This window comes from Chenopodium album, chromosome 5, assembly GCF_948465745.1.
Source record: "Chenopodium album chromosome 5, dcCheAlbu1.1, whole genome shotgun sequence".
Classification (NCBI taxonomy): Eukaryota; Viridiplantae; Streptophyta; class Magnoliopsida; order Caryophyllales; family Amaranthaceae; genus Chenopodium; species Chenopodium album.
Window position 1 is genome coordinate 12,629,186 of NC_137838.1, and position 144,179 is coordinate 12,773,364.

General features: G+C 35.7%; 5 protein-coding genes, 1 long non-coding RNA gene and 1 other non-coding gene across 8 annotated transcripts; 4 read left to right on the forward strand and 3 right to left on the reverse strand.

The window, feature by feature from the left end:
* The first annotated feature begins 14,370 nt into the window (after positions 1-14,370).
* On the forward strand, positions 14,371-22,579 carry LOC145631926 (guanosine nucleotide diphosphate dissociation inhibitor 2-like). 2 transcript variants are annotated; one of them, XM_081684157.1, is made up of 14 exons: positions 14,371-14,652; positions 16,319-16,381; positions 16,492-16,575; positions 16,670-16,777; positions 16,883-17,055; positions 17,610-17,721; positions 17,829-17,909; positions 18,117-18,179; positions 18,285-18,386; positions 18,888-19,012; positions 20,195-20,405; positions 20,498-20,572; positions 22,250-22,324; positions 22,448-22,579. In XM_081684157.1, the coding sequence occupies exons 1-13, from the start codon at positions 14,566-14,568 to the stop codon at positions 22,298-22,300; spliced, it is 1,335 nt and encodes a 444-aa protein (XP_081540283.1). In that variant the 5' UTR covers positions 14,371-14,565; the 3' UTR covers positions 22,301-22,324; positions 22,448-22,579. The 2 variants fall into 2 exon arrangements, with proteins under 2 accessions (XP_081540283.1, XP_081540282.1); XM_081684156.1 differs by having other exon boundaries at positions 14,372-14,652; positions 22,250-22,579.
* Positions 22,580-23,863: 1,284 nt separating this feature from the next.
* LOC145630464 (MLO-like protein 1) lies at positions 23,864-31,925 on the reverse strand. Its single transcript, XM_081682722.1, has 14 exons — positions 31,800-31,925; positions 31,330-31,387; positions 30,708-30,898; positions 29,123-29,239; positions 28,336-28,399; positions 28,027-28,094; positions 27,816-27,890; positions 27,358-27,446; positions 26,768-26,817; positions 25,665-25,705; positions 24,769-24,984; positions 24,487-24,554; positions 24,284-24,344; positions 23,864-24,136 (listed from the first exon to the last, which is right to left on the reverse strand). The coding sequence occupies exons 1-14, from the start codon at positions 31,923-31,925 to the stop codon at positions 23,897-23,899; spliced, it is 1,464 nt and encodes a 487-aa protein (XP_081538848.1). The 3' UTR covers positions 23,864-23,896.
* An 833-nt stretch (positions 31,926-32,758) lies between these two features.
* On the reverse strand, positions 32,759-35,195 carry LOC145630465 (cell division cycle 20.1, cofactor of APC complex-like). The gene is made up of 5 exons (XM_081682723.1): positions 34,701-35,195; positions 34,320-34,595; positions 33,648-33,914; positions 32,990-33,571; positions 32,759-32,896 (listed from the first exon to the last, which is right to left on the reverse strand). The coding sequence occupies exons 1-5, from the start codon at positions 34,749-34,751 to the stop codon at positions 32,759-32,761; spliced, it is 1,314 nt and encodes a 437-aa protein (XP_081538849.1). The 5' UTR covers positions 34,752-35,195.
* Positions 35,196-47,422: 12,227 nt separating this feature from the next.
* Positions 47,423-47,529, forward strand: LOC145633363 (small nucleolar RNA R71). Its single transcript, XR_014112693.1, has one exon. It is a non-coding gene; the product is annotated as a small nucleolar RNA R71 (small nucleolar RNA).
* A 7,075-nt stretch (positions 47,530-54,604) lies between these two features.
* On the forward strand, positions 54,605-71,612 carry LOC145630466 (tRNA (cytidine(32)/guanosine(34)-2'-O)-methyltransferase-like). The gene is made up of 12 exons (XM_081682724.1): positions 54,605-54,769; positions 56,600-56,649; positions 56,766-56,859; positions 56,953-57,002; positions 57,458-57,507; positions 64,220-64,328; positions 65,094-65,154; positions 65,309-65,361; positions 66,796-66,888; positions 67,946-68,009; positions 68,841-68,948; positions 71,168-71,612. Exons 2-12 carry the CDS (start codon positions 56,623-56,625, stop codon positions 71,410-71,412), a joined length of 954 nt encoding a protein of 317 aa, XP_081538850.1. The 5' UTR covers positions 54,605-54,769; positions 56,600-56,622; the 3' UTR covers positions 71,413-71,612.
* Positions 71,613-85,068: 13,456 nt separating this feature from the next.
* LOC145630467 (F-box/kelch-repeat protein SKIP20-like) lies at positions 85,069-86,725 on the reverse strand. The gene has a single exon (XM_081682725.1). It carries the CDS (start codon positions 86,607-86,609, stop codon positions 85,341-85,343), a length of 1,269 nt encoding a protein of 422 aa, XP_081538851.1. The 5' UTR covers positions 86,610-86,725; the 3' UTR covers positions 85,069-85,340.
* Positions 86,726-135,098: 48,373 nt separating this feature from the next.
* LOC145630468 (uncharacterized) lies at positions 135,099-137,131 on the forward strand. The gene is made up of 3 exons (XR_014112056.1): positions 135,099-135,174; positions 135,842-135,898; positions 136,989-137,131. It is a non-coding gene; the product is annotated as an uncharacterized LOC145630468 (long non-coding RNA).
* Positions 137,132-144,179: the final 7,048 nt, after the last annotated feature.

Consider the following 144,179-nt stretch of genomic DNA (forward strand, 5'->3'; position numbering starts at 1 on the left):
CTACCTCTGTTTCTTTTTAGTTGACACGTTTTGATTTAAGCACTATTCATCTACATTCCTTTGACCGTATTTTGTGCTTTATACGTAATGAAAAATATAGTCATGTGGGATCTTGTTAGATTTGTCATGTTATATACTTTCAAAATATCAACTTTTCATAATTTTTGCTTATTTATAATTAAAAATATTAATAATTGAATAAGTGCATTGACAAACGTGATTAACGAAACGTGTCAACTAAAAAGAAACGGAGGAAGTAACAACTATAGATGTTCATATAAGATGCACAAAACTGGAAAGCAACAATCAAATAATAAGATTATAATCAAAATTACAAAATAGAAACAATAACACAAATAAGAATCAAGAATAATACAACCAAAACTATGAATCAACTAATAGCAACAAGGAAAATTTGATTATTCTAATAATCTGACCTTTGCATGGTTTTTTTTTTTTTTTTTATTAATCCGACCTTTTGATTATTCTACAATAATTCAACCTTAAGGGGTATTAGGCCAAGGTGACTTGCGACCTGTTTTTTAGGTTTTTTTTTTTTTTTTTTTTTTTTCATTTTCGATTTTTTTTAAGTTAGAAAATTGAAATTGAATTAAAAATAAAAATAAAAAAAGCAGCCCTACCCCGGCCTTCCCCCATTGATCTCGGCAGCCCTACCATTCCCCCCTCCCCTTGAGCTCCTTTTACCGGCGAACCCCTCCCCCTTCCCCTTTCTTTCCATCGTTCTTGGCAGCCCTCCCCCAGCCACGCCTTACCTTACAAAAACCAAGAGAATTCCAAATCAACAACTAGAATTTCAAATCAAAACCCAGAAACAAGGGCTTGTTCTTTCCGCTTTAATTTCAAGAGTAGACATAAATACTGATTTCGAAGAAGATGATTTGATATTTCCAGCAATTGAACCTTCAATTTGAGACATTCATTGGGTAAAGAAAGTCCCATAGTATGATCTTGCAAAATCCTAATCGAATTGGGGGTAAATTCTAGGGTTTTGAACATCGAAGATCTCCTACAAATGGAGGGAAATTGAAACAGAGAAAAAGAAAGAAAGAAGAGGGATTTGGGGAAGAGAGAATTTGAAGAAAAAAAAATCGGCGGTGGGGGTTTTCGATAGTTTCGATGGTGGTGAGGGTTTCTGGGTTCAAAGGTCAGATTTCCGGGTTCAGGGTGTCGGGATTCTAGGTTTCGACCAAGATGGTGGCTGGTGGGGCGGGGTTCCTTGCTAGCGGAAGTAGAGGTGTGGTGGGCAAAGGACTGGCCGGAAATGGAGAGCCATTCATGGTGCCATGGAGGTTTGAAAAGGAGGAAGAAGATGAAGAGGAAATGAGAAAAAAGTTTTCTTAAAAAAATCAAAAAAATTAATGAAAATGCGACACGTGGCAGCCCCCAAAGCTTGGATTATTGTGAAATAATCAAAAAGTCAGATTAATAATAATAAAAAAAAAAAAATCGCGTAAAGGTTGGATTATTAAAATCAAATTAATCACAATACTAAAACCAGAGCATTTTCACATTTAAAATCAATTCAACAAAAACCATGACATTAAAACATTATAATCGCACAATTACAATTGAAAAACATAGCATTATCAAAATCTATTAATTGATTATCATTTAAAATACAAATTACTCATATTGATGCATAACGAATCAAGTAATCCAACTATAACAGGGGTGAGCATAAACGGGCACCCAGGATTCGCGGTACCCGGATATTCGGGTAGTTTAAAACTAGGCCCATGTCCCGACCCAAGAAAGTCGGGTATCCTAGTTTCGGGTGCCCGACTTTCTCGGGTCGGGTCATAGGGTACCGGAAACTTTAATCATTTCTACTAATTAATCTATTTAAAAATAAAGTAAATTCAGTAAATTATTCCGTTACTAATTAAGCTTCATAAACACTAGCATATTTGATTGGACTTCCTACCAAACTAATAATTACTAAATTGAATTAAATTGAACTAAACTATTCGATCGGACAAAACCACCAAGAAATTCACCGTGCTGCAGCCTTCCTCCCTTGTTTCTGCCGCTCGTCCCTGACGTCGATCGTATCGCCGTATGTCTATCAGATCTGACAGCACCGGCTTGGTATGTAAACAGAGAGAGAGAGAGAGAGAAAGTTTGTAGTGAGGGAAAGAAATTATGTAGAGAGGAGATAGAGTGAAGAGAAAGGAGAGAGTGACTGCTACTCTAGTAAAGAGGAGAGAGAATTGGGAATAAAACCCTAACCCTTTATTCAACCTTTCACTCACAATTTTTTTTTTAAAAAAAAATAAAATTAAAGTTGACGGGTCAACGGGTACCCGCCACCCTCACAGGTTGGCCCATGACTCGACCCGAAGACATGTTGATTTTCCCGGGTCGGGTAGCCAACCCGCTTATTTCAAAAAATAACAAAAAAATTCCCAGTAAATTAAGTTGGGCTAGCAAGTTAGTGGATCGGATATTTTTTTAACACCCCTACCGGCTAGGAATGGCAACGGATCGGATTCGGGTCGGTGGAGCTTCACCCGCATCCACCCGAATTTACCATCCGCTCTACCCGATCCACCCGTCACCCGCAAAACTCATCACCCGAATCCGATCCATCCGTCATCCACGGGTGAAACGGGTGGATCGGATGCTTAACGGGTGATAATTACAATGTTTAATAAAAATCATAATTATCAAATATTATAGCACTAATAATCACAATTCAAAATCATAATTACAACGGTTTAAAAAAATCATAATTACAACAATAATTAGAATACAAAATCATGAACAAAACATATTTCTTCATATAATCCTAACATTATTCTTTAGCCAACAAAACTTACATCCTAAGTTCCTAACCTTTTCCCTTTTTTGAATTTAAAATAGGATAAAGAAAACTCAGAAATTTGAACAAAGACAGGGTTTATTAAAAAATTATCTTAAGTAAAAGAAATTAGAGGGAGGTGATGAGGAGTGGCGCCACTTGCCAGTGAGGAGTGTCCCAAACTCGCCGGTGAGGACGGAGGAATGTGGAGGTATATGGTTTTAATGGAGTATCAGTGGAGTTTCAGAGAGGAGAGATTGTGAGGGACTGAATGAGAGTGAGTTTTAGTAAGAGGGATGGAGAGGGTGGCGTTAAGACACAGTGAGCATTTGGGATTTTGGGTTAGGGTTTTTAAAATTAGGGGGAACCTTTATATTTTTTTAAAATAAAAATTGATAATCTTAAAAATAATCTGAAATATATAAACATTGTATAGATTATAGAATATAAGATTTTAAAATTTTCTGAAAAAAATTTATTTATATATATATATATATATATATATATATATATATATTCGGGTGGATTCGGGTGATAAATGGATGACGGATCGGGTGACGGATGAAACGGAGCCCCACCCGAATCCGATCCGTCACCCGCTTTTATCCGTCACCCGCCCTTCATCCGTTTAACGCGGATTTTCGTCCATTTATTTATATCGGGTGGATCGGATTTACGGATATCCATTTAGAATTGTCATCCCTACTACCGGCTGAGACACATCCAAACACTGACCGAGTAACTAACCCCTGACTGTCCGAGTAACCCCTGATCGATTGAGTAACCCTTGACCAACCTAGTAACTCCTGACCAAGTAATCCCGACCACACGGTGTAACCAGCCACATATGAAATTTTGCGAAATAAAATATTATCTTTTATATTACGAATTTTATTTAAATATGAGAAACAAAGTTAATAATTCATTATATATATATATATATATATATATATATATATATATATATATATATATATATATATATATATATATATATATATATATATATATATATATATAATAAGTAGGCAAGCGAATATCACATAATTTATTACATAAATATATATTAGTAATATATTTTAGTTGAAAAAATATAAACAAACCGTGCGATTGATAACTTGTTATTCGATATGGTTTTAGAGTGATTTTGAACCTTGTTTACTTGATATATTGGCATTTTGGTTCACTTCTACTCTATTTTCGTTCAATTTTTGTGTATCCCTTGCTTCACGGGTTGTTAGTGTTTTTGTTGAGTTTTTAGGTCCAAAGACGACCATTTGAAGCATATGGATGATAAACCGAGGTTAGAAGCCGAGACAATGGAGCAAAACCGAAGAAAAAGTGAAGATAGGGGCCTTAGAGAGCTTGCACGAGCGTGCCATATCTTGCACGTCCGTGCATGAGTCCATTACAATGACTAGGAACTTCTGCTTGCTGCTTTCAAGACCTGCACGTCCGTGCAGAGTTCAACACGTCCGTGCTGAATCCTACACGTCCGTGCAGCTTGCCCAGCCCGAATTAGTTTCAAAATTGATTGTGCAGTTCAATGCCTGCACGTCCGTGCCACATCTAGCACGTCCGTGCAGGATTTCCAGGCTGAATCAGTAGCAAACTACTTCTCTTATTTTGGTTGTGCACGACCGTGCACATGGTGGCACGTCCGTGCAATTTAGGATGCACGTCCATGCCAAGTCTGGCACATCCATGCCAACCTGTAGCCGTGCCCAACTCTTGTTTTCTCCGTCCTTTTTATTTGGGGGCCTTTATAAATAACCCCTTGAGCTCATTTGTACGGTATCCAAGTTTTTAGAGCTTGCTCTTAGTTTGTAATTGTAGAAACACAAATATTCTCAAATTAATAGTTAGATTTTAATTAATAGCTTGGAAATCTCAATCTCAATCTCAATCATTGTAGAAGACAAGTTCCACCATTGTTATTCAAGTTGAAGCTTCTAGTAACTTTTTCTCACTCTTCTCTTCCATTTTAATTGCTTTGGTTGTTAATTATCTTGCTTAATTCTTGTATGCTTAGATTGTTATTTAGCTTAATCCTTAGTTGAATCTTGTTCATGAGTTACTTGAAATTCTTAACTGCTTTAATCTCCATGGATTGTGAGTAGTTTAATTTTCTAGGGTTTGGGTAAAACCCTCAATGTAATCACTAATTACTTGTTGCATGTGTTAATTTGGTAATTGTTGGGTGTTAATTAGTTGAGCTTGAGTGGTTTAATTGCTTAGTTCTTGTATATGGCCATTGCTAGAAGCATTATCCAAGCTTTCTCAACGAAGGATCGAGAGATGAACTTGAGTTAGCTCCCTTATGCTTAATTGACTTGAAATGCCATGAGAATAGGAATTTCCAGTCAAGGGATTTTTTTTTTTTGTCATCGTGATTATGCTTTAATACTTGTTTTATGCTTTGTAACCACGAGAGTAGGTTGTATTCATGATTCAAGTAATCCTTCTAGCTTGAGAGAGTAGTTGTGTGCTTTAGATGACTTCTCCTATATTATTCCCTTAATTTATCTTTGTTTGCCACATGCTATTTGTGATTTGTGACGAAGTTGAGTGGTATATCCTGAGCCCTAGAATCCTCTAAATATTGTTAATCACCCCTTAGTATTAGTTGATTTGAATTAGTACATGTTACATAAAACCAAACCAATTTCGACTTCATTTAGCTTATTTAAACGGTAGTATCTCGGTGGTTGATTCAACGCCTCTCTTAGTTTCGACTCTTTCTTACCCTTGCTATTAGCTAGTGAGACCAAGATAGGACTTTATCTTTGGTAGGCTCGACGACGGCCTATCAGCGATTTACGGACTTCATCTAGTATGGATATAAATCTTATGTATATGAATATCATGATTGACGCATATTATGTAACAAATTCACACATTTTTTTTGTTAGTTAAGGTTGCGTTGCTTATTTTAAAGGAACATAAGGGTGAATAATTAATTTAGGGGGCCTTTTTTTCTTTTTGGAAAATTGTCGCCATTAATCCCAACTTTGCTCCCTTCGCCGATATTTATCCTAGCTTCAGTTTATTCACTATCACTCCCAACATTGTATCCTATTAGTTTTTAACACCCCCAAACGGTCATTTAACTTGATATTGCAAGTTATTAGACACGTGTCAACACGTGATAGGTCCAAAAAAAATTTAAATTTTTTTTTAAAAAATACAAAAATAAAATCCTACCCCCCTACCACCTCCGGCAGACGGCAGCCCCTGCCTCTTCCCTTCTCTCTAGCCCCGACCACCGTAACCCATCCCCTTTTCCCAACCTTGACCACCGTAACCTATCCCCGCTCCCCAGCCTGACCACTAGAATCCACCCAGCTCCAATTCCCGCAACCCTATACGCTCAAAACGAAACCATTGGCCACAAAATTAGCAATTCACGGTCGAAATCGGCCGGGTTAAGGTTGAAATCAACCATTTAGTCCCAAAATCCGTCGATTTTGGTCGTTTCTTGCCAATTTTGGTGGTTGTTTTTGGGAGTAGAGGTTATTTTGGGCGAGGAAACTACCGTTTAGGGCAGGGGTAGGTTTTGTGGTAGTCGTGGGCTAGGATGAAAATAGTATAGTGCACCCGGGTGCACCATGGGTGCACCATGCGCATGGTGCACCCGGAAAGAACATTAGACATATTTTAAAGAACATGGGCAAAAAAAATGAACATGCTAGTGTTAGAAAAAGAACATACCTATGTTTGACAAAAGAACATGTTTGTGTTTGACAAGAACATGACAATACAAAGAACATAAAGTCTTTACAAAAAGAACATATTATTTTTCATGGTTATTTAGGTGTTGAACGTGTTTGAAAAAGAACATTATATTTGACAAAAAAGAACATGTTCGTGTTTGACAAAAATGTAGGTGATCATTGGGTGGGCCGGACCAAGGTTAAAAAATCAGCTCACTTCTCGGGTCGGGCCAAATTTTGGGCCGAAGTTTTTGTGCCCAAAATTGTCCGGCCGTGCGGGCTTTTCGAGTCGAGTAAAAAAATCAACTAAAATGCATAAAACGCATTCCCAAACCCGCCCAAAAAATTAAATTTAAGGGCCGGGCCCGACCCGATTTTTGGGGCGAAAAAAATTCTGCCCAAAACCCGTGCAAAATCGGGTCGGGCTGTTTTAACTTTGATCACCTCTAGCCAAAGAACATAAAGTCTTTACAAAAAGAACATGATAATACATTAACACTAGTAGAAAATATAAAAAAGGCACCACCGGTGCCAAAAATGGCCTACAAAATTGGTGGGAAGGTAAACCAGAGTAAAAGGCACCGGTTCACTTCAAACCGGTGCCAAAATCACAATGGCCACCGGTTTGAACCGGTGCCTTTGTGAACCGGACCTTTTATTATTTAAAAAAAAAAAAAAACCCGGCCTTATCTCTCCTTAAAACCCTAAAACTTAGCTTGCTCCTTCTCTCTCCTCTCAGTCCGCCTCTTTCATCACTCTCTCCTCTCCCTTCTCTCTCCTCTGCTCTCCCTTCTTGCTCTATCTACTCTCCCTTCTTGCTCTATCTCCTCTGCCTTCTTGCTCATCTCTTCTCTTTCTCTTCGAACCTCTTCTCTTCTCTTCGAACACCACCGCAACAACACCTACTTGATCTCTCCTCTGCTCTCCCTTAAACCGCAACAACAACAACATGCAATAATAAACCGCAACAACAACAACATGTAACAACAACACCGCAAAGCCGCCGCCACCACCGTAACATCAAGTTGATTTGGGTTTGTTCGAAGTTGATTTTGGGTTTAATTGATTTGATGAGTGTCTTTGAAATTTTTTATGGGTTTCTTTAAAAAAAATTTGTTTAATCCACCACGAATTAAATTTGTTTTATTGATTTATTTCTTATTTTAATCGATTTAAATTTGTTTTTTTAAAATGATTTTCGATTTTCTAGTTTGGTTAATCAATTTTTTAACTTATTTTAATTCGATTTTTTTTTAATTTCTGGGTTTTTCTGTCGAATTTTTTTTTATTTTTTATTTTCTGGGTTTTAATTGATGTTCTGGGTTTTAATTGATTTTCTGGGTTTTATTTGCTGGGTTGTAATTGATGTTATGCGTTTTTGAACTGATTTTGTTTATTTTTTTTTATTTATTTTTTCTTTTTTTTTTTTTATTTTCTGGGTTTTTTATTTTTATTTTTGAACTGTTTTTTTTTTCGATTTGTTGGGGTTTTTTTTTTTTTTTTTTTTTTTTTTTTTTTTTTTCCGATTCATTTTCTTTTTTGAACTGATTTTCATTTTCATTTTCTGGGTTATTCTTTTCTTTTTTTCGATTTTCTTTTTTTTTTTCGATTTTCTAGGTTTTTGAATTGATTCATGTTAATCGATTCATTTTGGTTGTTTTAATTGGTGCAGGTATATGGATTTAGTTCTTAAATTGAAGAATCAACATGCAAGTATATTGATCTTAAATCGAAGAATCAACTAATTTTTTTTTTTTATTTATATTGTAATTTTTTTTATTTATATGTGTATTTTTTTTTTATTTTGATTTAGCTGTTGTAATTTATTTTGCCCTATACTGTAATTTTTTTTATTATATATATATTGAACAGATTTGATTATATTAATATTTTGGCACTTTTGGTTATTATTAAGATTTGATTATACTGTAAATTTTTTTTATTATATATATTAATATTATAATGAACAGATTTGATAATATTAATATTAATACAGATCTAATTTTTAAGTAAAAAAAAAAATTATTATGTTGGCACTTTTGGCACCGGTTAACCGGTGCCAATTTCAACTTTTGGCACCGGTTTGAACCGGTGCCTTTTTAAACCCCTTTTTGGCACCCCCCACACTGGCACCGGTTCAAACCGGTGCCTTAGGCCGGGTTTGAACCGGTGCCAAATTCGTTTTTTCACGTAGTGTAAAGAACATGTTCTTTTTTCTGGTTACTCGAGTGATTGTTTTTTTTTTTTATTTTTTTTTAATGTACATGCATTAAAGAATATATTGTATAATATAAAGAACATATAGTTCAAACTCAAAGAACATAATCATCAAACTTAAAGAACATATTATGCTCATGTTCTTTATAAATATATATAATGTTCTTTTTTTGCCCATGTTCTTTTAAATATACCTTATGTTCTTTCCGGGTGCACCATGCGCATGGTGCACCCGGGTGCACCAACCATACATTAGGGCTAGGAAGAGAGTGTGCGTGCATCGGAGGTGGGGCAGGTGTGCGGTGGCCGAGGCAGCGACAACACGGGAAAGCCGGAAAGGGGGTCTGGGCAGTGGACAACGCTCCAGGGGGAAGGGGGTTGGCTAGGCGGGGGGGGGGGGGGGCTGCCGGCTGTCGTTGGTGGTTTTGATTTTCTTTTTTGTTTTTATTTTTTTATTTTTGTTTTTTTTGTTTTTGTTTACTTTTTAACCAATCAGGTTGCATTGCGACATGTGTACAAGTAATCCCAAGTCAACGAGGTTTACCTTTTCAACCGGTTTCAAGACACTTGGGGGTGATAAAAATTGGAAAAATTGCCTAGAATAATCCGACCTTTGTCTCATCCGCCCAAAATAATCCCACCTTTCGATTATTTTTTAATAATCCGACCTTTATACCTCATCCGCTTTAAATGGTCCCAACCGGTCATCTAACTTGTTATTACAAGTTACTAGACACGTGTCAGCCTCTAATTGGCCAAAAAAATAAAAAATTATTTTTTTCTAAAAAATAGAAATAAAATTTAAAAAAAAATAAAATTGTAAAAAAACCCCAAACCCAGATTCCGGCGGCCCCAACCCCCGGCCCCTACCTAATTCCGGCACCATCTCCTTCTTCCCACCCCGATTCTATCCACCAACACCTTCCTTTCCTGATTCCGACCAAACCCTCCCTCGTTTCTGGCCCACTCGACCCCAATAGCCGCCCGCAAATTAAATTAGCTCTGTTAAAGAACGCTACTTCTGCTGCTCCCCCTTCACAAGCGCACCACCCACAAATGACAAACCCGCAACAATCACAAGCATTCTCACCGCTGCAAACACCAAACGAACCACCATCACAATTAGTCACACCACCCATAACAGCTGCACCAACAACCGTCGACAGGCACCATAAATCAGCCGCTATTCAAACGCCCACAAACTAGCTCCAAAATCACAAACCCATTATTGCAGCCCGTCATAGGGGAGAGGACAGGGACAATTTCAGTGGGCTAAAATTGGGTAGAGGCGGTGGTTTCGATTGGTCGACTGGGTAGGGGAGCTGGTTTCGACGGTCGGTCTGCCGGAGAGGAAGACGGTGGGGTTTTTTTTATTTATTTTTATTTTTCAATTATTTTTATTAATTTTTTTTTATCATTGACCAATAACGTGGTAACACGTGTGCAACACAACCCTAAGTCACAAATGGTAACCTCTTTAGGCGGTTTCAAGTCACTTTGGACCATTAAGAGCGAATTGGATATAAAGGTCGGATTATTAAAAAATAATTGAAAGGTGGGATTATTTTGGGCGGATGAGGCAAAGGTCGGATTATTGCGGGCAATTTTTCCGATAAAAATTAATAGGTTACAAAGTTGGGAGTGCTAGTGAATAAACTAAAGTTGGGATTAATATCGGCGGATGGAACAAAGTTGGGAGGGGGAGCTGCGGTGGTTCGGTGCTGTGGGTAATTGTTGCGTTGGTGGAAGTTGCGGCTGTTTGATGTGATGATGTAAATGGAGGTGATGCTGGAGGTGCAGTTGGTAGGGGTTATGAGGTGTTTTCGTAAGGAGTTGGGAGCAGAGGAGTGTTGGTGAGTGGTTAGTGTGGTGTAGGTCAATAAATTGGTGTGGTGATGGATTAATTTAATGAAATAACGGGCCCCACTTAATAGCAACATTGACAGAAACCTTTATCTGGTAGTGAAATATATAGTTAGAGAATTTGGGTGGTAGTAAAGTAAAATAAAAAAATTAAACATGTAGCAAATGTGACACACAGTGCTTTTGCTAGTAGCAAATGTCAGGTTTTCCTTAGAAAAATTCTCGCTTAAATTTCTTTCATTCAAACATTTATATTATTCTATTATATAGAAACTTAGAAAGTACTTAATAAAAAGAAACAAGAGAAAACAATGACATTTATACGTGAAATGAACTTGATATTATTATTACTTAGACCCTTGTAGGAGAAAATGACATTATTAAACTTAGCCTATAATTAAATTAAAACTAACAAAATACATAAACTCTAGCCTTAGGTCCCGTTCACTCCACCATATTTTTGTTGGAGTGAAATTATTTTTATTGAAACGTAATTATATTTGCTAAACTTAAATTAATTTTACTGAACTGAAAATAATTTTGTTGAACATAAATTATTTGTACTGATTTTCTATTATAATTCTTTTTTAATAAAACTGAATTTTACTGAACTAAACTTATTTTTACTGAATTAAAATTATTTTTACTAAATTGAACTTAATTTTACTGAACTGAACTTATTTTTATTGAATTGGAATTATTTTTGTACTTAATAATATTTTTTTTTAAGGTGAAGTGAACATGGCCTAAATTGTTGGTTGAATAATGATCTTATATATTTTGTGTGAAGCTCAAGGATTATGCAAATTAGTCCAACAGAGGATTGGATAGCCAAAATACGTTGATTCATACTCGATTTATGGTGGTAATGGCGACTCATAGTAGCAAGTAGCTGATAGTTGCATTATATCGGTGGTGAATCGACCGATGTAGTTATGGTTTAGTGGTAGTTGTAGATGGTGATGGTGGTGGGCTGGTGGCGCTGGCTGCTCCGAATCTTTTTTAACATCCTCTAATTTTCTGCTAATACACCCTTTCAATAACAATATGCAAAAACTAAAGCTAGAAACACAGATACAACTCCACTTGTATTCACTATTTTATGCATGGTTTGACGATCCATATTAATGTTTTGTGTTAGACTTTGTTCACTTCATCTTAAAAAAATTTATCGAGGAAAAATAATTTCAATTCAGTAAAATTAATTTTAGTTCAGTAAAGATAAGTTCAGTTCAACAAAAATAATTTCACTTCAATAAAAATTAGTAAATTTACTGAATAAATATAGTAACAATTTAGTAAAAATAATTTCACTTCAGCAAAAATAATTTCACTCCATCAAAAATAATTTCAGTCAATGAAATTAATTTTATTTCAGTAAAAATAATTCCACGTGAATAGGGCCTTAGTTAACGTTTCATACATTAAAAGGTTTGAATTAGAATTTACAGTGATTTTATGTGCTTACAAATGCATACTTGTACGGGTTTCCTTTAATATGAAGCATAAACAATCATTAAATTCCAAAATTAAGTATTTCCTTCCTATATTTTGCCACAAACCTGAAATAATGTGTGGTTGGTGCACACGCCGAACATTAGCTATATCTAAAAGAACATGGGCGAAAAAGGAACATTATAGATATTTATAAAGAACGCGAGTATAATATGTTCTATAAGTTTGATTTTTATGTTTTTTTGATTTTATGTTCTTTACATTATACAATATGTTCTTTAATGTATGTACATAATAAAAAAAATTTTTAAAAAAAAAAATCACCCGAGTAACCCGGAAAAAGAACATGTTCTTTAATGTATTATCATGTATGTTCTTTTTATAAAAACTTTATGTTCTTTGGGCACTAGAGGTGATCAAAGTTAGACTGGCCCGACCCGATTTTGGACGGGTTTTGGGAAGAATTTTTTTCTCCCCCAAAATCGGGTCGGATCCGGCCCGTAATTTAATTTTTTGAGCCGGTTTGGAAATGCGTTTTTATGCATTTTAGTTGATTATTTTTTACTCGACCCGAAAAGCCCGCATGGCCGGACCATTTTGGGCGGGTTTGGGCACAAAAATTTTGACCCAAAACTTGGCCCGACCCGATAAGTGAGCTGATTTTTTAACCTTGGTCCAACCCGCCCAATGATCATCTCTATTTTTGTCAAACACAAGCTTGTTCTTTTTTTGTCAAATATAATGTTCTTTTTCAAACAAGTTCAACCACCCGAGTAACTATGAAAAATAACATGTTTTTTTTCATCTCTATTTTTGTCAAACACAAGCATGTTCTTTTATGTCAAATATAATGTTATTTTTCAAACACGTTCAACCACCCGAATAACCATGCAAAATAACATGTTTTTTTGTAAAGACTTTATGTTCTTTGTAATGTCATGTTCTTGTCAAACACAAACATGTGCTTTTGTCAAACACATGTATGTTCTTTTTCAAACAATAGAATGTTCTTTTTTGGCCCATGTTCTTTAAAATATGTTTAATGTTCTTTCCGGGTGCACTATACTATTTTCACTTATGAAATAAGAAATCTATATCGTATGCCTTGTATACATTCTTATAACTATAAAGCTTTCTTATAGTTTATAATATTTACCTTTATTGGTCTCAACTATATAAATTGCACCCCCTTTAGGCCCCATTCACTTCACCTTATTTTCGCCGAACTGAAATTATTTTTACTAAAATAAAATTATATTTGCTGAACTTAAATTATTTTTACTGAACTTAAATTAATTTTACTGAACTGAAATTATTTTTGCTCAACTGAAATTATTATTATTTTTCTTTAACTGATTTTCTATTATAATTCTTCTTTAAGAAAACTGAATTTTATTGAACTGAACTAATTTTACTGAATTGAAATTATTTTTATTGAATATTATTTTTTAAGGTGAAGTGAACAAAGCCTTATATGAGTTGTGTTTATCTATAGTAGTAACCTTTGATTTGTTTATATAAAAAAAACAACATAAATTTTCCATAGTTATAAAGCAATTAGGCCCCGTTCACTTCACATTATTTTTGCTGAATTGAAATTATTTTTACTGAACTGATATTATTTTTGCTAAACTGAAATTATTTTTAGTGAACTGAAATTATTTTTGTTGAACTAAAATTGATTTTACTGAACTGAAATTATTTTTACTGATTTTCTATTCTATTTCTTCTTTATAGTTAGGTCTCGTTCACTTTATCTTATTTGTGCTGAATTGAAATTATTTTTATTGAATTGAAATTATTTTTGCTGAACTGAAATTAATTCTACTAAACTGATTTTTTAAATTGAACTAAACTTATTTTTATTGAATTTAAATTATTTTACTAAATTGAACTTAATTTACTGAACTAAAATTATTTTTACTGAACTAAGTTTATTTTTTCTGAACTGAAATTATTTTTACTTAATTGAACTTATTTTTAGGCCTCATTCTCTTTACCTTATTTTTGTTAAATTGAAATAATTTTTATTGAACTAAAATTGTTTTTGCTGAACATAATTTTTTTTTTTGCTAAAATGAAATTATTTTTGCTGAAATTCTATTATATTTTTCTTTAAAGTTACTAATTTCTACTGAATCGAAATTAATTTTACAGAAAATAACTTTACCCCCACTTGCTATCAATCGGACATTCTCCACTTTTGATTAAGTCTCCGTTTAAGGGACGGAGGGAGTATTATTTTTGTAAGTTGAAGCCTTAGCATAATTGAAGTCGTGTGTTATGACACTTTAATCTTTCTCAAACCTCAAACAAGGCATCTTCCTCTCTTTCTCTCTCTCCATCTGTCGTGCTCCTTTTAATCTCATTTATATATTGACTTCACAAATCAGGAGCCCTAACTCTTCTAATCTCTCTTTTCTCCATTTCTCTGTGTTTCTTCCTCAACTTTCCACCGATCTGAGTTTTCTTCGATTTGATCTGATTTGAATCGCCATGGATGAAGAATACGATGTCATAGTCCTTGGAACTGGTCTCAAGGAATGCATTCTCAGTGGTCTACTCTCTGTTGATGGTCTCAAGGTTTTCCACCCCCCTTTTTTCCTTTCAATTTCGGTTTGATTTCCTTGAAGTTGAATCATCAATTGAATTATTGAGATTTGCTTATAATTCGATGATTTAGATGCTTAATTGAATTGGGTTTTCCTGAAATCGTGTGTTTGATTGTGGGATCCTGTATTTTTTTGATTTTTTTTGAATAAATTTCTTGTTTTGCGCTTTCTAAAATTGTTGTTGTATTGGATGTTATATTTGTTGATTGAATGATAGCTTTGAAATGATGTGGGGGTTTCTGGGAGCTCACTATCGTATGATTATTGTTTGATTTGGTTGTGTTTTAATTGTAGTTATGCTTAGTGGTTAAATTGTTTCACTGATAGAATGTGTAATGTGTTAGACCCTATATATTGTTGTCATTAGCAAGAGAATTTCGTTGATTAGTGTATGATAAAGGTTTGATCACCTCTGAGCCATTGGCGATTCTTGGCGAGAAAATAGAAAACTGTATGTCGAATTGACCATTTTTCATGTATAGATGTAGCCCAGCCTTTGTGCAAAAGATCAGTTTTGTATGGTGAGCGAAGACTTGAAAGTAACTTGCCGTTGATTATGGATTAAATGCAATTCGCAACATTCTATTGTTTACCCTCCAGCAGTCCAGCCCCTGCTATGGTTGTTGGGGGAGAGTTTGGATGGGTGGAAAGGTTTGGTTTTTGGTATATAACTGTATATGGTGTCGTACTTAAATTCACGGAATGTGCAGATTGATGAAGAAATCAATCCTCTTAATATTTTCGTGAACCTCTTGATCTCTCATCACTGTCTTTCTTTCTGATCAACCTTTTGAAAGATACCTTTGCAATTGGAATGTGGATGTAAACAAAATGTACGCATTGTTGAGTTTACTGATATGCCTACTTCATTAACTTTTCCTCTGCTATATCCTACTCTGAGTCCCTGACTTGCCTTTCTATATGTCAATAACTTGATTTGGCTAATTCTTTCACTAAAGCCAAGGCTATCACAGCTTCATGTATGAATTGGGAGTGCATGGTGCATTTCACTAGCTCTGCAACCAACTTATAACAGCATAGCAAAATAGTATCGATTGTGATTAGTCACCACTTTTTACCAAGGGCATAAGAGAGCAACCTGATTAGGCAATGTGTAATTGATATACTGCAAGTATGAGAGCCTTCCATGATCAATAGATGGACAATTGTAGGAGAAAGAAATATTCTGGCACAATACCCATGTCAACTGTAAAAGACATAACTTCATCTATACTATCTTCTGTATCTGAATTTTCTGTAATATTGTTGTCACTGCCAGTAAAATTGTTGTCTGAAAATTTCAAATGCTTTCCTGTACAAGTGGAAGGATTGGGGAGTGTGTAGGTGCTCCTCAAATAGTGTTTAGGCAGAATGTGGGTTTAGCCACTGATTGAAAAGAAATTCAATACACGCTAGGATAGGAGTGTTGCTCGATATGAATGTGAAGTCAGACACTGTCAGTGAAGTTTCTACATTAAGACCACTCTGCATATATCCCTTGCGCATTAAGGGAGTGTAGCACTCGATATTTTATGTAATCAGCTGGAATGTTCTTGCCATTTAGTCTTGTATTTTTTTTTTTTCCTGTGTTAATTCTGCTAATTTTGGATTTTGATAAGCAATAATTCATGATTCAGGTCCTACACATGGATAGAAATGACTATTATGGAGGAGAATCAACTTCACTTAATCTCATTCAGGTTGGTACTATACAGCTCTGTGGAGTTTTTGGCTAAATTTATACAAATATTTTATACTAACTATTAACCTTTTATTATTATTAATTATTTTTGTACATATATAAATGTAGCTGTGGAAGAAGTTTAGGGGAGATGACAAGCCTCCAGCAGAGTTAGGTCCCAGCAGAGACTATAATGTGGATATGATGCCAAAGGTGTTTAATGCTTATTATATTTCTCAATACATCTACCTGTGCTAGTTTCTTTGTAACTTCTATATTTAATTAATTTCTTTTTTTTAACCTTTAGTTCATAATGGCAAATGGTGCTCTTGTCCGGGTTCTGATACACACAGATGTCACAAAATATCTCTACTTTAAAGCAGTTGATGGTAGTTTTGTGTTCAACAAAGGAAAGGTATTACTACTCAATCAAATGCAGCAGCTGGTTTTAAGATTGGCCTGATGCAGGATTAGAAGAATGACCTTGATTTCATTATTCTATGACTCATCCATGTGATAGGTTCACAAAGTACCCGCTACTGACATGGAGGCCCTGAAATCTCCATTGATGGGATTGTTTGAGAAGCGTCGTGCTCGTAAGTTTTTCATTTTTGTGCAAGATTATGTGGAGAATGATCCCAAGACACACGATGGACTGGACCTGACCAGAGTGACTACAAGAGAGCTTATAGCGTATGTTCTTTATCTATTCACTTTGAGATTATTTTTGTTTCCCTTAAACTCAATGCACACCTAGTTAATACTCATGCTGATCTGAAAAACATTGCCGTTTTTTTTATTGACTCGGTCATCATTTTTCTTACGATTCATGAAGGGTGTGCTATCTATCTTACTTTAAAATCCTTTTCCCAGTTTTTCTCCCTGTACTTCCGACTCTTCCGTAGTTATATTTCCATGGTTCCACCTGTCTTTTCATCTTTGTGTGCACGAACTTGCTAATTCCTTCTTAGTTTGCGTCACCATTTTTTTATTATTTTTTGTATTGCTTTTTTTTTTTTTTTTTTTTTTTTTTTGCGTCTGTGTATCGGTCAATGGTTAGACATCACACTTCCTTTTGCTGTTAGAATTTTAATCTAGCTTAGATGGTTAAAGTCTTAGGGGGTGTTAGTGTGTTACCCAAGATTTGGGATCAAATTCCGTCTACATCATTTTCTCTTTGTTCTCTATGCACCAAAAAAGAATTTATAATTGTTGTTAATGCGCTTTTGTGTCAATTTTTTTTTCAGAAAATACGGCCTTGATGACAACACCATAGATTTCATTGGTCATGCATTGGCCCTTCAAAGAGATGATCGCTACCTGAATGAACCTGCAATAGATACTGTGAAAAGAATGAAGGTGAGAATCCTGCTTGTTCATATTTCCATATCCTACCTAGTATCTCCTTGATATTCATATGTAGTGCTCATAAGCATTATGTTTTACCTTTATCTCTTTGGCTTCAGCTATATGCCGAATCTCTGGCACGCTTCCAGGGAGGATCACCATATATCTATCCCTTGTACGGATTAGGAGAACTACCTCAGGTCAGTTGACTATTTTCTTCTTTTTTTTAAAAAAATAATAAATAATAATAATAATAATAATAATAAATCTGTCTACCTTTTATCTGTGTGTGTTGTGTGTGTGTGTGTGTGTGTGTGGTCTTGGAAGAGGGGAGGGGGAGGGGTTTAGAACCTGATTGTGCTCTTGTTAACCTATTTTGACATGTATGATATGTTGACTTTCTTCAGGCATTTGCACGGCTGAGTGCTGTTTATGGTGGAACATACATGTTGAATAAGCCAGAATGCAAGGTATTTTTCCTCATTTTATGAATATTCTTTATGTGATGTCATAATTGACATTGCTGCAAATTACATTTTCTAGTTGGGACATTGATGATTTTCCTTGGCTGTTAGGTTGAATTTGATGCCGAGGGAAAAGTTGTAGGTGTAACATCCGAGGGAGAAACTGCCAAGTGCAAAAAAGTTGTCTGTGATCCATCTTATCTTCCTAACAAGGTATTATTTTGGATCATGAATTAGACTTTTAAACTTGCCAAAAAGTTGGTATTTTCTCGAAATTTGTTACTTTTGGAGTTTTGGTTAAATAAGAATGTATTTCCATTTTGTTTTCTAGTTACTTGTGTAAAACTTCTGAGTCAGAAAGCCTGCAGCCTGCTACCTGCATGATAATTGCAGTGAGAAATTATCGTAAAGTCTTAGGAGGTGTTATTATTCTTTAAATGGATGGAAATTTGTCATTTGAACACTACTGCTCCATTCTTTACTTTGTTTCTGGATTTTCTGTTTAATTGCTCTTCAGCCATCAAGCCTACTCTGAAAACAGAAAAATTGCAGAGGAAACAAATGGCTTCTGTTTAATATTAACGATTAAGTACAAAGGAAACATATGGTGAATTATTGTAGAATTTTTCCTATGATGTTTTGTTTACTATAGTGTTAGCCAATCGTTATTCATATATATTTAATTTTTTTTTCCCCGTTTTTGTTTGTGTTCAGACTAGAAAGGTGGGAAAGGTTGCGAGGGCTATTGCCATTATGAGCCATCCAATCCCTAACACAAATGATTCACACTCCGTGCAAATTATTCTGCCCCAGAAGCAATTAGGTCGTAGATCTGACATGTAAGTTTCATATCTTGACAAAAAAAGGTTTGATGACTAGACATTTATTTAAATGTGTTTTTGACTGTGTGAGATATAATTAGGGATAGGAATCAATGGTGTTAGAATATTATTGTGCAGTGAGATGTGAAATAATTAAATAATGGCATTTGATGGTCAAGAAAAAAGGTTCTACGGTTCTATCTGTTTTATTAAATGTATACACATTTTGGTTATATCTAGGCAATCTAGCCAATATAAAGTTCGTAGTTATTGCAATTAATATAGCTCAATGTCTTTAAATCATACTTAACCAAGAACTATGTACCTTGCCCACGTTATAAGTGTGTAACACAGCCAGATTGCTATATTTCTTCGATTTTTCCATTACTCAATAACTGTTCAAGATATTTACGTATTTTCTGTTACAATCTACCTGCAAGGTCACAATTCTATCAGCTTAGTTGCTTAATTAGCCACATCTAGCCTAGTTAATAATTTATTTACGATGTACTAGAATTTTCTTTTATACTGCTGGGGTTCCTCATCTACTATCTATACTATCAATGTTTGATTTGGTCAAGTACAAGGAGAAAAAGCTTACTACTTGACACGTATTGTATGAGATAATAAGCTGTGCAATTCATTCAATGAAAGTCTGCTTGATTTAGCTGCTAGATGGCGAGACATTGGATTTGAGTCTCGTCTGTCAACTCTCAACAACCTTTGGTGATTGACTACCAAATTTAGATACTTGATGTCAAATTCACCAAATCGAGAAAAAGAAAATGTGTTTACTCCCTTATAAACTCCATTTGTAATTTTGCATATTATTTTGACACATTCAACTCAACCTCCTAAAACTTTGTGGTGGGTGTTGCACTTAAGGGGAAAAAATAATAAAAAATGGAGTAGTTGTTTGATAGGATATTGCAGTTAAGGGTTTAAGTATCCTGGTTCTGACTGCTATATCAAATTTATTGTTATAATCTTGCATCGTGCAACTCTACTGTAATCACTGAAATGCTATATCAAAATTTATTGTGATAGGTGAGTGGTGATGGATTGTTTGTTATGTAGATTTAGAACTTGTAAGGGAAAATATGTTTGTGAATGTCTGCTGCATTACTGAATACTCTTACTGAGGTTTTAAGACTTTTAACATTAGGTTGCTTGCTTCTGTGCTGTTGTATTTTTTTACAGGTATGTCTTCTGCTGTTCTTACACTCATAATGTTGCGCCAAAGGGAAAGTTCATTGCTTTTGTATCAACCGAGGCTGAAACTGACAATCCTCAAACTGAATTAAAGGCTGGAATCGATCTTCTAGGCCCAGTTGATGAGATGTTTTTTGATATCTATGATAGATATGAGCCTGTCAATGAACCTTCTTTGGACAATTGTTTTATATCTACGGTAGGACTTTCCCCTTTTCTGTGACTTCTTCATGATGCTCATAGAGAATTTTTGGATCTTAATAATCTAATTACTTGCTTTATGTGATACAGAGTTATGATGGCACAACACACTTTGAATCCACTGTCACAGATGTGCTCAACATGTATACAATGATAACTGGAAAGGTAAAATGTTGGACTGTTTGGTATTACTTTGCTTCTCCTTACAGTCTTGTTGCCCTGCAATGTTTGTTGCTTTTTCCATTTTATAAAAATTTGCAACACTTTGCCGGAAATGCTCCCACATTTTTAGTAAAGTGTTGCAATTTTTTGAAACAAAGGACGTATTTGTTAATGGGATGCTAGATTGTTTTGCATGCTTTCTACCTAAACACCCCAGGAATTTAATTATTTTTTTTTTTTTTTTTTTTTTTTGTTGGTTCCATTCACTTGAATGCCTTGATATTCATGGTATCAATCAAAGATTCTACTGAAAGGAATGATAGAACAAATATACTAAGATTATAAATCATTTTTAATAAATATGTTGAGTGGTACAACCGTTTTTTTTTTTTTTTTTTTTTTTTTTGTTGGTTCCATTCACTTGATGCCTTGATATTCATGGTATCAATCAAAGATTCTACTGAAAGGAATGATAGAACAAATATACTAAGATTATAAATCATTTTTAATAAATATGTTGAGTGATACAACCGTTTTTTTTTTTTTTTTTTTTTTTTTTTTTTTGTTGGTTCCATTCACTTGAATGCCTTGATATTCATGGTATCAATCAAAGATTCTACTGATAGGAATGATAGAACAAATATACTAAGATTATAAATCATTTTTAATAAATGGATAATTTGCCAATTACTACCGCAAGTTAAAAAAGTTGTGAATTACTACCGCAAAAAATTTTAAGATGTTGCGCTTACTACCAAACTCCCATTAAACCCAACTATGACGTCATTATATCCCTTTAACCCGTGTTTGACCATGGTTAAGGGCTTTAACCAGCCCCCCCAAAAAAGAAAATGGTTTAGGGATATAATGACGTCATGGTTAAGGGCTTTAACCATGGGTTAAAGTGATATAATGACGTCATAGTTTTGTTTAATGGGGGTTTGGTAGTAATCGCAACATCTTAAATTTTTTTGCGGTAGTAATTCACAACTTTTTTAATTTGCGGTAGTAATTTACAAAGTAGTATTAACTTGCAGTAGTAATTGACAAATTTTCCTTAATAACCCAGTATTCCCCACCCCCTCCCCTCCAGAATAAAAAGAAAAAAGAAATAGTAAACGCCATGACTGCAGTAGGCTATTTACTGTTAAAAAAACCTCTTCATCGTTTCCTTAAATATACATTGAGATTATTCATTAACATTAACCTAAGAATTTTGAATACTGCTAAAGTCTTGCAATTATGAGGAAACAGATGAGTATAATATTCTGTGGTATTTTTTGGTTTTCTGTAATTAAAAATAATAAAGTTGGGATTATTCATTAACATAACCCAAGAAATGGATGTAGTTTGACTGCTTGTGTGTGATGGTTGTTAAAACCATTTGACTGGATCATTTATCCAGGATTCGCTAATTTGAGTCAAGGAATTTAGGTACTATTCCGTATCAAGTAAACCCTTGTAAGAAATTTATCTGATTAGGAGTTGTGTATCTAGAATGACTTTCTCTGACGAGATTTGTTTATTGTAATATAGTGCTATCTTAAATTCTAGAAACTTCTGTGTATATTTATTCCATTCAGATCTGTCGTGCCTAATATATACCTCTTGCTCTCTGTAAGCTGTATTCTTTTGCCTCATTTTGGTTGATGACTAATATTTAACTGTTTTGAACTACAGGTGTTAGACCTTAATGTGGATCTTAATGCTGCCAGTGCAGCTGAAGAATGAAACTCAGTTTAGCTGCGTGACGATGTATTGCTCCTTCCGTTCCTAAACATACCAATCTATCTTCTGCTGTTTATGTCCTTGTGCCATTAAACTTGTTGGATCAACATGTAATAAGTTTGTTGCTGTGTTATGAATTTTAATGCGCAGGGAGAACTAATGTTGCTGTGCTTCTCCGTTGGGCCGTTGGTGTTGGATGACTGAAAATGTCCTGTTAATTTTTTTTGGTCCTTGTAAAAGCATGCTTTCCTGATAATTTAAATTTAGAGCACGATTCACATATTTGGTTTAGAATTTGTTTGGTAATCTTTAGTAGCAAGTAATTATCGTAATCGCGATTAGCTATTCTATAAGTAGTAGTGTGTGAATGTGTGATCAAGGATCTTTAATTCGTATCAGGAATGTGTTGGGAATTAATTATTTTTTGTTATAAAATTGTAAGGGTCAAGTGGAATTCAATTAAAACGAAGTAGATGTATATAGATAAAATAAAATGGTTTTAGTAAACCTCTATTCATTATTTATATAGGCATGTTGCCGAGGACTTGCTTGTACCTGGTGGTGCATATGGCATCTGAAGGGATGTTACGTGAATTCTGGTGTTGTGTTGCGACGCTTTTAGGGCTGAAGTTATGGCACCTGTGGGAGTCCTTCGCTAACCAAACACACACGAATCAAGACGTCATCGTCGGCTATGGTACTACTACTAAAACCTCAATTGATGAGAAAGAACAAAATTACAGTTGAGAGAGGAACTTTTTAACTAACCATTGCAAAACAATACTTAATCAGCTCACTTGGACTATGATGTTATTGTTGAACACCCCCTCATTTTTGGCCTTTTTTTGCCATGGTTTGAACTTTGAACAAACCAAGCTCGGAAAGCAATTTACTCCATGCTTTAGCCTGTTCCGAAGGTAAAACTTTGGTGTATAATATCACTCTTTTGAGGCAATCGACATTTCGGCTGGAGTTTTGCCAATCTCATCCCCTTTAACAGAATGTGCGAATCTCATCTAATAATTTGGTTTGAAGTAATAAGGATATCCAATTATCTATGTTTTTTATAACATTTGTGAATTGCACGATTTGTCATTCATCATCCATGTATTAACATATAAGTATATTAATATTAATATATGGGTGGGTGGACTCACGGTGAAACAGACTCACCCAATACTTTATGTAATTGTATTATCATATCTTTTTTAAATTTGTCATTATTTTTCTCGTATAACATAGAAAAAAAAGCAACAAGATACCTTATCTTAGAGACTTCTAAGTGTTGAAATTGTAACACTAGATCTACTACATAAAGAAAGAAATGAAACATACTAACATAGGAAGGCATATAACACTAACACCCAAGATCAAACCAGCAACTCAAATTCATGTACAAGTCTTGCTCCTTGCATAAAAACAGACAACTACCAAACCCTAACTCGACTAACAACCGGCAAGCAACCTAGCAAGGCGGCGACACCTGAAAAGGCCAAGAAGTCATAGTAAATCATCTAGTATACCTCATTGATCCACAACTCCGCCAACAAAGAACAAACCCTCTAAACGTCCAAAAATTACTACATTGTCGATCCATTGTTACTTAACATGATCATTTTCTAGTTGTATCTCTTGTATTGTCGAATCTTGATCGTGTTGCTTGTCACTCATAGTAGATGGTCTTATAGCAGGCATAGACATAGTTCTTTTGGGTGTTACTTTCTTAGTTGTATTAGGAGTATGCAAAGATGTCGTGGTTTTTTTGGCCTTCTGTGCCCAATGTATTAGCCCTTCTTGTATGTAATCCTCGAATATCGCCTTGTTGAAGGAGCTTCCCATCTACATGTATGTACATTGTATGAGTTAGCTAGGTAAAGAACAATGTTGTAGTATAAAAACATTCATATATATTAAATTTTGAGACAATGAAAGTCTACATAAGTTAATTTAGGAATTATTGAATTAAGTATAAAAATGAAAAATTACCTGGGTAACAATTGCATAGAGTGGTAATGTGCTATAACTGCAGACAAATTGCACAAATGCCCTGCATAAGCGTTTAAAGGAGAACATATAATAAGTGTAAAAGTCAACATGGTGCAATGTTTTTAGCACAGAAGAAATATAACGATATAAAAAATGTGATATATTTAGAATGAAGCTAGAAATTCAAGTTAATAGATCATTACGCAATCACAAGTCTTGGTATGGTATAGCCAATTGAACCCATGATGCACGAGTCAAAACCATATTGTACCTATAAAAAAGAGAACACTTTTAAATCATGTCTCTTTAATTTGAAATCTATAACTTTTTAAAAGGAATGCAAGTCTTATATATGACAGAATTATAATAACTTATTCATTGAGCCGTTAGAAGCTAATTTTAAAAATATAAAAGTCACCTCGATATCACAATAAATTATTATATATCAGTACACCTTAGAGATGTTAGAGATGAACGTAACGAACCCAAATCCAGAAGAAAAACGCAACTTCGAACGAGTTCTGAAAGAGAATGATATGAATCAAGAGAAGGAGAAGTCGAGGTTTGTGAAACCAGAAGTGAGTGTCTGATGGATGGATTTCAACATTTCCATCAATTACAGAATGCCTTCGACTTTGAGCAACCTGCTTTGCAAGTTGGATGATTATGTGCTCCAATTTTGTACCCACGCAAAATAATAGCTGCATGTAAAACATAGCATAAGGATCACACAAATTCTTGAATAAGTGGGACTTCCATTAATTTATTGTAAGACTGATTAATGTTTCTTTAAAATTATTTATAGTTACCATTTTTTAACATAAATACACTATAAAAATACTCGTATTGTATAAGATAATTGTATTAGCCTTTATAATATGTATCCACAATCCACTGGAAAATACACATCATATAACTATAATAACTAATATATAAAGCCAGGTCACGAGGCAGCGACACTTGGCGTCCTAACTTTTCGCCAAGTGTCGCGTCACCTTTGATAGATTTAGATAGATAAGTTTGTTGTTTAGAGTTTTATTTTCGATAAAATACCAAATAATAAACTTGGATAAATATAGATAGACTTGGTAGAAAAAAAATTATTTTAGAATTCTATTTTCAATCAAATTGAATTATAAAATAATTTTATCTTAAAAATCCATAAATAACCCGGGCATCGCACGGGGCACAAAACTAGTTAACATAAAATCAAATAAACTCGTTATAAATTAGGGTTACCCTTAAATGGGTTAAAGTTATCTTAAATTATTAAAGTTACTTTCAAATTAACCGTCTTTCAATAAAATTAACAAAAGTCTATCTTATACAAAACTTATTGTACTAGTATATATTAGCCTTTAATTAGAGTACAATCACTTACTAGTAGCGGAATGAAAGCAATCCAGAAATAAACATGGTACCCTGCACATTGATGAAAACCAAAAGAACAAGTTGATTTGCGGAATTTTTAGCCTTTAATTAGTAATCCGTGGTTTATACACACGGGTTTACAATGCTCATCATACACCCGGATAAATAAAAAAAAGGCGGAAAGAACATCCTAAGAACGAGATAAAAACTTAATAAAATTTTCTGAAAAATTACACATTATTAACGGAAAAAATTTAGAGGTGATAAAAAATCGAGTAGGGCCGGGCCATATCATAATTTCTCGTGCCCAAACCCGTAGAAAAGTAGCGGGTTTTGGGCTTTTTTCGAACCCGGTTCGAGTTTTAACTAAAAATGCATTTTTAGGTTTGCCCAAACCCACCCTATTTCGGGCCAGATCGGGTCGGGAAGCGAGTCATGCCAATGTTGATCAACTCTTAAAAAATCCTTACCAAAAATATCATTTCCCCAAAAAATAGTTTTCTATCTATCCAAAAAAAAATTCAACTTCCCATAATAATTTAGTTTTTTTTACTCTAATATTATTTTCAATTAAAAATAATTTAAGATTTCAATATCAAATTTCAAAATAACATATGTTAAAAGAACATAATTTATATTGTAAAGTACATATAGTTAATACCTAAATAACACACTAATCAAACTCAAAGAATATATGATAATAAAAGTAATTTAAATATGACATATGATAATAAAAATAGAATTTGGACGTCATTACGACCTTAAAGAACATACACGCCAAATTCAAAGAACATACTTTGTATTGTTAAACCCAAAAAAAAAAATATATGTTTATCAACATATGTTAAATAACATAAGTTATAATGTAAAGAACATATAATTTTACTCAAAGAACACACTGATCACACTCAAAGAGCATATTAAAGGTATGTTCTTTGTCAAACATAGGTATGTTCTTTATCAAACATTATATGTTCTTTCCGCCTTTTTTGTTTACCCGGGTACACCATAAACATGGTGCACCCGGATGTATTATCTAATTTTCATTAATTAGAGTACGTGAATAATACATAATTGATAGAGTAAGCAAAATATAGTAACAATGGAGCTTACCATTAACATTTAGAAACAAAAAGACCACCACAAATAACCAAAGAAACCAGCTGCAACCAATCAAATTATTAATGAATTGTTAAATAGATTGCTAAAGCTAAGGGAAACGTAAATATGAAAGAGTTAAAAGAAAGAATTTGAGAAAATAATATTAATTCTCTAAATTGGCCAAAACATTAACAATAGAGTTGCTTAATATTGACACGTGATTACTGCTCAACTACTCGTAACATGCAATTTAGAAATTGGATATGTTAGGGGCTTAGTGCTACATATACTTGCATCTAGGGGTGTTCAAAAATATATGATCCGAAATTTCGGATATCCGATCCGGTTTTAAGGTTTCGGATATCCGAAAAAAATTTCGGATTTTCGGTTTGGATACAGATCGAATTTTGTCCAAAAATTTTAACTACTCGATCCGAAAACCTGACTATCTGATCCGAATATTCGATTATCCAACCCGAAAATCCGGATATCCGATCCGAAAATTCGAATATCCGAAAATTTCGAATCGGATTCGGATCGCAATTTCTCCGATCTGGAAATTTCGGATATCCGTATTCATTTATTCAGATCAAATAAATTACCTGATTCCAACAACTTTCTTGAAGTCAGCTTCATAAGCACGAACCATGTACTTGTGAAAATTAAATTTGGGATTACCCTTGCAATGTGTCTGCCAAACAAAATTAGTTATTAGTGGCCTGAATTTTTAGGGAAAAAAAAATATCATACTACGGCCTATTTTGTTCAGCTTAATTTCAGTTCAGTTCTATTCAATTTTTAATTTCTTTCTCTCACAAACAGTTCATTTCAGATTAGCTCTATTCAGTTTAGTTCAAATCAGTTCAGTTTAGTCCCAATCAGTTCAGTTCAGTTGTTTTCAGCAAATAGGAACAGACCCGTATGTATAACTTTTGGGTATTATTTGTGGGATATAAATTTTTTTTTTTTGTTACACTTAATAATTAACAAAGCTAGTGTAAAGGTAATTTGTACAGAAAATTTGGAATGAACGTTGTTGCTGAAGAGTGAAGAAACTTACCATGATGAAGCCCAAACGCATAGTGATGTAATCTGATTCTGTTACTGACCCATAATATTGTTTGAAAAATGCTTGCTGAAAAACAATGAATTTGTACACACAGTACGTAAATATCGATGTGACTAATAATACGGGACAGAGTGAGTACATTTCGTATTAATGTAGGCTAAAGTAGCATTGTAGCAAGGCGTTATCAATATTCGGTACGTACCACCCAACCTAGCAATGTGTAATGGACTGCCCAAGAACGACCTTTGATAAAATCATGTTGCTCTACGACTGTGATTTCATCTTTTCTACCTGCATATATTTAAAAGTGGATTTACTTTAAGTAATAAAGTACTAGTAATATAAAGAATTTAAACAATAAAAGTATATAAATTATTACATTGGTTTTAATTTATATACTTATCATTGGCATGTAACTTGTTTCAAAAAATTACAAGAATATTGATGATGAAAAATTGGTAAAACCATAAAATGACAAAGAATGTTATTAGGAAGTAAATTAAGAATATACCATGTTCAGGATCAAGCTCCTTTTTGTGGATCAAATCTTCCCACGTTTGCCATTGACTTTTTATCTACAATATCAAAATTGGATAAATGATTAAGAATATGGTTACTGTTTTTTTTTTACTGCCAAGTTTTGTAAAAAAATAATAATATAAAGGACAATAATTTTTTGTTGCTAGGAGAAACTATGTACAATGCATTTTCAGTTCATAAATTAATAAAAATAAATATCGTATTGAGATGATGCTAAATTTGTAGTATAACATTTGATTCATATAGTATCATACTAGATAATTCCCGAACCATGCTCGGTTCAGTTTTTGAAATTAATACGGAGTAGTAATTGAAATATAGAAATCTTTATAGAAATGTAAGTAAATAGTCAATCATAATAATAAAATTTGTAGATTAATTAATAATTTTGCAAGAATAAAAATGTTTAAGAGGGAAAATTCCCTTGCTCCAAAAAAAGCCTCCACTTCAATATAGATATATAAATGAATATATAAAGATGTTAATTCCATTAACATTTGTCTCTACATCTACTAGATTTCTTGTATTAGACATGTTAATGGTATTATATTAGTCGAACTCTTACTATTGGCGTACGTGTTTTTATTAGAACATTATGTTCGTGTTAGTATATAGTTATAGATTGATCTCCTAGTCTCCTACAAAGCATTATTATTACATACAATGTAAACACATTTGTTCAATTGTTACCATATATAATAAGATTAATCTAGCTAATAAAGCCCTTGAAGAATGTAAAGAGATCGAGGATAAATGACCTTAAAGCCGCCAAAGAGAACAGTGAGGGCGCACATAATCACATGTACAACAGCTAATACAAATATGAATATGTGCAAATGATGTAGCGCTGTTACTGATAGCAATGGAACTTTTCCCTGCGCAAAAAAAACATTTTAAAGAAATTATTAAAGCAAAAGAAATATAACAATACTCATAATAATTAATTGGTTATTATAAATTCTTTCAAAAAAAAAAAAGGGGGGGGGGGTTATTACTTATTATGAATTAAACTAATTTAATTGCATGTTTGCATGCTGCATATTTTGCTTTATATTAATGTACATTTGTGTTAGTTGATGATATAGATTAAATAAACTAATTGAAGGAATTAGATTCTGATTTTGTGATCTATACTTTTTAAAGGATATGATTGTTTATGCTTTCTTTAATAGCTTTACACATTAATTTAATCGTGAATTATATTCATATATATACATATAATTTATTAGGATATCAAAGCTTTCTTGCTTGTTAAGTCATAAACTTGGGTCAAATAATACCTCTATTTGCTCTTAAATGTGCTTTACACTTTGAAATATAATGTCCAAAGTTTAAAAAATATTAAGTATGATATTACATATTTCAAAATGTGGTCTAGTAATAGTGTGCTAGATTTGTTTTAATATATATCTTACACTAAATTAACAATATTATAAGTCAAAGTTAAATTGAGTATAAATAAAAGTCAAAAGAACTTTAGCTTTACTTTGTATATTATACATTTATACTCATATTACTTTAGTTATATAACTAGTTTTGTGCCCCGGCGATGCCCGGGTAGTTTATGGACTTTTAAGATAAAATTATACTATTATAATTCAATTTGATTGAAAATAGAATTCTAAATTAACTTTTTTTGCTACAAAGTCAATCTATATTTATCCAACGGGGTACGATACTTGGCGAAAAATTAAAACGCTAAATGATGTTGTCTTGTGGCCTAATTATAAATTTATTATTTGGTATTTTATCGAAGAAATAACTCTAATCTTATTCTAAAATTCTATTCTAATTTGATTGAAAATAGAATTCTTACCTAATTTTTTTATCTTATGAAATCTAGAAATCTATCCAAGGTGGCGCGAGATTTTTTATCATATGAAGTCTATTTAAACCTATCCAAGGTGGCGCGACACTTGGCGAAAAGTTGGAATGCCAAGTGTCGCTATTTCGTGAGCTGGCTAAAAGTTTAGCTTAATATATTAGTTATATGATATGATGATTTGCGAGTGTGGACTATATAATCTATATTATACTTCGTATCGAACAAAATCAACTGATTGGCTAAAAATAGTACCTAGAATTTGTTATATACACCCGGGTGTACGGTACACCTAGGATCATTTGCTCATTTAATCAACAAATGAGCAACAGCTATTTATTACTCATTTTATAATGTTTTATATCATATAAAAGTGTAAAAATATGATCAAACCGGGCTTAAAAGAGTCAATTAGACTATATTTGACCTTAATAAAATCAGGCTAATAAACACCGAATTTCAAGTGAAGAGAACTATGTCTGATATTGAAGGGAAAAAAAAAAGTCAATGTAACAACGTACCTGTTGTTGACAATAAGTGTCAGTAGACTCGGAGAGAAGATGACGCCAAGTTGCATGAGTTTGAGGGACAATTTGAGGTTCCTTCTTACAAGGAAGCCATTTATTTGCCAAATTATGAGAAATGCATAGTCTACCAATTCTTCCTTGGAATACCGTCAGCAACAATGATATAAATCCCACCAACATCAATTCTGCAAAATAATAGTCATAAATTTTTTAGTAATCCGTACAATTAAATAAAATTATGTAGTCAAAACTTGTCATTTACAAACATGTGCAAGATATGTAAGTGCAACAATCTACGGACGGAGTAACAAATAAAGAGTTTGTTCACATTTACTGAACTAAGTTGAAGTGAATAGAATTGATTGGAGCTGAAATGAACTAAACTGAAATGAATATTTTATGAGAGAAGAAAATTAAGAGCTGAACTGAATTGAAATGAAATTAAGTTGAAGTGAACAAGCCCAAAGTACAAAGTCATACGATTGAATGGTGATACAAACTTTATAATGTATTGTGTTACAGAGTAATACTATTTTAAATGACGGGTTTTTATATGAAATTTAACATTTGTTAGCTTAGCTATGAACAAAATGGCAAGAGACATGATTATTAGTACCTTCTTTGATTTTTTGGAGGGCTTGATAGAGGGGCTTCCTGTTCGACTTCTTCAAGTACTGAATTAAGAACACCAAACAAGAAGCATAATTACATGAAAAATTTAAAAAGTATTAGACTACAAGCACAATTAATATTTATAACTATACTTGATAAGGAATAATAATTTTGTACATTCATGATGAGTACCTTACAAATATAAGATCTTAAAAACAGTCAAGTAATTTGATTCCTTAGGAAAAAAAAATACTACCTCCGTTACAGATTATGTGCAACGATTAGACATTTTTCCTCTCTGTTTTATGTCAAATCGTTGCACATAACTTGTAAGGGATGTAATATTAGAATTTTATGTTGTTTCCAAAGAAAAATAAGATATCTTTATTTCTTTGATAAATTGAATAATTGATCATGAAACTTTGATAGTACAAGTTAGAGTGTAATCGAGGAAGAGATCGAATGTGTGCATACCTTGCCAGTGAAGTGAATTAACCTCTCGGCGGCCAAAGAAACGAGGACGAAAACCATGCATACGAATGCCACCACCCATGTTGGTGTCGATTGCAAGTTAGTTTCTCCTACTCCACCCCCACTCATCTCTTTAGAGTTCTTTCTTTAAAGATCACAATGAAAATGATCAAGGAATTTGAGTGAGGAAAGAAATGTATGTATATATGAGTAATAAAGTGTTATTTCTTTTATAATAATGTACGTATCATTATGAAATTATCAATCATACAATAAAATTTTGGAATATTGATGAGTCTTTTGACTTTTACTTTTTGCAAAGTAAAAGTTTTGGGTTTTTTAAATTTTTATTGAAGAATATGGCATATAATTCATATGGACATTTAATTAAACAATATGATCTTGAGGTAATGTAGTTTTTTTAGTTCTTTCTTTCAAACTTCGTTGTTGATCAAGTTGTAATTTGATTCCCCCAAGTTTTATTGCCCCTTAATTAAGAAATATTAAAAAAAAAATTAAGATTCATATTTATTTATTTCAATTATTTTGTGGTTGAATTGTGCTTTATGCACTTCAATACTTAATATTTTATATTTGGATAGTACACATTAATATGAATCCAATGTAAGACTATGGTCATATTAGAAGTATTGAGATTTGAGACCATGGTCTTGATTTATAGACTGAGTAAAAATACAACCAAAATTTTTGATACCATGTTGTGGAATAGTTGGAAAGCTAAAGTATATTGCAATGTATTAGTTATAAAAAAAAAAAAAAAAAAAAAAAAAAAAAAAAAAAAAAAAAAAAAAAAAAAACTACAATGGTAACAACTAACCTAAGCTTAATCCTAGAAATTAGGTATATACATGGACTAACTATAATGACAAACTAAGAATGTATATCCCGTAATTACAAAAGATATAGACAGAAACATTTTAGATGATTGACAATATCTTGTATCAACGGATGCGACTTACATGAGCAAATGGCTCACGAGTCGCTCCTAACTTGGTCTTCGCCTGAGCTGGATCACCAAATACGTTCCAGATGTGCAGGGTCTCGTCCCCTGCAGAGGCTACTGCCAAGCCATCAGGGCTCTGTAACATGCATTCCAGAAAATCAGTAAAATACAAATAATGAGGTTACTTGAGAAATAGAAGCTGCAGTTCTCAATAAACCAAGAAAATTACCTGAGACATGTAAAGTACTCTGGACGTATGCCCAGTAAGCTCTGCCATCTGCACCATTGATGGGTAATTCCACAACACTAAACTGTTATTGGGAAGCCCGTGTGAGCTCAGCAGCTCGCGCTCATTATTGCTCCATATTAAAGCTGAAACCTGGGATCCAGTGTTTACTGAGTTCAAGCATGCACCAGTATTAATGTTCCATAATTTTATGCATTGATCGTTCATGCCTCCTCCAGAAGCCAGCATACTACTCTGAAAGGGACACCAAGCAAGGGCTTTGACTGCAGCAGTGTGGTTTTGAATCCTGTGCAGCCACTGAGTAGATGAATTTATTCTGGCCATTGACCGGTCCCAGATATGCACAAGGTTGTCGTTGCCTCCACTGGCTAGATATTGGCCTGATGGTGACCATTTTAACCCACAAACTTCACGCCGGTGTCCTCTGTAAGTTTCAACTATATGACTCCTAACTCTCAGGTCATTGTTGTTGATTCTACTGTCTGCTGATCCAGTAGTGAGGATTTTACTATTCCAAGCCAGTGAACAGATACAAGCTTGGTGGCCTTCCCTTAATGTTCTCAGCTGCAAGAATGACGCGATAACAGTAAGAAATCAAGCCAAACATAAGACATATAAAGCAGATGAGAAACAAAATTACCTTTTTACCGGAAACAGCATCCCAGACTTGAACTTCAGAATTGTCCAAGCCAATGGCAATCAGACAGCCAAGTGCCCAACTCACAGTCGTTATTGGGCCTTCATCGTCAGATACAGTCACAAGCTCGCGTGCAGTATTTGTGGATGCATCCCACAGGTAAACTGTGTTTTTAAGAGCGATGGCAAGCACATTGTTCTTACCCCAGTCCAATAAATTCAAGTAGTAGTCATCTATTAAGCCAGGGCATTCTAATGTACGTTCTGAAGTCTGTAGAATTACAATTGTGAACAAGAAACGATCAAAATGGTGCAGGACACACTAACAAAGTAACAATACAGTTATGTCATGTTGGCTCATGTCATGTGATGCGACAAATTTTACACTGACACTTATCAAAATCAATAGGCAAGTGCACTTGTGTTTTGTGTAGTTTAAGCAAGAGTTGGTGATTCCAAACGTTTTTTGCTTAAGAATATTGGAAAATTGTTGCCAATAGGTGCAAATTTATCATATATTAATAGCAAAAACTTGAACAACATGATACAAAAGCAAAAACTTGCAAAATAAACTAACTTATTATAATTCACATCATACTTGAAACAATATAATTAAGTACCAATTTAAACTATAGATTGAAACAGATTGATAAATCAAAGAGAAAAGTCTATATACCTGAGGAACACTGCAAAATCGCCTTCGGAGAGACATAGCGTCCAAGTCAGAGGTGTTTAGGGGAAGTGAGGCAGGTGGGTTGTTACTGAAAGCAAGAATTCTAGGCCTGTTCATCCCAAATACCTTCTTCAAACGTTTCCGATACGCTTCCTTCGACGGCGAATACGGTGATTTCTCCTTCTCCCTCTTCTTCTCCTTCCACCCTTCTGTCAGCATGTGGTGCGCATAATCGAAATCCATAGCTGATCTGTTTGGAATGAATCGATCCAACTCCAACTGATTTTTTTCAAATCATTCACAAAAATACACAAATTATGAATAGCTGTTAACCTAATTTTCGACAAAATTTGTGATTAAGAAAGAGGGAATTTTGATTCTTACATTTTGTTTACTTCGATTTCGAGTCAAATGGTAGCGAAAGTGAATTGACATGGTGTAAAATCGATCGAATTGCAAAATTGCCAAATTCCGACGAATTCAACAAATCCCTGAAATTCAAATCAAAAGAAAACAACACAACAAACAACAACAGAAACAACAGCAACAACAACAATAGCAACAACAACAACAACAACAACAACAACAACAACAACAACAACGACGACAAAAATAATGCAGAAAGAAGAAATATACAGAGCAAATTAAAAACAGAGTAAGTATAATAAAAGAAGAGAAATTGAAAGAAATAAAATGAGCGATTACTGAATTACGACAACGAAAGGTTGGCGCTTGCAGAGGAGATAGAGAAATTGAGAGCGATTTCAGGAAATTGAAGCGTGGACTAGTTTGATGAATGAAAACGAGGGAAATAGTTTGGCGAACAAATTGAATGTTGTAACGGTAAAATAATGTTTAAGGGCGCGCTTCTGTTGTAATTGAACCGCCTTATTCCATAGTTAACTATGACCATGACCTGTCATTTGGTTGGCGCCACATTTAGGGTTCATTAATGGGTTAATCCAGGGGTGATCAAAAATTGGGTCGAGTCGGGCCTTAACATAATTTCGTGTCCAAATATACAAAAAGTAGTGGGCTTGTCGGGTCAAATCGAGCTTTTTAGGCTTTTTTTGGGCCGAGTTCAGGTTTTGAACTAAAATTGCGTTGTGCCTAACACCTGCCGTATTTTCAGATCGGGTCGGGTTAATGTTGATCACCTCTAGGTTAATCTTGTGTTTGCCAATGCAACTCCCTCCGTTTTTTTTTTTGTTTTTTTGCATCACTTTCCTTTTATGGGTTTTATATTATTATTATTTGCATCACTTCTATACATAGTAACTTTACACTATATTTTATTAGTTCTCTCTCTTACTTTAAACCCCACCCAAATTAATTTATCATTTTTCTATCTCATGGTCCTCATTACTCTCTCACTTACTTTCACTTTCATGGTCCTCATATTACTTTTACCATAATAAATTATTCATCCACTCACATTATTAATTCATTCTCCTAAAACTCCGCACACTTGGAAGTGATGCAAATAAAAAAAAACGGAGGGAGTATGTAATTTTATTTTTATTTTTTTGTAAAAAAAAAAAATGTATGTAATATTTCATTAATGGGTAGATCTAATCCGCTTAAGATTTAACCAAAAAAAAAAAGTCTAGTCAATAAAATATAAGTTGCTGAGAAATCACGGTTCTAATAGCAACATAAATGATTTACTTTGTAGTTAGACTCCGTTTGTTTTAATGGAAAATAACTTTTTGAAAAAATGATTCCCGATGGAAAATTATTTTCAACGGAAAGTAAAATTGTAAAAATAATTTTTCTTTGTTTGTTTTCTTACAGGAAAAATTATATAGAAATGGAAACATAAGAGTGAAAGGGAGAATGCGGATGAAAGGAGAGATATGAAATGTAAAGAATGAGGAAAATGTGGCATATCTTCCTTTTAGAAGAAAAACATTTGATACTCTTATGAGAACTATTTTTCACCATTGAAAAAATTACGTTCTATCAATTTACAAACCAAACAATGGAAACTGAGAAAATTGTTTTATGTGAAAATATTTTCCGTCAAAACAAACATAGCCTTCGTTACTTTATCCTTTACCTCTTTCAATCAATCAATAACTTAATACTAAAAGCGAAATCAGTGATGACACATGTCATTCAATGGTTATAAATTTTCCCTCCACTCTTTATCTTTCCTTATGAAAAATATTTATAGCCTATACGAGTAATATTTACTTTCCAGTTTAACGATTATATTTTTGCCATACGCACACAAACGAAATATTTTTGAATGTATATATTTTACTGTAATTCTTTTTTTTAAGCATATAATTGTTAAATTAATGTTGTAATTCGCTATATAAGTTATTAAAAATCCGTGCATGGCACGGGACTTTAACTAGTGTAGTATATGTTTCAATATTAGTATTTTGCAACAATTAGGTAGTTCTTGACTAAAATGCATCCAATTCTATTGATTTCTTAGTTTTTGGATATCAAATTCTTTTAAAGACTTGTGAGGTAAAGATGATGAAAATTTGACAAAAATAAAACTACCTAGCATTAGAAAATAATTCTTTCTGTAAAATGAGTCTTCCATGTAATCAATTTCCGTTCCTATTATTAACCACTTTCTCCTTGCAAAGCCATTCATTAACTCCTTTTACATAGTTGCAGAACCATCACTACACTCTTCCTTGCCGTTATAGTCATCCACACCACGTTTCCCCCCATACAAACACCGCCTTCAACACCTACCACTCCCCACCCTCATTTCCATTGCACCCCAAGCTCCCAACCACACCATGAAGAATCACCACCTCTTCTCGTATCCTATTCCCTTGTCCTTCACCCCACTTCCAGCCATACGTTCACATCCTCTTCATCATAACACATCTACTCAGCCTATTCGTCTCCCCTTTCATTATCTACCTTATCTACTGAGCTGAACAGAAAAAGGGCAACGAATGGAAGACTATTGGCAAGTGTAGATAGGAAAGAGCATCAGGAAAAGTAGGGAGAAGTGGTTTGGTTATTTTTGGGTTGGTAATGACCCTAATGAACATGAACCTCTCACAGGTCCATCAGTGGTGATGTTGCAGGTATAAGCGCATAACAACCATCAATGGTGAAATAATTATCAAGCATGACTAGATACGTGAGAATCAACCATTATATACCTTTAATTAGAGCTCAAGAACCCTTGTTTAAAAAACTGTTTTTAAATTAAGGGGAACAATATTGCTCTTACTTTGAGTAATACTCCCGTATTTAGTAAGCACAAACACTTTGGAGCACCGCCACAGCCCACAGGCACAGTACTACAGTAGGACATGCAAAGTAGAGAGCAGTGGACTAGGAAATCAGGAACAAGGGGCAAACACATGCAGATACAAAGTTCAAATACATCCATTGCCAGTAAGATAAATCCAAGCTTTTGTGCAAGTATGCAATGAGACCAAAATTTTAACTATCATAGCAAAGGAAGGTACCAACTACATAGAAAGCTCAATACTAGCTCACAAAACAATAGTGATTTATGAATAAACGCAAAATACATTACTTGTGAGAAGCCATTAATATCAAAAGACAAAAGGAACTAAAGCGATACTAGAATATCCTAAGCATTATGATATTGTTGATGCACGACTTCACATTTTGCTATCCATTCGCTTACTTCTCTGAGGAATTAGGTCCCCTCTTCTTGCCGAATCCAACAACTGAAATCAAATGTATCATCATTAAAACAAGAACAAGATAATCAAGCACAGATTAGCTTATTGTGAAACCATTGTGGCAACAAAAAGGCCTAAATGAATTAGAAAACTTTGATAGCACAACGTATGATACTCTTCTGTTTTCACATAATTGCAGGCAAAGGCCAAAGAAGAGGTAACATAAAAATGGCAATCCAAAATGCAAGACCAATAGACCCGAGTCTTAAAGCACAAAGCTGATAAAACTATACTCTACACTAGTATTAACAGACATTTAATTAAACAACTAAAGAACTTTTTTTCTTTTTTTTCTTTTTTTTTTTTTGCATTTCTTCAACAATACATGCGAAACAACAAGTTGACAATGAGTTCTGTTGCTGAAAATACAATTTTAAACTACTAAGACCTTTAGAATATAAGACAATTACACCAATAATAATTTCCAGCACAGCACTAAACAAAATCAATCTCCACTTAATTGAATAAGTGACATAGCATCCCCCAAAAGCTCCAAAATCCTAACGTGGTACAATACATGCTCCACACTCAAGGCAATTTGTTTAACGGAGGTGGAACCATCAATTTAACAGTTGAAGTATTAACTTTGGTGAAAAGAAACAGAAAGAATGTAGCATTCTGTTTGAGGCCACAAACAACATGAGAAGAGTTTTAAATATAATGTCCTTGCTCTGCTTATTGGCAACTTCTAATTCGAAATAAAGAACGCATAGCATTCCCCAAAAGCTCCCTACTCAAAGGCAATTCGTTTCAAGGAGACGAAACCAACAATTCAAAACTTGAAACGAGTATGAACTTAGGTGAAAAGAAACAAAAAGAATGTAGCATTTTGTTGGAGACCACAATCAACATGAGAAGAGTTTTAAATATAATGTCCTTGCTCTGCTAATTGGCAACTTCTAATTCGAAATAAAGAACGCATAGCATTCCCCAAAAGCTCCCTACTCAAAGGCAATTCGTTTCAAGGAGACGAAACCAACAATTCAAAACTTGAAACGAGTATGAACTTAGGTGAAAAGAAACAAAAAGAATGTAGCGTTTTGTTGGAGATCACAATCAACATGAGAAGAGTTTTAAATATAATGTCCTTGCTCTGCTAATTGGCAACTTCTAATTCAAAATAAAGAATGCATAGCATTCCCCAAAAGCTCCCTAGTCAAAGGCAATTTGTTTCAAAGGGATGAAACCAACAATTCAAAAGTTGAAACGAGTATGAACTTAGGTGAAAAGAAACAGAAAGAATGTAGCAATTTGTTCTAGACCACAATCAACACGAGAAGAGTTTTAAATATAAATGCCCTTGCTCTGCTAATTGGCAATTTCTAATAACAAATAAAGAACACATACATTCCTAAAAACAACGTCCTACGAACTTAAGAAGAAAAAACATCTTAAGGTTCAGTTGGCCAAATTCAAAGACTAGCAATTTCCAACCAACAACGAAAGTATACATGAATTCTTCATATTTCAAAGAACATTAAAGACCAGCTAAATTGTTAAAAATAGAAATGTACAAATTATAGCAAATTGTTCTACAAGAGCACATAGATCGAAATGCATGAATACAAGATTCAAAATTCAATGAATTATTCTTCAAATTAGCAGCAATTCACAACCCACAATCAACAAAAATATCCACTTCAAAGACTACAATCAAATTCAACAATCAAATTCATTTACTCCACTAATCAACATTTTCACAAACAAATCAATCTCAATCTTCTGACAATAATCACAGATTACAGAAATTCAACAAAAATAAAAAAAAAATGGAGGAGAGAGAAATGGGTACCAGCAGTAACGAAACGGCGATTGTACTGCAAGCGCTTGTGAGCGCGACCACGGGGCTTCTTCTTCTTATCTTGAGAAGCAACCTTGGGAGTTTGCCCTCTCACCTTACCGGCACGTGCCAATGATCCGTGAACCTTACCTGTAAAATCCAGTTATCATCAACAAATTATCCACCATTTTTAAGCTCAAAATCTGGAAAATTGATTTCAAAGAGAAGAAGAGAGATTTGAAGATTACCCATTGTTGTTGATTTTGTTGTTGTTCTGCTGCTGCTGCTGCGATTTTTCTCTCTCCTCGAGTTTGCCGGCTAGGGTTTCTAGGGTTTGAGATTTGCAGTGATGTGAGGTTTTAAAGGAATGATAGAAAAATTATTAATTTTAAAAGTTAAATAAAATGGAGTTAGGTTTTTGGAAAATTTTAGGCCCATCAGCCCATGCTCGTTTTACTTGAAACTTGAAAGGTCCGATAAGAAAAAATGACTTGACAAATACAACAAAGGTCGGGTCAAATTCTCAATGATAGCAATGTAAAATTGCACATTCTCAATGGTAACAATTTTTTTAAAAAATTCTCACAAATAATATTACTTTTGTTAAGTTTCTCTAACATGACAATACTTTTTGTAATTAACAACTAATTAACTTAATTAAACAAAAAATAACTTAATAATTAACAAAAATTAAAAAAAAAAAAATTAGCCACCCAACCCAAGACCCCAGCCACCCCTGAAAATGTCAGGCTGTCAGCCTTAACACTCCAAAATCGTGGGCTTCTCTAATGGGAAATTAATCCTTATTTCGCACTATCATCAACCATTCATCATCACCATCCCTATTTCGCATCATCTGGTATTAAATTGGAGCATCAATTGAAGTCCTTGGTGCGATTGGTGGCCGAAATTGTTGTAATTGATGGTCAGATTGTGGTTGTCGATGGCAGCAATCGCGATTGATAGCCAAGTGGGGGAGAATTAAATTTTGTTGGGTTGCAGCTTGATTGATTTCGTTGAAGTGCTATGCTGTTGGTGCGATAATGGAGTGTGAAATGGTGGTTGTAGCTTGTGTGGGTGCGTGGCTGGTGCTATGTTGTTGGTGCGATATTGGAGTGTGGGGCTGTTGATAAATGTGCAAAGTGTAGGGGTTGATGGTTGACAGGGTAAAGTCGTATCCCCTAATAAAAAATAATTACCTAATTCACTAACTAAAGTAGATAGGGAAGTAGGGTCGATCTCCACAGGGAAACAAGTCTTTTTACTCCTAATTAAATATTATAATCTAAATTATTTAAGTAACCAATATTAAAAGTTGAATATGAAACTAAACTAAAAAGAGTAAGAAAAGGGAGAAAATAATATATAAAAGGATCTAGGGCATAGGTTCACCAATAAATAATACTCCGGGGTAAAATAGGGTAATCAATTATTGACATTGCATAAATAACATGATTAACAGGCTCTCGCAATTTATTAACCAACATAGATCTAACAGGCTCTCGCAATTTACTAGATCTAAGTTCTTATTGAAAATAGCCTTTAATATCAAATTAACATCTGCTCGATTCATCAATTTAATATTGCTATACTTTTACAAGCCGCAATTGTAAAACATTAAAACAATCCAATAAGAAATCATCATGCAATACCAACAATCAATAATAGCCAATCATCAATGCATCAATTAACCAGATTGTAAAGGGCTCTCGCTACTTATTACAATCACACAATTAATTTACCGGTATTAAACCTCATCTCTCGAATCTTGACTTAACCATTTATAAATTAACTTGCCTATTGAAACTAGACCTAAACATTAATTCTCATCTCTCGATTCTTGAATCAATATTGTCAAACTCATGCATAAAAGATAGGCCTAATCTAGTCACAGAGCATTAAATCAATCAATAGGAAATTAATCTAGCATTGATAATTAACAACAATAAATTACCCCTTCATATTATTTATTAGATCCCCATAAACCCTAGAAATTAAACTACTCACACATAATTAAATATAAACTAAGCAAAGCAATGAAATAAATCATGATCAAAAGAATAAAATAAAGAACTAAGATTAAGGGAAGAGAAATCGTTACCAAAACAATTCTGGAATTAATTAAAGAAATAATAACAAAGGTTTAGAGAGAGATTAAGAGAGAGAAAACTAAGTAGAGAGAGAAAGTCTAGGAGAAAGGATTCAAGGGAAGAAGAAGAGGAGAAGAAGAGAGAAGAAGATCTCCCCAAAAGAAGAGACGATCTAAAAACGTATTACGGAGGAGTATTTATACTCCGTACAAAAATCCTAAACTAAAACAAATTAATACGACTCTAATTGTTTCCTAAATAAACACGCGCCCGATCGGGCGAGGCACCGCCCGATCGGGCGCGCCTTTTTTCACCTCTAATAACAATCTCGCGCCCGGCCGGGCGCGTCACCGGGCGCTCCTCCCGCCCGGCCGGGCGCGCCTCCGGGCGCCAGCCTTTTTGGCCGGGCGGATCATTTGGGCCAATATTTGGACTTCGATTGGGCTCCAATTCTTCGGGCCAATCTGGGTTTCCTCTTTGGGTCTTGAATACTCGGTCCAAACGCCCCGGTATCACCTCTACCGAGCCCTTAATCACCGGTTCGATGTCTCTAACCGGCCCTGGGCTATAAACTCTGGTCGTGCTTCTCCAATGTTCGTGATTGCTCCAAAATATCTCGGGAAAATACTCCAAAAGCATAAATCCCTGCAAAAGTCAACCAAATCTACGAAAACACTAGAAAACACCAATTAGTAATAAAAGTGGCTCTAAAGAGCCAAAAACACTACTAATTATGACCAAGGGACGGGGGTAAAATACTATATAAAATGGATACATCAAACTCCCCCAAGCCAAACCTTTGCTTGTCCCTAAGCAAAGATCTCATCAATGAATCAATAAATATGCTTCACCCCAATAAGTAAAAATCAAGCACAAGCGATCCAGGGTAAATCAAATAAACATGCTTCAGAGTCAACCAATCAAATCCATCCAATTACCTTTCTTCCCTAACAATTGTCAAACAGAGCAAACCACAAGAGCATATAGAATTCAAGACTAGTGCTCACACACTCGACTCTCATTTATGTGGCGAGTAAAAGATGTACTCGATCGCTCTCCAACCACCCCTTTAATGTGAACAATGCCCTCCCAACTCACACTCTCGTGTGTATAAAAACAATGAACGCTCAATCCTACTAGTCGACTCGAAATATGCCAAATCATAACTTGCATTGATAAGCAACACTTTCACATTCATACAATTCTATGCACAAAGGTCGGAAGGTCTTTAAAGCTTGTAATATAAGGCTAGGGTAAAGGGTAGGATAAATTTAGAAATACGTGAGAGAAAAGCTATGCTTAAAGGAGCCAATCCTAATAAAACTCATGATCAAAAATAAATAATGATCAACGTCTCCTACATAACCAACTCTAACATCAACCAAATATACTCCAATCATAATAAATAAACCCAACTCTTACAATTTCACTCATAAGATATAATAATGGAGCAATAGAGTGAATAAACAAACTTTATTTTCCAAACTTGAATTTTCCATTGAGGCTCAAAATTATTCTTTACAAACCTCCAACTAGAGCATTTGAACATTTTTTTTTTTTATAACATCATGCTTTATTTTTTCAAGAAAATATAACTCTCAAACTCATCAAAAATAAACATGATCAACAACAAAACAACTTCTCAAAATCCCACCCAAATTGTGCAAATAATAAGTACACTACAAACTCCCTCACCTCACTCACTAATAGCTCCCCCAAGCCAAGCTTGGGACTAGTAACCAATGGGGCAAAATAGGCTTGTAATGTGGCTAATAAACAATAAAAAGTCAAGGCAACAACATGGGTAGCAAGAAGGGAACAAATGTATCTACAATATCTGGAGGCTACCTAAAAGAACAAATGCCTTCGTCCTCCACAATGTGCATAATAATGAATCATATAAATATTACTAATAGTAGCAAACCAATACTCAAATTCATTGACATACCAGGAATTATGGAACTATCACACATTCCTTACCAAATCAACTAGTCAAGCACTATATTCACAAGTAGTTGGACAAAATTGACGCATGTTAAGGTTTCAAGGCAATCAAACATCAAATCATGATCAACTAATCCACAATATTTATCATCAAATACCAGGGATCAAAACAAATTTGTAAAGTAAGGGGCACAAGGAAGCATGATTTATAATTCATTGGAACGTATTTTTGGATTTTTTTAATTTTTCAATTTTTTTTTTTTGCATTTATATATAAAGAAAGCAATAAAGCTAACCTAGAAAGCGAAAAATCTAACCTAAGAAAACACACCAAAAATAAAAGAAAAGAGAAAAAGAAAAATACCAAACCAAAATCTCCCCCAAGCCAGAATCAGACAATGTCCTCATTGGCTCGGAAACTAGCCCAGCATAGCTAGTCCTCATCATCCTCGTCCATCGAGCCGAAGCCCGCACCTCCACTGCCACCTGCACCACCTGCACCAGAAGAGCTCACGACCGACCAAATGCTCCAATCGTTCTTTCTGTTCCCGGCTCACGATCCGGATCGTCGGCCAATACGGGAGCTGTAAGTCTGGATCGTACTCCTCCCTCGAGCTGGAGTTCCTACCAAAAATTGATCTTGCTCTCTTTGAAGCCATGTAGAGAAATGGGTCGAAAATTTTTTGGAATTAAAACTGAAAAATTTTTGTATGAGAGTGAAGAGGATGAAGAGAGGATTACAAATATATAAAAAGTTTTGAATTTGGATTGGTAATGGAGGAGAAATCTTAGAGAGAAGTCAGAGAAAATTTGAGTTTTAGAGAGAGAAAGTAATGGAGGAAAGAAGAAATGAAGAAAGAAGAAAGAAAGAAAGAAGAAGAGACGCGAAAGTTAGCTCGCGCCCGGTCGGGCGGTGTCTCGCCCGATCGGGCGATATGAAGAGTTCTGGGATGATTCTCGCGCCCGGTCGGGCGGACTTCTCGCCCGGTCGGGCGATCTGACCAAAAATTTTCATCATGTTTTCGCGCCCGGTCGGGCGTCATTCGCCCGATCGGGCGATCTAACCACCTGATTTTCACCTTGCTCTCGCGCCCGATCGGGCGAGGCTTGCCCGATCGGGCGGACAAATTAGTCCGTAAACGTCAAAATTCGCGCCCGGTCGGGCGAAAATTCTTGTTTTTGGAACTCTACTCTCACGCCCGATCGGGCGAGCTTCGCCCGGTCGGGCCCGAGACTAAATCAGGGGCAAATTTCCTTCTGTTCTCAAAAAGTTGTCTAACTCTTTTCCTTCAAACCTGTACAAATACTAAAAAAAAAACTCATTAAATTCCCTCATCTCTCCTCACATAAGAGAACGAAAAGAAAAACTGGTCTAAAAAAAATAAAAATTAAAAATACGGGTTGCCTCCCGCAAAGCGCTGGTTTATCTAGGTCCCGCACGACCTTCTTACCAAGTGCAATTCCTAAGACCCTTGGCCTAACGCTTGATCGGGTGGTTTCTCACCCGGTCTAGCGATGTTTAGGCTGCGATGCGGCTTCCTGACATGTCCTGTGGGACGCCAAGCCGCCTTATCTGGTGGATCATCCATGACTTGGATTGGGGGATCTTCAATGCTACGCACTAAAAACCCTTCTTCGATCGAATGTTGCTTCAAATTGTCATTGTGTTCAACACTTGCAACTCGATCTGGCGGAACACTTACCGTAGGCTCGATTCGCACAACTTTCTCTATCGGTTCCACTTGTTCATCCTCGAAACCAAGACCAACATTATAGAATGCTCTTTCTATTGCATCGACTTCCTTCTGCCATTTGTCTATCTCATCTGAAATGGATGCAACACAAGATACCGCCTCCAAGGGATCTTTCTCAAGAGCTTGGGGGTTATCAGAATAATTTACAACCACATTAACACTGAAACATTTCTCCTCAGTCATGGAGCTTTTGAGGGTATTATTCAGATTAAAAACCACTTTATCGTCCCCTACAGATAGTGTTAGCTTACCACTTCTAACATCTATGACTGCTCCTGCAGTGTTAAGGAATGGTCTACCCAAAATAATTGGGGTTTGCATATCCTCAGCCATATCAAGAACAACAAAGTCTACAGGTATATAAAATTTACCTACTCTAACGGGGACGTCCTCTAAAACACCTAGGGGGTATTTGAAAGAACGGTCGGCCATTTGCAGAGTTATATTGGTAGCTTTTAATTTACCCATATTTAACTTAGAACACACAGATAATGGCATAACGCTAACACTAGCACCCAAATCACATAATGCATTATCAATCAGAAGATTACCAATATGACAAGGGATAGAAAAACTACCCGGATCTTTCAATTTAGGTGGAGACTTATTTTGAAGTACGGCACTACACTCTGCAGTGAAAGCTACTGTCTCTACCTCACTAATAGACCTTTTTCTCGTCAAAATTTCTTTCATAAATTTTGCATATGAGGGGATTTGTGTGATCAATTCAGTAAAGGGAACTGTTACCTTCAAATCCTTAACCACCTCCAGGAACTTACCAAACTGCTTATCCAAGTTTGTCTTCAATTGACGATTGGGGAAAGGAAGTTTGATAATTGGCTTTTGAGCATTCTTCTCTTTGTCTGGAGTAGCCACCTTCTCCGGAGTTTTACCCTGCAATGTAGGATTAGATGTGTTAGTATTATCTTCTAGCCCTGCAGGGCTAGCAACTACATTGTTTGGTTTAATGGAATCAAGATTAGCATTATTTAATAAAATAGGTTCATCAACTCTGGGCACAGAGGGCCCTTCATAATTTGAACCACTCCTTAGAGTAATTGCAAATGCTTGATCCGTAGGCCTAGTCGGCTGTGCCGGCAGGGCTCCCTGTTGGCGTGCTTGTAGAGTAGCGGAGAGTTGCGCAATTTGATTATCTACAATTTTGTTGTGCGCTAGAATTTGATCAATTGTCGCATCTCTGCTCTCCATGTGCTTTTGCATATTGACCAACATTGGTCTAATTTCCCCCAAAGAAGGGTCTGAAGATGAGGGGGGTTGTTGTGGTTGATTCTTTTGGCTAGCATTGGGATGATAATATTTCTGCTGCTGTTGTTGTGGCACCTGTGGTTCTTGTGGTGGTGGATTTTGAATATTAGTGCTCTGGTAGGAAAGGTATGGATGATTCCGATATCCAGGATTGTAAGTGTTGGAGTATGGGTTATTCTGCCTATAAGCTTGGAAGGCATTAACTTGCTCCACGGAACTCCTGCAATCCTGCTCCCAATGACCTACAATACCACAGTTTTCACAAAAAGCCTCATTAGAATTATTATTAATCGCAGAAACATTAGCTACATTAGCAGTGCTCAGATTATCTAATTTTTGGCAAATAGAGGTCAGTTGAGCTTGCAAAAAGGATACAGAGTCGACACTATGTTTCCCCTTATTAGCAAATCCTCTGGGATTCCCATATTGGGAATTGTGTATCGCCATATCTTCAATAACCTGACCTGCATCATCAACATCAAGATTCATAAATCTCCCACTAGCTGCAGAGTCTAAAATTATTCTAGAAGAATTTCCAATGCCGTTATAAAAGGCTTGGATTAACTGCCATTGTGCTAAATTATGGTGAGGGCATTCTCTTTGTAAGTCCTTAAACCTCTCCCAAGCCTCATATAAAGACTCATCGGCTTCTTGGGCAAAGTTCTGAATCGCACTTCGTAGTACTGCTGTTCTCTCTGCATGATAATACTTGTTATAGAAATTCAAAACAAGAGTTTCCCAGTCAGATATACCAAGCGTAATTCTATTTAAACCATTAAACCACAATTTAGCTTTTCCAGTTAAAGAAAAGGGAAAGAGAATCTCCCTGATTTGGTCTTGAGTGACCCCGGCTTGCCTTATGGTGTTGCAATATTGACAATAGTCGGCAATGTGAAGATTCGGGTCTTCACCCTTGGCTCCACTGAATTGCTTCCTCTCTATCATCGTTATAAATTGAGGCTTAATTTCAAATTGAACCCCATCAAGAGCCGGAGTGGGGGTGAGATGTGGAAAATCCGTAAGCTTTGGTTGTGAATAATCACTAAGTTTCTTTGGAGCCGCCATCTCTGATTCTGTGTCTGATGATGTCTCTAAATCGCTAGAATCAGTTGGAGGATCGCGGTGATTATTGTTAGTATCACCAGAATCCGCCAGGATTTGCTTGTAGAAGTTTTTCTGTCTATGGAAGGAACGTTCGATCTCAGGATCGAATGGGATGTAACCTGATCTGGAACACCTGGGCATAAACAAAAACTAGAAGCAAATATGAGATTTGTCTCAGAGAACTAACGCTCTCTGAGACAAAAAAGGAAATAATCTAGACTACAAAAATAATCAGAAATAAAAATAAAACCGTTTCCCCGGCAACGGCGCCAAATTTTGACAGGGTAAAGTCGTATCCCCTAATAAAAAATAATTACCTAATTCACTAACTAAAGTAGATAGGGAAGTAGGGTCGATCTCCACAGGGAAACAAGTCTTTTTACTCCTAATTAAATATTATAATCTAAATTATTTAAGTAACCAATATTAAAAGTTGAATATGAAACTAAACTAAAAAGAGTAAGAAAAGGGAGAAAATAATATATAAAAGGATCTAGGGCATAGGTTCACCAATAAATAATACTCCGGGGTAAAATAGGGTAATCAATTATTGACATTGCATAAATAACATGATTAACAGGCTCTCGCAATTTATTAACCAACATAGATCTAACAGGCTCTCGCAATTTACTAGATCTAAGTTCTTATTGAAAATAGCCTTTAATATCAAATTAACATCTGCTCGATTCATCAATTTAATATTGCTATACTTTTACAAGCCGCAATTGTAAAACATTAAAACAATCCAATAAGAAATCATCATGCAATACCAACAATCAATAATAGCCAATCATCAATGCATCAATTAACCAGATTGTAAAGGGCTCTCGCTACTTATTACAATCACACAATTAATTTACCGGTATTAAACCTCATCTCTCGAATCTTGACTTAACCATTTATAAATTAACTTGCCTATTGAAACTAGACCTAAACATTAATTCTCATCTCTCGATTCTTGAATCAATATTGTCAAACTCATGCATAAAAGATAGGCCTAATCTAGTCACAGAGCATTAAATCAATCAATAGGAAATTAATCTAGCATTGATAATTAACAACAATAAATTACCCCTTCATATTATTTATTAGATCCCCATAAACCCTAGAAATTAAACTACTCACACATAATTAAATATAAACTAAGCAAAGCAATGAAATAAATCATGATCAAAAGAATAAAATAAAGAACTAAGATTAAGGGAAGAGAAATCGTTACCAAAACAATTCTGGAATTAATTAAAGAAATAATAACAAAGGTTTAGAGAGAGATTAAGAGAGAGAAAACTAAGTAGAGAGAGAAAGTCTAGGAGAAAGGATTCAAGGGAAGAAGAAGAGGAGAAGAAGAGAGAAGAAGATCTCCCCAAAAGAAGAGACGATCTAAAAACGTATTACGGAGGAGTATTTATACTCCGTACAAAAATCCTAAACTAAAACAAATTAATACGACTCTAATTGTTTCCTAAATAAACACGCGCCCGATCGGGCGAGGCACCGCCCGATCGGGCGCGCCTTTTTTCACCTCTAATAACAATCTCGCGCCCGGCCGGGCGCGTCACCGGGCGCTCCTCCCGCCCGGCCGGGCGCGCCTCCGGGCGCCAGCCTTTTTGGCCGGGCGGATCATTTGGGCCAATATTTGGACTTCGATTGGGCTCCAATTCTTCGGGCCAATCTGGGTTTCCTCTTTGGGTCTTGAATACTCGGTCCAAACGCCCCGGTATCACCTCTACCGAGCCCTTAATCACCGGTTCGATGTCTCTAACCGGCCCTGGGCTATAAACTCTGGTCGTGCTTCTCCAATGTTCGTGATTGCTCCAAAATATCTCGGGAAAATACTCCAAAAGCATAAATCCCTGCAAAAGTCAACCAAATCTACGAAAACACTAGAAAACACCAATTAGTAATAAAAGTGGCTCTAAAGAGCCAAAAACACTACTAATTATGACCAAGGGACGGGGGTAAAATACTATATAAAATGGATACATCAATGGTGGTTGTTGGCAGCATTGTCGGTCAGTGTTTTAGATGCGTGGTGCTAGTAATGTTTTCAGGGGTCGAGTTTTGGGGTAATGCGCGTCGGCAGGGGTGGCCGAGGTGGGAAGCAGGGTGGCGGGGTGGGGTCGTGGGGGCAGGGTGGCTGGGGTCTTGGGTGGGGTGGCTGGTTTGTTTTGTTAATTTTATTATCTTAATTTTTGTTTAATTAAGCTAATTAATTGTTAATTACAAAAATGTAGTCACGTTAGGGAAACTTAACAAAAGTTATGCTATTTGTGAGAATTTGTAAAAAAGATTGTTACCATTGAGAATGTGCAATTTTACATTGCTACCATTGAGAATTTCCCAAAAAAAAAAAATTGGTTAGAAAGGGTCTTATTAGTATTACTTGTGTTGTACATTTACTGGTCTTTATAATCTTATGGGACACTTTCCTTTTACCAGTATTATGTAATAGGTTTATCTTACACTTAGTATGACATACTCATGTTTTTTTACTCCTTAATTTAAAAAATTCAGGTTGCGTTAATTTTTGGTCATGTTTAATTAGTTGATTGAACGGATAGTAACAAGCCAAGCGAAGTGATCCTATAAACAAATTCACTATAAGAATTACTATCCATAACCAGGGGCGAAGCCAGGTTTTTAAACTTAAGGGGGGCGAAATTTATACTTTGTATTATTTAATAGTATTGTATTATAATTATTATTTCATTGCATTATTTATGGTTGTGCACTATTATAACTTTATAAGTTACTTTTGATCGTATTTTTACTAATCCCTTTATATATTTTTTGAGTTGGAAAAACTAATTATATGAAAGATGTTAGGATCAAAAGAAATATAGGGAAAACTAATGAATCAAAGAAATGTACTATTAAAAAAATGGTGAAAAAAGAAATAAGTAGGATCAAAAGAAATATAGGGGAAACTAATGGATCAAAGAAAGGTATAAAAAAATGTGCAAAAAGAAGTAAGTAGGAGGAATCGAACTTAGGGCCACTGCAGTAAAATGAAAATCTCACAAAGTCCACAACCACTGAACTAGGACTAACAACAACAATACTTTGTTCACATTTAATTTGAATACTAATATCGTAAGGGGGGCCAGCTCTAAGCCTCTAACAATTATGGAAATTGGCGTTTCGGCCACGAGGGCCGGGCCTCCACCAGCCCCCTGGCTCCGCCCCTGTCCATAACAACTTTAAGTTACACATGTCGCAAGAATAGCTTACATCGCCTGTGCAATGTCTAAACCCTAAAATCTCAATCCAAACTAGTATTTCCCATAAGTGACGTGCTATAATGGTGGAGGAAACAACACCCAATGACACTAAGCTACACCTTAACACATGCATCAATAAGGCACACAAGCATAGGGAGGTTGCCTCATATGGGGCTTGTTGTGCCGGGGTATCTAGAAAACTATTCATGTGACACATGCCTTTAGAATGGTTTTTTACATTATGCTCAACCCTTATTTAATAAATAAGTGCGTAATAAATAAAATCAATTTTCTCTATATTGTCTAATTCCAGTTTACAATTAATTTTTGCAATAGAAAAAGTGAGACAATGTGTTGAGAAGAAAAAAAAATTGAAGATAGATAATATGATGGAGAAGAGTGGAAAAAGGCTTAGAGAAGACTAGAAGTGAAAATTTGATTATGAAGGGGGATAGTTTGCTTGAGAAGAGCAAAAACAAAAAAAAACAAAAAACTGATTAAGCAATAGAATTAGGTCAAATTAATTTTATTGATTTAGAAAAGAAATAGAAAGGTTTACCTAAAACCGAACTGTTTTCAAACTGGTTAGACCTAAAATAATTTAATCCAAATCCGATCTGGAATCAACCCGAAGTACGATCCAAACCCAACTTGGTATCGGCTCATTATTTATCTAAAACCAATAAAACTCTATAATTCAAGACCTAGATTCAATTTAACCCGAAACGAAATATACTCGAAACCATTTATACCCGAGAATACCTCATTTTACCTGACCCTCATTCAATCCGATCCAAAACTACCCACGACCCCATTAAACTCTACCCAAAACTTATTAGTTAATTAGTTATCGACTTATTGATTATAGTTGAGACCAAAGGGAAATTTTAAATAAAAAGTGTAGTTAATGAGGGTTATATTTAATTGTTAGTAGAAGAGAGAAATTCTAAAACACTTATTAAATAGGGTTGACATATACTTCCTCCATTTTTTAATACTCGCAACACTTCTCTAAAATGGAAATGTCACAATACTTACAACACACCATAAATGGAAATTTATGTTAGGGAAAAACTATACTATTTCTCTTATTTAAAGCACATGACCCACTAAATTACACTTCTAACAACCACTCACCCCATTTTAAAGTGTATTATATCATGTGAACCCCACATACCTTAAATACCGTGATAAAGTGTGTGTTGCAACTATTAAAAAACGGAGGAAATAGGAGTGAAAGATAATTTTTATACTTGTATAGAAAATAGCTCAATAATGAGTTATAAATTACATGATTGATTCAAATTAAGATCTGATCTACTCAAAACTGAATTGATTTGAAGTGAGACCTAGCTGAATCCGAAATTACCTGATCCAAAGTCTATTAAATCCATTTTAACCAAAATAAACACAATTAATTCTGACTCCGAGCTTACCTAAACTCAATATGACGCAACCCGAATTTGACTTGAACCTAACCATACCTAGACCCACCTTTGACCCGAATATAATTAAGCTTGACTCAACTTGATTTGGTTTGTTTAGATAAAATGACCCGTCATTATCCAATCCAAACACCCCAATCCATTGTGGGTCAACTCAGACACCATTTGGGTACCCAAATTGATATACCTCTACCCCGCGGAGTATGTGGCAAACTTAGCATTAAATAATTGACTTTTAACTTAGAATCGAATATAAAAACTACCCCCTAGTTCTTTAGCTACACTACTTTTAGAGTTATGGACCATCGTATGCGACAAGAAGCATTTGGTGAATATGACAACTTTTGTATAGATTTGCCCACCCTCATGTTCACAACCCATCTTCCCACAGAAACCACCGCGATCGTCAATATCTGCAACCCTCCCATACACAACACCACAGAAGAACTGTAGGGGTTAACTTTTACGAGTAGTTGGACTGACTAAGAAGACAAATAAAAAATTATTTATTTAACCTAAAGACTAATCATAAAATATTGACGGCTCGTTTAGTAGCCGGTAATAAATAATGGTAATGAAAATGAATTTTAAGTGTAAATTAGGAAGGAAATAATGGACATTGTAATCCTCATGGTAATGCACATTCATACTCAAGCATGCCGTTTCTTTATACTTTTTCGTTACCACCCATAATCACTTGGAAGGAGGTATTATATGAGGATGCAAATTTCTAAAGAAAAGTGGTCATCAATTTAGGGTGAGATAGCATTACCATGACCCACGAGAGTACTAAATTTCAATTAGTATTATATACTCCTGGAGACGGGAGTACTATGGATCATGGTACTCCTTACACAATATATTTGAGTTATTTTGCATATACTTTATGTTATTTTGTTTAAATGTTGTGATATTTTGTTACAACAATATGTTATTTACTTATTTATTACTTCAACCCAACTCATGCTATTTTTAATTTACATTTAAATAACATGTACTTATTTAAAAATAACACATATATAAATTGAAATAATAATAAATTCACATCAAAATAACATTAGTAGTGTTGAGTTTCAAGGCATCTGAAGAGAATCAAACATTTTAGAAGATACTAAATTTCTGGACATAAACACAATTATACCCTTAAATTACCTTCAAATCAATTGATTTCTAAGAAACACATAGAATTAGAAGAAGAAAAGGGGAGAGAGAAAGTGTGTTAGATTTAGAGTTGGAGTAGCGAGAGGAAGAGAGTGAGAGTGAGGTTAAATTCTAGAAAACCCAGAAAATTGGAAGAAGAAAGGAGAGAGAAAGTGTATAATTTTGAGTTGGAGTAACCGAGAGAAAGATAGAGTGAGTGCTAGAGGAGCATGAATGAGAAAAATGGCGAAATAACATACATGTATTTAAATATAACACATAATAATTTGAAGTAACAAAGAGTTAACATCAAAATAACATGAGTTTTATAAAAACCTGGAGTACCATGTGGGTACTCCAGGATTATGCTAGAAATTGCAGTAAAATTTGCATATATAATGTTATATGAAACACAAATTTTAAATATGCAAATTTAGATTAAAAACAAATGCAACAAAGTACTAATTTTATTAATTTGATAATTTTGGGTACAGTATCTAATTTGCTCTTATAATTCAATCTTTAATTTAACTTTAACTTGTTTCACGAGATGACTTGATTCTCTATCTAGGGCCGTCGAGGCTTGATCACGATCGAAGATAGTTGTTGCAGAACATTGTATTGTATTGTTGATATAGCCCTATGACTTGTTGTTAATATAGACCTTTGGCTTGAACTTTTATATTGAGAGACGTCAGACTTGAGGCTTGATCTTGATGAATGACTTGCTCATTAAACAAAGCAAACAAACAGTCAAACACCTTTAGTTACATTGTATACTCGAATATTAGTACATGATATTACTCGAATATTCGTAGATAATTTTGGCGGTTGACATTAAGCAAGTTTTATTAAAATTCTCTTCTTAATTTTTTGACCCCTTTGAAGCTTGTTCACGGTTTAAGCTGCGTCGTTGGCTCGCTGCACTCCTCCCTTCCTCCATTGAAGCGTACTCTGAGCTCTCCACCAAAGTGGCTCTTTAGCTTTCTCTTCTCCATTGAAGCAGCTTTTAAGGTAGGATTTATTTTAATCATCGAATATCAATTTATCAACTTAGGGTTTAAATTTCACACTGTCCTTGATTTTATTTTATTTTATTTTCATTACATTCAATTTTAAAATCTTCTAAGATGGATTATTGAACTAGTAGTTATAATTGATCCAGTTATGAAGGATTATAACGAATGATTTTGTTGCTATTATTCTTAAGCCAGAAGAATCCGAGCTTAATTTGATTTTTGAGTCAAATTTGGTAGCAATTTGCAAATGTATTGCAGGGTGTTGTTTATAACTCTTTAATATTAGTACAGAACTATGATAATGATCCTTTATACTCGGGCCGAGGGCGGGCATTGATCAGCCAAGACCTCCATTGTAATGGGGTTTTAGTGATGTGTTAAAATGATTGTTATATTTAGGGGTGAACATGGTCTGGTTTGGTGTGGTTTGAGTCTAAACCAAACCAAACCACAAAATACGGTTTGGTCAATTTTCCAAACCAAACCAAACCATATTAATATTGAAACCAAACCAAATCAAACCGTAATAATGCGGTTTGGTGCGGTTTGGTTTGCGGTTTATGATGAGACGACATTTTTTCCTATAAATTTATAATAAAGTTCTAATAATTAGTCCAAAGGGATTAAATTCTACTACAAATTTTCAATAAAAATAACAACCAACTAATCAAGTGCTAAGTGCTAACACAATAACACATAATAAAAATAATACATAACAAATTAACAGTGGAAAAAAAACATAATACATTTGTCCAAAAAAATAATTCATACTCCATTATAGTTATATGACCTATTGAATTTTAAGTATTGATATTTGAGATTGAGTATAGAGTATAGTAGTATACTGACCGTATAGTCTTCTAATGATTTTTCATGTTTTTTTTTTTGTTTTTTTAATTTTTTTATAATATGTAATAACTATTATAATTTACTTAAAATTTTATAAATATTAAAATGCGGTTTACTGTAAACCAAACCAAACCGTAAACCGTATTTCCCAAAAAACCGAAACCAAACCGTATTTTTCCAAACCGTAAACCAAACCAAACCGCTAAAATGCGGTTTGGTCTGATTTGGTTACGGTCCAGACCAAACTGTGTACAGCCCTAGTTATATTGGTAATGTGATATTAACTATGAAAATGAATCCTTTTTCCTGGGGCCGAGGGCGGCCATTGATCAGCCAAGACCTCCATTGTAATGGGGTTTTCCTGTTTTAGTGATGTGTCAAAATGATTGTTACATTGGTAATGTGATATTAACTATGAAAATGAATCCTTTTTCCTGGGGCCGAGGGCGGCCATTGATCAGCCAAGACCTCCATTGTAATGGGGTTTTCCTGTTTTAGTGATGTGTCAAAATGATTGTTACATTGGTAATGTGATATTAACTATGAAAATGAATCCTTTTTCCTGTGGCCGAGGGCGGCCATTGATCAGCCAAGACCTCCATTGTAATGGGGTTTTCCTGTTTTAGTGATGTGTCAAAATGATTGTTACATTGGTAATGTGATATTAACTATGAAAATGAATCCTTTATCCTGGGGCCGAGGGCGGCCATTGATCAGCCAAGACCTCCATTGTAATGGGGTTTTAGTGATGTGTTAAAATGATTGTTAAATTGGTAATGTGATATTAACTATGAAAATGAATCCTTTTTCCTGGGGCCGAGGGCGGCCATTGATCAGCCAAGACCTCCATTGTAAAGGGGTTTTCCTATTTTAGTGATGTGTTAAAATGATTGTACATAAATTGGTAATGTGATATTATTTCATTTGATATCGTGTTATATTGATTATTAACATAAAAGCCTATCTAAATTTTCAGTTTTTCGAGCTTTTGAGTGAAGAATGGGTAAAGCTTCAAGGGACAAGAGGGTTTGTACATTTCCCTTTGGTCTTTTTTTTTTTTTTTTCCCATGGAATAGGAATGAATTCAGGTGTTCTTCATTTGGTTTTTGTTTTCGTTGATGGTAGTTGTTTTAATCTTGCAGGATATTTACTACAGAAAAGCAAAAGAAGAAGGATGGCGGGCTCGAAGTGCCTTTAAGCTGCTTCAAATTGATGAGGAATTCAATATTTTTGAAGGTACCCTTACTCGATTATGTATTCCATATAATGTATCTCTATTAGCGTATCTGCTTTCATTTGGCTGTAAAAAATTTGTTTTGGAATCTGCAGGGGTGAAGAGGGTGGTGGATCTTTGTGCAGCTCCTGGTAGCTGGAGTCAGGTTATATTTTGTTGCTCGACTTCTGTTACTCGTATCTATTTTACTTCACTTTGTCTATCAGTCTATGTTAGTAATCTTAAGGTGATGCAAATATAAAATAAATAGTGCAAGGATATCCTAGCTTAGAATGCATTTGATTTTTGTCCTCTCTGACATAGAGTGTGCAAAAAACTTATTTGAACATGGCCAAATTTTATGGCATCGTGGCTGATATTAATTTAAAATTCCTAATATATTCACTGGCATAGAGCTGAAAGTAATGGCAGGCTCCTCTGTGTATTTTAACTTAAACTTGTTTATTGCACTTCTAATATTCGGAAACATGTACGTTTTACCTTATTGACTCTTTAATGTTAAGGCCTACAGATTTAAACTATTCAAGTCTGATAAAAATTGTGTCAGTCCTGTGAAAATTTACATACTTAAGGTCTTATTGTTTGGATTCTGCTATGCAGGTTTTGAGTCGGAAGTTGTATCTCCCAGCAAAGCTATCACCTGATTCTAGGTGTGTTTCCTTATCTAAATTTGTGTTTTCTTTAGGGCACATATATATGGTTGTTGCAACTATCAATTGTTTGACTGGGTATCAATTGTTTGACTGGGGAGCTGAAGAGTCTTATGACCCTTTATTACTTAAATACTAATTGACTCTTAGACCTTAGTGTCTCTTACACAAATGGGTGAGTTTACATCAAATCCTATCCATGGCTGCTTTTGATTAGCTTCTTCATCTTTGTCAAAGAAAGCAATCATAATTGGAGCTTACACTTTTGACTACTCTTCTTTTTGTTACCATATCTCATGTAGTTCATGATATGTGGCTCATTTTGCTGTTCCTTCATATGAATCATGCCTCACATATCTGTCAGTGAGATTTGGAGTGGAAGGGAATTGCATATTGCTGCATCCAATACTAATTGAAAACCTTTTGGCTTAAACATGTAATGATGATCTTCACATGGAAGTTACACGGTTTGCGTCATAGATGAAACTAGTAATTTGAAATAAAACGCCACAAGTATTGATAAATGTCTTGTTGATAAAGTTGGTGACTTGGGATACAGGTTTTCCTTCATTTTCAAATCTATGCTTTTAAATACTTTTTACTAAAATGCATGGGTAGTGCAATTTGGTTTGTCATTAAATATTGTGCATAGGGCTTTAATGTAAAGAATCCAGGTAGAATTGAACTTCCACATTTAGGGTCTGGATATTTCAAATTCAACCATGAGTTTGAGTTACACAATTTTTTATATTTTTCTATATGTAATAATGGTAATTATAGCTATCTAGCAGATTGCACACTCTACCAGAGTATTATACAACACACTAACTCAATGTAACAGTATTAGAAAGGAAGAAGTAATACAGATGCAATTTTTGAGGGAAGAAAGCTGTTGATTGATTAATGGAAAACAAAAATGGAGTCTTGGGAAATTAGTGACTTCAGGCCACCACTCTCTAGGAAGTACCTTTAGGGTACAACTCTCCTTAACCTAGGGATTACAAATGACTGCCTAAGACAACACACTCTCCCTTCCCCTTTCTTATATTTACATAACAAGCCAAGAATAGAAAAAGACAAATTGTAGCTGTCACTGATTGGTAGGATAATTCCCCTGTTGTGCTTGTGGCTGTGGTATTTGGTGTGCTTGTGTCAGTCCTCTCTTCCCCCTACGCTCGTATGTGACCCATTCCTTATGCTTGCTCTTCCCAGCATTCCCAGCATTCGTTACATCTCCCCCCCTTCAAAATTCACCTTGTCCTCAAGGTGAAATGTTGGGAACCTCTCTTGAATCGCTGCTGCTTCTTCCCAGGTTGCTTCAATTAAGGGCAGGCCTTGCCACTTAATTAGTACCTCCAAAATGTCAGGGTTACTCTTGGCAGCCCTTAAGTCCAGCACACTCTCTGGTTCCGTCTTGAGTTCTAGTTCTTCTGTCAGCTGCATAGGAATGGTAGGGCTTGCCAACTGCTCTCCTAAGGCACGCTTAAGCTGAGACACATGAAACACGGGATGAACTTTACAAGACTCTGGCAGCTCGAGCTTGTAGGCTACCTGACCAATGCGTTGGATCACCTTGAAGGGCCCGTAGTAACGTGGAGACAACTTCTTGTTGGGTCGCCTTGCAAGGGATTTTTGTCGATAGGGTTGTAGCTTCAAATAGACTTAGTCCCCAATCTGAAACTCCTCTTCCCTTCTCCTCAAATCTGCATGGTGTTTCATCCTTTGCTGCGCTCGAACCAAATTCATGTGTAACTCATCTAACACCCAATCTCTCTCTTGCAGCCATTCCTCCAACTTATCCACTGGGGTCTGACCTCTGCCCACTTTGATCAGTTTGGGTGGGTCTCTACCATACACTACTCGAAAGGGTGTGAATCCAGTGGAGGCATGATAGGACGTGTTGTAGGCATATTCTGCCAATGCAGCCACTTTCCCCACGACTTGGGTTTGCCATTAACAAAACAACGCAAATACGTTTCCAAGGTTTTGTTAACAACCTCGGTTTGGCCGTCGGTTTGGGGATGATAAGCGATACTTCTCTTAAGGTCCGTCCCTTGTAATCTAAACAACTCCTTCCAAAATATACTTATGAAAATATGATCCCTATCCGACACAATTGAAGTGGGCATCCCATGTAGGCACACAACTTTCTTGGTAAACACTTTCGCAATTGTTAAAGCACTATAGGGGTGTTTCAACCCGATGAAATGTGCGTACTTCGATAGCCTATCCACCACTACTAATATCGAATCAATACCCCTCGAATTCGGAAGTCCCTCCACAAAATCCATCGAAATATACTCCCAAATGACCTCGGGAATCGGTAAGGGCTGCAACAACCCAGCCGGTTGCAATTGTGAGTGCTTGGCTTGTTGACAAACGGCACATTGTCTTACATAAGCTGATACCTCCTTCCGCATCCCTTTCCAATACCACTCCGCAGCCAACCTTAAATATGTCTTCGTCTCACCTTGGTGCCCCCCCACCGGCTGTCGCGGTACTCCTTCATAAGCTTAGAGATCAATGGTGACCCCTTAGGAAGCACTACCCTTCCCTTAAAGAGTAGTCTCCCTCTCTCGAGTGTGAAGCCCCCATGCGGTTCCCGTCCTACTGTCAGCTCTGCCACAATTTTACCAAGGTCTAAATCGGCCTTCACCTCTCTTTCCACCTCCCCCCACTCAATTCCAGAGACCGAGATCATGGCTGTTAGTTCCTCCACCCTTTCTCCCCTTCGTGACAGTGCATCGCCACCCTGTTACTCGCCCCGGGTTTGAATTGAATCTCGAAGTCAAATCCCAATAATTTCCTAACCCACTTCTGATATTCCCCGCTCACTTCCCTTTGCTCCATGATGTACTTTAGGCTCTGATGATCGGTTCTCACCACGAAGTGGCGCCCAAGCAAATAATGCCGCCACTTAACCACGGCCAAACAAATGGCCATTAATTCTTTTTCGTAGATGGCCTTAGATTGTGATTTCGGGCCTAGCAATTTACTGTAGAAAGCCACATGCCGCGAATCTTGCATTAAAACCGCACCCAGCCCAAAGCACGAAGCATCGGCCTCTACTATAAACTTCTTGCTGAAATCTGGCATGATGAGTAGAGGGGCAGAAGTCATGGCGCCCTTCAACTGTTCAAAGGCTGTCGTAGCCTCCATTGACCACCCAAAATTATCCTTACCTGTTAAGGGTCTTGCAATTTGTGCATATCCCTTGATAAATTTCCGGTAATGCCCCGTAAACCCGAGAAAACCTCGCAACTCCATCAAGGTTCGTGGAATTGGCCATTCCACCATTGCCCTAACCTTCTCCAAGTCAATTGCCACCCCCTCCTTTGACACAATATGCCCCAAGTACGCGACTCTTGATTGGCCAAACTCACATTTTTTGAAATTTGCGACCAAGTGATGTTCTCCCAATTTGGACAACACTTTCTTCATGTGCTCCAAGTGACTCTCCTTGTCAGGGCTGTAAATGAGAATATCATCGAAGAACACGAGCACAAATTTTCTCAAGAACGGTCTAAACACCTCGTTCATGAGTGCTTGGAATGTGGCCGGTGCATTAGTAAGCCCGAATGACATTACTAGAAACTCGTAGTGCCCTTCGTGGGTTCTAAATGCTGTCTTATGTGTGTCCTCCTCCCTCACCAAAATCTGATGATACCCCGACTTAAGGTCGAGTTTCGAAAATACAACAGCCCCATGGAGCTCATCGAGCAATTCCTCGATTATAGGGATGGGGTATTTATCGGGAATTGTCTCTCGGTTTAAGGCACGGTAATCCACACAGAATCTCCACGAATTATCCTTCTTTTTAACCAACAAAACGGGGCTGGAAAATGGACTGACTGACGGTTTGATTATTCCCGCCTCAAGCATCTCCTTGATTAATCTCTCAATTTCATCTTTCTGAAATTGGGGGTATCGGTATGGCCTAACGCTCACTGGATTGCTGCCGTCTTTTAATATTATCGCGTGTTCATGCCCCCGTTTGGGTGGCAGCCCTTTTGGAGCTGAGAAAACACCCTGGTACTGCCCAAGCTGGCACCGCCATACCTCCCACCTCGGTCTCACTCGCTGCCACCTTTACACGTTTGATCTCCAACCATAGCCCTCCCCCTTCGTGTTGCAGGGTACGGAGCATAGCCTTGAGGGATATCTTGGTTCGCTCCAAGGCCGGAATTCCCCTCAAAATGATCTTCTCATTCCCCTCCATGAAGCTCATAAAGTGAGTCTTCCAATTATGCACCACCGGACCTAATTTCTCAAGCCACTCGATTCCCAAAATCAAGTCAGCATTTCCCAATCGCAGTGGTAAGAAATTCTCCACCACCACGTAGCCTCCCCGTAGTACGACTCTCACTCCTCGGCACCTTCCCTTTCCCCAAATGACATCACCACTTCCCACAGATACACTGAATTCACGAGCGCCCTCCACGGGCACCCCCACCTCCGCCACCAACCCGTCCGAAATGAAGTTGTGGGTGGCCCCCGGATCTACTAGAATCACCACCGACTTGGGTCCCACCCTACCTTCGAGTTTCATCGTGCGTGGACAGGAAAGACCCACCACAGAGCAGAGAGACGCTCCCGGCGCTAGCTCATCTTTGCTGGAGCCGCCGTCTGGTGGCTTTGAAGGCCCAGCTTCTTCATCGCTCGCACCTCCAAGTAGCAGCACACTCATCTCTCGATTCTTACATCGGTGGCCGACACTCCAGCGCTCTTCGCAGCGAAAACAGAGGCCTTTAGCCTTCCGTTCTTGGAGCTCGACGTCCGTAACCTCCGTGGTTCAGTTGATTTAGTCGAGGAAGGACTGGTGGTCTTTGGGAAATTAACTGAAGCCTGAGATTTAGATGGGGCCTTAGGCCATCCCTTGAAGGACGCCGCGTTTTGGGTCGGAGTGCCATATGTATTAATAGGCCTCACCCAGTTGAAGCCGGCCAGTTGCGATTTTAGGCCCACTCTGAACTCCTATGGTTTTACCCAGTCCGTAGTACCCGGATCCCTTCTTGAGCCCATTTACCCTGTTCCTCTCTTCGGCCCGACCCGCAATCTCCATGGCTTGCTCCAAATTAAACGGATTCAATATCCTTAACTCAGCCTTAATCTCTTCCTTCAAGCCAGGAATAAAATGGCCCATCATTATAGTCTCGGGTACGTCTTCTAAAGGGGCAGAAAGTTCAATGAACCTTTTCCGATACTCAAGAACGGTGGTTTCCTGTGTCGCCGCTAACCACTGCTCGTGGAGGCTTCCGGCATGGGTCGGCCGGAATTGACGTCGAACACGTGTTTTCATGTTCTCCCAGTTTGGTATAGGTCGGCGTCTATTCTCCCATGGAACCACCTTAACGCGTCGCCTTCCATGGCGGAGATGGCGGCTTGCAACCTCTGGTCCTCCGTAAGTTGATAGTGTTGGAAGTACTTTTCCGCCTTTAGTATCCACCCGTCGGGGTCAGTGCCTTCGAAGAGCGGTAAGTCCAGCTTCCTTGGCTTCCAACGGTGGTCGCCGCCGCCATTCGGGTCATTAAAGTTCCGCATTCCAAAGTTGCTCCCTTGCCCTTGCTCGTGGTTTCTCTGACTCACCAGATTTCACAACTCCTTAAAAAATTGAGCTTGGGTGGTGGTATTCACTGTCATCTGTGCCTCTTGCTGTTGCCGGAACAACTCGAATCGGTGGTCAAGCCGCTGAACCGCCTCCTCCATCGATTTCTTCAGGGTCTCCTCCTGAGTTTTCATTGCCGTCTCTAGGGCTCCCAACTGGTTTTGAACTCCGGCCATTTGCTCTTCCAGAGTGTCGCATCTCTGAGTTGCAGAGATAACCATTTATTTTTATTTTTTTTAAATCAGAGAGTAGTGCAGTGGATGGTGGTTTCCGATACCGGTGGTCGCAAGATCGCCGCTCTGATACCACTTGCAACACACTAACTCAATGTAACAGTATTAGAAAGGAAGAAGTAATACAGATGCAATTTTTGTGGGAAGAAAGCTGTTGATTGATTAATGGAAAACAAAAATGGAGTCTTGGGAAATTAGTGACTTCAGGCCACCACTCTCTAGGGAGTACCTTTAGGGTACAACTCTCCTTAACCTAGGGATTACAAATGACTGCCTAAGACAACACACTCTCCCTTCCCCTTTCTTATATTTACATAACAAGCCAAGAATAGAAAAAGACAAATTGTAGCTGTCACTGATTGGTAGGATAATTCCCCTGTTGTGCTTGTGGCTGTGGTATTTGGTGTGCTTGTGTCAGTCCTCTCTTCCCCCTACGCTCGTATGTGACCCATTCCTTATGCTTGCTCTTCCCAGCATTCCCAGCATTCGTTACATATTATCTACTACTAGCCTTACGGTTTGACCAAGGGGGATTCTGAGAATTTTGAGAATGGTCTTGGCCATTCATGCCCAGACTAAAGGTGGCTTTTTTTTAATCCTTTGCCAATTAAGGACCAAATATAGGGTGTACAGAAAATGAACCTCCAAATAATCTGTTGAACTGGTGTGATGTCAGAGTTAACTGAAATTACCTAAGAGGTTTCTCGTACCTTTACTAAAGATCTTTCCCCTCTAGATTAAAGCCTCGTACATTTAACAGCTTGAGAAAGGTGGATGCTTACTTCAGTTGTAAAAATATTGCAATGTGTGATTTATTCATTTTCTTGGACTCCAGATTATAATGACACTCATGTTTTCAATAATTCTTCTACAGGGAATCCAACCCTCCTCTTATAGTGGCTGTTGATTTGCAACCAATGGCTCCTATAGAAGGAGTGATTCAAGTGCAAGGTGACATAACGAATGCTAGAACAGCTGAAGTGGTAAGGTTATTTTGCTCTTGGGTTGATGTTCTTTTACACATGATGTTAATTTAAAGTGAAGTAAGAATTGCAGTCCTTTGATGTTATATCTTATATCAATGTGCTCTATCTGGGTATCTTGTGAAAGATCATGTTTATGAAGCCAGTCTCCAATTTTCTTCAGTCAGGTTATGTATGTTTTAATGTTGTGTTGCCCATGAAGTTTTGAGCTTGAAGATTATGATAATATTTGGGTTGTGGCTACTCTAGAAGTTGACGAGTGCTTATGGGAATTTACTGCATTCGTTTTTCTATAAGTTGCACTTTTAATAAGTATAATCATCAGTTATATATCTGGTTATGTGCTGAATTGTGACTGGAAAAGTTCCATGCATGCTTCTCATTCCTTTGCATTGATAAATAATTGATTTTGGTAGTCAAGCTTGCATATGTTATATGTTAATGATAGCTATTTGGTTTCAAAAGGAAGTCACCCTCTGAATGGCTGTACATAGAGGTAAAGTTCAGGAGTCAATGGCCTGATTATAGGTTTAGAGATGCTGGCTTGATATGTATTTGTTTTATTTTTCCTTGTTTTGATAGTATTTATCAATCACTGCTGTGCAATGGCACCAAAATAGCCATTGACCAACCAGTTTCTCCTTCATGCATCCTTTCGACAATTGTTTATGATATTATGGGTATCAATAAAAGTTTGCTGTCAATACATTGTTTGAATTGTTGGTTGGTCATCTTTCAGCTAACCAATACTCTATTATATGCCAGGTCATTCGACATTTTGATGGGTGTAAGGCTGACTTGGTTGTTTGTGATGGTGCACCCGATGGTTAGCTTATTTAACTACTCATTTGCTATTAAAGCTATATAAATCGATTTTAATAGCCTAGTTTAATTTCATATTCTGTATAAAAATAAAATGATTTTGTAATTACTGCTACTGGATTTTTGATTTTGATGTATGTAGTCTTTGTGATGCACAGTTACTGGACTTCATGACATGGATGAGTTTGTTCAATCTCAGCTCATACTAGCGGTAAGTAGTTTTCTTACCAACAGCTGCTGCATTGTCAAAGATAATTAGTTAGTGACTTGCTGGTGTCGATGACTAGATGTGAATTCTTCAGCCAGCTTTATTTTGAATAGACTGCTTATTCACCAATATTCACTGTGTGGTAAGAATGGTTGTGAATCTTGTGATTGCAATGGCTTGCTTTGTATGTTCCTTATTTTTCCTTTTTTTTTTTTTTTTTTTTTTTTTTTTTTTTTTTTTTTTGCCTTTTAATCTAAAGAGGGAAAAAAGGTCAAGCTTCTTAGCAAGTCTGTTGATTCTAAACTGCATTGTTCTCTAATTAAGGTCATGACTGATTTAAATGTTCTAAATACAGCATTGATTAACCTCAAATCTTTCTGACTTATAGAATACTCTGCATGTAAATCACAGAATCAAGAGAAACTTCCTGTAGTCTGTCTATAAGGAGCCTTAGCATTTCTCCTTCAAGTTTTATTTTAAAAAATATGATAAAATAGTATTTTTGCTATATGCATTTAGCTTTATGTTAATCATCAGAGAACTGATCAACGCAATTTTAATTTATCTTTTCTTCATACTGACCTTATTTTAAATTAATCTTATATCAAATAGATCAATAGCCCAGAGGATGTTGTTCTGCTTACATGTATGTTCTTGTTGTTCTATTCATAGCATGGCTATCCTTATCAACTTGGGCTCGTGGAGAAGCATTTGTAGTAGCACAGCTTATCTTTTATTCTATTATTGCTCCACAGGGAATGTCGATTAAGCACCTTAGGGTCTCATGACTCTCATCTATATGTTTAATCATTATTCATTAATATAGCTTTTCAAAGTAAAATAAAAAGTCTGCTAAATGTTATGTCAATTGTTTGTCAGCTTTGAGCTTACTAAGAAAAGCTGAAGCTTCACAAAGTATTATATCAATCAATCAATCAATCAAAGCCTAATCCCATAAGCGATGTCAGCTACATGAACCAAATTTGATTATTCCGTGTAATCATCGACAAATATCCTCCTCCTCCATCCCTTACGATCCAATGCCTCTTTCTCATGCAAATCCATATACTTCATATCCTTCCTAACTCCTTCCAACCAAGTCATTTTTGGTTTCCCTGTCCCTCGTTTAACCCCTCCATGATCCCACTCCTCCACTCTTTGTACTGGTGCACCCTCTGGTCTTACATTCCCAAACCAACTCAGACGATTCTCCCTTAGTTTGTCTGCAATGCCTGCCACACCTACCTCTTTTCACAAAGTTTCATAGATACGTATTATTTCTCTTAAGGGATATATGGGTGATAATTTTCATTTTTGCTTCAGAATGTTTGGGTGGAAATGGGGCATGTGCTACAGATTTGCATCTTTTTGGTGTATTTTGTTTGTGTTAGTTCTTTGGGATGTGGGAATTGACTATAATTGATACTTTGCTTTTAGGGTTTGACAATTGTCACTCACATATTGAGGAAAGGAGGAAAATTCATTGCAAAGATATTCCGTGGCAAAGACACGAGTCTCCTATATTGCCAGGTGAGAACTTAAAAGAAATTATTTTAAGTGTTTATTAAAGTGTCAAGGGTTTTGAAGCACGTCTTTTAAGTTTCAAATTAGCTATCATTTTACTTCAGATGCCAGAGGATTTTTTGTACCATTACTATGGTTGTGTATGCATATATGTTGATACTTAGAATCGGCTAAATCTTGGTGACTTCATGTCTAACACGTGTTATTTCTGTCTTCTGAGTTTTAATAAAGAGGGGTTGTCAAAGTCCAGTGGTTTATCAACTGTTACTGGTTGCAGCTTACCCAACTAATTTGAGCCTCTTAAGCTTATAGAATCCATCATTAGCCAGGCTTTACTGCTTTTGACTTCTAGCCTCCATGAGTACTTTAGGAGACTAGAGCCCACCTTGAGCTTTTCACTCAGTTTTTACAATTCTGTTCCTTTGTAATTTTCACATAATGTCTCATGCTATCTGTCCTTAAAACCATTATTTGAACCACAACCATTCATTGAATCACGTAGTTTGCGACAGAGATTAATTACTTTTTAAGCTGATAGAGCAATAGGATGGAATGGGGTGGGATGAGAGAATATCTCAGTGATACTATCTTGTTTTTGTGACATAAGGTAGTTCTTTATATTATTCTTGTTTTCATTTGCTGCAATATTGTCCACAAGATTCTGTTGATAAATTAGTCACTTTTATTCTTAACTTTCTCTATCATTTTACAGAGTAATTGTTGGATAGTTTCTTTGGGATCTCTGATCCTAATAATTTGTGCCTTCTCGTATAAAAAATGCAATAATCGAAAATGTACCCTCTGTTCCTAGTTTCCTACATGTTCTAGATGCTTTCTCCATTAGTTTGTTTCTAATGTTCTTTACAGTGCTACTGTATTCTGTTTTTGGCAAAGAGTTTTACCATCATACCTTCAATTAGTCGACCACTGAATTTGTTCCTTAAAGTTCGTTACAGTACAATAGTTCAACAATGACTGTGGCACAATATGCTCGCCTAATGCTTTTAGTGAGAATTGTGGTCTGACCTCTAAATTTTTCTTTCCTTTTGTTTCTGTGCTGCAGCTGAAACTTTTTTTCCCAAAAGTGACATTTGCAAAACCAAAAAGCAGCCGTAATTCAAGTATTGGTAAGGAAATTTATCTGATTCATTTTTAGTTTATTTTATCATTCATGTCATTTTAGATTTTCCTGCCTCTTTGGTATTGCATATAATCTTATATACACTAAGGGCCTTAAGCATTTGACTATCATACCCATCCTTGTAATCAAGGATTAATTCAAATTTGTTGAAAAATTTAGACGTGATTACCTGTTTTGCTGACATCATTTTAACCAATCCATTAAACCAGCATTCAAAATACTACTGTGTTTCCAGCTTCTTCACTTGTCATATACATGAATGTTTGTAATAGTAAGTGGTGGGCATAGGAACAGTTTAGATGTTGGACTTTTCTGGATGTTATTAGCATTGACAGATGATGGCGTCTATAGTTTATATTTATAATTGAATAAAAAGGGTTATGTTTTATCAGGATATATATTCTGGCAATTTCAGACATTTACCTAGATTTGATGCTTTGTTCCCTTTTGTATAGAGAGTATTCGAATTATAAAATTTCCTCTGTTCTTTTTTAATTGTAACATAGGAGTTTTCACGCTTGCCAATGCACATCATTAATATCTATAATTATACTTTAGTAACATTATAAAAAGATAATATTGTAAAAGTATATAACGAGACGAATCTAACAAGACCTCACTTGACTATGTTTTTTGTAATGTATAAATCACAAAAGACGGTCAAAGGAGTGTGTGCATAATATAAATTTTCTGAAGTTGCGATTAAAAAAGAATGAAGTATTGCATGACATGATCTTGACTTTTTCTGCATAAAAGTACCTTAGATTTTCTGGTGCTTAAGATATCAATAAACTATCCACAAATAATTGTTTTGCAGAGGCATTTGCAGTTTGTGAGGATTACTCTCCTCCAGAAGGTTTTAGTGAGAAGGATTTATATCGTCTTCTGAAGGAAGTTGGCAGTCCCTCAGGAGCGGATAATCTAGGTAAGCAGTTCTTGTATCACCTGATCTTCGTGAACACATATATGCTTAGATAAAGCTACTCTCTGATATTAATAACTTTATCGCCAACTGATATGTCCAAGGTATGTTGAACGATGGTGGGATATGCCTTTTGTATGTACCTTCTCTGCTCATTGTTTATCCAACATACATAATTTTACCCTATTCAAACACTTATTTGATCGTCTTTTGTTTTTTATATGCTAGGAAAAATAGTCACGAGGGATTTTATTAAGTCAGTCTTGATATCTACTTTTTATTAAAAGATAATTATAGATTATCATATGGTATTATATATGCATTGACAAGCGTGAAACTCCGAACTTGTAATTAAAAAAGGATAGAGGAAGTATATGTTTTAGGACTTATCACATTCATTGGTTCATTTGCTTTTTCATCAATTTGCACAGAATCCTATTTGTTACTCAGGTTATCCGCTAATCACTATACAGTTGTACAATAGTTGAATATTATAAGCTAATTAAACAATTTGGCTACTCTGTCCAAGCAGGCAAGCATGCATATTAGTCAGCTAATAATGAGGGACCAATTCACATCATTATTAGCCAACAATAATTGTAGAAGCCTAATACTCTGGTTCCCTTTTATGAGCTTTTAATTGATAGATGAACTCGCACCTGTTTGCTTCTTATATTATTGCTATAAACTGCTGCAGTGGGTGAATTAACATGCCCAACAAAGGGTAATACTTTTCTCGATTGGCTTTTGGAGATCTTATGGGATAGCCCGAGCCCACTTAGTTAGGCCCTGTCACATCCCAAACCAAATCTTTCTTGGACAGGCCCAGCCAACTAGTGGGTTGTTTACTTGTTTTTTCAGAACGGCACCGATCCTGTGGCCCAACTGAGATTTGAAGTGAATTTTCAATCTTGTGCCCTCCCTTTGGCCATCTCTATTCCTGGGTATGACTTTAATCAATCATATCTACTTCTAAAACATAATTATTCGATCTTTGAGATGAACTTACGAGCAGACATATGAGAAACTTGCCTTGATTGCTGATAGTGGCTAACCGCGACCATCACTCTCTTCCCGAAACCTTAATCCATTAGTCTAATTCTCTTATTCAAAGCTGTTAACTTCACTGAAATCTTCATCATGACCACCTACTTATCTGTACATGATTAGATTCCTGACATTATCCATCAATTTCGGCTCTTCTGATTAGTCATTACCATGTTTGTATACCCCCTTTCAGTGCCATATCATAACATCCCTTCAGAAATATTATTGCCATCTCTTAGCTGTGTATCCTTGACATGGCAACGTCAAGTCTGCTACTTGATATAGACAATATAACTAATAGTTTTGATATATTAGAAAATTTGTTGGTCCACCAGTTGTTGGAGTGTACAAAAGGTTATTTAATAACAAGGTGCCCACACTCCGTACCTATCTTGCCTCCAACAAGAGCTCTTTTATCCAATAATAGTCCTTTAAAAACATAGTAGACCCATTTTCTATCCCTGTTTAATTTTGAAGATGAGAAAAACAATCTACTTTTGGAATTCTTATCCATTTTCCTAATAGTAAGATACTGCCATATCCTGTTATCCATACTGCACTACACATCTTGACCGTGACATGCAGATGTAGAAACCTTTGTAATCATGATGTAAAAGTAGAAGAAGAATTCTGGAGACATGCTTTGTGTAAGAGTCATCTTATGGACATCTTTCTTATCTTCAATTTATTTGCAGACTCATCATCAATCTTATAAGTGTTTTTTATGTTTAACTCGTGTGTATTATTAGGGCCTTTCTGATATAATTGCTGGTATTCGGTTTTGAAATTTGTCAAGAATAGACACTACTAGCCATTCTAGGTGCCAATTATTCAATAATACTCCTGTATAATTTTTGTATAATGTTTTTATAAATATATGAACAAGCTTATGCTTATGAGTTACGAGAATGTAATTGGGCAATTCACGGGTTTTTTTAACATGGTAAGCTGATTGTCTCTGAGAGTCTGACTATAGCCAAGTGCACAACTAGTTTAATACCCACAACAGCTTGTTTCCCTGCTCTTATCTTTATCCTGTGATCATAAGATTGGGAGCGCATTACCAACCGCTCTTTCTCATTGATAACATAGGGGCAATCTACAAATCTACAAGCTTTTGCTGCTTTCCTTTTTTAATGAAACGATTGTGTATCTTTTATGTCTTGTTACAACAGATTGCAGCAGTGCTTGGTTAGAAGGGCCAAATAAGGTATACATTCCATTTCTGGCTTGCGGAGATCTAAGCGGGTACGACTCGGATCGGTCATACCCATTACCTCAAGTTGCTGAAGGGACTTACAAGAGTTTAGATCCTGTACAGCCTCCAATTGCCCCACCTTATAAAAGGGCTCTAGAGCTCAAGAAAGCTGCTAATCAAGGAGTTCGTGAAGTTGAAAACCTCTCCATTGATTCTTCTTAAAAATGCACAATTACATTTGCATTTATGTTCACTATTTTGGTTGAGGATCAATATCTTAGGTAGATGTTTAGTTAATTGGCTTCTTGATCACATTGTTATGGACCTATTTGTCGATTATTATTTTGTGCACTCAAGAGCATAATGTGCATCATCTTTCCGATTAATGTTATTTTTAATCGTACATGCATCTACACTTTCAAGTTACTGTATTTATATAAATTCTGTAATTTTGAAGTGGTTTTTCTTATATGAATAAACAACATTTAGTTTTCAATAAATCCATCATTATAACAATAGAAATATGACGTAGACTTTCCCATCTCAACCTCACCTGTGAGAAGTGCATTGGAGAATGAAGATATAAAAACTATAAATGACGAAAGAAATATTCATAAAGTATATAGTCTTGTGCTTGTATATTGTATGGTATAATGTTCCCATCATATCTAAAAGCTCTTTAAGAATATTGAAATCATTTTAATGAATCATTATTAATACGTACGTAGAAATTATTAATAGTAAAATTTTTGTAAACAAGAATAACATTTAGAGTCAGAAAGAGTACACAATAATACAATATACCCTACCTCAACTTCTAACTCCAAGGAATAAAATTAAAGACAATAAAACACAATTATCTTTCTCAACTGTTCACCATTAATTAGTTTAAAGACAATAATACACAAAATCCCTTTCCTCCTCAACTGTTAACCACTAATTACATCAAAATACATTAATCAAAGGCGGTGCATTGAGCCCAGTAGTAGGCCCAATAGAAATAATTTAAAAGTCTTTCTACTACTGTAATCCTTTTAACCATGTTTCCCATATGCTTTGGTGGGTCTCCAACTTGATATATATTCAAGTTTGTTTTTTGTTTTTTGTTTTTTGTTTTTTGTTTTTTTTTTGTTGTTTTTTTTTTTTTTTAACTTTTCATATTAATTCCAAATGTATACTAAGGCCCTATTCTTTTCCGCTATTGTGATATGCTATGTTCGGTTAAGCTCTGCTCTGCTCTGTTGATATTAGCTTTGCTCTACTGACATATGTTCTGCTCGTTGAAATATGCTCTGCTCAAAGTTTCACTCCTCTCCTGGCTCCTGCTTTGATACCTCACTTTTCACTTACATTATTGTATATCGTTTCTCATGTCTTCTTTGTTTCTCACGTAGTCAAGTTGTTAAGCTTGCCCAAACCGTCATTGTTTGCCATTGCCTTTGCCCATGTATCACTTTATTATTGGACCTTAATACTTTTTTCTCACGAGTTTAATCTCACACTTCGTAATTTTATACAGTTTATTTATGTACTCCTTTTAAACATGTTTTGCGACTTTATTCATGTGTAATTTTTTTAATTCATCTTAATATATATCAGCATGTAAACTTATTTTATACTTCCTCCTTTTTTTTATATATTTGCAACAGTTTGACTTTTACACTTTTCATGTGTTTCACTTTGCCTACCTTTAACGATTCAAACTTATGTAAAAATATAGTTATGTGAAATCATTGTTAGATTCGTATCGATATATACAATTTTAATATCAAATGTTTATAATTTTTACATACCGCTAATTAAAGATAGGGTTTTTCTAAGCTATGTCCCCCAAGTTCTTCAGTTTCTAAGTTGTACCTATGCTTTTTCAAAGTTATAAGTTGTGTCCTTCACCTCACGATATTTTATCAATAATACCGTTTAACATCCATATCTATTAACGAAAGTTAAGTTATTTTATCAACAATGGTATCGTGGCGTTATTAATTTGACACATGTCCCGTTCTAATTGGTTTAACACTTTAAAAAAAATTAAAAATCAGAAAATAAAATAAATAAATAAATAAAAAGTTATTGCTAACGTTAAAGGTTATTGTTAATAAAAATTAGTGAGATTGAGGGCACAAGTTAGACGTCTGAAAAAACATGGGCACAGCTTAGAAACCGAAGAACTTTGGGGGCATAACTTAGAAAAACCCTTAAAGATATAAACAGTTGAAAACATGTATGGATTAGCATGAAAAGAAAAATGTTTCAACTATTAAAAAAAATGTCCCAAGTAATAATTAAGGACTTGTCACGATTGTATTATAACATACTTTTTTAATAGACTTGTTTCACAATTTATAAAATATTCAAATCATCAAATGTCATCTTTTTCACAAAAAAATACTAAGGAGTACGAAGTATAATAGTACTTGAATTCAGATGACTTAGATAAAGATAATTACTTTCGTTTATGGCCTGTGCATTTCAACTTAATTTCAACTTAGTTTTCAGTTCAGTTTATTCTAATTTCCTTCTCTAATAAAATATTCATTTCAACTCTATTTAGTTCACTTCAGTTTAGTTCAACTCAGCTCTAATCAATTCAGTTTAGTTCACTTCAGCTCAACTTATCTGAGTTCAGTAAATATGAACAGACAACAGACCCTTAATTAAGGCATTTGAAAATACTTTTTGAGACACAATATGAAGAGACATTTCCTTAAATAACTGATGGTGGGTAACCACTTAGCTGGAAATGGACTTTAGACCAAGAATTAAACTTGGAATTTAGTTATTTATTTTTTATAAGATGGTTTACTATAATAGAGAATTTAGATAGTGTAAAGTTGAAATGATAACCAAATCCCTCAAGTGAAGGCTGACATTTATTTGTCACTAAAAGATGCTCTTAACCAATTTTTAATTCTAATGGCATAAATCTCAAGAGAATCACTGTTATTATATTGAGAATCACTATTATCATATTATATACCGCCGTAAATAATTTCATCTCATCTTATCCTAGGTTCCTCAATACGCGCATAAATCTCTCTTTCTCTCTCTTTTTTTTTTTTTTTTAACTTTTTTTTTTTATAAAAAAAGTCCTAAAAGACACTAAATTTCATTAATGCAAGCCATACGGCATCTACAATTGACAATGAAAACGAATAAGAATTAATCGGGGAAGGGCTAAGAATCCAAATACATAAATATAACAATTCGGCATATTCTCGATTCGTTGTCTCATACAATTTTTTGAGTGAATCCGTCGTCGCTTCGCAATTTTATGAGAAAGTAAATTCTTGTGTTGATTCCGTAACCCGAATCCGAGCCACAATCAATAGTAGCCCCGCACAACCGGAGATCAAATTAAGCACAAATAAAACCTTGTCTATCGAAAGAGTACGAAAAACCTTGTCTTTCGAAGGAGATGAACTCATTCTTTCGAGGGAGACATTATTGTAACCTAAAACAAATTTAAAAGCTTAAAAGAAAATAAGGATTGGGGCTTTCTACCGGTGAAATCCGATGGAAGCCCCTTAAAATTAACAATGGAGACTAGATTTAGGAGAGAGAAGAGAGAAAAGGAGGCTAGGGTTTTTTTTACTGGTTTTAAATTTTATTTTTATTTTTATTTTTTATTTTTTATTTTTTATTTTTTTCTACAATTAGCTATTTTTTTGAACTTTTTGTTTTTTTGTTTTTCCTCTATTTTGTTTCTTTTTTTTTAACAAGCAAAGACGAAATTATATTACAGGATGATTATGGGCATCCTTGAAAACCCAAAACAAACCAACAAAAGAGGGAGGCAGGCTGCAGAAGAAAAATTAGCAAGCCCACAACCTAGTAGTATCTTAGAATCCGATAATCCAGCATAAAAAAACTAGAACAAAGAGCAAGAAAGAAAACTGAAATAAAATGCAAGAAAATAACTTTCTTAAAGTGATCAGAGGGGAGCCAAGGAGTAGCTCAAAGGCTGCTGAAAACGCATCAGGGGTCAGCAGTAATTGCCAAAGTGTTGGCAAGTTCTTCCATGTAAATCTTGGACAGGTTAGGGGGAGAGAAAAATTGATAAGCAATGTCATCATCAGTCTTCATTCTTCCTATTTCAGCAAAATCGTGAGCAATCCTGTTAGCTTGGTGCTTGATGTGCAAAATGGTAACACTCCAATCCCTTTGCAGAAGCTTGACAACATCATTGATAATGTTAGATAAGGCATGATCAATGTAATATATTGGGTTTTCAATCATATATTTCAGAGCTTGAGCATCAGTTTCGAGCTCAAGGAAACGGATTCCTCTAGCCCAGCAGATAGTAAGACCCTCCTTTATGGCAAGGAGTTCAGCAGCTCTATTTTGTTTATATATCACAATATTAACATAGTTCACTCTGATTAATATTGGAAATTTTATTAGGCTACCTTCAACATTTAAAAATTCCATATGGTGTCCGGCTAAACCTTTTCTCATATGTAGAGGTGATCGATTTTTGAAGTAAACTATTATGTTCACGCGAGTCCAAATCTAAATCGGATATTTTTCAGGTCGGTTTCATATCGGAACAGGTTGGACATGCTTTTGACACTTCTACTCATATGCGGTGACATCCAAGTTTCTAATAATTCACATAATGGTTATATTTAGCTAGTTTGGTGGCTAACCAAGCATTATAAACTAACTTATCCCTAGTTAATCACAAATCTAGCTGATTTTGGAACGTAAACCATGATTTTTATGGCGCTTTTTCCAAATTTTGACCTCAATTTAATCCATAAGAGCTAAATTGACCCCAAAATCTTAAATGAACCATTTTATCGGGCTTAAAAATTGAAAAACGTAAAATGAATCATTTATTGTACATAAAGTGAGGTATTTCTAGTTGTTTAGTTAAATTTGACCCCCTTAAGAATTAAAATGACCCTCAAAACCTTAGTTGAACAATAATCCTACTTTCGTTATAATTAATGGCTAAATTTACGTGCCCAAAAATTAGTTTGATTTGTGTGCTGAGAAATTTGATCGATTTTGGGGTAATTTTAGCTCTTACGACTCAAATTAGTTCTTATCAATACGGTGCTTGTAAGTATCTCAACACATGTTATGAAATGTCTTAAGCTTCCTCAAGGCATTGCCAACAAGATTGATTCCCTCATTGTGAGATTTTGGTGGTCCAACAAGGGCTGTAAAGGTATGCACTGGGTAAGTAGGGATATTATCCAAACCCCTAAAAGCATGGGGGGTTTGGGGATTAGAGGTAATTCCGCCCTCAATGATGCACTCCTTTTCAAGCAATCAACAAGGATGCATCTCAATCCTCAACTTTTGCTCTCAAGAGTACATGGAGGTTTACAATCTTGTGGGGTGTGCAGCATAACTAGGCCTTATGTTAGGATGCGGAATCCATCCTTAGGAAGATCAAGTCTTCAAAGAGTTTCTCGGGTCTTTAAGGATGGGTTTGCATGGAAAATTGGTAATGGGAAAGAGGTTAAGGCTATTAGTATGCCTTGGGTGGGGGGAGAAGTACCAATGGTAAATTATAATCAAACTTTGGGAGCAGCTCTAAGTTGGAAGGTGGAGGACTTTATTGATCGAAACACAAGGTCTTGGGATGCAGGAAAGGTAAGGAGTTGTTTTGATTGGAATAGTGCAAAGACTATCTTATCTATGGAACTACTGCATTATAGGGAGGACAACTTCATTTATTGTAAATTTCACCCGTCAGGGAGATACACAGTGAAAACAGGTTACTACTATCTCTTGAAGGATACGGGGTTAAATCAGTCCTCCTTTTCTATCAGAGACCGTGAGTTCATAAAGCTGATTTGGAGAATAGACATCCAACCAAAATGGAAACTCTTCCTATGGAGACTATTCCATGATAGTATTGTTGTTAAGGTCAACCTAGCGAGAAGAGGATTACAAGTCGATGAAACTTGTGACTTTTGTGGCTCTGATCCGGAAGACAGCCAGCATCTCTTTCGTTTTTTCTCTCTGGCAAGGGAAGTGTGGGGAAACTCCCCTCTTTCTATTAGTCATGATTCCACTGGTTACAGTTCTTTGAGGAAGTGGATCCAGAGCTATATCATGCTCTTTCATAGCGAGGATGGTAAGTACGGTACTCGTAGTGCTTTGTTCATAGCAACCCTTTGGGGTCTGTGGAAATCAAGAAATGCTAGATGTTTCAAGAATGCAAATGGGAATGCTAGTTTGGTTACGGAATTCATAAACCAAGCAATGCAAGACCACGAGGTCTTCACCCAAAAGGGTAATCATGATGATTCTAACAGGGTAATGAGAAGCATTGACCCAGTCATTCCCCCAGGTTTGAATCATGTGCAGCTAGGAAGAGACAAGACTGGTTATGACAACTTCATTGTGGAAGCAGATGGTTCTTGGGAGAAGAAGACTTTGAGGGCAGGGGTTGGTTGGGTAGTCGTTGGAAATAGTTCGTCGGACGAAAGGGGGAAATGTGGAGCGGCCTCATTAGTGGTCAAGTGTGAAGCGTGGGCATGCCTTAAAGCAATGAAATGGGCAAAAGCACAAGGGAAGCAAGGTATCCTTCTGCTTTCTGACTCTATTTCCCTCCTTAACAATCTGCAAGATAACCTAGGTAAGGATGTCTCGATAACCTGGTTGATTAAGGAAATTAGGGAAGTAGGGGCCACCTTTTTGAGGTGTGCGATATTAAAGGTGCCAAGAGATCAGATACAATGGGCTAACAACATGGCTAGAAGATGTCGGCTTTGTCTACTTTTTCTTAGTTCTTTTGTTCCTTTGCTATTGTTAAAAAAAAAAAAAAAAAAAAAAAAAAAAAAAAAAAAAAACCCTCAAAATAAGGTCAAAAATGAGGAATGAAAATGCCATAAATGTCTCAATTACATGCCAAAATCAGCCAAATTACGGATTAATTTTGTGTAGCTTTGAGAGTTTAATGATGGGTTAATCATTTAAATAAGGCCTATATGTAAATTATTAGAATACTTGGACAACACTTTATATAAGAAAAAAAAATCCCTACCACTATATGAAATATTTAAAAGTTGAAGGCCACCATATAGAACTTTCTAAAATATTTGTACAACTCAAATATGTTTTATAAGAAGTATACCCTCTGTTTCAAGTATTTTTCTCATTTTGACTGTACACGTTTATCAATAATTTTTCAACAACGAAACAATTTCATGACAATCCAATATATTAACAACCCCTGATTTTAAATAAAAAACAGCTTCCCTCAAAGTGAGAAGGAGATAAACATTGTATTTCAAAAGAGATTGGAAAACCTTGTACTGATTTGAAAGCAAATTTCAAAAAGAAAAAAAAGGACTTGTACTTATTTCAAAAGAAATTGAAAACTAATGATATCAAGAAATAAAAATTGGGTATTTTCACCGATGAAAACTGTACTAATGAAAGTCCAATCCATTTGAAACTTAACAATGGAGACTAAGGTTTAGGAAAGAGGAGAGCTAGGTCACATTTTTTTGTTAATAGAAAGAGAAGAGAGATTGTGTTTAGTCTTTTTATTTTCTAAACAATACAATTACTGTGTTACACACTTTTTTTTTTTTACAAAAACAAGGAAAATTTTTGTATTACACACTCCTTCGATGAGTTAAGGTAATAATTAGGGACTAAAACCTGAACTTTTTTATTTCATCTTTTGGGAACTATGGTTAATTATCAGACAATTTAATCTAAAAAATATACTAACCAACCTAAGCATTGATTAGGGTTAAAAAAAAGTTTACTAATTCCAAAAAAAAAAAAAAAAAAAAAAACACAATAATAACACTAAGCATCAATTCTAGCATTATAATTCAATTATACCCACAATTTTTATTTTTCTAAAAAAAAAGCTTTAAACCCTAGTAGAAAATACAAAAATTGATGTAAAAAATTTGAACAGGATTCATAGACAACATACTTATGCTAATATGTTTGAAAAGCCGCTAATAATCTGCACCAAAATCGCCTTTGGAGCTTCAATTATTTTTGAAAGAGAGAACAAACAAAGGGATGTTGATGATGAAGAGTACGTGAGAGTTAAAATGGTTAACTCTTAGCACATAGCTCCTATTGGTTTAGCAAACATACAGGATGGAAAATGTACCACTACATGCATAATAGGTACGTGACAGGTGGTAAGTATTTTGAGAAAAAATATTCAACTTATAGGATGGTAAAAAGTACCACTATACGCATAATATAGTACACAAAAAGTATTATTCTGGCAACTTATACTTTAGTGGTACCATTGTAGATTCATTTTTTTTTTTCCAAAATCTTGCAAAATTTACATTTTTGTCCTCCTATATGTATTGTAATTGTATAAGAACAATGCGCTTGAGATGCACTCAGTTAAAATGACGCCCTTTTTTTCGGGTTAACACACTTTATTTGGGGGGGGGGGGGGAACTAACAAAAAGTCTTATGCAATTGATGGGCCCCACTATTATACCATAGTTAATTTATCCCACTAAATTTTTTTCTTAGGTCCTAAAAGGTGAAAAAAAAAAAAAAAAAAAAAAAAGGTCTCAATAGAAAAAAAAAAAAAAAAGTTTAGTTCTTATTTGTTTTTTTATCTTAACCCCTCCTCCGAATATATATATATATATATATATATATATATATATATATATATATATATATATATATATATATATATATATATATATATAGCCAGAGAAGGGTGAATTTTTAATGTTTTAATCTGAGTCGTCGGTAGTTACTAAAATCTAAGGGTGGAGATTTCTTTTCTCATTTCTTATTTCTCATTCTAGCAAATATAACCCTTTTTTTTTTTTTTTTTTAAAAAAAAAATTTTGTAAAAGTTTATAAAAATGAAAAATGAACACTACTTGTACTTCCTCCGTTTTCTTTTACTTGCAACACTACCCTAAAAATGAAATGTCACAATACTTGCAACACACTATAAAAGGAAAGTTAGTTTAGGGAAAAACTATATTATTTCCCTTATTTAAAGCACATGACCCACTAAATTACACTCCTAACAACCACTCATCCTATTTTAAAGTATATCATATCATGTGAACCCCACATTTCTTAAATACCATGAAAAAATTGTGTGTTGCATCTAAAAAAACGGAGGAAGTATAATAAGGTCACGGGGTATTTCCTATCTCAATCAAGATTATCAGATTATGACACGTAGGCTAACCATTCAAATAATAGCCCTATAATTTTACAATCATTCACACACGTGTTCCTCTATGAAATGGGCCATTTTTTCTTATCTCTAGAAGTACAAGGACTAGCTGTACATTGGCATGCATAAGAAAATTTTGATTTTGATTTTTTATTTGTTTTTTTGGTGTAATAATACATAATAAAATATTGCATGGGGTTCTTGTTGTTTGTATTGTAGTGTTCCAATTCTTGAACCCGACTCTATCTAAGGAAATAAAAGATTATTCTTAACACCCTACCATGTGATACTTAAGTATTATTGTCGTTACCATGGCTATGGTTAGACCATCTCCAATGGTAAGACTCAAGTGAGTATTTTTAAAAGAGAGAGAGTATTTTTTGCAATGTAAATCAATAAGTTGGTACCTAAACTTAGCAACTCCAAAAGAAAGTTGCTAAGTTTAGAAACTCAACTTTGAGTCTCATTTGACAAAAAGTGTAGGACCTTTATTAATATTTTAATACATTTTGTAATTTATTTAAAAAATAAATGGATTTGGTGGACCATAAATTGAAAGTGACATTTGCATATTTTAAAGAGTTTCTCAATACCTTATTACTCTATTATTTTAAATTAAATTAAAAAAATAATAAGTTCATACAGGTTTATATATATTTAATATTTTATATATGATTTTTTATTGCTAAATATTTTAAATTTGTAATAGATAAAAAGTTTAAGAATTTTATAAATTTACAAAATACACATTAAAATCTAAGAAGACCTTACAAAAAATAAGTTTGGATTTGATAAAAAAAAAATAATAATAAATGAAAATAAAGAAGAAGAAGAAGAAGAAGAAGACTCAAATCAATTTAGGCAAGTAAAAATAAGATCAGATGAGCTAAAAAACATGATCTATGTACGTATATTTAGTTCATCTTATTTTATAATCTAAGCTACTTTGTATTTCGTATGTATTAAAAATGAAAAAAGATATTCTCTCTTCTCTCTCCTAAACCCTAGTCTTTAATGTTACTTTTCAAAGGTCTTCAATTGAATTTCACCGGTGGAAGACCCCAATTTTTATTTTCTTTTAAGTTTTTTGTTTCTTAGGTTATAATAATGTCTCATTTGAAAGACAAGGTTTTTTCTACCTCCTTCGAAAGACAAGGTTTTTTCTACCTCCTTCAAAAGACAAGGTTTTATTTGTATTTAATCTGGTCTCTGGTTGTGCAGGGCTACGATTGATTAGATTCGGGTTACGAGATCAACACAAGAATTTACTTTCTCACAAAATTACGAAGCGAAGACGGATCGACTTAAAAAGTTGTATGAGACAACGAATAATTGAGAATGTGCTAAATTGTTATATTTATGTATTTGGATTCTTAGTCTTCCCCATTAATTCTTGTTTGACTTTGTTATATTTGTTTTCATTATCGTTAATTGTCAATTGTAAATGTCATATGACTTTAATTAATGATTTTTTGTGTCCTTCAGGACTCTTTTTTTTTTTTTTTTTTTTTTTTTTTTTTTTTAAGGATGAACTAAGTTTTGTAAATTTGTAATAAACATAAATTTTGTAAAAAAAAAAAAAAAACGGGTACTAAACATACATACATAGAGATATTTAGGGAGTTAATTTGGATTATGACTGATCGTTCTTATTGTTGATAGATGGGAATTACATTAATAGTTAAATTTGCAAAGTAGAAGTAATCGTTGAAAAAGAAATTGTGGCTTGGGAAAGGAAAATATCAATTATTTGTAATCATTCTAGTATTTGGTACATTAGGCTGCTACATGCCTACATGAAATATCTTTTTCCTTATTACTGTATAGGTTTTTGCATATTTGTGTACCACAAAGATTATTTGATATTGGGTATGGTGGGACCAATGTTATATCCACAATTCAAGTCCAATGAGTATTCATGTGAATGGGTGTGAATGTGTGATAGAGTATATAAATCAATCTTGGATTTCAACCACTACATTAACCTTTTAGTTGAATTGGTTCATTAACATGATGTCAGAGCGCTGAATATGAGGAGTGTCCATAACGTGATGAGGGGTTATTATTGGTATTGCAATGTAAAAATGAGGTTACTCAGTTACTCTTATTACTAGTATCAAACATAGTACTCCCTCCGCTTTTAAATACTTGCTTCATTTCTCTTGGACACGCATGCTGATTCTAATCTTTGATTACTAATATATTTAATTTCCAATAAGTATAAATTCTAACAATTGAAAATTAATAATCTATTTATTGAGATGATTCCAACAAGTACCCACAAGACTATATTTTTTCTTATGTATAAATCACAAACATTAGTCAAAGTAGGACAAATAAATAGTGTATAAAATAGAAATGGAGCAAGTATTTAAAAACGGAGGGAGTATTTTTTATTTTCATTATAATTTTTTTAGGAATACGAGTAGTATAAAATAAAAGTAGTATGGGCTATCATGCAATCAATTTCAATTATTCACAGAACTTTAATTGATTTGTGTCAGCCGACAAAAACAAAGAATAAAGTTTTAATTAACAAATACTGAAATACTGACTCAGGCGACAAATTAAACTTTTGGCTTTATAGCTTTGTACAAGTACTACACTATACTACGTGTCTACGTTTGTCGATTCTTCATTCATTACTCTTGTAGCATTGTTCAATTATTTCTCAATCTCACATATTCTATATTGTATTGAACATGTCTATTCAAAAAAAAAAAAAAATTGTATTGAACATGTTAGAGATATAAGATATCGAAAAATATAAAATAACAAACAAAACAAGAGATAGATATTTTATTTATCAAAAAAAAAAAAAAAAAAAAAAAAAAAAAATACAAATTAAAATACACATACATCACTTCTTTTGTGTTTAAAAAAAGCAACAAAATTGTAAAGTGACTAGAAATCGATTCAGAGGTAAATGATAAGATAAGACCTTATTTTATTCACTTTTTAAAATTAATATAGGAAAAATTGTTTAAAATAATACAAACTTTGAGCAATCCGTCAAAAACAAGTCAAATTTTTAATTATTTTTAAATAATACAAACTTTGAGGGTTATCCGCTTTAAACAACTTAACCGATTAGTTAGCTCATGAATAAGTTATATAGAACACGTGATATTGTATTATTTTTTTTTAAAACTATTAAACAACTTTATAAGATAAATTAAAAAATAATTGGTTAAATAAGTTGTAAGTAAAGATATCCCTTAAAGTTTGACTTGTTTTTAGCGGATCGCTCAAAGTTTGTATAATTTTTGACAATTTTTCCATTAATATAAGCATGTAGTAATTATGATTACACGATTACCCGACTCATATGACAAATGACCCGAAATCGACCAAAAATCCGAAATCTACACTAACTATTAGCTCGATCGTTGGATCTAGAATATGCAATTAGCTTTGCTAAACTAATTTGCTTGGAAAAAAAAACTTGCCAAAAAAAAATGCTATAGGTAAATTAGTAATCAAGATGAAAACAATAAATTAATAAGTTAAATAGTAAGCTAATAGCTAGCCATTGTGGCTCAAACTAACTAGAAAGATAATTAGCTTAAAAGTTTATGTGGTATTGGAGTTGCTCTCTATTTTCTCTCCTTATATATGTTACTATTGATAGACACATCTTTATCAAAACAAACCTACGAAATTTTGTTGAAAATTTGTATCAAGAAACAAGGTCGAAAATGATAATTACGAGTATTTAAAGGGTTAGAAAATGATTTTATACAATAAATTACAAGTTCAAATGTCTCCATGAGCCCACCTCGATAGGTAATTTACTAGGTTCTAAATTCTTGATACTACGTAGCTTATTTGTGCCGATAAAAAAAAAAAAAAAACAAAAACAAAAAGTATTCGGTGGATATTAAATTCTATAAAGGAAAATTTTGTGTAGAACTACCCTAAAGATAGGGTCATTTGTGAACAACTACTCATTTTTTTTTATTTGTTTAGAACTACCCACAAGTTTGAAAACATTTGGGTAGCACTGCCCATTAACATTTTTCGTCAAATTAAGACGTTATCGGAGCTTACTTTTTTCACTTTTGCCACCCAATTAACTCTCCCAATTTGTATAAAGGTTTTAATTTACCTTAATTAACCTAATTAAGGTTTTAATCATAATTTATTTTAGGATTCATGAGTGTAGTATTATTTGGGGATTTTAATTTCTAAAGTTTGGGGGTTTAATTGAATTGGGGTTTTTGCTTATTTTAGCATTAATTGACCATTGTAATTGAAAAAAGAAAAAAATTGGGCCAAAATAACATTTTAATGGGACGAAAAACGTTAGTGGGTAGTGCTACTCAAACTTTTCCAAACTTGCGGGTAGTTTTAAACAAATAAAAAAAAAGGGGTACTTGTTCACAAATGACCCTATCTTTAGGGTTGTTCTACACAAAATTCCCTCTATAATACTATGTTATCTTCTGTACATGTCAAACTGGATTCTAAGAAATCAAAAATTCAAATTATTCTCCCCAAACATAAATTGTTTGCTTGTACACCTTTTACAACATCACACCACTTTACACGCTACTTCATACACCACTTCCTTTTTTGTTTAAAACCATACCAAGTCAATATATGCATTATTGTTCAAATATATAGACCATAGAATAGTTAGTGTTTAAATTGCAATCTATAAGTTTTAAACTCAGAATCTAGAGTTGTTAGTATTCCGTATTTTTGTGCAAAATCAAGTCAAAATTAATAATAATAATTAATAATAATAAAGAAATTAAGAATAGTAATTCGCTCATCATCTAGATTTATACAATCTTCGAACATCCGTATAAGACACGGAGTAACATAATAACATATATTCATAATTCATTAAAACAATGGTATAGACACTTTTTCTCGTACTCTTTAGCGGAACTTGATTTGCAATAATAATCCTCGACCATAGACAATTTCTCTAACAAGTTATACTCGTAAGAAACTCGTTACATATTAGGAAAATAACAATGCTAGCCTAGATAAGAAGGTGAGAAGCGGAGAAGGGGAACCCAAAAAATCTTGGAGGAGCATGAACATGTTGCCATCTCCAATTAACTCCACCTTGACCTTTATTGCAATTGTTATTATTGTTGTTGGTGTTATTATCCACATTTTTTCTCTCCAAGATGAACATACCTTCCCCACCACAATTCTCCCCATTTCCCATCAAGAAAATCTTACCATTTCCAACATCAATCAAGGAAACCGATGATGAAGATGACCATAACTCTGTTACTCGTTTCGGGATCGATCCTAAGTTTACCCCTTTCCACACCTTGTCATCCCATTGGAATTCTTTTATTTCGCCCTCGAGGACATACCACCACCGCCGTTGTCCTTCTACTGTGACAACGGCGGTGGATTTGGGATTGTTTCCGGGGTACGGCCATACCCCGGAAACAATCTCCCAAGTATTCGACTCTGGGTCGAATACTTCGGCATCGGGCCTGAATCTCCCTTGAGATTCAGTCCCGTAGCCGCTTATAACCCAGAACTTTTCTTCTTTTGTTAAGGACAGTCCGTAGCTTTCGTCTCGTTCTTCCGCCATTGGCGGCAGGGCCTTCCACTTGTCGGCCACAGCGTCGTAGGCCTCCGCCGATCGGAGGGCATTCTTCTGTCCGTCATGCCCTCCGGCGACGTAGACCGTGGAAGGCCCTGCCGCCGCACAGGCGAAGAACGATCTCGCCGTCGGCATCGGGGATCCCTCCCTCCACGTCCCGACGGCGAGGTCCAGAACCAACACCCTCGAAACCGGCTCCAGCGTCGCCGGGTCCCACCCGCCCAACACCACCAACTTCCTCACCGCCGGCAAAACAACACACTGCGAAAATGTAGGGATTGTAACCCCTGCTAAACAACGCCATTCTTCATTATTCGTGTTAAAAACATTCAGATTGTAAAGCAGTGGACTCCCATTAACAACTTCTTTGATACCATCATCGGATTCTGACTCTTCGAGTAAACTTTTATCTTCAGCCACCGGTAACAGCGGCGGAGGCGGCGGAGGTGACTGTGGCTGTATAAGAAACACATGATTTTCGGCGAAGCGAGCGAGGCGGCGATTGGAGAAGAAAGAAGGATGAGAGACAATAGACTTCCATAGATGAGAAACCAATCTAAGTGAAGGATGAGAAGTAATGGGTACTCTCAAAAGACACTCCATTGCTAAATCATCTGGTAAACCTGGGATTAATTGTTCAAATTGGAGAAACCCCATTGATTTTGTAGCACAATTATCTCCCATTAATCAACAAAATTAAAGGGTTAATTGATTTTTGTTGTTTAAATTAGGAATTTGTGAGGAATTTTAGAAAGTTAGGCAATTCTTTTTGGGTTTTTTTAGAGTGATGAAAAAAATGATGTGAAGTGAAGTAGTGAAGACAAAGTGGTAAGAGGAGAGTATATATAAGGGAAAATTTAACCGCGCCCACGTTACAAGTTGGAGTTGGAAAAATTGCTAATTGTGTAAAAGTTGTGTCGTTTGGCAATTTATATTAATTGAATTTTTGATTTTGTACAAAGTATCTAAGTTTGTAATTAGGGTTATTTGATTTGCTCGAGAGTCTTTTCTCGGATGATTCATTTAGGATAAAGCTCATCTGTTTTTCTATCACGTAATCTCACCGACCTAAATTATAAGTTGTTTTTGGGTAGAATCTTTTGATTCGAAACATAGGTTGTCTTATAATGGTAATTTGATATTAAATGACTTTTTGTTTATCAAAGTGTCATTTTGAAATATTAACTACAATTACTTAACAATAGTAATGCGCTGTATATAAACACTAATAAGATGACATGTATTATGGGATCCATAGAGTATGACCCTGTTTACTTGACCTTATTTTTGCTGAACTTAGGGCCTGTTTCGATTTACTGAAAACAACTGAACTGATTGAGGCTGAACTGAATTGAATAGAGTAGAAATGAATTGTTTATGTGAGAATGAAATTAGGAACTAAATTGAACTGATTGAAGCTGAACTGAAATTAAGCTGAACAGAATAGACCTTTAAATTATTTTTACTGATTTTCTGTTATATTTATTCTTTAAAGGTACTGACCAGAAATTATTTTTACTGACCAGAAATTATTTTTGTTGAATTGAACTTATTTTTGCTGAACTAAAATTATTTTTACCGAGTATTATTTTTTTTAAGGTGAAGTGAATTGAACAGAACCTAAGAGTATTTTTGTGTTTTTTTTTTGGGGGGGGGGGGGGGGGGTTATCGAGAGTTTATTTTAAATCAGCTAAGGTTACTTTATTAATATTTCTTATGTTTTTAAGCAATTTTCATTATTTTGTAAATCTTTTCTTAGAATAAACTTATAGTAGTCGAGTATGGGAGGGAATGGGAATGTCCAAACAATACCAAAGTTTTTAGGTCACAAATATGAGTGCACTTCATAGGCCTAAGCTAGCTTGCCACATCTATTAGTTTCCTCTTGAGGTTTTCGGTTTTCACATCAATTTAGGATTTGAAAGGATGCAATTGTCAATGCTTAGCAAGTAAAGGGTCGAGCGAGATGAATCCATGTGTTTATGGAAAAAGTGGTGTTTAGTCGAATTAGAATTCTATATCTAAAGCCCACCAGATAACACACTATGTCCCTAAATATAGCAAATTTTAGTCTCTAGCTAGTATTGAAAACATTGAAATAACCTATTTCCTCCGGTTCGTATTATATATGCAACTTTGAAATATTTTATATCTCACAAATAATACACCAAAGTTGCATATAATATGAACCGGAGGTAGTATGTTTTTTGTTCTTGTCATAATCAAGTAGGCCAAAAGATGGGCACGGGCTGTGCCGGCACGTGAGCGGCACGGACCCGGCACGGCGGCCCACCTGTGGGCCGTGGGCCGTGCCGTGAACAAAATTCTGGGATCCGGCACGGGCACGACACGATGCACGATGGCTGGCATGTGGGCCGGCACGGCCCGTCGGCACGACACGTGGCACGGCCGGGCACGGCACGAGGCCCGCAAGGCACGTACGATTTTTAATTATCATTAATTTTTTTGTATTATTGATTTATCGTATCGGCTACCAGCATATAATAAAATAAGTTATACTTCAATTTTTTGTGTTTTCAGATTATCGCACTCGTATTTTTTTTTTTATTATATGCATTGTTGTTAATTGCTAAATTAATAAAATTGTTTTTATTTGTTTATATAAACTTAAACATAATTAGATAAATAATTTATATAACCCAAAATAAAATAAAGTTGTCCAAAAAATCAAAAACAAAACATATTAACATTAACATAAACTAATCACATTATTTATATAAAATTAAGTTGTACTGAAATATATATATATATATATATATATATATATATATATATATATATATATATATATATATATATATATATATATATATATATATTTTATTTCGATATATTTTATTTTAAAAAAAAAAAATTAAAATGGCACGGTTTGGCCCGCAGCCCGGCACGGCACAACCCGCAAGGCACGTGGGCCGTGTCGTGCCGTGGGCTGGGGTGTGCCAACTTCAGGCACGGCACGGCACGGCACGACACGACCCCCACCGCGGCACGGCCAGGCACGACCCGTTGCCCATCTATAGGCCTCTTAATGATTATCTCCACATTTTAATCTACGAATAGGGCAAAACTTTTCAGCGCTCAATGTAATACATCGTACTTTGGTTGGGGCAAAATTTCCATCCATGGATGCCCTTAGTTTTAGTTCAAGATGTTATGAAAAAAATGGTGCCTCCACCAATGATAGCGAGGGTGGATATTAAGTAGTTTATGACGTGATCTATCTATTCAGTAAAAGGATTAATACCTCATTTTTACTTATATTATATGATGAACTTTATTTAATTATAAATTGAATTAAAGGCCTGTTCTCATTGACTGAACTCAGCTGAGCTGAATTGAACTGAAATGAAATGAAATGAATATTTTATAAGAGAAGGAAATTAAGAGCTGAGCTGAACTGAACTGAACTGAGCTGAACTGAACTGAACTCTACTGAATTTCAACGTAAGAGAACAGACCCTAAGTACTTTATTGTACTCCGTACCAATCTGTTAACCGAAAAGAACCTGATCTTAGTTGATAAAGCTTTGGAAATGGTATACGTTGAACAAATAACACATAAGCTAAGAAAAATCATGATAATATTATCTATACAATTGATCAATTTTTAAAATCAATCGAAATCTCAAATAAGCACAGAGTTGTTCACCGTACCCATGCATGTAGATATGGAACTCACACTTAATAGTTTATACAAGGATAACTGAAACAAGTGCACATGGTCTCCAACTTTCCACTCTCCAGTGCAATTGGATTTTTTTTTTTTTTCCTTAAGATTTGAGTGGGCCTGTTCGACTTAATGTCAGTTCAGTTTAATTCAGCTCCAATCAGTTCATCAATTCGCTTCTTAATTTTCTTCTATCGTAAATAATTCATTTCATCTTTATTCAGTTCAGCTTCAATCAACCAGTTAAGTTGTTATCAGTTAATCGAAACATGCCCTTAATGTCTGAAATATCATAGCATCTATAAAAAATTTAATTTAAATCATTTACATACATGTCACATGGGAAAAATCAAAGTAATTAGATTAATTAGGCAAAAACAATCGATTAAAACCAAACTGTGTAATATTTTCATACAAGAAAAGTGCAACTTATAAAGCAATAGTAATTTGTTAACTGAATTGTCCAATTAGGCACCGATTTTTTTGTCCAAATCAAAGTAATGTCTTATTTCAAATAAAATGAAAATAAAAATAAAAATCAAAGTACAGTCTAAACATCTTAAAATAAATCTTACTCAAAAATATCCCACTTATATTATACTTTTAGTTTTTTATTACAATTGATGGTTGAGATTAGGGGTGTTCAAAAATACCCGACCCGCTTGACCCGACCCGTTGACCTGCAAAGTACCCGACGGGTTTTTTTTAATTTTTTTTCAAAATTTGTGGGTCGGGTACCCGACCCGCTAAAATATCATATTTGCGGGTCGGGTAATGAGCAGACCACTAAGTGTAGCGGTACCCGTTTAAATACCCGAATATTATTTATTTATTTATTTTGGCTGAAAACTCCCTTTCCTCCTTTAGAGAATTTAGGGTTACTCACTAAGTCACTTTGTTGTAGGCCTGTAGCCGCATCTCACTCTCACTTCTCTTCTCTCTCCTCTCTCACTCTCAATTTCTCAAACACTCTCAATTTCTCAGGCAACCACCGTCCTCCCTACGACCACCTTCCTCCCTCTTAGGCGAACACCTTCCTCTACAGTTCACCAAACCTCTGCGATCCCTCACTGACTCACCGTTAGGGGTGTTTGCAGTCCGCCGTCCTCTGCAGTCCACCGTCCTCTGCAGCTGTCCACCGAATCTCTGCACTCCCTCTTAGGCGACCACCGAACTTCCGCAGTCCCTCACCGTCAGCTATCCACATAATCATACGTATATTATAGCCTCATAAACCGTGAACAAGGTTAATCTTTGTTCAAATTTTTTTGGGTTAATTTATTTGTTGATATTTATTTAATTTATTTTCAATTACATTTTTTAGGGTTAAGTAATTATAGTTTTCTTGTTAATTCTTTGATCAGAAAATGTCTTTGGATGCCTTGACGGGGGGAAAATCGAATCAAACAAATGGAGATGATGATTCTGATGATCTTGAGATCTTGGAGGTGGCTTCATCAAGGCCTAATATAAACATATCTTGTAATAAATAAACACATCAGTTTTTTTTAATGAAAAAAGATTTTTTTTTTAAAATTAAATCAGCAGGTTTTTAAAGCATATACATTATACAACAATTTTATTTTTTTTTTAAAAAAAACATATATATTAAAATTCGGGTACCCGCACCGGGAACCCGTAAAAAACGGGTACCCGCTTTTAGCGGGTCGGGTAATGAGCCGCCTAAATAACTACCCGCACTTTCGGGTACCCGCACTTCCGGGTACCCGAAATCCCGGGTACCCGGTTATGAACACCCCTAGTTGAGATGATCTTCTAACATGTTATTATTAAGAGTTCGTTAGCGCGATAAAAAGGTTACAAGATCAAGTCTTATCCACTCCTCCTAAAGTGGAATTGATTTCACCCTATGCATGAGGGTCATGCTGCATCCATATTTCAATCCTAACAAACTCTCATGTGACTATGACTATGTGACTATGACTATGTGAGAAGGCTATAACATTGTATATAAACCAATTTTAGGCAAAATAAGTATTACTTGCATTCATTGACTATAATTTCACAACGTATATTTTCTTTATTTTTTCTACCGTAAATTTATCATTTACTTCGTTTTTCTAAATCTTAAATTCTTTAAATTTATTACTAACACGAAAGCAAATAACATTATTAAAGGTCAAATATTTACATTACATATTAATTAGTACGGAGTATATCACATAAGATAAGTAAATACGAAGTACTGAGTAAGAAGATATTTAAAATAAAAATCGCTCCTGTACTATCTTAACAAAGTAGCCCCTTGGAACACGTTCAATGGCAGTAAGGTTGGGTCTAGAATGCAAGTTGATTAAAATTTGCCTAATCTAGCTATTTTTGGCTAATCAATTGGAAAAAAAGCTAGCAATCAAATTGCCAAAGTGCATATATACATATTGCATTAACACTTAAAGTTGAAAGACATTTTTCACGTCTTTAAATTAACACGTTTAATATTTATACGTCTCTTGTACTCGTCAAATGACTATTGAAAAGACAGCTAATATTCTAGAAAATATCCTCATTATTCATCCCCAACTTCATGTTATAATGTTAGTATCACATGGTGTTGCATTCATAGTTGACAAGACCAATACAATTATCTCGATTAAGTTAGGGCATGCAATTTGATCTAATGTTTAAGGTAGAAATATAATTAATGTTTAAGGTAGAAATTAAATATCATGGGAGTGTGAATTGGGTGATGATATTTTGTTTCAAAATAATTTTAGTTTGGTTAAAAATGATTTTAATGCAAAGAAATAAATTAAATTTGCTTTATTAGTGTAACGATGCATTTTTGATCTGTATTATCTATATATTCCATCCATCCCTAATTTTTTGCCCCATTTGACTTTTTATGGTCTTCAACAAGCGTTTTAAAACGGTTATATCTCCATTTTCACATGTGTAAAAATTATAAAAACTATAGATCAATAAAATGTACAATGAGACGCATCCAACAAGATGTTACATGACTATATTATCATTTATAGATTAAGAGTATTTTATGATTAAAGTTTATAAAAATTGACCCAAATTTTTACAATGGGGTAAAAATTTACGGACAAAGGAGTACATCGTAAGAACTTACTATGCCTATTGTAGCTTAACTTGCCACAAGCAATAATTTCTAAATCAATTAGGTATTAGTGTATGTATGACCCACAATATCAATTGCTTAGTTGGTTCTTACTTGTGAAGTAGACCTAGCAATTTTATGAAGAGGTAGCAATTGATGATTTTTTTTTTCCTTTGATTATTAATTATATTAATTCTTCTACTTAGTGTCTATGTACATATATTCTTAATTACAATCAATCAACCACACCAACTATTTATGAGAATATGACCACGATATCATCAATGATCCATGTGTGAAACACTGCACACGGAGTAGTAATTATGTTGTTCACTCTCATCATCACATTTTAAATGCGATATTTATTTTAAAAACACTCATTATTGAGATGCATCACGCAATTAGAATTATTTGTTATATCCATCCGACTGTATCGTACACCCAAGATCATTTGCTCATTTAATCAACAAATGACCAAATAATATTTTTACTCATTTGTTGATTGAATGAGTAAATGACTCTGGGTGTATGGTACATCCCGGTGTACATAATAGGCTCTTGCAAGCACTAAGCCAATAACCCTACATGACTCTATTTTTAAGTTTTTTTACAAGCAATATGAATAACTTAACAAATTTCCACAAATGATGAACATAAAAGACACAAATTTAAGAGAGTGAATAATATAACATTTAGCATGTAATTGAATGTATAGTAAGAGTATCCTCATATATGAATTACCTATTTGAATTATTTTTCTTGGTTTGGAGTATATATATATATATATATATATATATATATATATATATATATATATATATATATATATATATATATATATATATATATATATATATATATATATATATATATATATATATATATATATATATATATATATATATATATATATATATATATATAGGGAAAGACTCTCGTGAGAATTTTTCTTATGTGAGAACACTCTTTATGTTCTAAATTTTTACTCGCATGTTCTAAATTTTAAATCTGATGTTCTAAACTTTTCCTTAGGTATTCTAAATTAAATCAAATGTTCTAATTTAGTACTCACATGTTCTAAACCATAAATTAGTTAAGTTCGATGTCATAAATTTTAAATAACTTGTTCCAAAATTTTAACTTGTATGTTCTAAATTTTAAAACGTGTGTTTTAAGATTTTTAGTTATATGTTCCAGATTTTAAATTGTATGTTCTATTTTTTTACTCGTATGTTCTAAATTATTTACTCACACTTTCTATATTCTATATCAGTTTGTTCTAAATTTTTATTCACATGTTCATAATCTTGAATCATATGTCTAAATTTTACTCATATGTTTAAAATTTCATAAAGCAAATTTTATAAATTTTTAATCACTTGTTCTAATTCTTAAATCAGATGTTCTAAACATATTACTCACACAAATGTTCTAAATTATTACTCATATGTTCAAAATTTTAATTTGAGTCACATGTTCTAAATTTTAACTCGCATGTTCTAAATTTTAATTCACATGTTCTAAATTTTTACTCACATGTTCTAAATTTTAAATCAGTTCTCATATAAGTATGAATTCTCACATATGAACCTATTTTCACCGGATCCCTCCCATATATATATATATATATATATATATATTAGGGAGAAGTAAATCGTAAAAACCTTGTTCTTTTGATCTAAACTGAACTAAACTAATAATAAGTCCAAACAAATAGGGCTGAAGTACTCCTTGTTCAGCGCATTTCTTGTTGTTTAGGTGCTAGGACAACTATGAACTATATGATGTAATTTAGTGATGAAAAAAAAACCTTGTAAGATATACATTATAGTATGATTCCCATTATTTATTTATTTATTTATTTATTTATTTATTAAATAGTTTAGTCTGATTTGCAGAAACCAAAACTTATTAATTAGTCTCTTAATTAAAAGACGGCAACTTTATAAATGATGGTATATACTTTATATTGAACTAGGTTAAAATCCGTGCCATGCACGATAATTTTTAATACTTAGGCCCTGTTCTTTTCACCTTAAAAAAATAATATTAAGTAAAAATAATTTCAGTTCAGTAAAAATAAGTTCAGTTCAGTAAAATTAATTTCAGTTCAGTAAAAATAATTTCAGTTCAGTAGAAATAAGTTTAGGTCAGTAAAATTCAGTTTTCTTAAAGAAGAATTATAATAGAAAATGAGTAAAAATAATTTCAGTTCAGTAAAAATAATTTAAGTTCAGTAAAAATAATTTCAGTTCAGTAAAATTAAATTCAGTTCAGTAAAAATAAGTTCAGTTCAGTAAAAATAATTTCAGTTCAGGAAAATTAAGGTGAATCAAACAGGGCCTTAATACTTATCATTAGTTTAACACTATTATTTAATTATAAAAAATTATACCTAATTGCAAAATATGATGAAAGTTCTGTAATTACAAAAAAAAAAAAAATTAAAAAAATTTATCACACTAAAGAAAACAGAGAGAATAATATATGCACCACTAATAAAAATAACTATGAATTACATTACAAAGTTATAGATAACAAATTATTATTGCATATTATTGTATAAAAAATAATATCTTTGTTTGAATGTGTACAAATAGAATATACTTATCAAATAGGAAATGAAATATTATTGCATAGTTTTTATTAAAAACTTTCCTAAGAAGCTTTGGCTAAAAAAATAAAAATTAAAAAAAAAACATTTGGAGGGAAAATTTTTAACCATGATATGACATGTGTCATTCCTGGTTTCGCCTTTAGTATAAAGTTACAGATAGATAGATTTGAAGGTGTCATTTTACTTCTCCAAAAACCTAATCAAATCACTAACGTAATATGACTTGATCGATTCTAAAATTCACCCTAATCTGAATATGGCATAAAAAAAAATAACATTATCATATGAAATCTTCAAAAGCTGGTTCATACATGCCTATTCAATTTCTTTATTCCATCCCTATAGAGTATTTCCATAATCCTACAATAGATCAGATATGAGTGAGAAAGAAAATGAGGGTATTTTAACTATAACTATATATGGAAAAAAGAAAAAAGGTATTTAATTATACTTTTAGGTAAATGAAAAAAATAGAAGGTATTTTAACTTTTAAGCAAATGAACTGAAGTGATTTGTTTTGTATTTTTGTGTGGATTAAAGACTTAAAGTTTCGAGAAGCTAGCAAGATTAGGGTTGCTTGACTTGTGAATAGTGGAGATTTTGTATGGACTCATTTAACTTGAAGTCCTTGTTTTCATGTCACAACATTGATGTGATGAATTCATTGTTTCCTTTTACTTAAATAATCTTATCATAAAAAGTAAACGAATATCATTCTCTAGTTGGTGTGGTTGTGGTTTGTTTGCTGCAAATGATTCTTTCAAATTGACAATTGCTACTACAATATCCACATATATATATATATATATATATATATATATATATATATATATATATAAAATTTTAAAAAAAAATTATTTAATTTTGGACTAAAATTAATTCTTGAACTTAAAGTCGTCTTGGAATTAATTCGCAAATGACTTAATTTAATAAGACCACCAATTTACTCTCATATCTATTATATTCGATCATATGAGTATTAATTTTGTCTCTCATCAACTCCACCCAATAAAAAGAAAAAGAAAATTTCGTAGCAAAAATTTAACGAGGAATTAAAAGAGAGAAAGGGATTACTCTGTTTGTACTAGTAGTCGAGTATAATCTCTCTTTTAATTATTTTGCATTTTTACCATACGTACTTATATAGTTATATGTCAACACATGGTTTTGACTTTTTATAACTAACTAGTTATTGGCCCGGACGATGTCCCCGTACATCGTTAATGAATAATTAAGTTTGAACAAAATTAATAAAAAGGGTTAATGTTAAACAATATGGATTATTAATAAGTGAGTATAATAATAATAATAATAATAATAATAATAATAATAATCTATATTATCTTTTATTAATATATATTTAAAATATGCATGTCAAATTTATATATGAAGGTTATACAATGAAGACTGTTTCATGAAAATTAAACATTATTATAGAGAATTGATATTTTTTTTTTTTTTTTTTTTTTTTTTTTTTTTTTTTTCCACATTACTACAATTCAATGCAATGAGAAAAGGATGTTACACATAGGAGGACACATGGCGCAAATGTGGCACCAAAATAATAAATAAGGGTGATACATGGCGTTAACACGTTGTTCCTACGAGTTTTAATAATAAATAAACTAGTGTGTGGCTCGGGCAATGCATGCCCCGGGTTGCTAGTTTGTAATAGTTTAATTTGCTAATCAAATTCGACTGTTTAGATTATAAGACTTGTTGGTTTTGAGTTTAAGTCTTGCTATAAACATTTTTTAGTTGTCGAACTCAATCATTACATAATGGAAACAAATAGTATAATAAGACACAAATTAAGTTATCTAAGTTAATTATAATTTTGTTGGATAAAAATAAATAATTAATAAATGGCTAAGATGGTAAGACTCTTAACTTAAGACTTGTTGGTCTTGAGTTCAAGTTTTCTTATTTGCATTTTTTAGATGCAAACCTAATACATGTGAAAGTCATGTCGAACTTGAAAAAGATGGCACGTGGAACATATTTTGTTTTAAGAACGCTTTTTAATTTTAATTTAATTTAATTTAATTTAATTTTTACAAAAACTCAATATTTTGAAAGCAAAATATACATTATTATGACTAATATAGGGGAAAATACAAGTTAATCTGCCAGATAAACGATTTTTTGTTAATCTAATGGCATTCTTGTACATATATTGAAAAAAAGCAGGGTCATTTATTCAGTACTTTTGGTGAGCTGTCCAATTACTGTTTGCTTTTTGTTTTTACTGTTTGGTGAGGAAATTACACATGTCAACTAGTTGACTTTCTCTAACACATGAGGTAATTTTGACTTTCGTAGACTTTCTCTCTTCTCTTTCTTCTCCATGGTTCTTCATCTTTGATCGGTTTTCTTCATCAATTTTGGATTTCGATGGCTAAGAAGAAGAAGTAGAATACTTCTACACCTCAAATAGTACAAAAGAAGAATACTCATGAAGCTTTTGACACAATTTTGCAGAATTTAAGGAATTCAGGTACTTCGTTTGTTCCTAGTCCGATTCAAGAGGTGGATGAACTGGTTACTCCGGCGCCGGCGTTGGTGCATCCAGCATGTGGAGCTATTCCCAGAAGCGATGCTGAGACCATTGCTCTGTTTGCTAAAGCAACTGCTAGGCCAGATTCGAGGATTTCTAATGGAATAGTACCTAGGGTTTCTGGGTTTACTGTTCCATTGGTTGCTGGAGGATCTGAGCAGCGATCTGAACCGATAGTTCCTTCTCACCATCCTACACCTTCCCTGGAGCAGAATGCGCATAAACATGGTGAGGATCGGGTTGTTCCTTTCGCTAGAAATTTGTCTGCCAAAGGAGCTTCTCTGTCCTTTGTTGCTCCGAAAGTTCAGAATGGGAAGCAAATTGCTGAATTACAAGAATCCGAGCTTGATGCAGGTAATAAAAAGTGGTCTAATGCTCTGTAGACACCCATTTGTGTCTCCCCAAAACCAAACCTGGTGATTAGTACCTTTCACGTCGAATCATAATCGAATGAAGTGAAAGTGTGGAAAGTCTAGTGTTGCGGATAGTTTTAATTTCTTTTCTCTTCTCTCTGTTTTTGAAAACTTATTTTAAGAAAATAGTCAATCCAGTTTGGTTGGTCCATGATATGGGTCTAATAATAGTGTAGTTGGATGGGGTTTGAAAAGACCTTTCCAACGATATATTATAAGCCCAATTCCGATGAATATCGAGGAAGTTATGGCCAAAATACTAAACTGGGTCCGATTTGGTTTTTATATGCGGCCCAATGATCTAGAGGAGGGCCTATTATTAATTATCATTCCTAAAGCTATTAGGATTGATTATAGTCTTTTAGAATACTCAAGAAGGTTCTTTTAAATCCTAATGGAGTTAGGATTGATAATTATGTTTTAAAGAGTTTGAAATTGAATAAAACTACTCCTTTTTAGAATCCTTGTTTTGTACGAAGTGGAAAATATTCAGATTTTATTTTCGTGCCTCATAATATTTATCCAAATTTTATATGGTTGGATAGATCTTGAAATTATCTTTCCAATGATATATTATAATATTAAATCCGAGTTATAACGAAAAAGATATGAATGAGACATGAAACTTTATCCAAAACTGACACCCTTCCACTATATTGGTCATATATTTTTATCTACAAAATATTTTAATCTGATTCTAATTGGGTTGGAAAGTAGACTTTAAGAGCTTTCCAACGACATATTATATGCCTTATTTGGACTTCCGGATCAAAAGATATGATAAAAACAAAAACGCGTGAATTTCTGAAATCAGCGCCTGTAACCAGGCCTGGCGCCTGGTGCTAGCTATTGGCGCCTGGCGCCTGGTGCTAGCTATTGGCACCTGGCGCCAATAAGCTGGTGCTGGCGCCAGCTCTGTTTTAGGTGCGCCAATCTCGTTTTACGTGCGCCAAGTGCTCTGTTTTGATATTTTATCTTTTTGGCTGATTTCTCTATAAATAACGTATTAAAAACTCCGTTTTCATTCACCAATTCTCCTCATTCATCTACATTAATCTACAATCAGTTTTAATTAGCATTCTCTTAATCATTCAATTCTTTCTTTCTCTCTCAAAACTTTGCTTTTTCATACAAAATTCCGCATTTACAAGATCTAGAAACACCTAGCCATATTCGAAGTTGCCTTCGCCCTAGACGTGAAAGGTTTAATTTCTGAGGGTTTGGTCCCAAATCTCTATTTCAATTATTTAATTTGATTGTTTGATTTATTATTTTCCTTGAAGTTACTAACGTGTGTATTTTGTTATTAGAAAGAGGTACGAGCGAGGCATCAAAGTAAGTACTTCAATTGTTTTTATTGATGTTATTATGTAGAAATCATTCTTAGGTTGTTATTATGATTCCTAATGTTATGTTAGGGCGTTTTGATCTTCCTAGTATCATGTCTAGAGTAACTTTAATATCAAGTATGATTAAAAGTATGATGCTTCATATGTTCTTCCTAATATTTATGATTGTTAGTATCATGTTAGGGTTAAAGACTTGATTTTTATTGCTTAGTGACATGCTAGGGTTTGTTATTAATCTTGTTAGTATCATGCCTAGGATCTTGCTATTATTATGCCTTGGTATTAACATGAACATGATTATTATGATTATTATAATTATTATGATTATGATTATTATTATTATTATTATTATTATTATTATTATTATTATTATTATTATTATTATTATTATTATTATTATTATTATTGTTGTTGTTGTTGTTGTTGTTGTTGTTGTTGTTGTTGTTGTTGTTGTTGTTGTTGTTGTTGTTGTTGTTGTTGTTGTTGTTGTTGTTGTTGTTGTTGTTGTTGTTGTTGTTGTTGTTGTTGTTGTTGTTGTTGTTGTTGTTGTTGTTGTTGTTGTTGTTATTATTATTATTATTATGATTGTTATTATGATGATTATTGTTATTATTATTCATGATATATATTATTATGTTGCTTGATGATATTTATTGTTATTGCTTGATCACGCCTTTTATGCATGTTTAAAGGGAATTTGTATTTGTAATCACGCTTAATAAGATATTAATAATTTTGTTTAGGGTTAATTGTGATTATATTTCAAGTGATCGCCAATAATAGTTTATTTGTGCATTAATATTCAACCAACATAGATTAAACAGGTTTAGGGTTAAACCTATTGATTGCATGTTAATTAGAAAGCGCACATGAATACGATCTGAATAAAGTAGAGGCCTATTATTAGGGCAGGTTCAATCTCTTTTAGGTTGGATTTGTACCTTCATCCCCGAACCCTATTTTGGTTCAAGACCTTATGGAGTTGACGATCTCTTGGATCGTTAAGGGGTGTAACCTTCACCCTGTGAACGGTTTACAAGTTCCTAAAAACTTGTTGGCGACTCTTTTGCTCTATCTTCTTCCCTTTTGGACGCCACCGTACTTAAGTGTATGATCACAGTGGGGTTCAAGCTAGTGGGATTAAAACTTGAAATCTATTCCCTACAGTATTTTGGCGACTCCACTGGGGAGGATTTCTATTTTAAGTCCTGAATTTATTTCGGCAATGATTTAGAATGAGTGGATGAGACTCGAAAAGTTCTAAGTATTTCATGTGCGTAATTTTGATTAACATTATTGTCATATGCATAAAAAAGATCTCATTGGAAAGACCATACGTAATGAGTTAAAAACATAGGATTTTACACGTAGGAAATTTGAGAAATATCTTTCACAACTAGGATTGAAATAACACCGCGCGAAACTGGAAAATTTTATCAAGCACAGAAAGCTGCTGAGGCATGTGGGAAGTAGCGTCAGGGGCCAGAGCTTGGCGCCAGCATTTTAGTCGTAGCGCCAGACGCCAGTATTGGCGCCAGGCGCTACAGTTAAAAGCTCGATCCTACTTCGACCAATACCGAGCCAGAAATATGCGTTCTAATTTCGACCAGTTTTTCGTATTGTTTGCTCGATCCTACTTCCTGATTGAATTTTTTTCTCACTTTTCTGAAACCCATATGTGTTTTACATATGGACATAACCTTCTGGGAATTCATGCTCCATCTACCCGATTGAACGCTCCGTGCAACAAAGGGTACATCCGAGATGTCGAATTCACCAAACCATGGAAGCGAGTTTTTTCTAAAACTCGCGGTGTCCCATCCACTCGCGCCAAACCTTCACGGTTAGGCTTCCGCGCGGTGCATCCGGACAATTAACCATGGACCCTCTATTGACTAAACCATATCCCGAACTTTAGATAACTAGAGCCATGGTTAGGTTGCAAACTCATTGCATCATATTGTGCCTACTTGACTAATTGTGCATTATTTGTTGTGCATACTCTATGTGTTTTTCCTAACCGTTTGTTTGACTTGTGATTAAGCCTAAATAAACTAATTAATGACTAAAGGACTTTATTTAATTAATTAATTAATTAATTTGAGCTAATAAATAAATATAAAATCGAGTCATAGTTCCTTTAAGTCAACCCGGATTTTTATTCCCGTATACTGCACAAACGTCAACTTGTTTTGGTCATAGCCGGAATTCTAGGAAGAAATACGAGTAGTACAACCTATGGATCTGTAGCCCCGAGTTTTATCTTTAATTTGGAGTTGGTTTCATCCAAATCAGAGTCACAGATAAAAAGTTATGACTAAAATACCACAGTCTATCCAGTTTAATGCATATACGTGAAGTCTTAACTTAGTCTTTGCTTGAGTCTAGTCACATAGTCTAGCCACATGGTTATGACACAAGTCTTAACATGTCACATACACTCACTAGTCATAGCACACACTTTTTATATGTCACCATGACCATGTATTAGGTTCATGCATAAGTCGGTGTTTCCGTCATTTAATTTGGGGGGTATATTCTATTCCTAATTCTTCATATCCCTTCACCTCCATCATATTTTTCTTTTTTCACTTTCTATTCCATCTTTCTTCAGTCCCTCCATCCATTGCATGTTGAATAAAGTTTGAGTCAAATAATTAACAATGAATATCCCCAAATTCCTTTTTCACAGTACTTGGTCGAGGAGAGAAGGGCGATTAATCAAGGACAACACCTTTGTTCAAGTCTTACTTTTTGATAAACCGATTCGTCAAAAGAGAAAGGCAAAAAAGATAATGGCAACTCAAGAGGAAGTTAATGAACTTAGGAGTCAATTGACTAATGTGACTGAGACAATGAAGCTACTCACACTCAAGATCGATGATCCCGTGAAGCAACAACAAATGAGCCTCATGCAAGAGAGTCTAAGCAAGCTATATAGTGACTACAAATTTCAGGGCATGAGTTCACAAGGGGTCTCGCTGGACAAGGAAATTCTTCCACATAAGTTCAACGCCACTGACATCCCTAAATTCAAGGCAACAGATAATCCTTATTTTCATCTAAGAGCTTTCGAAACTATAATGAACATTAAGGGTATCGATAAGAAGGTTTTCCCCTCTCTGTTCTCACTATCTCTTGAAACCGTTTGCCAACAATGGTACTTCTTCCTTGACAAGGAGAAAACCTCTACCTGGGAATCGATAGTAAACGCTTTCATTGATAGGTACAAATGAAATATCCAAGTTGAAATCGATCATAGACAACTTGAGATGCTAAGACAAAAAGAGAATGAAGGTTTTACTTCTTTCTTTAATAAGTGGAGGGAAACTTCCGCCAAGATGATTGAGGTCCCCACTAAAAAGGAATCTGTGAGGATGTTTATCAAGAATCTCCAAGAGAAGTATTCGTAGCATTTAAAATATCAACACAATCTGAATACTTTCAAGGCCGTTTATGACATCGGAATTGAAATCGAAGATGACCTCGTAAAGCAAAAAGCTACTAACAATAGTAACCACAGTGGCTGGAAAGGAAAGAAGAACGACAATCCTTCTTCTTCCGAAAACGCCCACTCTAGTAACAACGTTAGTACCTTTGATCTTAGTGAAGTTTTAGCCATAGATAACCAAGGATCTAAGAAGCAACTAAGGAAAGACTTTACCCCCATTGGGATGAGCTATGATACTGCCTTCGATCGTCTCCATGCCAAAGGACTCATTACTCCCATTGGACCTATTCAAGATCCCGCACCTGAAAAGAGATTGTCTAGTTGGAATCCAAACAAACACTGCAAGTACCATCAAGGTAGGGGTCATACTACTGAGAGCTGTTGGAAGCTAAAGGAGGCTATCCAACATTTGATTGATAATAACAAGCTTCCCATGCCTCCGGTTAACAAGAGGAGCGAGTGATGATAAAGGAAACAACACAAGACAGAGGTGAGCTTCAACGACAAGATTTCGTGACCTCTTTTTTCTATTTCTTTTTCATTTTTTGCTTTCTCCAATAAGGCTAGCATAGACACCCTTCTTTTCCCTTAGATTAATTTTGTAGATTATTTTCTTTCTTCTCTTTTAATAAAATGAGCATTTATTTTCTTGCATATGATCATTTCATTAATATTGCATTAAAAAAAAAAAATCCATGTCGAACTAAGCACAAGGTATACCAATGATTTAAGGCACCCCTTGTAGCCACATTATATTACCTTTCACCCTTTAATTATACATCCTTTTTTGGTAAACCACTTTGAGCCTCGTCTAACGATAGACGACCTTTATTTTTTCAACCTACATTTACCTAACCTCGGGATGGGACAGTGTGTATCTTATGCAATTCTAAAAAAAGGCTTGAGTGATTTCAAAAGATCAAAATAAAAATCATAAAAGTGTACAAAAGGGCAAGTGTTCCAATGTCTTTGATATGAAAATATCTTTGATAAGAACACGTCTCAGATTGCGTCTCTTATCGAGTGCTCGGTACCGTGCCTGAGAAACATGAATGCCAAGTGAGTGATAGACCGCATGATTGGGATTGCCCACACTCATAAAAATAAAGATGAATGCTAATGCAAAAAGAGAGCTAAAAAGAGTAGGAACTCAAGCATAAAATATAAAGATTCAAAAGCAAGGTTGCACACCTTGGGGGCTTATCTAGGGTCTTGAGCCTTCATCCCCTCCTTCTATAGCCTTTAGCCTAACCACGTTACAACCCTTAAAAGACCTTTTTGAGATATACACACTTGTGCGAGGTTCGGCTAGAGCTACATTCGGCATGATTCCTAACGGATATGTAGGCAACCTCACATCGAGGTGCGACCGTAATAAACATGCATTCACATTCACATTCACACACTTACACCATGATCATATCAAGGGATCTCCAATGCTCATCCCTATTCACTTAGAGCTAGACTTGGGGGCTTGATCCCTACATCATTAGCTTACCTAGCCTAAGAGTCACCACTATTGGACTCTTTTCAATAATATTTTCTCCACACACTTAGCTCTTGCGGCCTAGCTTTAGTGTCACTATCACACACTGCACAAATACATGACCAAATATACTTCCCTTAGGAACCTGTAGGGAATAATTTCAAGCCTTTAAATCCCACTAGCTTGAACCCCACTGTGATCATACACTAAAGTACGGTGGCGTCCAAAAGGGAAGAAGATAGAGCAAAAGAGTCGCCAACAAGTTTTTAAGGAACTTGTAAACCGTTCACGAGGTGAAGGTTACACCCCTTAACGATCCAAGAGATCGTCAACTCCATAAGGTCATGAACCAAATAAGGGTTCGGGGATGATGGTGCAAATCTAACCTAAAAGAGATTGAACCTGCCCTAATAATAGGCCTCTACTTTATTCTGCTCGTATTCATGTGCGCTTTCTGACTAACATACAATCAATAGGATTAACCCTAAACCTGTTTAATCTATGTTGGTTGAATATAATGCACAAATAAACTATTATTGGCGATCACTTGAATTATAATCACAATTAACCCTAAACAAGATTATTAATTATCTTATTAAGCGTGATTGCAAGTACAAATTCCCTTTAAACATGCAATAAAGGTGATCAAGCAATAAATAAATAAATCATCAAGCAACATAATAAATAATCAATATCATGAATAATAATAATAATAATAATAATAATAATAATAATAATAATAATAATAATAATAATAATAATAATAATAATAATAATAATAATAATAATAATAATAATAATAATAATAATAATAATCATAATCATAATAATCATAATCATGTTAAAGCATAGCAAGATCCTAGACATGATACTAACAAGATTAATAACAAACCCTAGCATGTCACTAAGCAATAAAAATCAAATCTTTAGCCCTAACATGATACTAACAATCATAAATATTAGGAAGAAAATAAAAGGCATCATAGCAATCATATTTAATATTAAAAATACCCTAGACATGATACTAGGAATATCATAATAACAATGTAAACATGATATCTACATCATAATATCAATTAAACCATTAAAGTACTTACTTGGACGCCTCGTACCTCTTTCTAATTACAAAATACACACGTCAGTAACTTCAAGGAAAATAATAATCAAAACAATTAAATTAAATAATTGAAAGAGAGATTTGGGACCAAACCCTCAGAAATTAAAACCTTTCACGTCTAGGGCAAAGACAACTTCGAATATGGCTAGGTGTTTCTAGATCTTGTGAATGCGGAATTTTGTATGAAAAAGCAAGAAAGAAAGAATGCTAAAGAATTAATGTTATTGAAAATTGATGAATAATGTAGATGATGAATGAAGAGAATTAATGAATGGTAATTGATGATTGTTTATGAATGAAAACGAAGTTTTTGATACGATATTTATAGAGAAAATCATCCAAAAAAGATAATTTATCAAAACAGAGTCTGAAGACCACAAAAACACATTGGCGCCAGCCCTGGCTCATTGGCGCCAGAACCAGTAGCTAGCGCCAAGCGCCAATCCTGGTTCCAGGCGCCAAGGCCTGGGGTTGGACGCCAATTCGGATTTCAACGCGTTTTCGAAAATCTGATAAATTTCCCGTACTGGAAGATAAAATAATATAATTTCAGTCGAAAATACTATTTGATCTAATTAAAACTCTGAAGAGTCCTAATTGAATTAAGAATGATAAAACCTTCTAGAATGTTCTAGAAGACTAAAACCATTCCTAATTGCATTAGGAATGATAAATCATATTAGGCCCTCCCCTAGATCATTGGGCCGTACATAAAGCTCAAACCAGGCCCAGTTTAGTAAATTGGCCATAACTTCCTCAATATTCATCGGAACTGGGCTTATAATATATCGTTAGAAAGGTCTTTGCAAGCCCCATCCAACTACACCACTATTGGACCCATATCATGGACCAACCAAACTGGATTGACTGTTTTCTTAAAATAAAGTTTTCAAAAAACAGAGAGGAGAGAAAAGAAAAGAAATAAAACTTTCCGCAACACTAGACCTTTCCACACTTTCGTTTCATTCGATTATGATTCGACGTGAAAGGCACTCATCACTGGGTTTGGTTTTGGGGAGACACAAATGGGTGTCTATAGAAGCCCCCACTTTGACTGAGTTTGGAGAAATGCAAGTTTCGAAAACGAAAGTCAAAGTATCGATAGGGACGGAGAATGATTCAGAACGTTCTGCGATCCTAAATCACTCTTATAACACCGATACCTACAAAACTAGCATTAGTTAAATAGATAAAAGAGTTAAGAAACGCGTATCTTGCACCGTCGAGCACACGTCTCTGAAAGTAACCGATTGTTGCTGCTGTTTTGATGACCTCCTGCAATCTAGAGAATACCATCCCGCTTGAAAACCGCTACGCCTTGTAACTGCTTCCAAATTAGAAGATTGATTCGCCTGAAACTACCTTCTCCGCTGTGATAATATTCCACGTCCAAGGGAATATCATCGAAAATTATTTCTCTTGAAATAATTCTCATCCGCATTACGATCATCTTCCATGCCTCAGGAATTATGATCGAAGACAATTTCGCCCTGAAATTACCTTCAGTTGTCCATGACAACTTTCCGCCGAAGATATCTTCTCTTGAAGTCATCCTCATTTGATGCGATAATTTCCCAAAGGAAAATACCGAAGATCCACACCTGTCGATCTTTAAAAGTTCGCCTGAACTTTGCTCTCGCTATGCCTGTACGTCGGCGCTCTTTTGCTCTTGAACCTATATGTCGGTGCCCTATGCTCTTGAACCTGTATGTCGGTGCCTTTTGCTAACGAACCAATATGTCGGTGCCTTTTGCTAATGAGCCAATGCTTAGGCGCTTTAAGCTAAGTGAGACGATTTTTTTATCAGGTCGATCACTTTATGTAATCAAGCCGATTATGTCAAATTGCTTAGAGGGGCTAACTGGCGTACCAAGGAACCCAATATATGTTGCAGAAAGCTAGCACAACCCCAACAGGTGGCTGGCTGCTTTGGCGTCGCTGAAAAACAATCAGCGCCAGCCTTATGGCATTAGCGCCATGCGCTGAAATTGGCGCCTGGCGCCAAGCACAGAATGTGACGCCAATGCCTAGGGACTGGCGCCAGCACGGATTCTTCTTTAAAATCAGTTTTCCTTTTTATTTCTTGCTCTGTTCGTCGCGAAACAGCCCGAGAGAAGTCCGAAAACTTCAATTGATCGTTGCTTATTCGTTTCTCAACCGAATTCGCTCAAATTTATTGCAAATCAAAGCTCTTCTCATCCATATTCCCGATCTATGTAAGTTTTCCTCCAACTCACACCGGTTTTTATGAATTATTGGCATGTTTATTCACGAATTTCATGAAAATTCGAAACTTATAATGCTCAATTTGATTTGTTTATCAAGTTTTATGCCATGAAATTGCTTGTTTATGTTTGTATATTGCCTTGGGAGTAATTTGAGACTTGTGTTTGACTCAATTTGGTGAAGAAACGAGCAATCCACCATTGTTGGACCTCCTAAGGTCGTGAAGAACAATACGGCTTGTTCTCGATGTTTTTTACTAGCAATTCTTGTTCAATTTGTCACAAATAATCACTATAGTGCTGCAAGAAATTGTTTGATTGCTTGAAAAAATACTGTCATGCTCAATTTGAATTTGTGCTCTGTTTTAGTACTACGTACTCTGTTTTTTTTTGCGAACATAGTATCATGCGGCTAGGCAAACCTTTAAATACTATAGAACCTCAATTTATGATGATTCTGCACAATGTAGCATGGCTAGACAACGAGGCTCGGGTTCACGGTCCCGAAACACTAGACGGGAGCATGAGCCCGTGGAGGATGACACTACACCGTCCACTTCGCTTGGTCGGTTCCTAGAGTGGGATGAGCAGACCTTGTTCTTTGCCTCTGTCCACCACATTTCTGAGAGGGTGAGACGGGGAAGCGAGCCTGGGAGGAAACGGCATCACGGCTCTGGCTGTGATGGTCTAGGCGACTTGTATAGGATGCATATCGCCAGAGATCGAGAGACGAGACTCCTATGGGAGTCTTGCGGACTAGTTGCCCTGTTTGAGACTTCCGAGGCTATGGTTGCCTCCAGCGGGGGTCACCACGTAGTACGTGCTCTGGTGGAATTCTTCTGGGATACCACCAACACTTTTCATTTTCCATGGGGTGAGATGATGGTCACTCCTACAGACTTCAGTCTCATCACAGGACTGGAGTTCTCTTCTGTGCCGCTGCCATTCGACGGCAGTATCGACGTCTTTTCTCCAGAGGTCGAGGAACTGTTGGGGCCGATTGCTGTTCGGGCCCGAGCTGAGGTCGAGACGACTCAGTTCAGTGCTAGGGGGATTCGCCGCTCGACGCTGGCAGTGGCTCTTGATGACGATGCGACCACCCGAGAGCAGCGGGTGCGCATCTTTGTGCTGATGTTGTTGTCAGGGACATTCTCCCCTGACAGGGGTAGTAGGGCATTGCTTTACTACCTCCCTGCTGTTCGCGATCTCCGGCGGATCAGGACTTATGACTGGGCCAGCTTGGCCTACACTGACTTCGTTCGCGCACTGAGGGACTCGTGTCACCATCGGTCCTTTAGGACGAACGTTGCTCTGTCTGCTTTCTGGAAAGTCGTAGAGGTAAACATTATTCCCTATAAAGTTTAGCCCTACATGTTAGCTAGCATTTATTCATGTTTTGGCTCTTTTTTTTTTTGTAGATCTAGTTCTATGAGTACTTTCCTTCCATTGCACCGGCGAGACCATCGCCGAGGGGGTATCCGGTGAGCGCCTCTTGGGGCGGCCACCATGTGGACCTGTCTAGTGCACGTGTCCGGAGTCAGATCATCTCGGTACGACTTTTAGTGTTTATCTTGCTCTTCTGTGATGTTTTAGACATGTTCTTACCCAATTAGTATTTCTATAGGGACCTGAGGTAGTATACCGACCATGGGGTGGTTGGACAGTCCCTGGATTAGCCGCACAGTACTCTGCTGAGCGCCGCTACTTTCTGGGGACCTATGGAGCGGTTGTGTACTTAGGAGAGAGAGTTGCTAGACAGCACTCTTCCGATATTTTTATTGTTCCTGCTCCTCCACCACGTCACATGTTTGACGAGAGAGAGTTGTCGAGCATGGCTGAGGAATCTGGTTCCCTCTGGCGGTCCCATGTGATCCTTGGGCGGAGTTATGCTGAGGAGCTACTTCCTTTGTTGGCTCCAACCCCTGTACCGGCCCAGGATGTGAGGGTAAGATCTTTAACTTTTGTTTTTCGCTGAGTAGCCCCCAAGTAATACCTTGTTGATTTCTTTCTGTTTTGTCAGGATGGTCCCACTGAGTTTGTGCCACCCCGTATGTCCATCCACTACCAGGGGATGTACGGGCCGATCGAGGAGATGATTTCTCCGGCTCCTGAGGGCGAGCGCTTCGTGGAGCGGTCGATTCCTCGTCACTAGACCAGGGTAAGTCTAGTTCTAACTTCAGAATCTTGTATTCAATTATCATGCATTTTTACTGACTTAACTTCCCTTGACAGTTCTCACGCGAGGTGGTTTCGGCTATGGCACGATGCATAGACGCCTGCCGGAGCCAACTCGTTTGAATGAGGAATGCGGCTACCTGTCGTCGAGACGACACTGTCCGAGAGGTAACTTTTCTTTACTCATTATTTCTGTACTATGCTTCAGTTTTACCTTATTTCTGATTTAATTCTTTTTTGCAGGGTCAGCCGATTGCTTCTCACACCCGTACGAGGCCTGAGGGGCGGAGAGAGCCGGCGAGGTCTAGCTCGAGACGTCGTCGCACTTCGTCTGGAGGTAGAGGTGGTCGTTCTGAGGCTGCTCGAGTCGATGTTGCTGAGGGCTCAGGGTCTTCTTCTGAGGGTGCTCCTGCTGCACCGGTAGGAGAGGCTACCTCGGCTTTCAGAGGTGGTGGGATGTACGAGGTTGGCTCGTCATCGCAGCAGCCTCCGCGATCTCAGCCTCAGGTTGACCTTGGCTGGAGCGGTCCTGTTTTGAGTTTCCCTCCTCCTACGGAGGCTGGAGCTGGTGCTGAGGCCGGAGCTGGTGGAGAGGTGACTCCTCGGACGACGCAGTTTTATGGCATGATGGGCCTATGTCCTCCGGCGCCGTAGTTCATTTTTGTATATGCATTTTATTTTGACTTTTTATAGAACTTTGCCTTTGACTTATTATTTAGACACTTTGTACTTTATGTTATTGTATGTTAGTGTGTGCAAGTGTGATAACAATTTTGCGCAAAAATTCCGTCATTTTTATTATTGATGGAGGGTATTATCCGACTCTCTCCCCCAAAAAGAAAAATAAAAAGGAAAAATAAAACGGAAAAAAAAGCCCTTTCTTAAGTCTTTAAAATTGTTTCACGGAAAAAAAAGCCCTTTCACGGAAAAAAACTGTGGGGAATAGTTTCAAGCCTTTAAAATCCCACTAGCTTTGTGAGGAGAAAGAAGCGCATCCCTAAAATTGGGCGCCATGGGTGGAAGAAAGTCTTTGAATCACGTGATTTCGCTATCAAGTGGGTCATCCCATGGTGGAAAATAAAAAGGATGGTTGGTGTTAACAAGCAACCTTTCTGTCGTCTTCCAAGCTTGTCTCGCGTGACATATTATTACCCCTGCAGAGTAAAGAGACAATATGGCTTGCTTCAAAATATTCCTTCTGGGGATCTTCGTCCTCCCTATGAGTATCCCATATCTCAAGAAGTAGATAAATTTGACACTTACTGGAGCGCTAGACCTTTATGGGAAGTGATTACCCAAAAGGTTCCCCCTTCTTTACCTAATGATGTAAAGAAGTGGTTGCTGAAGAAGTCTTCAATTGATCAAAGTAGAACCGATGTGAAGAATCGTCTAGGTGACAGAGTGACGCCGGCCAAGGAACGCTTAGGTGCAAGAATTGAGTTCAAGACACCTACAATGCCTAAGAAGAAGAATACTACTAAAGACAAGGGGAAAAGGAAAGCTACAGACAAGAAGGCTTGGGTGGAAAAGAAGCATGGAGTGCTAGCTGAAGGAGAAACAATCTATTCTAAGATTGAATGTAGGTCCTCTAAAGGATGCCTACTAGCTAAAGTAATGGATGAAGAGGAGGAAACGGAAAAGAATTGGAAAAGGGCAAAGAAGGAGAAGAAAGACTAGAACACTGCTTAGCTTTAGATTTATTAGATTCTTAATTTAAAGTTAATTTATTTCAGCCTTATTTAGATTCCATTAACAATGCAATTTTATTTCATTAATGAAATTTCAGCTTTCAATTAAATTGTTACTTTAAATTTATTTTTTTAAAGCAATGAAAAACCGAAAAAATTAATATTCCAGAAATTCTTCGAGTACGGAAGTCGAAAATTTTCCGAAAAACATCGAAATTTTCCCAGATTTTATTTCCGATCTGGCGCCGGAAATTTCAGATTGGCGCCAGCTAATGAGGTCTAGCGCCAGGCGCCAATACCATCGTCTGGCGCTGATGTCCTATTTCTGGCGCCAGGCTCTGTTCTGCGACTCCAGTAGCTTTTCGACTTTTTGTTGACTTCTAGTTGATTCTGGAATGCAAAGGTGTCGAAAAATAAAGTGGCCGCACCCGTAATGGGTTGCCTACGTATCCTTTCATAAGGAATCAGGCCGAACGTAGCTCTTTGAGTGTCCTACTCAAGTAATTATGGGTAGTATTTTTTGAGTTGGTCAAGATTGGTCATGTTTGAGAATTCATTGCCATCCATGTCAGTTAATTTTGCTGCACCACCTGATAGGATTGTTTTGACAATGTAGGGGCCAGACCAATTTGGTCTGAACTTTCCCCTTGGATCTAAAACATTTTTCCTTAGCACTTTTAATACCAAATCTCCTACTTTGATATTTCTTGTCTTGACCTTCTTATTAAAATGTCTAGCCATACGATTTTGATAGCACTGAGTGTGATGTAGAGCTTCTAGTCGTTTTTCGTCGAGTAGGATCAATTCTTCATATCGTGCCCTAGCCCATTCGATTTCATCGAGTTTACTCTCTAGCGCAATACGTAGAGATGGTATTTCTAGTTTGACAGGTTGTACGGCATCCATTCCATACACCAAAGAGAATGGTGTATTTCCTGTTGACGTACGGATTGACGTGCGATAACCCCACAATGCAAAGTGAAGCTTGTCAGGCCAATCCTTATAATTTTCCGTCATTTTCTCGATGATAGTCTTTAAATTCTTATTAGCTGCCTCAACTGCTCCGTTTGCTTGAGGTTTATAAGGGGACGAATGATGATGTTGGATACCATATTTATGTAGCAAATCTTCACATTCGGCTTGAAAGTGAGTTCCATTGTCACTTATCATTTCATGTGGGACTCCATATCGACAAATGATATTCCTCTCGATAAAGAGTGCTACATGTTTTGCAGTGAGTTTAGCATATGATTGCGCTTCAACCCACTTCGTAAAGTAATCAATTGCTACTAGAATAAATTCATGGCCTCCTGTCCCTGGAGGAGCGATCTTGCCAATTATGTCAATTCCCCATGTAGAGAATGGCCATGGTGATGTGTAGGTGTAGAGCAAAGATGGAGGAACGTGTTGTAAATTGGCATAAATTTGACACTTAGGGCATCTTTTCACATATTGATGGCAGTCCCTATTCATGGTAGTCCAATAATACCCTTCTCGCATTATTTTCTGGACTAACATTTTGCCATTTACATGAGTTCCACAGATTCCTTCGTGGACCATTCTCATTATTCTTTGTGCATCCACCTTCCCTACACATAGGAGAGCTCGACCTTAAGGTACCCTTTTATGTAGCTCGTTGTCTATGAGTACATATTGAGAAGCCAAAAGTCTCAAGGCTCGTTTTGTTCTTTTGTCAGCATGAGGGGGGTATTCTCCATTGGTGACATAGTTGAGGATGTCAGTGTACCATGGTTCTTCTTCTTGTTCTTCATCTTCGTTTTGGACTGGGTTGTCGTCTTCTATAGTCTGTATGTATGCCGGTTTGTGCCTTTTTTCGATAGTTAGAGGCATTTGCTCGATATCCGTGGGAATCCTAACCATTGAGGTTAATCTTGCCAAGGCATCAGCAAATTGGTTTTCTTCTCTAGTTAGATATGTGTATTCTACCTTCTCTAACTGATCGGTAAGAATTTCCAGATAAGTTTGGTAAGGGGCTAGGCTTTCGCTCCTTACTTTCCACCTTTTAGATATTTGATTGATGATTAGAGAGGAATCTCCGAATATCCTTAACTTCTTTACTCCCAATGCCAGAGCTGTTTCAAGGCCTACCACACATGCTTCATATTCAGCAGCATTGTTGGTAACGTGAAATCGAGTTTTATTGAGATTGGGACATGTTCTTCCTTAGGTGATACTAGTAGCACTCTGACACCACATCCCTTTTGGTTTGAAGCTCCGTCGAAATACAAGGTCCAAGTATCATCTTCGGTGACCATCAAATCTTCATCCGGAAATTCATTGTCCTGTATTGGTGTCGAGTCTTCTATTGGGAAATCTGCCAGAAAGTCTGACACCACAGATCCTTTAATAGCTTTTTGTGGCATAAACCGCACATCGAACTGGGCTAAGTTGACTATCCATCTTGAAATACGTCCATTGAGCGTTGATTTCTCGAACAAGTATTTGAGTGGATCTAATCGAGATACCACGAAAACGGTATGCACCAACATGTAATGTCTCAACTTAGTTGTGGCCCACACCAAAGCAAGGCACAATTTCTCGAGTGGTGTATAGCGTGTTTCGTATTCGAGCATCTTCTTACTTAAGTAATAGATTGCATTCTCTTTGTTTTCTACCTCTTGTGCTAGCATGGCTCTCATTGTCTCCTTGGTAATCGTCAAATATAGCCTAAGAGGTATTTCGGGAAGTGCTGGCGCTAATACGGGAGGATTTGCGAGATAGGCTTTGATCCGATCAAAGGCTTTTTGGCACTCATCATCCCATATTACTGGTACGTTCTTCTTGAGCTTTTTGAAGATTGGTTCACATATCATTGTTAGTTTTGATATGAACCTACTTATGTATTGCAACCGGCCAAATGAATCTTCGAATCTGTTTCTCGGTCTTGGGCGGTGGCATCGACGTGATTGCTTTAATCTTGGTTGGATCTATCTCTATTCCTCTAGAGCTTATGACGTACCCCAAGATTTTGCCTGAGGTGACTCCAAAAGCACATTTTGATGGATTCAACCTCATATTGTATTTTCTTAACCTTCAGAAAAATTTCCTTAAGGCTACTTGATGGCCTGGACGGTCCTTTGATTTCACAATCATGTCGTCGACATATACTTCAACTTCTTTGTGCATCATGTCATGGAGTAAGGCAGTTGCTGCACGTTGGTAAGTAGCACCTGCGTTTTTCAACCCAAATGGCATTACCGTGTAACAGTAAGTGCCCCATGGTGTGATGAAAGTTGTCTTCTCCATGTCTTCTTCCGCCATGAGAATTTGATTGTAACCTGCGAATCCGTCCATAAATGAGAGAAGCGCGTGATTTGATGTGTTGTCTACTAGAATATCGATGTGTGGCAAAGGGAAGTCATTCTTTGGACTTGCCTTATTTAGATCTCGATAGTCGACACACATCCTTACCCTTCCGTCTTTCTTTGGAACTGGGACGACGTTGGCGACCCATTCGGGGTATTTGGATACCTTGATGAAACCTGCAGTTATTTGTTTTTGAACTTCTTCTTTTATTTTAAGTGCTACGTTGGGTTTCATTCGACGCAACTTTTGTTTTACAGGTTTCATTCCTGGGATTAATGGTATAGTGTGTTGAGCTATTTCTCTGTTAATGCCTGGCATATCTTCGTATGACCAAGCAAATACATCGATAAATTCTTTAAGCAAGTTAATTAAATCGGTTCTTTCTTGTTTGTTCAATGTTAGTCTGATTTTAACTTCTCTTTTATGAGTTGAATAATTTGAGATGTCAACTGTTTCAGTCTCTTCAATTACTGGTGCTTTCTTTTCAAGCGTTTCCATTGCTTTAATAAATTCTTTATCCTTTTCATCGTTAGCTAAGCAATGTTCATCGTCTTGGGTTAGGGAAGAACACGAGAAGTAAGAAGAATGAGCGATATTATTATACTCTGAGATCATTACATCAAAGAGTGATATGTCCTCAAGGACTGGATCATTAATTATCCTAGGGGAAGAAATAGGAAGGGGAGGCATTATAGCTAAGGACTTAGAAGATTCTATGGGGACAAACTCTGACTCAGACTCTGACTCTGACTCCGACGATTCTTCAAATATTGGCCCTTGTCCTGTCGTGATTGATATCTTCCTTCCACTCGGAGTAGTCACCTTGATAGTCTTGCGCCACCCTTGCAATAATCCTCCAGCTGGAGTAATTAGCTTTGAGGGGTCGAAGTTTTCGCTTTGTAGGACCGTTTGAATGAGTGAGGAGTTATCTTCTTCATAAACTGGCTCATTCTTTTCTCGCCCAAACAGTAATCCCATGACGTTAAAGTCAAAGCATGGGGGTGTTTTCTCCTTATGGACGGGAGTTGGGATTTCATCAGTGAAATAGCAATCCAAAAAAATCTCGAATCCTGGTTGTCGTGTGCCATTTACAACGAATGGTTCGGGAAATTCATGGCATGGATAGTCCTCTCCTTCTTTTATAAACTGACCATTAAGCGTAAGAGGGTACTGATCCATTGGAATTGCTTTCTTTTGAATGCGAGCATCCCTACGTGCTTTCAATTTGTCCTGGGCTCGCTTGAGATCTTTCCGAGTCGGTTCGAAACCAAGTCCGAAAGTATCTAGCTTAGGGAAGCCAGGTGACTCTATCGATTTTGCTATCCCCTTCTTCTTTCCTAAGGTCATCCCAGGGAAGTGTCCTTGTTTCTTTATCATAGTGTTGATAATCATGTTGGAATGAGGGTCGTGGCAAAGAGATGTCCTTTCATCCTCTTGGATTAAGGAGACTTCTTCGTTAAAGCCCCATAGGTCTTCATCATCTTCGTCGTGCTCCACGTTGATGATTGGATTCTCTATTAATTTGATTCTCATTGGCGAAGCATCAATGGTGATGGGGATTCCTCCAACTATGGCTTTCACTTGTTGGTGGAGAGATGAAGGGACGGCCTTTAGGTCATGGAGCCAAGGGCGTCCTAACAACAAATTGAATGAGGCTTTGATGTCTACTACTTGAAAAGTAGTAGCATGTTCTATCGCTCCTGCCGTCACATTTAAGGTTATTTTGCCGAGAGCTTGACGTCGAGTATTATCGTAAGCTCTTATTCCTTATGTGGACGGAGTTAAATCCTCATCCTTTATGCCGAGCATCCTCGCAGTCCTAAGTGGACAGACATTAATAGCCGATCCATTATCCACTAGAGTCATGGGAACGTTCATTCCTTTGCAGACTACCGTGAGGTTTAATGCCTTGTAGTGTCTGTCACCTTCCGGGGGTAAATCTTTATCAGAGAAGGTGATTAGATTAATTGGACTAGGGAGATCACTTGTGAGGAAGTTAGCTAGTCCTTCAGGAGTGGTGTCAGAATCTATCCCGATTTTATCCAAGGCATTCATCACAGCTAACCTATGTTCTCGAGATGTTTCCAAAAGCTTCCATACATTCATCTCAACTTTTGTCTTCTTGAATTATTTAACAATGTCATTGTCTTCGATGATAGGTATAGGGATTTGTTGTACAGTAGGCATAGGTTGTGTTGAAACGGGAGGTTGTATTCTCCCGGATCTTGTGAGGACGTCTATTGATGAATCTTCTTCAGCCCAAATGTCGTCCGTGGTGTATGATACAGAAGGTGAAGGTCCTACTATGTCTTTTAGATAGACATCTTCTTCGTCACTGTCCCATACTCCATTAACATTTATGTCTTCTTCTTGTTGAACTTGGACTAATTCTTTTATATCAATCATTTTCTACACCAAATCCTTGAACTTGAAGCAGTTTTCTAGGGTGTGTCCTCCTGACTGATGGTATTGACAGTAATATCTATCTGTCCTTTTTAATGATTCAAATGGTCTCGGTTCGAGAGGTTTGACCTTGCCACCCTCGAAGAGCATTTTGAACATTTGTGCATATGGGATCCTGTAGACACCCATTTGTGTCTCCCCAAAACCAAACCCGGTGATGAGTACCTTTCACGTCGAATCATAATCGAATGAAATGAAAGTGTGGAAAGGTCTAGTGTTGCGGAAAGTTTTATTTCTTTTCTTTTCTTTTCTCTTCTTTCTGTTTTTGAAAACTTTATTTTAAGAAAACAGCCAATCCAGTTTGGTTGGTCCGTGATATGGGTCCAATAGTGGTGTAGTTGGATGGGGCTTGCAAAGACCTTTCCAACGATATATTATAAGCCCAATTCCGATGAATATTGAGGAATTTATGGCCAATTTACTAAACTGGGCCCGGTTTGAGTTTTAAGTACGGCCCAATGATCTAGGGGAGGGCCTAATATGATTTATCATTCCTAATGTAATTAGGAATGGTTTTAGTCTTCTAGAACATTCTAGAAGGTCTTATCATTCTTAATTCAATTAGGATTCTTCAGAGTTTTAATTAGATCAAATAGCATTTTCGACTGAAATTATATTATTTTATCTTCCAGTACGGTAAAATTATCAGATTTTCGAAAACGCGTTAAAATCCGGTTTGGCGTCCAACCCCAGGCCTTGGCGCCTGGAATCAAGATTAGCGCCAGACGCCAGAATTGGCGCCTGGCGCTAGCCACAGTTCCTGGCGCCAATGAGCCAGGTCTGGCGCCAAGGTGGATTTGTGGTCTTCATACTCTGTTTTGATAAATTATCTTTTTTGGATGATTTTCTCTATAAATATCGTATCAAAAACTCCGTTTTCATTCACGAATTCTCCTTATTCTTAAGTCTTCATCAACTATCTTCATCATCTACATCTATCATTCACCAATTCTCTCTATTCTTAAGTTTTCATCAACTCTCAATCATTCATCAAATTATTTGAATCCATTCATCTCTTCATTCATTCTTTCTTTTCTAAACTTTGGTTTTCATACAAAATTCCGCATTCATTAGATCTAGAAACACCTAGCCATATTCGAAGTTGCCTTCGCCCTAGACGTGAAAGGTTTTAATTTCTGAGGGTTCGGTCCCAAATCTCTATTTAAATTATTTAATTTGATTGTTTTGATTATTATTTTCCTTGAAGTTACTAACGTGTGTATTTTGTTATTAGAAAGAGGTACGAGGCATCCAAGTAAATGATTTAATTGATTTATTGATATTATGATGTAGAAATCATGTTTATATTGTTGTTATGATTCCTAATATCATGTCTAGGGTAACTTTAATATTAAATATGATTGTTACGATGCTTCTTATGTTCTTCCTAATATTAATTCATGTTAGTATCATGTTAGGGCTAAAGATTTGATTTTTATTGCTTAGTGACATGCTAGGGTTTGTTATTAATCTTGTTAGTATCATGCCTAGGATCTTGCTATGTTTATTATGCTTTAACATGATTATAATTATAATTTATGGTTATCATGGTGATTGTGATTATTTTAATGATGATTATTTTATTCATGATATTGATTATTTATTTATGTTGCTTGATATGTATTATTTTATTTATTGCTTGGTCACCTTTATTGCATGTTAAAGGGAATTGGTACTTGTAATCACGCTTAATAAGATATTAATAATCTTGTTTAGGGTTTATTGTGATTATAATTTCAAGTGATCGCCAATAATAGATTTGTTTGTGCATTAATGTTCAACCAACATAGATTAAACAGGTTTAGGGTTAATCCTATTGATTGTATGTTAATCAGAAAGCGCACATGAATACGAGCAGAATAAAGTAGAGGCCTATTATTAGGGCAGGTTCAATCTCTTTTAGGTTGGATTTGTACCATCATCCCCGAACCCTTATTTGGTTCATGACCTTATGGAGTTGACGATCTCTTGGATCGTTAAGGGGTGTAACCTTCACCTCATGAACGGTTTACAAGTTCCTTAAAAACTTGTTGGCGACTCTTTTGCTCTATCTTCTTCCCTTTTGGACGCCACCGTACTTTAGTGTATGATCACAGTGGGGTTCAAGCTAGTGGGATTTAAAGGCTTGAAACTAGTCCCCACAGATCCCATTGGAGTATAAACTTTATTGCTTTTCTTGGGTCTTTCGGTGACTTGTAAGGGAAAGTGTTTTGCCTCATAAGTCGTTTTTACTGGTGTGAATTCTCTCTTAGATTCTTCATCACATTCCTTGTGAAGTTCATTCAAAATTTTGAGAGTTTCATGTAACAGTTGCGATGTCTCCCTTAGATACAGTGTGAGTATTCGTATTTCTACCTCATTTGCCGGTTCTGGAAGATTATCTTCGACATCGAAAAAGGTCTCTTCTTCTTCCTCTTCGACGTTGGTTACTTTGACAGGCTTAATGAGAGATGAGGGGTCAACTTCGCTTTCTTCATCGGAGATAGACAATGTGTGAGCTAGAGGTGCATTGTCAATACTCGGTTTCTTACTGGCATGGGGCAACGACAGCTTGTTACTGTCAATTAAGTCTTGGATAGCTTCCTTAAGCTTCCAACAGCTTTCAGTAGAATGGCCCCTACCTTGATGATATTTGCAATGTGCATTGGGGTTCCAATTAGGCGACCTCTTCTCGACTGGTGGGTCTCCAAATGGTCCAATGGGAGTTATAAGACCTTTTGCATTTAGCCGATCAAACGCGGTGTCATAACTCATGCCAATAGGAGTGAAGTTTCTCCTAAAGGGTTTCTTTTGTCCTTGACTGTTCATGGCGAGGACTTCACCTAGATTAAAGGTGCTAACATTATTTGAGTGGGCGGTTTTGGAAGAAGAAGGATTGTCGTTCTTCTTTCCTTTCCATCCACTGTTGGAGTTATTGTTGGCAGCTTTAGATTTAGCCAAGTCATCTTCGATATTAATCCCAATATCATAAACGGCCTTAAAGGTATGAAGGTTATTTTGATATTTAAGATGTTTTGAATATTTTTCTTGGAGGTTTTTAATGAACAGTCTTACGGACTCTTTTTCACTTGGTACCTCAATCATTTTAGCTGAGGTTTCTCTCCACTTGTTAAAGAAGGATGTGAAGCCTTCATTCTCCTTCTGTTTGAGGATTTCAAGTTCTCTATGGTCGGTTTCGACTTGAACGTTGCACTTGTACCTATCAACGAAAGCGTTTGCTATGGATTCCCAGGTAGAGGTATTTTCTTTTTCAAGAGAAAAGAACCATTGTTGGCAAACGGTCTCGAGAGATAGCGAGAACAGAGAAGGGAAGACTTTCTTATCGATACCCTTGATACTCATTATTGTTTCAAATGCCCTTAGATGGAAGTATGGGTTGTCGATTGCCCTAAACTTTGGGATGTCGTTGGCACTGAACTTCTGCGGAAAAAGATCCTTATCCACCGAGACCCCTTGGGATGTGAGTTCTTGAAACTTGTAGTCGCTGGACAACTTGCTTAGGCTTTCTTGCATGAGGTCCATTTGTTGTTGCTTCGCGGGATCTTCGATCTTAAGTGCGAGAAGTTTCAGTGTCTCAGTTACAGTAGCCAATTGGTTCTTGAGATCGTTAACTTCTTCCTGAGTTGCCATTATAAATCTTGCTTTCCTCTTGCGAGCTATAGGTTTGTCGAAAAGTTGTACTTGTACGAAGAGGTTATCTTTGATTAATCGTCCTTCCTTTCTTGACCACGCGCTGTAAATTAAGCCAGTTTGCGTTTTAATTACTTGACTCGAATCAATTTGACTTTATGGCTTTTATAGAAAAAAAGGTATGCATATTTTTAGGGAGCAATAATGTACATGTGTTTAGGGAACTTAAGTATTATTATTTATTGGAGGATTAATATCCGACTTCCCCCCCTAAAAAAATGACGAAAAATGACGCGCGCACACAAGACTCCCTTAATCATGGTCAAGACATGTGTATTGGTGTGTGTATTGAGTGTAAGTGACATGCTTGGACTCTTGTATAAGACCATGGAACTTAGTGCCTAAACTCGAATATTGATTCAATTAAGTATTATTGCCAGCAAAATTAACCGAATTAAACAGGAAACTGATTAATTAGACATTAGGTGATGACTAGACAAATAATCCGAACTGTAGGCCAAGCGACAGGACAAGCGTCACAATATGGTGCTTGGCGCCAGACTTTTTAGTAAATTTCTGGCGCTACACACCATACAGTGGCGCTACAGCCCAAATTTTGGCACCAATATTGGAGCCTCGGTCTGGGACTGTTTTCAGTATTATTAGTCAACTGGGGTATGCCTAAAGTCGTACTAGGTCAATTCCGATTAAAAGAAGAAAAAACATTATTGACTCGAATTAACTAATTAATTAATTAATTAGGCAAAGTTTTTTAAGTCATTAATTATAATCTCAACACAAATCAACAAACGGTTAGGAGGAGCATAGAATATATATGCACAACAAATAATGCACAATTAGTCAAGTAGGCACAATATGATGCAATGAGTTCGCAACCTAACCATGGCTCTAGTTCTCTAAAGTTCGGGATATGGTTTAGTCAAATAGGGTCCATGGTTAATTGTCCAGATGCACCGCGTAGAAGCCTAACCGTGAAGGGTTAACACGTGTGGATAGAACACCGCGAGTTTTTTTTAGGAAAAACTCACTTCCATGGTTTGGTGAATTCAACCTCTCAGATGTACCCTTTGTTGCCAAGAGCGTTCAATCGGGTAGATAGAGCATGAATTCCCAGAGGGTTATGTCCATATGTAGAACACATATGGGTTTCAGAAAAGTGAGAAAAAAAATCAATCAGGAAGCAGGATCGAGCAAACAATGCGAAAAACCGGTCGAAATTAGAACGCATATTTCTGGCTCGGTATTGGGGGAAATTGGCGCCAACAAACAGAGACTGGCGCCAACTTTTAACTGTAGCGCCTGGCGCCAATACTGGCGTCTGGCGCTACGGCTAAAAATTTGGCGCCAAGCTCTGGCCCCTGACGCTACTTCCCACATGCCTCAGCAGCTTTCTGTGCTCAATAAAATCATCCAGTTTCGCGCGGTGTTATTTCAGTCCTAGTTGTGAAAGACATTTCTCAAATTTCCTACGTGTAAAAATCCTATGTTTTTGACTCATTACGGATGGTCTTTCCTATGAGAACCTTTTTATGCATATGCCACAATGTTAATCAAAATTACGCACATGAAATACTTAGAACTTTTCGAGTCTCATCCACTCATTCTAAATCATTGCCGAAACAAATTCAGGAATTAAAATAGAAATCCTCCCCAGTGGAGTCGCCAAAAACTGTAGGGAATAATTTCAAGCCTTTAAATCCCACTAGCTTGAACCCCACTGTGATCATACACTAAAGTACAGTGGCGTCCAAAAGGGAAGAAGATAGAGCAAAAGAGTCGCCAACAAGTTTTTAAGGAACTTGTAAACCGTTCACGAGGTGAAGGTTACACCCCTTAACGATCCAAGAGATCGTCAACTCCATAAGGTCATGAACCAAATAAGGGTTCGGGGATGATGGTACAAATCTAACCTAAAAGAGATTTAACCTGCCCTAATAATAGGCCTCTACTTTATTCTGCTCGTATTCATGTGCGCTTTCTGACTAACATACAATCAATAGGATTAACCCTAAACTTGTTTAATCTATGTTGGTTGAATATAATGCACAAATAAACTATTATTGGCGATCACTTGAATTATAATCACAATTAACCTTAAACAAGATTATTAATTATCTTATTAAGCGTGATTGCAAGTACAAATTCCCTTTAAACATGCAATAAAGGTGATCAAGCAATAAATAAATAAATCATCAAGCAACATAATAAATAATCAATATCATGAATAATAATAATAATAATAATAATAATAATAATAATAATAATAATAATAATAATAATAATAATAATAATAATAATAATAATAATAATAATAATAATAATAATAATAATAATAATAATAATAATAATAATAATAATAATAATAATAATAATAATAATAATAATAATCATAATCATAATAATCATAATCATGTTAAAGCATAGCAAGATCCTAGGCATGATACTAACAAGATTAATAACAAACCCTAGCATGTCACTAAGCAATAAAAATCAAATCTTTAGCCCTAATATGATACTAACAATCATAAATATTAGGAAGAAAATAAAAGGCATCATAGCAATCATATTTAATATTAAAAATACCCTAGACATGATACTAGGAATATCATAATAACAATGTAAACATGATATCTACATCATAATATCAATTAAACCATTAAAGTACTTACTTGGACGCCTCGTACCTCTTTCTAATTACAAAATACACACGTCAGTAACTTCAAGGAAAATAATAATCAAAACAATTAAATTAAATAATTGAAAGAGAGATTTGGGACCAAACCCTCAGAAATTAAAACCTTTCACGTCTAGGGCGAAGGCAACTTCGAATATGGCTAGGTGTTTCTAGATCTTGTGAATGCGGAATTTTGTATGAAAAAGCAAGAAAGAAAGAATGCTAAAGAATTAATGTTATTGAAAATTGATGAATAATGTAGATGATGAATGAAGAGAATTAATGAATGGTAATTGATGATTGTTTATGAATGAAAACGGAGTTTTTGATACGATATTTATAGAGAAAATCATCCAAAAAAGATAATTTATCAAAACAGAGTCTGAAGACCACAAAACACATTGGCGCCAGCCCTGGCTCATTGGCGCCAGGACCAGTAGCTAGCGCCAGGCGCCAATGCTGGCGTCTGGCGTCTGGCGCCAATCCTGGTTCCAGGCGCCAAGGCCTGGGGTTGGACGCCAATTCGGATTTCAACGCGTTTTCGAAAATCTGATAAATTTCCCGTACTGGAAGATAAAATAATATAATTTCAGTCGAAAATGCTATTTGATCTAATTAAAACTCTGAAGAGTCCTAATTGAATTAAGAATGATAAAACCTTCTAGAATGTTCTAGAAGACTAAAACCATTCCTAATTGCATTAGGAATGATAAATCATATTAGGCCCTCCCCTAGATCATTGGGCCGTACATAAAGCTCAAACCAGGCCCAGTTTAGTAAATTGGCCATAACTTCCTCAATATTCATCGGAACTGGGCTTATAATATATCGTTAGAAAGGTATTTGCAAGCCCCATCCAACTACACCACTATTGGACCCATATCATGGACCAACCAAACTGGATTGGCTGTTTTCTTAAAATAAAGTTTTCAAAAAACAGAGAGGAGAGAAAAGAAAAGAAATAAAACTTTCCGCAACACTAGACCTTTCCACACTTTCGTTTCATTCGATTATGATTTGACGTGAAAGGCACTCATCACTGGGTTTGGTTTTGGGGAGACACAAATGGGTGTCTATAGAACCCTTTGTCATGAAATCTTAACACAACGCAGAAGCATGCCTTGTCATATCAACATCACTCATCAATCATAATCATCATTGCATCACGAAGTATGAAGTGCTTAGCCTCTGTGCCTAAGTTACCCAAATGCTTTCATCATTGAGTCAACAGTTGAGATAGCCTAGGATGGATTAATCCTTGCACCTTGAGAGATAGTATCAAACAACATTTGACTAAGCTCATTCAACATGCACCTTTGATTCTTTTTCGCGTCTTTATTTTTCGGGAGAAAGTCGGTACCCTCCACAAAAATGACGGAAAATTTTTGCATTTTTTCATTTTCGAGTCGCACAATCATAATATGCACACATGGGTCACGAGTCACACGTGTCATTTCACTTCGAGTCGAGTCAACCTCGAGTCAATCATATCGAGTCAAGTTTATACCTTGAGTCGTGTCAAGTCGATGAGTCAAGCAACATTAAACCTTAGGTCAACCCTAAGATATTTTTAAGCCTTAGGTCAACCCTAAGATGGCTAAAGAGATTGGAAAAGTTCTATAGTCAAAATAAATACAGGTGCAGCAGAATAGGGAGGACCCTACTCCAATTCTTGGCGCCAGAGATATTTCAGCAGCGATAGAGCTCGAAGCCTCTCAGAAAGGTGATTTCGACCTCATATAGCAATTTCGGGTTCCTTGGTGCGCCAGTTAGCCCCTATAAGCAATTTGACATGATTAAGTAGTCAGTTTGATTACAATCACAATAAGTGGTCGACCTGATGAAAGATCGTCTCACTTAGCTTGAAGCGCCTAAGAATTGGCTCATCACGAAAACACCGACATACTGGTTTTAGCGGAAACAAAGTTCAGGCGAGCTTTAGAGATCGACAAACGTTGGTCTTCGGAAATTTTTCTTCGGAATATTATCGCAACAAACATTCAACCATCAAAGCTCTTTGCTCCAGAGACGCGTGGGCATATCATTCAAGCTCTATTGTTCAGAGACGCGTGGACATATCATCAAAGCTCTTTTGTTCAGAGACGAGTGAACATTGAAATAGCAAGACGACATTCGCTAAGATTGTGGAAGTTGTCACTAAAGATTTGAGAAGATAGCACGAGATGGGCGGTCTTCGACAGCGTTTGCTAAGATTGTGGAGGTTGTCACCCAAGATTTGAGAAGATAGCACGAGATGGGCGGTCTTCGACGGCATTCGCTAAGATTGTGGAGGTTGTCACCCAAGATTTGAGAAGATAGCACGATATGGGCGGTCTTCGACGACTTTTGCTATGATTGGAAAGGTTGTCACTATGATTCAAGAAAAGGCTCAAGATGTAGCAACATTTATCGACGGCGTTCCCTAGATTGCGGAAGATCGTCAAAACAAACAGCAAGATGGCGTTCCATAGATGGTGGAAAGTTGTCAAAAAGCAACTGAAGATTGTTTCAAGAGGAATAATCTTTGGTAGTATTCCCTTGGATGTGGAGTATTATCAATGCGGATGGGGATTGTTTCAAGAGAAGCAATCTTCGATAGTATTCCCTTGGATGTGGAATATTATCAATGCGGAGGAGGATCGTTTCAGGAGAAGCAGTCTTCTAATTTGGAAGCAGTTACGGGCGTAGCGGTTTTCAAGCGGGATGATATTCTCTAGCTTGCAGGAGGTCACCAAAACAAGGATACAGCAGCAATTGGTTACTTTCAGAGACGTGTGCTCGACAATGCAAGATACGCGTTTCTTAACTCTTTTATCTGTTTAACTAACGTTAGTTTGCAGGTATCAGCGTTACAAGATTGGTTTAGGATCGCAGAACGTTCTGAATCATTCTCCGTCCCAATCAATACTTTGACTTTTGTTTTCGAAACCTGCGTTTCTCCAAACTCGGTCAAAGTGGGGGCTTCTGTAGACACCCATTTGTGTCTCCCCAAAACCAAACCCGATGATTAGTACCTTTCACGTCGAATCATAATCGAATGAAGTGAAAGTGTGGAAAGTCTAGTGTTGCGGATAGTTTTAATTTATTTTCTCTTCTCTCTGTTTTTGAAAACTTATTTTAAGAAAATAGTCAATCCAATAATAGTGTAGTTGGATGGGGTTTGAAAAGACCTTTCCAACGATATATTATAAACCCAATTTCGATGAATATCGAGGAAGTTATGGCCAAAATACTAAACTGGGCCCGATTTGGTTTTTATATGCGGCTCAATGATCTAGAGGAGGGCCTATTATAAATTATCATTCCTAAAGCTATTAGGATTGATTATAGTATTTTAGAATACGCAAGAAGGTTCTTTTAAATCCTAATGGAGTTAGGATTGATAATTATGTTTTAAAGAGTTTGAAATTGAATAAAACTACTCCTTTTAAGAATCCTTGTTTTGTACGAAGTGGAATATATTCAGATTTTATTTTCGTGCCTCATAATATTTATCCAAATTTATATGGTTGGATATATCTTGAAATTATCTTTCCAATGATTTATTATAATATTAAATCCGAGTTATAACGAAAAAAATATGAATAAGACATGAAACTTTATCCAAAACTGACACCCTTCCACTATTTTGGTCATACATTTTTATCTACAAAATATTTTAATCTGATTCTAATTGGGTTAGAAAGTAGACTTTAAGAGCTTTCCAACGACATATTATATGTCTTATTTGGACTTCCGGATCAAAAGATATGATAAAAACAAAAACGCGTGAATTTCTAAAATCAGCGCCTGGAACCAGGCCTGGCGCCTGGTGCTAGCTATTGGCGCCTGGCGCCAATAAGCTGGTGCTGGCGCCAGCTTTGTTTTAGGTGCGCCAATCTCGTTTTACGTGCGCCAAGTGCTCTGTTTTGATATTTTATCTTTTTGGCTGATTTCTCTATAAATAACGTATTAAAAACTCCGTTTTCATTCACCAATTCTCCTCATTCATCTACATTCATCTACAATCAGTTTTAATTAGCATTATCTTAATCATTCAATTCTTTCTTTCTCTCTCAAAACTTTGCTTTTTCATACAAAATTCCGCATTCACAAGATCTAGAAACACCTAGCCATATTCGAAGTTGCCTTCGCCCTAGACGTGAAAGGTTTAATTTCTAAGGGTTTGGTCCCAAATCTCTATTTCAATTATTTGATTTGATTGTTTGATTTATTATTTTCCTTGAAGTTACTAACGTGTGTATTTTGTTATTAGAAAGAGGTACGAGCGAGGCATCAAAGTAAGTACTTCAATTGTTTTTATTGATGTTATTATGTAGAAATCATTCTTAGGTTTATGTTAGGGCGTTTTGATCTTCCTAGTATCATGTCTAGAGTAACTTTAATATCAAGTATGATTAAAAGTATGATGCTTCATTTGTTCTTCCTAATATTTATGATTGTTAGTATCATGTTAGGGTTAAAGACTTGATTTTTATTTCTTAGTGACATGCTAGGGTTTGTTATTAATCTTGTTAGTATCATGCCTAGGATCTTGCTATTATTATGCCTTGGTATTAACATGAACATGATTATTATGATTATTATAATTATTATGATTATGAATATTATTATTATTATTATTATTATTATTATTATTATTATTATTATTATTATTATTATTATTATTATTATTATTATTATTATTATTATTATTATTATTATTATTATTATTATTATTATTATTATTATTATTATTATTATTATTATTATTATTATTATTATTATGATTAATATGATTGTTATTATGATGATTATTGTTATTATTATTCATGATATATATTATTATGTTGCTTGATGATATTTATTGTTATTGCTTGATCACGCCTTTTATGCATGTTTAAAGGGAATTTGTATTTGTAATCACGCTTAATAAGATATTAATAATTTTGTTTAGGGTTAATTGTGATTATATTTCAAGTGATCGCCAATAATAGTTTATTTGTGCATTAATATTCAACCAACATAGATTAAACAGGTTTAAGGTTAAACCTATTGATTGCATGTTAATTAGAAAGCGCACATGAATACGATCTGAATAAAGTAGAGGCCTATTATTAGGGCAGGTCCAATCTCTTTTAGGTTGGATTTGTACCTTCATCCACGAACCCTATTTTGGTTCAAGACCTTATGGAGTTGACGATCTCTTGGATCGTTAAGGGGTGTAACCTTCACCCTGTGAACGGTTTACAAGTTCCTTAAAAACTTGTTGGCGACTCTTTTGCTCTATCTTCTTCCCTTTTGGACGCCACCGTACTTAAGTGTATGATCACAGTGGGGTTCAAGCTAGTGGGATTAAAGCTTGAAATCTATTCCCTACATGCTCTAGTTTTTTATGTGGTTGGCTTTTAACCTACTATTGCTGTTGTTCTTCCTTTTTTTGCCCAACAATGGAGTGATATTCAGAAACCAGATGTTTATTGGCATGATGATGGGTACTTTATCATTAATCTGTGTTCTAGTGATGATAAAGATACTATACTTTGTTCTGGTCCTCATATGTTTCTTGGTAAACCAGCAATAGTTAAGCCTTGGTGTCCTAAATTTGATTTTAATGCTGAAATTCTAAGAACTGTTCCTCTCTGGGTTAAGTTTCCTAATCTCCCACTTAATTGTTGGGGATCTGACACTCTTAGCCATATTGGCATTTTGCTTGGAGTGCCAATTTTTGCTGATGAGTGTACTACTAGACAACTTAGAGTGACTTTTGCTAGGGTCCTAATTTAAATTGATGTTACAAAGCCTATGCCTAACTTTGTCTTGGTTGAGAGTCCTTTTAAGGAACTATTGGAGCTCAAGGTAGTGTATGAGTGGGCTCCACCTTTCTGTTCTAAGTGCAACATGGTTGGTCATGATTGCTCTACTAAACCTGCTCCTGCTAAGCCTAAGCAGGTTCATAAGCAGCCAGCTCCTGTTGCTCCTAAGCAAAAGCAGGCCTGGGTTCCTAAGCCTAGCCAAGCTCCTGCTCCTGTTGTTGATGTTGATGCTTCTGTTCATGGGCAATCTGTCATTACTCCACAGGTTCATACTTCTCAAAATTCAGATGAGGGGTGGAGAATAGTTGGAAGGAAGACAAAAAGCCAGCAAACTAGAGTTCATCAGCCTGCCTCTACCTCTAATGCTTTTGTTGCTTTATTTGCAAATGAAATGGATGGTGCAGGTGGTTTCACTATAAATCCAAGCGGGGGTGAGGTTAACCCCCCTTTGGTGTCATGATTTACTCTATTTGGAATGTCAGGGGCCTGAATGACCCTGGCAAAGTTGCCTCTTGTAGACACCCATTTGTGTCTCCCCAAAACCAAACCCGGTGATGAGTGCCTTTCACGTCGAATCATAATCGAATGAAACGAAAGTGTGGAAAGGTCTAGTGTTGCGGAAAGTTTTATTTCTTTTCTCTTCTCCCTGTTTTTGAAAACTTTATTTTAAGAAAACAGCCAATCCAGTTTGGTTGGTCCATGATATGGGTCCAATAGTGTTGTAGTTGGATGGGGCTTGCAAAGACCTTTCCAACGATATATTATAAGCCCAATTCCGATGAATATTGAGGAAGTTATGGCCGATTTACTAAACTGGGCCCGGTTTGAGCTTTAAGTACGGCCTAATGATCTAGGGGAGGGCCTAATATAATTTATCATTCCTAATGCAATTAGGAATGGTTTTAGTATTCTAGAACATTCTAGAAGGTTCTCATCATTCCTAATTCAATTAGGACTCTTAAGAGTTTTAATCAAGATCAAATAGCATTTTCGATATTTTTTTATCTTCCAGTACAGGAAATTTATCAGATTTTCGAAAACGCGTTGAAATCCAGTTTGGCGTCCAACCCCAGGCCTTGGCGCCTGGAACCAGGCTTGGCGCCAGACGCTAGCCATTGGCGCCTGGCGCTAGCCACTGGTGCCTGGCGCCAACTAGCCAGGGCTGGCGCCAATGTGTTTTTCGATCTTCAGACTCTGTTTTGTTAAATTATCTTTTTTGGATGATTTTCTCTATAAATATCGTATCAAAAACTCCATTTTCATTCACCAATTCTCACGAATATTCACCTACAATCAGTTTTCATTCGCAATCATTAATTCTCTAATTCTCTCTTAATCATTCATCTCTTTCTTTCATCTTTTTCTTTTAAACTTTGTTTTCACATACAAAATTCCGCATTCACAAGATCTTGATACACCTAGCCATATTCGAAGTTGCCTTCGCCCTAGACGTGAAAGGTTTTAATTTCTGAGGGTTTGGTCCCAAATCTCTCTTTCAATTATTTAATTTAATTGTTTTGATTATTATTTTCCTTGAAGTTACTAACGTGTGTATTTTGTTATTAGAAAGAGGTACGAGACATCCAAGTAAGTACTTTAATGGTTTAATTGATATTATGATGTAGATATCATGTTTACATTGTTATTATGATATTCCTAGTATCCTGTCTAGGATATTTTTAATATTAAATATGATTGTTATGATGCTTCCTATGTTCTTCCTAATATTTATTCATGTTAGTATCATGTTAGGGCTAAAGATTTGATTTTTATTGCTTAGTGACATGCTAGGGTTTGTTATTAATCTTGTTAGTATCATGCCTAGGATCTTGCTATTTTTATTATGCTTTAATATTAACATGAATATGATTATGATTATAATGATTATAATGATTATGAATATTATGATTATTATTATTTTGATGATGATTATTATTATTATCATGATTATTATTATGTTGCTTGATATTTATTGTTATTGCTTGATCACCTTTTATTGCATGTTTAAAGGGAATTTAATACTTGTAATCACGCTTGATAAGATAATTAATAATCTTGTTAAGGTTAATGTGATTATAATTTCAAGTGATCGCCAATAATAGTTTATTTGTGCATTAATATTCAACCAACATAGATTAAACAGGTTTAGGGTTAATCCTATTGATTGCATGTTAGTCAGAAAGCGCACATGAATACGATCAGAATAAAGTAGAGGCCTATTATTAGGGCAGATTCAATCTCTTTTAGGTTGGACTTGTACCTTCATCCCCGAACCCTTATTTGGTTCATGACCTTATGGAGTTGACGATCTCTTGGATCGTTAAGGGGTGTAACCTTCACCTCGTGATGGTTTACAAGTTCCTTAAAAACTTGTTGGCGACTCTTTTGCTCTATCTTCTTCCCTTTTGGACGCCACCGTACTTTAGTGTATGATCACAGTGGGGTTCAAGCTAGTGGGATTTTAAAGGCTTGAAACTATTCCCTACACCTCTGTAAAGAGGTTGCTTTATTCTCATTCAGTTGATGTTATTGGTCTTCTTGAAACAAAAATCAAATCAAAAAATGTTCTCACTTATTAGAGGAAGTTTGGCTCTTCTTGGCTTTGGATGTGCAATTATGATCTTTCTCCCAAAGGGAGGATTTTGGTTGGTTGGAATGCAGATAGAGTAACTGTCAATGTCTTGAAGATTCATGAATAGTTCATTCATTGTAGTGTCTCTTCTAAGGATCTTTCTACTTAAATTCATCTCACTGTTGTCTATGGGCTTCACTCTATTCATGATAGGCTTCCTATGTGGGAAGGAATTAGGAACATCTCTATTCATCATTCTCCTTGGCTCTGTGCTGGTGACTTTAACTCTGTTCTTCATACTTCAGATAGGCTTCATGGTACTGATGTTACTGATTATGAGACTAGAGATTTCCAGAGTTTGGTTGATGATTTGGACCTCATTGAGGTCAAGAGCAAAGGAGCCTTCTACTCTTGGTCAAATAAGGCTCACACTGGTCCTAGAACTCTTTCTAGGATTGATAGAGTCTTTGGTAACCAAGCTTGGCTGGCCTCTCATGGGCATGTTAAGACTGTTTATCTCCCCCCTTCTTTATCTGATCACAGTCCAGTTCTGTTGGATGTTTGTTCTACCCCTGCTGGGAGAGGTAGACCTTTCAGGTTTCTAAACTGTATTGCTGATCATCCTGATTTCCTTGATACTGTTTCTCAGGCTTGGGGTTCTGGTAGTTCTGTTTGGCAGAAGCTTTATTCTGTGAAGTCTAGTATCAAGTCTCTTAATAGCAAGCAGTTTGGCAACATTGAGGAGAAGATTGATCAAGCTAATGTTGAGCTTGCTGGAATTCAAAACTTAATGGCTCAGAATCCTGATGATTTGGATTTATATGCTAAATAATCTGATGCTATTAATGTTGTCAAACACTGGAATGATATTTAGGAAAGCATCTTCAAACAAAAATCTAGGATCAACTGGATTAAGCTTGGATATGGCAATTCTCATTATTTTTTCTCTATGATGAAGAATAGACAAGCAAGGAATAGAATTGACTCCATCTTTGACTCTAACCAGGTTTTGCTTAAGGATCCGGATGCTATTTCTCATGAAGTTATCTCCTTCTATAAGTCTCTTTTAGGGACTCATGCTCCTTGGCTTCCTGCTGTTGATCTTGTTACTATGAGGAGGGGTAAACAGCTTAGCTCTGTTGCTCAGAGTTATCTCATTCAGCCTGTTTCTCATGCTGAAATTGATGCTGCCCTTAAGGGAATTGATAACACTAAAGCTCCTGGTATTGATGGCTTTAACTCCTTTTTCTTTAAGAGAGCTAGGCATATTGTGAAAGATGATATTTATGCTAGTGTTATTGATTTCTTCACTAAAGGGACCTTGCCTAAGCAATGGAATTGCACAACTATTACTCTTGTTCCTAAAATCCCTAATGCTTCCCATGTTAAGGATTTTAGACCTATAGCCTGTTGCACTGTGGTCTATAAGCTCATTTCGAAGGTCATAACTGCTAGACTTGCTGCTATCATTGGTGAGGTCCAGGCAAGCACATTGGTGAAAATATCCTTCTTGCAACTGAATTGATCAAAGGCTATGATCACAAATTTATCTCACCTAGATGCATGGTTAAGGTGTATTTGAAGAAAGCCTATGATTCAGTTGAGTGGGGATTCTTGATTACTGTTATACAGGAGCTTGGTTTCCCTTAGAGATTTGTTAGCTGGATCTGGACTTGTCTTACTTCTGTCTCTTATTCTAATCTTATTAATGGTTTTCCTACCCCTCCTTTTGAAGCTAAGAAAGGTTTAAGACAAGGTGACCCTATGTCTCCTTTTCTCTTTGCTATTGGTATGGAATACCTTTCCAGATGCCTTGATGAGCTTAGGTTAACTCCTGATTTTAACTTTCATCCTAGATGTGAAAAGTTAAATCTAACTCACATGATGTTTGCTGATGATCTATTGATGTTTTCTAGAGCTGATAATGTTTCTGTTAAGCTTCTCTTCCAAGACTTCTTGAAATTCTCGGGTGCTTCCGGGCTTTCTGCTAATCTTGATAAAAGTGAAGTCTATTTTGGAGGAGTTTCTGTTGATGTTCAGACAGAGCTGAGAGAGCTTCTTGGTGTTTCTCAAGGTACTATTCCTTTTAGGTATCTTGGGGTCCCTCTCTCTTCCAAGAAGCTTACTATTGCTTAGTGTAGGCCTTTGATGGAGAAGGTGACTGCTAGAATTCAAGGGTGGATGGCTAAGCACTTGTCCTATGCTGGGAGGCTTCAGTTAGTGAAGAGTGTGTTGTATGGTATTCAGACATATTGGGCTCAAATTTTTATCTTGCCAAAGAAAATTCTGAAAGAGATCGAGGCTAGATTCAGGTGCTTTCTTTGGACTGGATCCTCTGCCCCTGCTAAGAAATCTTTGGTTGCTTGGAATTATGTCTGTATCCCTAAAGTCTGTGGTGGCTGGATGTAATACCCCGTATTTTAATGTATTTTATATATATATTATTTATTTAATAATAAAATATATTTTGGGTCAAACTATTTTAATTATTGGAATATATAAATAAAAACAAGTTTTGGGTCAATAACTAATTAATCTAAATGTAGCCCATTTTCACTATAAGGCTAATCATTTTATTTACTTATTTATTTGGGCCAATTATTCTTCCCATCATACCATTTCTTATGAGGCCCAAATAATTATAATTTACCCTATTCTATAAATATCCCTTTAATCCCCAAATTTGCCACACAAAAGTCAAAGGGGTAAGCTTTTTTTTTTCTTTTCCTTCTTCCTTGTTTTCTTTCTCTTGTTCTTACTTTTCTTTTCCCCCGCTTCACGTGAACTACTCACAATGCAAGTAGAAGTTGGAAGCTTTGCTCCTCCACGTCACCCGCCACCTCACACCTGCCACGTCACCAGCCACCTCCGGCCGCCCAGCAGCCGCCGGCGACCAGCCGACCACCACCACCACGGGTCACCTCCTTCTTCCCTTTTCTCTCCTCTTTTCATTCTAGCTATTTTGATGATTTTAATTATGGGTTTTGGTTTTAATTATTCAAAGTATGTTTGATTAGTATCATAATTATGTTTTGATGATTAAAGATTGTAAATTTTAAATAATAAAGTGTTTTATTTTCAGATTTCATAAAATTATAAGTTAGGGTTTTAATTATTAAAGTGTTGATTTTTAGGGTTCTAACTCACAATTGATTTGGGGGTTTTATATACCCTTTGATTGTAAGTGGTAATAAAGCTTAAAGATTGTATCTTTATGGAGTTTTAATGAAATTTTAATGGGTTTTTGTTAATAGAATAATGCTGGAATTTTTATTTACATACTACTTTTGTGTATTAATTAAAGGGAGTTGATTACCCATAAGTAGAGAATATTTTAAGTGGGTTTAATATAATTTTCAGATTTTTTTAAAGGGTTTAAGCCTTAAAAAGTATGCTGGAATTTTTATATGAATGCTATAATTGAGTTTTCACTTTGTGGTTTTAATTACTCTCTTAAAGAGAGAGTTTTAAAGGTTTTAAACCAAAATTTCAGCTTGTTAGTGAGGTTTTAAAATGTTTAAAAGTTGCTGGAAATTTGTGTATAGTAAGGTAATTAATATAGGTTTATTGTCCCTTTATGTAGGAGACTTGGTTCAAGAGGTGTTGTAGTGTAATTGACCATTTTAAGAGCTTAATTGAGGTACGTATGCGTACTTAGCATATTTTGATGATGTAGAATCATGCTAGGTTTGATTTCAATTAATTACAAGTAGTATCATGCTAAGGTTTATGTATGAATTGTGAAATTATGATGTTTGTGATTGAATTGGGAAGCATGAATTATTTGTGATGGTTATAGATTGGAAGATTATATTTTGGACATGTTGTGTTTGAACCACATCTTTATTTATGGCATGTTAGAAGGCATGATTAATTAAACTACATGTTTAATTTTGTTTGGAATATTGAAAAGGAATTTTATTATGGTTCAAATAATTTTTATTGATGCTTTAAGCATGAGGAAGGAGCTATATAAGTGTCTATGTACACAAGGAATAAATTGTATGTTGGTGCCTTTGTGCACTTAAGGTGTTTTTAACACCGAGGGATAGGATTTTTGGCGCATTATGCGTTTAAGGTGTCTTTGACACTGAGGTAGAATTAAAAAGGGTTCAACATTAAATAATATGTGGTCACTAATTATTCAAGAATTAAATTGGTATGTTTGTTTGATTGAATAATTATTGTTGATTGACTTATTATGCTTTGAGAGTCATCACCAAGTTTAATAATATGTAAATAACGTAAAGTGAAAGAGATTACGCACCAAAACTCTTGGAACGTATATACCTTGAGTATGAATAATGGGGGGAGTTATGGGGTTTTATATTTAACCATAACTTCTAATGGAGTACAGGACGATGTATATTCCTTTTTTTTATTTATTATTATGCGCAGGAATTCCGCCACCTTTGAGTGGTTTTGTCGCTGGCACGGTTAGCTCCCGTGTCTGTTAACCTCAAATTTATTTGGGGGAGGTTAGGAGGTGGAAACCCGTTCGTTGCGTAATCAATTCAAAATGAATTAATTAGTGTCTAGTCATTGTGTCTTGTTGATTGGTGTGTATGCTTGTGAACAGGTGCAATGAGGTAAGTGTGTGTTGATAGGTGAAAGCATGTTAGTGTGGCTAATTTACACTTATGTACTCAGCTTTGCTGATTGTGTGTGTTTGTGTATTTGGCCATCTCTTTACCTTGGCCCTATGATGACCCATTTCTAATGGAGAGTAGTGGAAACAAGTAGAGATAAACTTTTCAGGTATTGAAGCATGATCATGATGGGGCATGAGAGAAGAGTGAATCTTACTAGTTTTCATTAGGTTACAAGGTGTTTTATGCTTTATTTATTTATGACTTATTTTATGTGGACTAACACAAAGGTTTGGTTTTGGAACGGTTTTTGAATAAGGGCCTTTAATGGTTCCAAGTTGTAGTTTGATTTTATTTGACTTTGTTTGTTTGGTTTTAAACTTTATTTTCGTTTGGTTGACTTTTGAGTTGACTTGCTTAATCGGTTTTTAATTTTGAGTCTTCCGCTGTGTATCTTTGATAATTTCCTTAGCCGTTTTAACGGTGGCGGTAATGTCTTAGTTATTCCTAAATCGTGTTTTTAAAAGAGTAGAATGGGTATTTAAAAGAAAGGAATTTCTAGGGTGTTACACTGGAACTTGCTTTCTCTTCCTGAGTGGAATAAAGCAGTTGTCACTAAGTTACTTTGGGATATTGCTCACAAGGCTGATAATCTTTGGGTTAAGTGGGTCCATATCTATTATTTCAAGTATAAAGATTGTTGGACCACTCCTACCCCTGCTAAATGCTCTTGGTTCTTGAAGAAGATTCTGAGTTGTAGAGATGTTGTGAATGATCAAGGGGGATGGGATGGATTCATACAGGGCAACAAGATGAAAATCAAGAAGCTTTATGCTGCTATTAGGCCTCAAGTCCCTAAGGTTCCTAGGAAGAGAGTCATTTGTCATAACTTAGCAACTCCTAAAAGTGTATTTATCTGGTGGCTAGCTTTGTGGAATAGGCTTGTCACTAAGGATAGGTTGCTTCAACAACACATTTTTATTGTGATCCAAGGTGTTTCTTGTGCTTGAATAGCAATGAAAGTGTTCAACACTTATTCTTTGATTACTCTAGGCAGGTTTGGAACAAGGTGTTGGGTATCTTACATGTTTCCAAGCCTGTTCAGCAGTTTAGTGATGAGATTGAATGGTTGAAGAAAATCTGCAGAAGTTCCAGATTGAAAAACAAAGTGATCCATGTAGCCTTCACTGAAACAGTATATGGTATTTGGATTCAGAGGAATGCAGTTTTGTTTACTGGTTGTTGCAAACCTGTTGATGTTCTAGTTAGGGATATTGTCTTTCATTCAGCCTGTAGAATCCCAGCGGGAAGCAAATACTTGATTGCTTAGTTGGTTTTCAGGGAGCTGCTTCTGATGTTCTTGTTTTCTTATGTTGTTGCTGATTTTTATTGCTAATTTCTTATTCCTAACTGCTGCTTTTTGGTTTCTGGTTTTTGGATTGTTGCTATTGTTGTTTTGTTTCCGGTGCTTTTGCTGGTTTTTGTACTACTGCTGGTCTCTGCTGTTGATACTGTTTTCTGTTGCTGTTGCTGAAATCAGCTGCTATTGCTGAGTTCTTTTGATGTTGCTGACTACTCTGCAGTGCTGTTGCTGCTCTGTTGCTGTTCTGGTCAGCAGCTGCTGCTGTTTTATGTTGTTGTTGCTGAAATCAGCTGCTGTTGCTGAGGTCTGTTGCTGTTGCTAACTGTTCTGCTATGCTGCTCTGTTGTTGTTCTGGTCAGCATCTGATGTTGCTGGTTCTGGTTCTGTTGCTGAACCTGTTGCTGTCTTTGTTGCTGTTGTTGTAATTTGCTGATGCTGCTGGTTTTAGCTGCTGTTGCTGGCTGCAGTTGCTATTTCTGGCTGCTACTCTGCTGTTGCTATTTTTTGGTGCAGTTGCTGTTTCTGGCTTGGTGCTTAGTTTGACTGTTTTTCTTTCACTGCTGTTATACCTTCTTTTGTCTAGCCTTGCTGTTTTTGTAGCTGAGTCTAGGTGGAGGTTTTCTTTTTTACAGTGTGTATGAGTGGGGTTTTTACTTGTAGGACTGTTTTGCTCTGTGTTTGTTCTGTGTTCCCGGGCTTAGTCTCCAGAACCCTTCCTAGAAGGTGGCTGGAAACTTGAGCTCCGGTTGTTCTTGTCTCTTTCTCCTGAACCCTTCCTAGAAGGTGGCAGGAGATTGAGCTTGAACTGTTTGGTGGTTTGTTGCCTGTTTCTTTTTCAGGTCTTGTGGGTTTGGTGTTTGTTATAACTTAGCTTTTGTAAGTTGTAACTTTCCTTTTGGTAATAAAATTTCTCTTATTTTCCAAAAAAAAAACTAGTACATAAAAAGACGCATATACCCCTCCACTGCTACTTGAAAAGACAATTATACCCCCAGATAAACAAATTTTGTTTATCTGGGGAATTGACTGGGTATCCCTCCTAATATAGTCTTTATTAAAAAAATATATATTAAAATGTTAGTTATTGTTAAATTTCAAAACAACGTGAAATGGGCCTGGGCAACCCGAATAAGGAGGAAGAGAATTTGGTCCACAAACTAGGCTTTGGAGCTTTCACACTAAAACCATTTGGCAATAGTAGGAGTTCCTCCTCTACCTTATAAAGTGGAACCACCTCTCCTCTTTCCTTAATCTGGGACACTCACAAGTGGGATACAATGGGTTTCAACAATTATAACATATCAGGTTTTTTTTTGAAAGAAAACATGTCAGATTTAATACTATCTTCGTTATAGGTTATGTGCAATGATTAGACATTTTCCCTCTCTACTTTATGTCAAATCGTTGCACATAACTTGTAACGGAGGTAGTACTTCACATATAAATAGTGCAAAAATAAAAAAGTAATAAGTATATAGATTATATAAAAAAAAAATTAATAAAAAAGAAAAAAAGAAAAAAGAAAAGACAACTTATTAAAGCTTAATAAATCAATAATCTTCAAAAAAAAAAAATAAATAAATAAATCAATAATCATTGCATGGCTTTGATGGATAATTAAAAAGTTTATCTATGGTTATCGAAGTATAAAAAATTGAAATAAAAATCTAATGAATAATGAAGAAAAAGATTGGATTTCATAATGCATTATGCATTATTTATTTAATTTAAAGAGAAGCGTACAAGTGTACGACAATTACACAAATCATTCCATTGATGTGATAATTTAAGTTTGTTTCATAAGAGTGTTTTATTGTTTGTTTAGATATTTAAGTGTAAGGAAGTGTGTAAACCTATAAATTAATGTTTCGGTTAATCATCTTAGTTTTTATCACATGGATTTATTTATTTAAAATTTTGTTCTTATGAAGCATGATAGTCAACAATGTAGGGTAATGATGTACGCAAATTAATATTTTATTTCGCTTTTTAAATTGGTTTAGCCGTTTAGGGTAAGATAATGTGTCAATTGATGTTTGATACATTGATTTAACTTGACATTTTAAAGTTTGATACATTGATTTAAATTGATACTTTAGCTTTGACAATAACCAACTAAATACTCCCTCTATTTTACATGATTTTAAAAAACAAAGAATTGACTTATACTCTGTTAAACTAAGCACAAAACATCAAGAATACTTTATGTAATTCTCATTCATCACAAAGATCACAATACATGAATATATAACACTTAGGATAATAATATCCTCAATATTCTATCATATCTTTTCACAAAATATGTTTCCTAAATTATGCACAATATTATCACAATAATAATATTCTAGATACACTAGAATATCTCCAATACCCCCCTCAAGTGGGAGCATACGGATCATATATGCCCAACTTGCGGAGTAAAAAATCAAACTTGACCTTTCCCAAAGCCTTTGTGAAAATGTCGGCCAACTGAAACGTCGTAGGCACATACGACGGTTTTATCAGACCCTCTGTAATAGCATCTCTAACAAAATGACAATCAGCTTCAATATGTTTCGTGCGCTCATGAAACACGGGATTTTTCGCAATGTACAATGTCGACCGACTGTCACAATATAAATGCATGCCATTGTCATGGCGCACCCCAAGATCTCGTAGAAGCCGCTTTAGCCACTTCAGCTCACGAGTACAAGCATTCATAGATCGGTACTCTGCCTCTGCAGAGCTCATAGCCACTGTGGGTTGTTTCTTAGTCTTCCATGATACGGGGGATAGACCAAGAAACACAAACCAACTTGTCAGAGAACGCCTAGATAATAGACAACTAGCCCAATCTGAATCACACCATCCTTCCAACTGTAGAGCACTATCAGACCGTAACAAGATCCCTTGACCTGGACTTTTCTTCAGATACCTTACAACTCGCAAGGCTGCATCCCAGTGTTCTACCTTCGGACTCTGCATAAATTGAGATAAAATATGCACATAATAGGCCAAATCCGGCCTTGTAACCGCTAAATAAATTAGACGCCCTACAAGACATCTATACTTCTCTACATCACCGAATAATTCCCCATTTGCCAGAGCTAGCCTGTGGTTTTGCTCCATGGGAAATTCTGCAGGTTTTGCATCAAGCAAACCCGTTTCTGTAATAATGTCTAAGGCGTACTTTCTCTGACTCATGAAAATTCCCTGCTTGCTTCTGGCTATTTCTAGCCCTAAAAAAATTTCAGAACCCCCAAGTCTTTCATCTTGAAGCAGTCCCCCAAATATGTTTTGAACGACAATAAAGCAGACTTATCATTCCCTACAACAATTAAATCATCGACATATACCAACACATTAAGTTGCATGTTCCCTCTTGTCAGAGTAAAAAGGGAATAATCATAGTATGATTGTTTAAAACCATACTTCTTCAAAGCCGTTGTCAGTTTTGCAAACCAACACCGAAGAGCTTGCTTCAAGCCATACAATGACTTCTTCATCCTGCACACTTTTCCAGAATTATTTTTATCAAAGCCAGGGGGAATTTTCATGTATACCTCTTCCTCCAAGTCACCATGTAAAAAGGCATTATGAACGTCCATTTGATGAACCTCCCAATATTTCACTGCTGCAACTGCAAGAAATGTTCTAACAGTCACCATTTTTGCCACGGGAGCAAATGTCTCATTGTAATCTAGGCCTTCAACCTGATGATTACCGAATATGACAAGTCTAGCCTTCAATCGTTGAAGATTTCCATGCTCATCGTATTTCTCTTTGTAAACCCATTTGCTCCCAAGCGCCTTTTTACCGCGAGGTAAGTCTTCTAAGACCCAGGTGCCTTGCTCTTCAAGAGCTTGAATCTCATCTGCCATTGCCTTCCTCCAACCTTCATGCTTCATAGCCTCTTTAAAATTTTTCGGCTCATTGCTACCTGTAATTACTGCAATGTATTTTCTATGTGACACAGAAAATCGATGAGAATCAACAAAATGTGTTATGGGATAAACAGTACCCGAAGAAGGTGTCGCGGATGAACGATGAGGCTGAGATGGACTTTTATTCCGTATGGTGTGTGTCACAAAATCGCGAAATTTGACCGACGTAAAGTTTGGACGCTTGCCCTTACCCATGATTTCTACATTTTCAGCATGCTCGCGAACCTCAAGCTCACTCTCACTCGGACTCTCCTGAGCTGCTGCCTGCACGCTGCTATTTAGAGCGTACCCTGCTTCCGCTGGAATTTCAGCGCCCTGGGCAGTGTTGGGTTCTTCGCACCCAGCTGTCGCTGGAATTCCAGCGGTTGTGGCAGTGCTGGGCACCTCGACAGGAGCTACCGCAGGCTGGCTGTGGTGCTGCGTGTCCTTCCGCAGGCCAGCTGCGGTCTCCACTGTCCGGGGCTGTGCAACACACCCGTCATACACACTCTCCACCTCGTTGCCCCCTGCACCCTCAACTCCGACAAACTCCGAAGCTTGCACATGATTATAGCTTCTGTCATTGTCAAGATCAAAATTATTCCAAGGAAATACGTCCTCAATAAATTGCACATCACGTGAGACAAAACTCTCCTTAGTCTCCAAATCAAACACCTTCCAACCTTTCTTTCCAAAAGGATATCCCAAGAATACACACCGTCTACTCCTACTAGCAAACTTGTCACCCTTGCTTCATTGATTGTGAGCAAAACACAAACACCCAAACACCTTAATGGAATCATATAAAGGTTGTTTACCAAACAAGATCTCAAATGGAGTTTTGTAATCAAGCAATCTAGAGGGAGTTCTATTAATCAAATAACATGCCGCTTCCACACATTCCCCCCAAAATTTTCTAGGTAAATTAGCTTGAAACCGCAAGGCACGAGCTACATTAAGAATGTGTTGATGTTTCCGTTCAACACGCCCATTTTGTTGAGGCGTGCCCACACAAGAAGTCTCAAATATGATCCCATTAGCAAAAAAATAATTTTTCAAGGAGTTAAATTCTGTCCCATTATCACTACGGACCACTTTAATTTCACAATCAAATTGACGTTTCACCAAAGCAACAAAATTGAGAAACATGTATTCAACCTCAGTTTTATTTCGTATTAAATACGTCCACACACCTCTTGAAAAATCATCCACTATAGTCAAGAAATAATGGGAACCACAAGTCGATTGAGTCTTGTAAGGACCCCATAAATCTACATGAATAAGTTCAAAAATATGACTAGCTTTATTATTACTAATGGGAAAACTATTCCTATGTTGTTTTGCTCTAGGGCATACATCACAGGATTTATTTTTAGAACTTCTAATAGAACTACTCACAACTGGAAGATGTTGCAATACTTTTTCTGACGGATGTCCCATTCGTTGATGCCACAACTCTGTCGACTGAACACCATCTATCTTCAAAGCCTTCACCTCTGGAACACCACGGAAATAATAAAGTCCATCCACGCGTTCACCCGCTCCAATCACCTTCCTCATCGTTAGGTCCTGTATAACACAAATTTTGTTAGTAAATTGCATAGTGCAATTCAATTTATCACATAATTGAGTCGCAGAAATCAAATTGCAATTCAATTGGCGTACAAATAAGACGTTAGTAATATTCAATCCCCCTTGTAAAGTAACAGTGCCAATCTTAGACGCATTAGCACTCTTTCCATCCAGAAGGCCAACCGGACAATGTTGTGCATTAGTCACATTTGTCATCAAATTCAAGTCACAAGTCACATGATTGGATGCGCCAGTGTCAACGATCCAACCTTGATGATCCTTACCCTGTAATTTTGGCTTCATACTGTTCAAATGATCAATAAGTTGCTGAATTTGGGTAGGAGAAACACCCACAAGAGCAGCCCCATCATTTGAGGATATTATTATCGCAATAATAATATTCTAGATACACTAGAATGTCTCCAATATACTCCCTCCATTTTAATATGATAGTCTCAAATAAAATCAATCGCATAAAATAAAAAAAAAGAACAA

Bases quoted from the DNA above. Each gene is read 5' to 3' on its own strand.
- LOC145631926 (XM_081684157.1), top strand. From the start codon at position 14,566: ATGGATGAAGAATACGATGTCATAGTCCTTGGAACTGGTCTCAAGGAA. The intron at 14,653-16,318 runs GTTTTCCACCCC...TTCATGATTCAG, and splicing joins TCTCTGTTGATGGTCTCAAG to GTCCTACACATGGATAGAAA. The intron at 16,576-16,669 runs GTGTTTAATGCT...TTTAACCTTTAG, and splicing joins ATGTGGATATGATGCCAAAG to TTCATAATGGCAAATGGTGC.
- LOC145630464 (XM_081682722.1), bottom strand. From the start codon at position 31,925: ATGAGTGGGGGTGGAGTAGGAGAAACTAACTTGCAATCGACACCAACA. The intron at 29,240-30,707 runs GTACGTTGTTAC...TTTTTTGCGCAG, and splicing joins ACACTTATTGTCAACAACAG to GGAAAAGTTCCATTGCTATC. The intron at 28,400-29,122 runs GTCATTTATCCT...TTGATATTGTAG, and splicing joins TTCTCTTTGGCGGCTTTAAG to ATAAAAAGTCAATGGCAAAC.
- LOC145630465 (XM_081682723.1), bottom strand. From the start codon at position 34,751: ATGTCAATTCACTTTCGCTACCATTTGACTCGAAATCGAAGTAAACAA. The intron at 34,596-34,700 runs GTAAGAATCAAA...GAAAAAAATCAG, and splicing joins GAAATCGAAGTAAACAAAAT to TTGGAGTTGGATCGATTCAT. The intron at 33,915-34,319 runs GTATATAGACTT...GTAATTCTACAG, and splicing joins GATTTTGCAGTGTTCCTCAG to ACTTCAGAACGTACATTAGA.
- LOC145630466 (XM_081682724.1), top strand. From the start codon at position 56,623: ATGGGTAAAGCTTCAAGGGACAAGAGG. The intron at 56,650-56,765 runs GTTTGTACATTT...TTAATCTTGCAG, and splicing joins AAGCTTCAAGGGACAAGAGG to GATATTTACTACAGAAAAGC. The intron at 66,889-67,945 runs GTGAGAACTTAA...TCTGTGCTGCAG, and splicing joins CGAGTCTCCTATATTGCCAG to CTGAAACTTTTTTTCCCAAA.
- LOC145630467 (XM_081682725.1), bottom strand. From the start codon at position 86,609: ATGGGAGATAATTGTGCTACAAAATCAATGGGGTTTCTCCAATTTGAA.